Below are 144,179 nucleotides of genomic sequence, written 5' to 3'. Positions count from 1 at the left end.
GCATATAAATATTTTAGAAGATACCAAAGTAAAAAACAAAAATACAAGATGCTTCCAACTTCTGACCGATTATGGATTATGTACTGGCTGAAATAAAACAAACATGAAAAACTTTCTCTGAAACACTTTGAATCAAGCAATATTTTAATGATAGTTTTCAAGGAAAGGAACATGAGGTCATCTAAAAATCCTTCCCCTGGGAGTTAAGAAGTGTTTTTCTAGGTGCGGCTCAGTCCCTGCCCTGGCAGACTCACAGATTCTCTTGATCTCAGTGTTGGCATTGTTAAAGAGGTATATTGGATTAAACAACATCAGAGATATTTCTTTCTGCTCTAACATTCTACAATTCTACTGTATTTCTCAGTTACATGTTAAACAGTCAGAAGAAACCAAAAGAAATATATTTTTCAGGATATCGGTAGCATTTCCCTTGGGAAAGCCAGATGAAGATAATTCCCAGTGTTAGAAACTTAAATTTCTTTTTTCCTCTTTCATTTTGCAAAAAAATCTTGATGAAAGTCCTTAAGAGGACTACTTCAATCCACTGTTGAAGTGAGCAGGATTATGGTCTTACCCATGGGATTTCACAATTTATAAAAATTACTATCTCAGGGATATGTGTTAAAAAAGGGGGGGGGTTCAGAATAAATTAATTATGGAAAACTAGGCAGCTTTTAAGGTCATTTTGTCAATTCTTTCCATGTTATGCGATAGAGTTTCATGAGTCAAGACCAGGGTTTAGAATAAAATGAGACATCAAAGCCACACAAGTGGATTGAAAGTTGCATATATTCTTAAGGGTTAGTGGAACTTAGGGTGATTATTTTTTCAAAAAAAACTAAGATAGTCTGCAACACTGAGCAGAATCCAACCTTACTTGATTCTGATAATATTCCATTAATCCTCCATCAGCTTAAAAGTCTCACTGAGTTTGTTAAAAGCCAGAATTTATCACTTTCATTACATGACTTAGGGAAAAAATGGTAAACGGGACATTATTCCTATAAAAATATATGTCCATAGATATTAGCATCTGAGCAAAATCTTTTCATAATCATAGATGAGTTGCCTATCTTCCCCTTTCCTGTTCGGGACATGTCTTGTCTGCCTCTGAAGGATCTTTCTTAGATGTCTCTCCAAAGGAAATTCATTTAAACAAGATGTCATGGATAACCCCAAGAGAAAAACTCAACATATCTACTTTTCAAGGTCTAATTCTAGTCCTGATCCTTTCCCTCTTGGGACTGTTTTCAGATCACCCAAACCCCAGTGTTGTTTATTTATCTGAATTTTAAAACTGGTTATACATATTGTGCATTTGGAAATTAATCACAGATTCTCTTGTTTTCATATTTACTTTCATCACAGACTTGATTTCATGTTTTGTTTTCAGTTTTAGTTTTCTATTTAACTTTCCAAACCTTTGTGTGTATATATACAAAGGTTTCTATATACATATATATATATATATATGTATATATATATATATATACATATATATATATCCCAAGTAATCTCTAAGGTAGTGAAGACAGAACTTTTGTTCCAAGTATCAAACCCAACTCTAATCAGTTTAAATAATATTAGAACAACAGGAACGATAAGGGGCCCCTGGCCCAATGGACGTTGGAAGTTGGAATTTGGAAGACAGAAAGTTTCGTCTGTTTTAACTGTTGTCTCCTTTTTAAGTGGCTCTAATTCTTTCCTGCTGCAAATAGCTAGGAGGTGAAGGGAACCATGGGAAGGAAAAATAGTCACTGATAGTAGTAGATTTCCTTTTTTTTTTTTTTTTTTTTTAGCAATTCATCAGGGACAAAAGAGATCTTAGTGAAACGGAGTCCCCCTAAAATAGAGCTCCTCTGCTGAGTTTATGATTAACGTCTCTGCAAAACGTTATTCCCCTTCTTGTCCTGTACCTGTTTCCCCTAAAGACTGAGGAGTATCAAAGAAAATCGGGGATTGTAACTGAGCAGGACACTATGGGGCCGTCCCGGGACAGATCCCCTCACTCACGTCCTCCACCGGCCTCATGTTTGTAGAAAAACTTTCTCCTAGGCCTTCCTCAAGTTCCAAAGAACAAATTTAATCAGAGAGGTGAGAAAATGCAGAAACAAAGGAAAACAGTCAAGCACGACAAAATGATAATAGTTTAGCCATTAAACAAAGTCAAGAAACTTTAGTTCCTCCAGGGCTATAGATAATATTCTGAGCCATATCTTTGAGCTATTTTGCAGATACTGAAACCACCACCAGGTGGAAGAAGTTAATTGCATGCTGACTACAAGCATGTAAACCCCAGACCAGTTGAAACCAGAAGGCTGATGATGGTGACTCCCGATTACCTCACCACCACCCAATCAGAAGAATGTCCACGAGCTGATCACCCACTCCACAACCTGCCTCCTTCACCCTGGCTTTAAAAACCTTTGCCTGAAAGCCATCAGGGAGTTCAGGTCTTTTAAGCACTAGCTGCCTAGACTGCTTGCTTGGCTCCCTGCAATAAAAGCTGCACTTTCCTTCACCACAACTCAGTGCCAATAGATTGGCTTTATAGCACATAGGCAAATGGATCCAAGTTTAGTTTAGGGGCATTACTTCTTGCTCAGTCAGAAAAATCCTTGGATAGAAGATTGATTGGTCCATCTCGGAGCTCATTCTCATCTGTAGATGGAGCACTATGGACCAGACCATTAGGTGGCTCAGCTGCAATGTCCAACCTGTGGGTAGGGGAAAGGAGTTGACCTGACATGGTTGTAAAGGAAGATTTTCCAAGAGAGTGTTCTGCTCTGGGCCGACAAAGCAATAATTTGATAATTAACACTATGCTTTTCACACATGAGATGCTTAAAAATTATTTACGGTTATTCCACTATCACACTACTAGGTTTGTAAACAACTTTTTTTGAGATATAATCTGTATACCATAACATTTACCTATTCAAAATGTTTTTTAGTATATTCACAAAGTTATGCATAATCTAATGTGGATATAATAATCTAATTTTAGAATATTTTCATCACCCAAAAGCACACTACTAGATTTTGAGAAAAAAAAATCTGCCACCTCTCTGTTGTTTGACTTTAAGGAAGTGATGCTGCGGTAGGCAGAAAAATGTCCCTCCCCAAAGATGTCCACGTTCTAATCTTCAAAACCTGTGAATATAGTACATTACATGGCAAAAAGAACTTTGCTGGTGTGATTAAGTTAAGGATCTTGAGATGCGAAGATTTTCCTGGGTTTTCTGGATGAGTCTAGTATAATCGCAAGGGTCTTATTAAAGGGAGCCAGGAGTGTCGAAGTCAAAGAAAGAGGTTTGAAGGTGCTACATGGCTGCTTTGAAGATAGAGGAAGCGGTTATAAGCAAGCAAATGCAGGTGGACTCTGGAAGGTAAGAAAGGCAAGGAAACAGATTATCTCCTAGAGCTTCCAGAAAGAATGCAGCTCTGCTGAATATATGACACCTTGATTTTAGCCCAGTGAGACTTCCAACCTACAGAAATATAAGCCACTAAATTTGTGGTGATTTATTACTGGTTTATAACAACAGGAAACCAAAACAGATTTAATCTCTCTGAGATTCTATTTTCTTACCTTTAAATTGTACATAATAATTCCTATCTCAATGGATTTTATGATGATTAAGCACGATAATGTTTGTGGTAGAAATGTCTAAGCTAAAACTAAACTAACTTCTGTACTAATGAAATTACAGTTCAGATTTTAATTTTAATACATAATAGTCAAAATATTTTACAGTTCATATATTTGAAGAAACATCCTATGAAAGGATTGTACAAAATATAACATTTGTGAAAAATTGTGGGAGCTCGGGGGCAAGATGGCGGAAGAGTAAGACGCGGAGATCACCTTCCTCCCCACAGATACATGAGAAATACATCTACACGTGGAACTGCTCCTACAGAACACCCACTGAACGCTGGCAGAAGACCTCAGACCTCCCAAAAGGCAAGAAAATCCCCACGTACTTGGGTAGGGCAAAAGAAAAAAGAAATAACAGAGACAAAAGAATAGGGATGGGACCTGCACCAGTGGGAGGGAGCTGTGAAGGAGGAAACGTTTCCACACACTAGGAAGCCCCTTCGTGGGCAGAGACTGCGGGTGGCAGAGGGGGGAAGCTTCAGAGCCACGGAGGAGAGCGCAGCCACAGGGGTGCGGAGGGCAAAGCGGAGAGATTCCCGCACAGAGGAGCGGTGCCGACCAGCACTCACCAGCCCGAGAGGCTTGTCTGCTCAGCCGCTGGGGCGGGCGGGGGCTGGGAGCTGAGGCTCGGGCTTCAGTGCTAGCCCGGAGGGAGCCCGAGAAAAAGTCTGCAGCTGCCGAAGAGGCAAGAGACTTTTTCTTGCCTCTTTGTTTCATGGCGCGCAAGGAGAGGGGATTCAGAGCGCCGCTTAAACGAACTCCAGAGGCGGGCGCGAGCCGCGGCTATCAGCGCGGACCCCAGAGGCGGGCGCGAGCCGCGGCTATCAGCGCGGAACCCAGAGGCGGGGGCGAGCCACGGCTATCAGGGCGGACCCCAGAGACGGGCATGAGACGCTAAAGCTGCTGCTGCCGCCACCAAAAAGCCTGTGTGCGAGCACAGGTCACTCTCCACACCGCCCCTCCCGGGAGCCTGTGCAGCCCCGCCACGGCCAGGCTCCCGTGATCCGGGGACAACTTCCCCGGGAGAACGCATGGCGCGCCTCCGGCTGCTGCAACGTCAAGCCGGCTTCTGCCACCGCAGGCTCGCCCCGCCTCCTCCGTACCGCTCCCTCCCCCCGGCCTGACTGAGCCAGAGCCCCCGAATCAGCTGCTCCTTTAACCCCGTTCTGTCTGGGCGGGGAACAGACGCCCTCAGGCGACCTACATGCAGAGGCGGGTCCAAATCCAAAGCTGAACCCCGGGAGCTGTAGGAACAAAGAAGAGAAAGGGAAACCTCTCCCAGCAGCCTCAGAAGCAGCGGATTAAAGCTCCACAAACAACTTGATGTGCCTGCATCTGTTGAATACCTGAATAGACAACGAATCATCCCAAATTCAGGAGGTGGACTTTGGGAGCAGGATATATTAATTTTTCCCCTTTTCCTTTTTTTGTGAGTGTATATGTGTATGCTTCTGGGTGAGATTTTGTCTGTATAGCTTTGCTCTCACCATTAGTACTAGGGTTAGGTCCGTCCGTTTTTTTTTTTTTTTACTTAAAAAAATTTTTTTTCCCAAATAAATGTTTTCTTAATAATTTTTTCCTTACTTTCTATTTTTAAAAAAGTAAAAAAAATTTTTTTAATAAGTTTTTTCATATTTTTTATTTTAAAAAATTAAAAATTTTTTTCTTAATAAATTTTTTTCTTAATAATTCTTTTCTTACTTTTTATTATAAAAAATTAATAAATCTATTTTTTAAAATTAAAAAAATTTTTTTTCTTAATAAATTTATTCTTAATAATTATTTTTCTTATTTTTTATTATAATAGCTTTATTTTATTTTATTTTATCCTCTTTCTTTCTTTCTTTCTATTTTTTTTCTCCCTTTTATTCTGAGCCGTGTGGATGAAAGGCTCTTGGTGCTCCAGCCAGGCATCAGGGCTGTGCCTCTGAGGTGGGAGAGCCAACTTCAGGACACTGGTCCACAAGAGACCTCCCAGCTCCACGTAATACCAAACGGCAGAAATCTCTCAGAGATCTCCATCTCAACATCAACACCCAGCTTCACTCAATGACCAGCAAGCTACATTGCTGGACACCCTATGCCAAACAACTAGCAAGACAGGAACACAGCCCCATCCATTAACAGAGAGGCTGCCTAAAATCATAATAAGGCCACAGACACCCCAAAACACACCACCAGACGTGGACGTGCCCACCAGAAAGACAAGATCCAGCCTCATCCACCAGAACACAGGCACTAGTTCCCTCCACCAGGAAACCTACAAAACCCACTGAACAACCTTAGCCACTGGGGACAGATACCAAAAACAACGGGAACTACGAACCTGCAGCCTGTGAAAAGGAGACCCCAAACACAGTAAGATAAGCAAAATGAGAAGACAGAAAAACACACAGCAGATGAAGGAGCAGGGTCAAAACACACCAGACCTAACAAATGAAGAGGAAATAGGTAGTCTACCTGAAAAAGAATTCAGAATAATGATAGTAAGGATGATCCAAACTCTTGGGAATAGAATAGACAAAATGCAAGAAACATTTAACAAGGACGTAGAAGAACTAAAGAGGAACCAAGCAACGATGAAAAGCACAATAAATGAAATTAAAAATACTCTAGATGGGATCAATAGCAGAATAACTGAGGCAGAAGAACGGATAAGTGACCTGGAAGATAAAATGGTGGAAATAACTACTGCAGAGCAGAATAAAGAAAAAAGAATGAAAAGAACTGAGGACAGTCTCAGAGACCTCTGGGACAACATTAAATGCACCAACATTCGAATTATAGGGGTCCCAGAAGAAGAAGAGAAAAAGAAAGGGACTGAGAAGATATTTGAAGAGATTATAGTTGAAAATTTCCCTAATATGGGAAAGGAAATAGTTAATCAAGTCCTGGAAGCACAGAGAGTCCCATACAGGATAAATCCAAGGAGAAACACACCAAGACACATATTAATCAAACTATCAAAAATTAAATATAAAGAAAACATATTAAAAGCAGCAAGGGAAAAACAACAAATAACACACAAGGGAATCCCCATCAGGTTAACAGCTGATCTTTCAGCAGAAACTCTGCAAGCCAGAAGGGAGTGGCAGGATATACTTAAAGTGATGAAGGAGAAAAACCTACAACCAAGATTACTCTACCCAGCAAGGATCTCATTCAGATTTGATGGAGAAATTAAAACCTTTACAGACAAGCAAAAGCTGAGAGAGTTCAGCACCACCAAACCAGCTTTACAACAAATGCTAAAGGAACTTCTCTAGGCAAGAAACACAAGAGAAGGAAAACACCTACAATAACAAACCCAAAACATTTAAGAAAATGGGAATAGGAACATACATATCGATAATTACCTTAAATGTAAATGGATTCAATGCTCCCACCAAAAGACACAGACTGGCTGAATGGATACAAAAACAAGACCCATATATATGCTGTCTACAAGAGACCCACTTCAGACCTAGAGACACATACAGACTGAAAGTGAGGGGATGGAAAAAGATATTCCATGCAAATGGAAATCAAAAGAAAGCTGGAGTAGCAATTCTCATATCAGACAAAATAGACTTTAAAATAAAGACTATTACAAGAGACAAAGAAGGACACTATATAATGATCAAGGGATCGATCCAAGAGGAAGGTATAACAATTGTAAATATTTATGCACCCAACATAGGAGCACCTCAATACATAAGGCAAATACTAACAGCCATAAAAGGGGAAATCGACAGTAACACAATCATAGTAGGGGACTTTAACACCCCACTTTCACCAATGGACAGATCATCCAAAATGAAAATCAATAAGGAAACACAAGCTTTAAATGATACATTAAACAAGATGGACTTAATTGATATTTATAGGACATTCCACCCAAAAACAACAGAATACACATTTTTCTCAAGTGCTCATGGAACATTCTCCAGGATAGATCATATCTTGGGTCACAAATCAAGCCTTGGTAAATTTTAAAAAATTGAAATCGTATCAAGTATCTTTTCCGACCACAATGCTATGAGACTAGATATCAATTACAGGAAAAGATCTGTAAAAAATACAAACACATGGAGGCTACACAATACACTACTTAATAACGAAGTGATCACTGAAGAAATCAAAGGGGAAATCAAAAAATACCTAGAAACAAATGACAATGGAGACACGACGACCCAAATCCTATGGGATGCAGCAAAAGCAGTTCTAAGAGGGAAGTTTATAGCAATACAAGCCTATATCAAGAAACAGGAAACATCTCGAATAAACAACCTAACCTTGCACCTAAAGCAATTAGAGAAAGAAGAACAAAAAAACCCCAAAGCTAGCAGAAGGAAAGAAATCATAAAGATCAGATCAGAAATAAATGAAAAAGAAATGAAGGAAACAATAGCAAAAATCAATGAAACTAAAAGCTGGTTCTTTGAGAAGATAAACAAAATTGATAAACCATTAGCCAGACTCATCAAGAAAAAAAGGGAGAAGACTCAAATCAATAGAATTAGAAATGAAAAAGGAGAAGTAACCACTGACACTGCAGAAATACAAACGATCATGAGAGATTACTACAAGCAACTCTATGCCAATAAAATGGACAACCTGGAAGAAATGGACAGATTCTTAGAAATGCACAACCTGCCGAGACTGAACCAGGAAGAAATAGAAAATATGAACAGACCAATCACAAGCACTGAAATTGAAACTGTGATTAAAAATCTTCCAACACACAAAAGCCCAGGACCAGATGGCTTCACAGGCGAATTCTATCAAACATTTAGAGAAGAGCTAACACCTATCCTTCTCAAACTCTTCCAAAATATTGCAGAGGGAGGAACACTCCCCAACTCATTCTACGAGGCCACCATCACCCTGATACCAAAACCAGACAAAGATGTCACAAAGAAAGAAAACTACAGGCCAATATCACTGATGAACATAGATGCAAAAATCCTCAACAAAATACTAGCAAACAGAATCCAACAGCACATTAAAAGGATTATACACCATGATCAAGTGGGGTTTATTCCAGGAATGCAAGGATTCTTCAATATACGCAAATCAATCAACGTGATACATCATATTAACAAATTGAAGGAGAAAAACCATATGATCATCTCAATAGATGCAGAGAAAGCTTTCGACAAAATTCAACACCCATTTATGATAAAAGCCCTGCAGAAAGTAGGCATAGAGGGAACTTTCCTCAACATAATAAAGGCCATATATGACAAACCCACAGCCAACATTGTCCTCAATGGTGAAAAACTGAAACCATTTCCACTAAGATCAGGAACAAGACAAGGTTGCCCACTCTCACCACTATTATTCAACATAGTTTTGGAAGTGTTAGCCACAGCAATCAGAGAAGAAAAAGAAATAAAAGGAATCCAAATCAGAAAAGAAGAAGTAAAGCTGTCACTGTTTGCAGATGACATGATACTATACATAGAGAATCCTAAAGATGCTACCAGAAAACTACTAGAGCTAATCAATGAATTTGGTAAAGTAGCAGGATACAAAATTAATGCACAGAAATCTCTTGCATTCCTATATACTAATGATGAAAATCTGAAAGTGAAATTAAGAAAACACTCCCGTTTACCATTGCAACAAAAAGAATAAAATATCTAGGAATAAACCTACCTAAGGAGACAAAAGACCTGTATGCAGAAAATTATAGGACACTGATGAAAGAAATTAAAGATGATACAAATAGATGGAGAGATATACCATGTTCTTGGATTGGAAGAATCAACATTGTGAAAATGACTCTGCTACCCAAAGCAATCTACAGATTCAATGCAATCCCTATCAAACTACCACTGGCATTTTTCACAGAACTAGAACAAAAAATTTCACAATTTGTATGGAAACACAAAAGACCCCGAATAGCCAAAGCAATCTTGAGAACGAAAAATGGAGCTGGAGGAATCAGGCTCCCTGACTTCAGACTATATTACAAAGCTACAGTAATCAAGACAGTATGTTACTGGCACAAAAACAGAAATATAGATCAATGGAACAGGATTGAAAGCCCAGAGATAAGTCCACGCACATATGGTCACCTTATCTTTGATAAAGGAGGCAAACATATACAGTGGAGAAAAGACAGCCTCTTCGATAAGTGGTGCTGGGAAAATTGGACAGGTACATGTAAAAGTACGAAATTAGAACACTCCCTGACACCATACACAAAAATAAACTCAAAATGGATTAAAGACCTAAGTGTAAGGCCAGACACTATCAAACTCTTAGAGGAAAACATAGGCAGAACACTCTATGACATAAATCACAGCAAGATCCTTTTTGACCCAGCTCCTAGAGAAATGGAAATAAAAACTCAAATAAATAAATGGGACCTAATGAAACTTAAAAGCTTTTGCACAGCAAAGGAAACCATAAACAAGATGAAAAGACAACCCTCAGAATGGGAGAAAATATTTGCAAATGAAGCAACTGACAAAGGATTAATCTCCAAGATTTACAAGCAGCTCATGCAGCTCACTAACAAAAAAACAAACAACCCAATCCAAAAATGGGCAGAAGACCTAAATACACATTTCTCCAAAGAAGATATACAGATTGCCAACAGACACATGAAAGAATGCTCAACATCATTAATCATTAGAGAAATGCAAATCAAAACTACAATGAGGTATCATCTCACACTGGTCAGAATGGCCATCTTCAAAAAATCTAGAAACAATAAATGCTGGAGAGGGTGTGGAGAAAAGGGAACACTCTTGCACTGCTGGTGGGAATGTAAATTGATACAGCCACTATGGAGAACAGTATGGAGGTTCCTTAAAAAACTAAAAATAGAACTACCATACGACCCAGCAATCCCACTACTGGGCATATGCCCTGAGAAAACCATAATTCAGAAAGAGTCATGTACCAAAATATTCATTGCAGCTCTGTTTACAATAGCCAGGACATGGAAGCAACCTAGGTGTCCATCATCGGATGAATGGATAAAGAAGATGTGGCACATATATACAATGGAATATTACTCAGCCATAAAAAGAAATGAAATGCAGGTATTTGTAATGAGGTGGATGGAGTTAGAGTCTGTCATACAGAGTGAAGTAAGTCAGAAAGAGAAAAAGAAATACAGTATGCTAACACATATATATGGAATCTAAGGAAAAAAAAAAAAAAAGGCCATGAAGAACCTAGTGGCAAGACGGGAATAAAGACACAGACCTACTAGAGAATGGACTTGAGGATATGGGGAGGGGGAGGGGTGAGATGTGACAGGGTGAGAGAGTGTCATGGACATATATACACTACCAAATGTAAAATAGATAGCTAGTGGGAAGCAGCCGCATAGCACAGGGAGATCAGCTCGGTGCTTTGTGACCACCTAGAGGGGTGGGATAAGGAGGGTGGGAGGGAGGGAGATGCAAGAGGGAAGAGATATGGGAACATATGTATATGTATAACTGATTCACTTTGTTATAAAGCAGAAAGTAACACACCATTGTAAAGCAATTATACTTCAATAAAGATGTTTAAAAAAAAAAAATTGTGCACAACTGAGCTTTCTACCACCCTCAAATAATGGATCCTTTAAGATAACTTGGTTTTCTGATAACTGGGAATTAAGCATCAACAGTTGTTTTTAATTGTAAATGTTTTATAAGGAATCACTTTGAATTGTATTATATACATTTTAATTTTCTTAGAGTACACCAAATGTAAAGTAAATATTTTTAGTGATCTAGGGTTGTCATAATGCATACCTACTATTACACACTCAGCTTTAATACTGTTTACTGTCAGAGTCTAGAAGCTCCTACACAAAATAAGCCCAAGATTTCTGTGCTTTTTAAATTTTTCATGTCTGCTTTTTTAGTAGATTTTCTGACCCCCACCTGCCTGTGAGATTATATTTGTCAAATGTTAACTGCTGTAGGGTGTCTATCTTTAACAATAATAACTAACAGTTATTGAGTGCTTACTCTTTGCCAAGCATTACCTAAGCACTTTATAATATTACTTCAAGTAATGTTCACAACCAATCCATTACATGGGCACCATTTCACAGGTTGGAGTAACTGAAGGACAGAGGAATGGGAGCTCTTGATCACTACACCACATGGCTACCTCCTTTCCAATTGACTTTTTTTTTTTTTTTTAATTTTTGGCTGTGCGCAGGCTTTCTCTAGTCGTGGTGAGCGGGGGCTTCTCTTCATTGTGGTGCGCAGGCTTCTCATTGTGGTGGCTTCTTTTGTTGCAGAGCATGGGCTCCAAGCGCGTGGGCTTCAGTAGTTGTGGCACGTGGGCTCAATAGTTGTGGCGCATGGGCTTATTTGGTCTGCGGCATGTGGGATCTTTGTGGACCCAGCATCGAACCCATGTCCCCTGCACCCAACTGACTTTTTAAAGTTTCTGTGGGTTTAAAAATCAAATGAGAAAATTACATGTCAAATATGCACTAAGTGAGGGATGAGATCTGAGTACGTTTTCTGTGAATGACGTGTACAAATTGTCTGGAATGTACTCTGTAGGACCTCTACTCAGATGAATGAAATATGAAGTGAGAGAAGAGAGTATGAAGTGTGAAGAGAGCTAAGTTCTGAACAGCTAAAGTACTAGACACAGATGGTCAAGTGCCTTTTGTGAAAAGTGCTTCACTCAGATGACTTGGAAAAATAATCGATTAACATTATATTATTAATCAGAATTAGCACTCTGCAAAGTCTTTTTAAATTTTAATTTATTCAGAAAGAATGACTAGCCCACTGTACCTGTAGAAAGAATTTTATGTGTATAAAATGTCCTCTCTAGATGGAACAAGCAGGAAGAAAAACTCTGGCTTGACAGTCAGAAGACATTACCATCATGATTTTTCCAGGAAGTAAAGACACAGAGTATCACACATTAGAATATCTCAAGCTCATAGGATGATGGTAGTAATAGCTGGGTACTCCATTCAACTTGCTGCTGCCAGATAAATGGCCCAACATGTTTTTAATGCTCATTAGAGAAGTCTGTGCACACATTTTTCTATTAATTCAATAAGGCCAGATTTCTTTAAAATGTTTGAAGATAGAGTGAATAACCAGTCTAATTCCAGAGAGAGATTTGGGCAGGCAGTGTGACTCAACATGGTTCACATATCACCGTTACAAAGAGTAGCTATAAGAAATTTCTATATAACTGACATTTTTCCTGTGTTCATATAAATACATATATGCACATGTATATACAAATTTGCATACTTTTGAATATACACAAATATCTTCACACAGATATAGATATACATATGTATTTGTCCTCATTTTTGTACCGAATTTTGCTTCTTGCTTTGTTCTGGGAATTGACTTCAATTTTTCAAAATCTTTCCAGATTTTGCCCTTATTAACAATGCTGAAGTACCCATCTTTGAGAATATACTATATTCTTACATTTTGCTTTTTCTGTTGCTACAGAGGATAGAGTACCAGAATTAAGACTGCTTGATCAAAGAGCTATGTGTATTTCTAATTGTTTTCTTGTTTTTTGTTTTTTGGTCACGTTGCATGTCTTGTGGGATCTTATTTCCCTGACCAGGGATGGAACCTGGGTCCACGGCAGTGAAAGCGCCAGGTCTTAACCACTGGACCACCAGGGAATTCCCCTCATTTTTTGTATATGCTGCCAAATTGCTTTTTGACTTTTTTCAGCGTTATTGTGGGCAATAGGTATTATGGCCTTATGTTTTCCAGTCTGATAAACATTCAAAAAATCTCATTATTAATTTAATTTGCATTTCCTTAACTAGTAGTGAAGCTAACCAGCTCTTTATGTTTGTTGGCCATTTAGGTTTGCTCTTCTCTGAATTGCCACTTCATATTCTTTGACAATTTACTATTGGTTTTTTTTTTTTTTTTTTTTATTGATTTATTCATTTTTGGCTGTGTTGGGTCTTCGTTTCTGTGCGAGGGCTTTCTCTAGTTGCGGCGAGCGGGGGCCACTCTTCATCGCGGTGCGCGGGCCTCTCACTGTCGCGGCCTCTCTTGTTGCGGAGCACAGGCTCCAGACGCGCAGGCTCAGTAATTGTGGCTCACGGGCCCAGTTGCTCCGTGGCATGTGGGATCTTCCCAGACCAGGGCTCGAACCCGTGTCCCCTGCATTGGCAGGCAGATTCTCAACCACTGCGCCGCCAGGGAAGCCCTACTATTGGTTTTTATCATTTTTTAGAGAATTCTTAAAGTCATGTTGTATACATTTTAGTCCTTTGACTTTCATCTGTTTTGCAAACTTCTCCCCCAAATTTATTTATTTATCTATTGATTTTGCTAACGTTTCATATTACAAGTGTTTTTTTTTTTAAATATTGTCAACCATTTCTATATTTTTTAAATAGCTCTAGTCTTGGTTAAGATCTCTCTAACTTCAAGATTATATATATAGCCTCTAAGATTTTTTTCTATGATATACATTGTTTAATTTTTATATTTAAATATTAATCCATCTGGAATGTGTTCTTGGCAATGATATGAAGTGGGCACAGTTTTATATATTTTTTTCTTAGGGAAGCCACTTTTTCCACATCATTTGTGCCTGTGCCATCCCACTCAGTGGAAAGTGTACCTCTGTTATATTTGAATTCTCGTTTATGCCTGGATCTATTTCCGAATTCTCTACTTCATTCCACTGATCTTTTTGCTTAGTCCTATGGACTACCATTGATTTGATTATAATGGCTTAACAGTATGTTCTGGATCTATAAGGAAAGTCTGCCCTTATTCTTCATCTTTTTTACAAGCTTCTTGGTTATTGATAACTTTATTATGCTTTTTGAAATCAAGATCATTTTATTCACTTATGAAAAAGTCCTATTGGTATTTCTATAGGATTTATGAAGAGCATTTTTATTACATATATTTTTCACAAAGGTAATTTTGACCTTAGTTTTAGTTTTCTTTTTCTTATGCTCACTGGAAAAACTCATACAAACTGGTCTACAGGGAGATGTCTTTATTTGAAGTATAAAGTATAATACAAATCCTTGGAATAATTCTGGCATTGTGACATTTATTCCTCTGTGTACACATAGAAAACAGAAGGTTAAATTTCCATAGAACACAAAAGGGTAAACATTTAGTTTTATTACTCCCTTTATGTCTCAAGAGAACAATCTTTCACAATGTTTGGGGTTAATAATGGGGATATAGAGGAAGAAAGTGTTGTATTTTCCTTATTTTCATAATTGACATGTATATTATCTTACATCCTTTCTTGCTGTGGTCTGGCTTAGGTACCTGTAGGTCATGGTAATACACATTTCGGATATATTTTAGGCTGAGACACTTGGCCAAATACCTGCACAAAGGAGATCCTAACACTCAATACATCTGATCTGAAGGCAAGTAAGAATATCTCCATTTTCTAATTTTCCCTAAGATGACATATATTTGTTTTTCAAACAGCTTTCAAATTTTGTGACATTTTGCATCTTTGAAAAAACTAAATTTAACTGCAATGAAGAATATCATTTTGTGGCTTAATGGAAAGGCCAAACATTTGGCACTTTACAGACTTGGATTCAAATTTAGGGATTTATAAAGTGATAGAGGATCCCCGAGAAGAGATCTTGAAAATGTACTCTCTTCAACAAATAAGCATCTACCATATTCTTACTTACACTTGTAGATTTTTAATAAAAACTTTGCTCATCGTGAGATAGTATTATCTGCACTGCCCTTAACTTCCAAATCATTGAATCCTTGGAGTAGGACTTAATGAAACTGAGCAACATGTCTTCTCTTTTAATGTCTTTACATGTCTTTTCAAACATCACTGTCACTTTTATTTCTTTCCTCACAGTAATCAAGTGAAGAAATTTACTTGAAAAGGACCTCTTGGAAGAGGCCCTGACTTCAGAGCACATTCCCTTTCACTCGGGAAGATGATAAGAAGTTGTCTTCATCATGTCCAAAGAAAAACTCATTGCCTGATCAAAATCTGCTCCTTGGGACTTTCCGGCAGTCCAGTGGTTAAGACTCTGCACTTCCACTGCAGGGGGCACGGGTTCCATCCTTGGTCGGGGAACTAAGATCCCACATGCCGTGAGGCACGAACGAAAAAAAAAAAATTACTAAAAAAAAATCTGCTCCTCCTCACATAGTCTCTATTTTAATCAAGAAATCACCACTCACTCATTTACCCAAACCAAATGCCATACTTGAGTTTCCTTCTCTACTGCTACTGCCCACATACCCATGGCTCACCAGCATCTCCTGGTTTTCATGGCCTGAGCATTCTCATAGCAGCTGCCTTAGATTACATCCTTATCACCCTTATCTAGGATTATAGCAATGTGCACAACTACTCTCTCACATCATCAATCAACACTTTACAGTCTACTAGAGCTAATTTTTTTAATGGCAAAATGTGACAGTATTACCCTACCTATTATCCATGAAAAAAAAAAATCCAGGACTTTCCTGGTGGCACAGTGGTTAATAATTCATCTGCTAATGCAGGGGACACAGGTTCAAGCCCTGGTCCAGAAAGATCTCACATGCCACGGAGCAACTAAGCCTGTGCACCACAACTACTGAGCCTACGCTCTAGAGCCTGCATGCCACAACTAAGGAGCCCGCGCGCCTAGAGCCGGTGCCCCGCAGTAAGAGAAGCCAACGCAATGAGAAGGCGGCGCACCACAACGAAGAGCAGCCCCCTCTCGCCGCAATTAGAGAAAGCCTATGCACAGCAACGAAGACCCAACACAGTCAAAAATAAAATAAATAAAGTAAATAAATAAATTTATAAAGAGCTAAACCCTTAAAAAAAAAAAAATCCAAACTCTCGTCATGCCTTATTTCTGGCCATGACAGAAAATTAAAAATAATTTCTGGTCCCTTCTGCTCTATGATCCCAATACAAGCTACTTCCCATTATTTCTGAATACCCAAGACTCTTGTTTTTGCATGGAATGTTCTTGACTCCCTCAACCACCTCAAAAATTCAGACCTCAAGATAGTTTAAATATCACCTCCTTTGGGATGCCCTCCTCCAGTCCCAAGCAGGGGTTGCTTCCTCTGTGCTCACACTGTAGCACATTGATTTAGCAGTACTTTTTCTCTGGTTCAACATCCAGACATTGAGTTCTTCATGGGTGGGAATTGTGCCTTAGTCAATTCCCTGAGTATCTGGGTATCTAGCACATTACTAGTTAGAAAGAAAAATTTCCTGACTCCTCACCCAACTTGAAAGTCCATTCTAATATGAAAATAAACACACAGATAACTCATACCTTGACCTTTGGAGCCAGTTACCAGTTACCAAGAAGGAGAAAATGGTTCTCAGCAGGTCTTGCTGTTGACTATGAACCATGAAGACTAACTTTTGCCATCACTAGAAACTAGAAACTAGAATTAGTGAAGCAAGCCTTCTGCATTTGGGACTATACCTGCAAAATGAAGATGCAGCCACTAGACAGTAAATGCACACAGTAAGATAATAATGAACTTTTCTAATAAACTACAATTTCCTAAACGGGTTTCAATTTAAAAATATGTTTAAAGATCAATCTCTTTAACCATATAACAAACCATTTTTAAATATTATAACAATAACATCATAGTGACTTTACATATGAGGTCACAGTGCATACCTTTTCATTCCCATTGAGATAACGGGTAGCCAAGAACATAAATGGACACATTTTTGCAAGGTCTTAGATGGAAAATCACTCATGGTGACGTGTGCATTGTTTTATTACCAAGGAATCAATTCACTGGTCCATATTCAAAGGCCAGGGAATCTATGTTTTATGCTCTTTTCATCCCATTAGTCTCAGGGGAAAATGGAAAAACATAGAAGTTCTCATAAGTCTATACCTCAGGTTCTTCATAAATAGTATTATAATAGAATGAGGATTTTCTCCAGGAAAAAGTTAGGAAACATTCCAGAATGCAAATATAATGAATAAGCACATTTTAACACGCCTATTATTTCCCAGAACTTGAATGGTTTTATCCAGGAACAACCCAATTTTGTTCCAATTTTGAACAACCCATAATTGCTTATTATGTGAGCAATTCACTTTCAAATGGAGAAAGAAAAAAATGTTAAATGCTGAGCAATTTCCTCTCTTTATTTTATTTTAATAAAATCTTATTCTGGGCTTCCCTGGTGGCGCAGTGGTTGAGAATCTGCCTGCCAATGCAGGGGACACGGGTTCGAGCCCTGGTCTGGGAAGATCCCACATGCCGCGGAGCAACTAGGCCCGTGCGCCACAACTACTGAGCCTGCGTGTCTGGAGTCTGTGCTCTGCAACAAGAGAGGCCGCGACAGTGAGAGGCCCGCGCACCGCGATGAAGAATGGCCCCCGCTTGCCACAGCTAGAGAAAACCCTCGCACAGAAACGAAGACCCAACACAGCCAAAAATAAATAAATAAATAAATAAATTTATAAAATCTTATTCTTTCATTATATATTTCATTTTAAATATTAATTCCTTCCTGTATCTAAACAGTTCACTGTGTTACAACCTTTTCTCTTCATCTCTCTTATCTATCCAGGGCCTGACAGGACCTTATTTAGAATATCTACTTGTTTTTCTACTTTTAATCAAAAAACTTTCCTCTCCTCATAAAAAGGAAAAACAAAAGAACCTCAAACCTTCCAATAATTCTAACAAATCCACTTATGGTGGGTTTGGAAAACGTGTGCATTGATTTTTTCTTTTTTTAATCAAAAGGAGGGAGAGGGGAACAAAAAAAATTAATAAATAAAACGACTTTGATAATAAATTGCTCTTTTAAAAATACCAAGACACACACTGACCCAAGCACTGTCTGCTTCCCAAACCTCTATTCAAATTGTAAATAAGGGCCTCATTAACCCACCTTATTGAACGAACTGAAACTGCCCCCACCCGCACTAGGCATTATATTCAGAACGAGATGGTTACAATAGACACACCTAAGATTAAATATTTCATTTCATTTTCTTTCAAATATTTATTATTATAAGAAAACTTGCCAACTCAGTGTGCATTATCAACAAAATGTGTTTAAGAATAAAAGGCAATTTAATTGGACCAGGGTGGGGCTATGGAATTAGTATTTTTAAGTTCCTCGGGTGATTTTAATAAGGAATCAGATAGAGAATCTCTGCTTTATAGGGAAGAGCTTTGCAGATGGCAAAGTGTGTGTGAAGTACTTTAATGTGGTTAGGTTTGTCTCAAAAACTCCTGGTTTAATATTATATCAAAGGCTCTTGGTAAACAAGCAAATGATGTAAAAAATACTGAGGTTATGCTTCACTATTGCAATTGACAAGGACTGTCCATTTTAGTTACTAGAAGGAATTTTTTAAGAGGAACAGGAATTGGGGGCTTTGAAATATATTTCACATTGGGATTTTTATTTAAATTGCATTTATTTCAATTACATTTGACATATATACCCTGTTACTACATTTGCTTCTTGTTCCATTTTAAATTAATAAATTTCAAAAGCTTTTGTTTTACAAATAACTTATTAAGTAATAATTTTTAAAATGAACATTGCTGTAGAAAAAAACTACATTTGCTTTTCCAAAATATGTGCATTTAATATTAAGCATCAGAAGGGCAAGACCTTCAAGATGGCGGAGGAGTAAGACGTGGAGATCACCTTCCTCCCCACAAATACATCAGAAATACATCTACATGTGGAACAACTCCTACAGAACACCTACTGAACACTGGCAGAAGACCTCAGACCTCCCAAAAGGCAAGAAACTCCCCACGTACGTGGGTAGGGCAAAAGAAAAAAGAAAAAACAGAGACAAAAGAATAGGGACGGGACCTGCACCAGTGGGAGGGAGTTGTGAAAGAGGAAAAGTTTCCACACACTAGGAAGCCCCTTCACTGGGGAGATGGGGGCTGCACGGGGGGGAAGCTTCGGAGCCACGGAGGAGAGCGCAGCCACAGGGGTGCGGAGGGCAAAGCGGAGAGATTCCCGCACAGAGGATCCGTGCCGACCAGCACTCACCAGCCCGAGAGGCTTGTCTGCTCACCCGCCGGGGCGGGCGGGGGCTGGGAGCTGAGGCTCGGGCTTCGGTCGGATCGCAGGGAGAGGACTGGGGTTGGCGGCGTGAACACAGCCTGAAGGGGGCTAGTGCTCCACAGCTAGCCGGGAGGGAGTCCAGGAAAAAGTCTGGAGCTGCCGAAGAGACAAGAGACTTTTTCTTGCCTCTTTGTTTCCTGGTGCGCGAGGAGAGGGGATTCAGAGCGCCGCTTAAAGGAGCTCCAGAGACGGGCGCGAGCCACGGCTATCAGCGCGGACCCCAGAGACGGGCATGAAACGCTAAGGCTGCTGCTGCAGCCACCAAGAAGCCTGTGTGCGAGCACAGGTCACTCTCCACACCGCCCCTCCCGGGAGCCTGTGCAGCCCGCCACTGCCAGGGTCCTGTGATCCAGGGACAACTTCCCCAGGAGAACACACGGTGCACCTCAGGCTGTTGCAACGTCATGCCAACCTCTGCAGCTGCAGGCTTGCCCCACATCCCATACCCCTCCCTCCCCCAGCCTGAGTGAGCCAGAGCCCCCAAATCAGCTGCTACTTTAACCCCGTCCTGTCTGGGTGGGAAAAGATGCCCTCAGAAGACCTACACGCAGAGGCAGGACCAATCCAAAGCTGAACCCCAGGAACTGTGTGAACAAAGAAGAGAAAGGTAAATTTCTCCCAGCAGCCTCAGGAGCAGCGGATTAAATCTCCATAGTCAACTTGATGTACCCTACATCTGTGGAATACCTGAATAGACAATGAATCATCCCAAAATTGAGGCAGTGGACTTTGGGAGCAACTGTAGACTTGGGGTTTGCTGTATGCGACTGACTGGTTTCTGGTTTTATGTTTATCTTAATTTAGTATTAAGAGTTTATTATCATTGGTAGATTTGTTTATTGATTTGGTAGCTCTCTTCCTTTTTTTGTTAATATATAGATACATATATTTTTTTCCTTTTTCTCTTTTTGTGAGTGTGTATGTGTATGCTTCTTTGTGTGATTTTGTCTGTATGGCTTTGCTTTTACCATCTGTCTTAGGGTTCTGTCTGTCCATTTTTATTTATTTATTTATTTTTAGTAGAGTTTGTAGCGCCTATTATCATTGGTGGAGTTTTTTAGTTTGGTTGCTCTCTTCTTTCTTTCTTTCTTATTTTTATTACTTTTTGATTTTTTAAATTTGTAATTTTTTTATGTTTTGTTTTAATAACTTTATATCTTTTTATTTTCTTTCTTTCTTTCTTTCTTTTTTTCTCCCTTTTCTTCTGAGCAGTGTGGCTGACAGGGTCTTGGTGCTCCGGCCGGTGTCAGGCCTTTGCCTCTGAGGTGGGAGAGCCGAGTTCAGGACACTGGTCCACCAGAGACCTCCCAGCTCCACATAATATCAAATGGCGAAAGCTCTCCCAGAGATCTCCATCTCAACGCTAAGACCCAGCTCCACTCAACAACCAGCAAGCTACAGTGCTGGACACCCTATGCAAAACAACTAGCAAGACAGGAACACAACCCCACCCATTAGTAGAGAAGCTGCCTAAAATGATAATAAGGTCACAGACACCCCAAAACACACCACCGGATGTGGCCCTGCCCACCAGAAAGACAACATCCAGCCTCATCCACCAGAACACAGGCACTAGTCCCCTCCACCAGGAAGCCTACACAACCCACTGAACCAACCTTAGCCACTGGGGGCAAATACCAAAAACAACAGGAACTACGAACCTGCAGCCTGCAAAAAGGAGACCCCAAACAGAGTAAGTTAAGCAAAATGAGAAGACAGAGAAACATACAGCAGATGAAGGAGCAAGGTAAAAACCAACCAGACCAAACAAATGAAGAGGAAATAGGCAGTCTACCTGAAAAAGACTTCAGAGTAATGATAGTAAAGATGATCCAAAATCTTGGAAATAGAATAGAGGAAATACAAGAAATGTTAAACAAGGACCTACAAGAACTAAAGAGCAAACAAACAATGATGAACAACACAATAAATGAAATTAAAAATTCTCTAGAAGGAATCCATAGTAGAATAACTGAGGCAGAAGAATGGATAAGTGACTTGGAAGATAAAATAGTGGAAATAACTACTGCAGAGCAGAATAAAGAAAAAAGAATGAAAAGAATTCAGGACAGTCTTAGAGACCTCTAGGACAACATTAAATGAACCAACATTCGAATTATAGGGTTCCAGAAGAAGAAGAGAAAAAGAAGGGACTGAGAAAATATTTGAAGAGATTATAGTTGAAAACTTCACTAATATGGGAAAGGTAATAGTCAATCAAGTCCAGGAAGCTCAGAGAGTCCCATACAGGATAAATCCAAGGAGAAACACGCCAAGACACATATTAATCAAACTATCAAAAATTAAATACAAAGAAAAAATATTAAAAGCAGCAAGGGAAAAACAACAAATAACATACAAGGGAATCCCCATAAGGTTAAGAGCTGGTCTTTCAGCAGAAACTCTGCAAGCCAGAAGGGAGTGGCTAGACATATTTAAAGTGATGAAAGGGAAAAACCTACAACCAAGATTACCCTACCCAGCAAGGATCTCATTCAGATTTGACAGAGAAATTAAAACCTTTACGGACAAGCAAAAGCTAAGAGAATTCAGCACCACAAAACCAGCTTTACAACAAATGCTAAAGGAACTTCTCTAGGCAGGAAACATAAGAGAAGGAAAAGACCTACAATAACAAACCTAAAACAATTAAGAAAATGGTAATAGGAGCATACATATGGTTTATTAGGTATGTATATATATACATAATAAACCATATTAACAAATTGAAGGAGAAAAACCATATGATCATCTCAATAGACACAGAAAAAGCTTTTGACAAAATTCAACACCCAATTATGATAAAAATCCTCCAGAAAGTAGGCATAGAGGGAACTTACCTCAACATAATAAAGGCAATATATGACAAACCCACAGTCAACATCGTTCTCAATGGTGAAAAACTGAAACCATTTCCTCTAAGACCAGGAAGAAGACAAGGTTGTCCACTCTCACCACTGTTATTCAACATAGTTTTGGAAGTTTTAGCCACAGCAATCAGAGAAGAAAAAGAAATAAAAGGAATCCAAATCAGAAAAGAAGAAGTAAAGTTGTCACTGTTTGCAGATGACAAGATACTATACATAGAGTATCCTAAAGATGCTACCAGAAAACTACTAGAGCTAATCAATGAATTTGGTAAAGTAGAAGGATACAAAATTAATGCACAGAAATCTCTTGCATTCCTATACACCAATTCTGAAAAATCTGAAAGAGAAATTAAAGAAACACTCCCACTTACCATTTCAACAAAAAGAATAAAATACCTAGGAATAAACCTACCTACGGAGACAAAAGACCTGTATGCAGAAAACTATAAGACACTGATGAAAGAAATTAAAGATGATACAAATAGATGGAGAGATATACCATGTTCTTGGATTGGAAGAATCAACATTGTGAAAATGACTCTACTACCCAAAGCAATCTACAGATTCAATGCAATCCCTATCAAACTACCACTGGCATTTTTCACAGAACTAGAACAAAAAATTTCACAATTTGTATGGAAACACAAAAGACCCCGAATAGCCAAAGCAATCTTGAGAATGAAAAACAGAGCTGGAGGAATCAGGCTCCCGGACTCCAGACTATACTACAAAGCTACAGTAATCAAGACAGTATGTTACTGGCACAAAAACAGAAATATAGATCAATAGAACAGGATAGAAAGCCCAGAGATAAACCCATGCACATATGGTCACCTTATTTTTGATAAACAAGGCAAAAATACACAATGGAGAAAAGACAGCCTCTTCAATAAGGGGTGCTGGGAAAACTGGACAGCTACATGGAAAAGAATGAAATTAGAAGACTTCCTAACACCATATACAAAAATACACTATAAAACTCTTAGAGGAAAACATAGGCAGAACACTCTATGACATAAATCACAGCAAGATCCTTTTTGACCCACCTCCTAGAGAAATGGATATAAAAACAAAAATAAACAAATGGGACCTAATGAAACTTCAAAGCTTTTGCACAGCAAAGGAAACCATAAACAAGATGAAAAGACAACCCTCAGAATGCAAGAAAATATTTGCAAAGGAAGGAACTGACAAAGGATTAATCTCCAAAATTTACAAGCAGCTCATGCAGCTCAATATCAAAAAAACAAACAACCCAATCCAAAAATGGGCAGAAGACCTAAATACACATTTCTCCCAAGAAGATATACAGATTGCCAACAGACACATGAAAGGATGCTCAACATCACTAATCTTTAGAGAAATGCAAATCAAAACTATATGAGGTATCACCTCACACCAGTCAGAATGGCTATCATCAAAAAATCTACAAACAATAAATGCTGGAGAGGGTGTGGAGAAATGTGAATCCTCTTGCACTGTTTGTGGGAATGTAAATTGATACAGCCGCTATGGAGAACGGTATGGAGGTTCCTTAAAAACCTAAAAGTAGAACCACCATACGACCCAGCATTGCCACTACTGGGCATATACCCTGAGAAAACCATAATTCAAAAAGAGTCATGTACCACAATGTTCATTGCAGCTCTATTTACAATAGCCGGGACATGGAAGCAACCTAAGTGTCCATCGACAGATGAATGGATAAAGAAGATGTGGCACATATATACAATGGAATATTACTCAGCCATAAAAAGAAACGAAATTGAGTTATTTGTAGTGAGGTGGAAGGACCTAGAGTCTGTCATACAGAGTGAAGTAAGTCAGAAAGAGAAAAACAAATACCATATGCTAACAATATATATGGAGTCTAAAAAAAAAAATGGTTTTGATGAACCTAGGGGCAGGACAGGAATAAAGACGCAGATGTAAAGAATGGACTTGAGGACACAGGGAGGGGAAAGCGTAAGCTGGGACGAAGTGAGAGAGTGGTATGGACTTATATATACTACCAAATGTTAAATAAATAGCTAGTGGGAAGCAGCCGCATAGCACTGGGAGATTAGCTCGGTGCTTTGTGACCACCTAGAGGGGTGGGATAGGGAGGGTGGGAGGGAGATGCCGAGGGAGGAGATATGGGGATATATGTATATGTACAGCTGATTCACTTTGTTATAAAGCAGAAACTAACACACCATTGTAAAGCAATTATATTCCAATAAAGATGTTAAAAAAAAAAAGCATCAGGAGTAGGAATGAAATTTAAATGTTCTTAAAATGCTCCCTTTGAGAATTCTCAGGTTTAACTTTAGCGTAGTTTCTCTAAAATGTGTTTTTACAACATACATACCTCTTTGGTTATAATCAGAATAATTATTTTATCACATTTCTGTCTTTGAATGATCAGACTCAGCAAACATTCCTTGATTACCTATCTGTCCAAGGGAGTTTCTGATATATTTTTTAATGATTTTAATTATAATATTCTGTTAAAGAATGTTAGTTAAAAAGTGAATCAGTCCATGCAAACTATTGCATTTAGAATGGATAAATAACAAGGTCCTACTGTGTAGCACAGGGAACTATATCCAACCTCCTAGGATAAACCATAATGGAAAAGAATATAAAAAAATGTATATATTTGTATAACTGAGTCACTTTGCCATACAGCAGAAATTAATGCAAGGTTGTAAATCAACTATACTTCAATTTTAAAAAAAGTAAATCAGTCCAGCTTACGAGTTACTTCTAGTTCAGTTTTTAAATCAGAGCTAAGTTAGCGAAAATTAGTATGTGGGTCTGAAGTTTAAAAATAGGTTAATAAAAGGAATAAAATTCTGTGATATTTCATACCTGGGATTTGATTCACATTGAATGCAATGTTCTATGTATTATTATATTAGAGCTACAACTTGAGTGATTTAGAATGATTTGTTTATAAAATTTACCACTTCAATATTGAGTTAGAAAACTAAGCAGAAACCCCATCCCCTCACTTCCTACTTCTTTAGTATGGTGTATGTGAGTTTATGTCATTATATTGGGTGTGTATTTATTCATTCATGCACTACTTCTGCAAAATTTGCACCAATTATCAGAAACGGTGCTAGGAAAAGAAGCAATGGGGAAAACAGGCAAAAACAAATTTGAAATGCATTATCATTGCACACTTCAAATCACAGAGCTTCGGTGAATATAGTGAGCTAGTGGCACATATCTTTTCAGTCAAGGGCAATTTCATAATAATTGTAAAGTCATCTGCCTCTGTTAATTCCTTTGACTAAATGGCAAATCAAAAGCCCAGGTTTATACATACTTGCCAAATACTTCTGCATCTTCAAATCACCATGAGCCTATTTAGAGGACCAAGTTGTGGGTATAAAGAAGAAAATAGAGAGGAAGGAGAAGAGAAAGAAGAAAGAAGAGAAGAAGAAGAAAGATTATAATTTCTGTTTGTGGCAATATGGTAGACTAAATAACATGAAAATCCTCAAACAATAAAACATCTAGAAATCCTGGAAAAATAATGTTTAAACCCTTACTGTTAACCATCCCGTTTAAGGAATGGTTGATCAATAAGAATGTAAGGGGAATCCTCAGAAACTGAGATCAAGGAATAAAGTAAGCTCCAGAGAGATGAATACAAACTGATTCTGGGACTATCCTGGGGAGAAGGACTGATCTCAGCAAGAAAGGGCTTAGAGAGGGTATGAAGCCTCAGTCCAAGAAAGCAGGGAACTGGAACAAAACTCCCTCAAAAGCTAGGACCTTCCAAGAATTACAGACTTAATGAAAACTGTAATGAATAAGCAAACAAACAAACAAATAAGAAGTCTACTTGCACAGAGCCATGAGAAGGAAGGTTGTCTCCCTCAGCCTAGGCTCCAGGGTCTTGGAAAAGGCTCTGTTAAGAATTCACAAGCACAGGCCAGTCAAATTCAGGTTTATATAAAGAAATTGACAAATTTATGGAGAAAGCTAAACAAGCACTGACTGATAAAACAACAATAATAAACTCTAATTTGAGGATTAAGAACAAAGTTGAGATTAAATGTTGGAAAACAATAACATATGATAAAAGAGAAAGACAGAGTTCAGGATTTCTGAAAACTTTAATTTTTTTTTAGAAGAGGTAGTGATACTAACTTTGGATTTTAATCATTTAGGTTAAATTCTAAGTGTATAACTTTAAAGTGGAAAAGGAAATAAAGAAAAAATTCCAATAAAAGGCAGAAAATGAAGAGAAAAAAGCATAGAAAAGGCAAGTTAAATAGAAAACTCCTAAAAGACGGTAGAAATAAATCCATATATAAATAATCACAATGAATATTACAGACAAACTAATTAAAAGAGATTATTGGTAAGATTAAACTTACTAAGCTATATGTAACTTATAAAATATATATAAAAGTGTTTAAATATAAAGCTATAAAGACATTAAAAAGTTATAAACAAAGAAATGGAAAAGAAAATGCATCAGGCATCAGTAAGTATCAAAGAATACAGACCACATTCTCTGGACAAATTTAATTAAGATATAAATATGTAATAAAAATATAAAAAATACATTTTGGAATTTTTTAATGTAATTCTAGATAATAGAAGGGTCAAGAATAAATCATAACAAATTAGAAAAATCATGAGTGAACAGTAATGAAAACATTGTTTCCAATATACTACTACAACGGTACCTAGTGAAGCATTTATAGATTTAACATTTATTTTAGAAAAGATGAAAAGCTTGAAAGGTGTTATTTTCAAGAGTTAGAAAAAATAATATGATGAGTCAAAGAAAGTAGGAGGAAAGGGATAAAAATATAAAACATAAAAACATTTCTGTTTCTGGTTATATGGCAGGCCCAACACTCTTGTTGCAAATAACTAAGACAGAAGGTCATAGATAGAGAGATAATTTTCTTTCTTAAGATCATCAAATTCTAACAATGAATCACCAGGCTAAGACCTGCAGAGGAAAGTAAGCCTAACTCACTTTTGCCCTGAGGGCTTTTGCTCACGCAGGTATAATCAAGCCACATGTTGGTGGCTTCGTGGGGTAGGAGACATAACACAAAACCCAGGGCCTGCCTAGTAATAATAAATATAAATAATATTAAACACATAGCCCTTCCTAAATATGAGTTACTATTCTGAGCACATTACATATATTAATTTTTATAATCTTCACCAAAACCCAGTGAGTTTTGTGCTATTAATATTATCTCCACTTTACAGATGAGGAAACTATTGCATAGCCTCAGACAACACTCAATGAATATTAATTATTATAAGTATTAATTATCCAGAATAAACCCCTACCTACAGGCGACATCAAAGAAAGTAGCTTTGGCACTGAGGAAACAAGGTAAAGGGGGAAAATATCCTTGGGAGTCTAAAACCACAAACGAACCAGTGCTAACAAGGACATCTTGTCCCTAGGTCTTAAGAACTCTCACAATAAAATGTCCAAGAAAAATGATTAGCTCTGAGCCACAGATAACAAAGGCAGAGGAAACAAAGCACAATAAGTGAGAAAAAGCAGAAACAGCAGGCAACAGAAACTTAAGATGTTGGAATCAACAGATAAAAATTGTAAATGAACTACGCTTACTAATTTTAACAGAAAACACCAAGTTAGAAAATATTTGCATCAGATAAGAAACGTACATCTGAAAATTAAAATAATAACATGTTTAGAAAAATAGCATAGAATGGTATTGATATGAACACTGGATGGGGATGCAAAAGTACAAACCATGGAGAAAATAATGGATACATTTAATTGCACTAAAACTAAGAATTTAAGCTATTCAAAAGACACCATAAAGAGGGAATGGACAGTTTTTAGAGACAGTACAAGTAAGCATCTGTGGGACTTGGAGATCAACTGGATACGGAGAGTGATACAGAGTTATGAACCAAAAATGCTAAGTATTCCAGCTTGGGTGACTGGTAGTACCATAACTGAGAAAGGAAATAAAGTAGGAGAATCCAATTTGTGGCATAAAAGACTGGTTCCACTTTTGACAGGCTGAGTTTGGAGTACTTGTGGGATATCCAGGGGAAGGACTCCCAGGAAAGTTGGAAATATGCCTCTGGAGTAAAGGAAAGAAGTCTGGGCTAACGATACATATCTCTAAAATGTTCAGTAATTGCTTCAAGGTCCCAGATCAGTAATTCTGGATGTTAGAGAAGAGGAAATTCTCTGGTGTAAAGTAAAAATGTCTGCCTTTCTCGTTCAGGGAAAATGTTCCACATTGTTCACAGGAAAATGTCAGTACTTTGGGGTTTTATTCCTTTGGAAAGTTTTGTCTCTCTCTGCCTGGTTTAGGTTTTAGCAGACTCGACCACCACCTACCCATCCATCTCCCACAGGCAAACACACTGATATCGAATATTTTAATGAAAAATGCTTGCCTGAAGCTACTTTACAACCTTATTAAAATTTGACTGCTGCTTTATCTAAAGTGATGGGAACCAGAAATAGCACTAGAATATAACCGAGCCATTGGCATGTTGTGTCTGTGCTGTGAAAACAAGATACAACCAATAATAACCCAACCGGTTTTAAATTTCCCAACCTCCCTGCCAAATATTTTGATAACTTTCCCCCAAAGATCTTGTAACCCACAAAATCATTTGTAATCGAAGCACCTTTGTCAAATCTCTCACTTTAGAACAGTTGTTTCGAATTGGAAAATTAAAAATGAGAGTAAGCATCCCTCCAGTGGAAGAAAGATATGCTGTATCTGAAACAAGATTTTCTCAAGGAACTATGGTATAAAAAAGCAAGGAAACAAGTGTCTCTACTTGGAAATGCAGATGAACTGAGTACATCTTGACCACCGCGAGTGAGCGGTTCTACGTTACACTGTTCATTCCTCTGTCTATTTTTAATCCTGCATCTCCCTCACCAAATGCCTTGTACCTAATTGGGTTCTTACAGGATTCCCTGTGTAATCAAGGAGACCATTCCATGATGGCATTTTGCTTTACTTCAGTTGCTGTAATTGCTAATCAGTATTGTAGGCGTCTAAAACCAGCCCCATTTTATACAGCTACTTGAGAGACTGCTGTCTGTGTTAATAGAGGACAAAATGAACAAAATGTTCTGGGCATCCCTCTTGCGTTCTGCTTAGACATTTAACCCAACCCCAGCTAGCTTTCATAAATATCTGTCCCCAGAATTAGTCATCTGTGAACTCTCAATCTCACTTCATAAAATTAGGTTAACTCATGCTGACATTTTTTTTCCATTTTTAATCTTTATCTTCATATTACTTTTCCCAGAGGCTTTATAACAATAACTTTACATCTCTTTTCCCGTTTTTTCTTCTATTCATCAGCTCAGGTTTTAAAAAAACAGAAATGAATATTTTAGCATAACTATATACACATGGGTGGGAAAATAAATATTTCTCACGATTGAACTAGAATTCACAGTCTAAATAAACAATGATGTACAAAGTTCATTGAGAGTTATTTGTCTCTGATCATCGGAAAGGTCAACGCTTCAGCAGAGTAACCATCATTGAATATTTGTTGTTACTGAGCAATTTGCGCTGAAGAGGACACAAATATTGTGAATATTTATGTGGGGTTTTTCAAGAAATTATCTTGGCACTTGACATTTAAGCTAGTTTTAGGAAATAAAAAAGTAACATTTGAATATAAAGAATGATAACAGGGCAATGCGGAAAACTCATTGAAGGAAAATTCATTGAAGAAAAATTGAAATAGTCATCAATAAGGCACTTTTGGGGGTGGGGGACAGTTGAGATGGGGGATGGAGAGAAAAGGAGAGAAATGAGGGTGAGGCAAGTGGTAAGAGAGTGTGTGAATGAAAAAGATAAATAAAAGATATTAAAAGGTGGTAGCTTTGTTGTAGAAGAAGAATTGAGTTACCTTATCAAAAGAAACATAAAATGGAAAAGATAAAAGGGCATAAATGATATAAAAACATGTTTCTATTCCAACCTAAACTTATAGTAAAATCTAGTTACCCTAAGTCATTTGCAATAGTCCTGGTATTTGATGACTGAATGCAGAGGTAAGTGCAAAGAGAGTGGGATGATATGATGATTGACAACTGTTAACAGAATTTGGTTTCTTATTTAAATTTCATGCAGAATGTCAGAGTAAAAAAATCCAAAAATGTGGGGCTTCCCTGGTGGCGCAGTGGTTGAGAATCTGCCTGCCAATGCGGGGGACATGGATTCGAGCCCTGGTCTGGGAAGATCTCACATGCCGCGGAGCAACTAGGCCCGTGAGACACAACTGCTGAGCCTGCGCGTCTGGAGCCTGTGCTCCGCAATAAGAGAGGCCGCGATGGTGAGAGGCCCGCGCACCGCGATGAAGAGTGGCCCCCACTTGCCGCAACTAGAGAAAGCCCTCGCACAGAAACGAAGACCCAACACAGTCATAAATAAATAAATAAATAAACCCAAAAGTTAAAAAAAAAAAAAAAATCCAAAACTGTGAAAGTAAGACCACTAAACAAGTCTTAATCATTAAGATTAGAAATAAAATGAATGAGAATTTCAATAACTGAATTTGCCTCTGATGTATTATCTCAAGAGAGAAAATAGTGAAAAATTGTTAACAAACACTGACAAATGCATACACAATGCCTGTTCCTTAGGCATTCTTTGTTTTAGATCAGCACACAGTAATTATTAGCACCAGAGTCTGAATTACTGCAACAGCCTCATATCTAGTCTTCCTGCTCCAGTAGTCACCCGTCCTTAAATTTGTTGCAAGCCTTTTAAATTTAAGAGATCACATCACTCCTCTTCTCAAAAAAAACCAGAAGACAGCATAAAAGGCAAAGTCTTGCACTCCCTTTAGGATCCAGCCTCTGGTCCCTCTGTGACCTAATCCCTTATCACTCCCTTCCTGGTCACGCTGTCCCAGCCACACTGGCCATAGTCATTCCTCAAGTACTCCACCATCTTCTTGCCTGGGGTCTGTGCACTTGCTGTTCCCCCACCTAGAACAATCTTTCCTTACCTATACTTGCCATTTTCAATAGAGGCTTTCCCTGACCACCCTGTTTAAAATACCAATTCCTCCCTTCCTCTCTCCATTCCCTGCTCTAATTTTCTCCATAGCATGTCATATTTTTATTTATTTATTGGTTTTACATAGACAGTGTCTATCACATAGAAGACACTTGATAAATATTTTTCTTAATGAATACTCCACATCTTCAATTGTCTATTCTTATATAGTACTTGTTATGTGTCAGGCCTGTTTATGCATTTTTTGCATAATTAACCCTTTTAAATCCTCACAACAACCCTATGAGATATAGAGTTGTACTTCAAACATTAAGTTTTGTTGTCTTTTTTTTTTTTTAATCCACACTAGCAACTAGCAAGGAAACTAATCCCATTTTATAGTCAAGGAAACTGAAGCATAGAGATTTTAACTATCTTGCCCAAGAGTACATAGCTAGTAAGGGCACGCCAGGATTCCAACCCAGTCAGTCAGAAGAGAGTTCCATTCTCTTAGCTGCTAATTTCCACTGCCTCTCCAGAATGAATGGATCAGGCCAACCAAAAATACCTGACATTTGTGCAATGCCTAATGATTTCCAGTATCTGTTCATATACATGATCCCATATGTTATACAGAGGAAGTGTAGTGCCTTTGTTATTTTACTATTAAAGAGAGAGTGTATTTTACCTTTTCTTAATGAATACTCCACATCTTCAATTGCCTGTTCTTATATAGTACTTGTTATGTGCCAGGCCTGTTTATGCATTTAATTTAATAGTTAGGAAATATTTAATATTTAATAGTTAGGAAATATCTAGCACATAACTGGTGCCAAGCCAGTCCCTGAAGGAAAAGAAGTAAGAGTTCATGGAACAGAGTTCTAGCCTCAATATGCTTATATTCTATTGGGTAAAATAGAAAATTTGACACATAAATTAATAGATATTGGGATGATTGCTCTAACAGAAGCTTATACAATGTTCTATGGCACATTTATAACTAGTCCTGTCTTAGGTAAGTGAAGAAGACTTTATAACGGGGTAGGGGGGCAGCTTTAGAATAGAGGATGAACAGACATTTGTTCTGTAGAGAAGAGAGAAAAAAGTCATTCCAGGTGGAGAGCTTATCCTGAGAGAGCATTAAAGAAAGAGTGTGGTGTAAGTGGGTGAAGCAGAGAGTTCTCTATGGGGAAATTGTTGAGTGGGTATGAAAGAGTGGTAAGAAAGAACACTACAAGGTAGACTGGATCCAGGTTATGAAGGAGATAGAACTTTCTCGTGTATGTATTAGGAAGCTATCTAAACAAGAACAAATTTACTCTTTAGGATTGTAGAGGATTGGTGTGAGGCAAGATCCAAGGAAGAACCTAAAAATCCTTGGACTTTCTGGAATATACTGGGTTAAATCCTGATGTGAATATCATTAAGGAAGCCCAGGGCTTCCAGAACTACCAGAAGTTCCTTAGCTTTTGTACGGAGTTGGCTTCAAGCCAACTTAGAAAAACAAAACAGGCCCCAGAGTCCAGTGTGTCCCCTCTTGGGGAGCACCAAGGGAAGAAAGGGAAATACAGAGGGAGTTACAAGCCAATTATAATGATAGAGGCCAAAGTAAACTATTTGACCCCAGTGGGTCTGAGGGCCTTGAAGGAAACTCAGTCATCACTTTTGTAAATGCTCCAAAGGAAGCGATTGACTTTTTCCTTAAGCATTAAGTTTTGTTCTTTGTTTTTTCTCCTTCTCATACACCTACTAGCAACGAGGATGAAAACTAAACTCTTTAGTAGTTCTCTGGGGAAAGGACTGCTAAATTAGATGGCTAGGAATCATATTAGATAATCAAACAATTACTGTACATTTTGACTTAAAGTCCATTTTAAGTCAAATGCTCAAAATCATTGAATAATTTGTCAGCATCATGCATTAAGATATGTTATTATTCTCATAGAGCTCTCCAAACTAGAAAAGAGGACAGCATTGCAGATGATTGATAAATCTCTATTGGTTTGATACTGTTCCCAGAATAGAATCCTTATTTTCACAATAGGGTTGGTTCTTTTTTCTGAATGCCTTTAGAAAAACAAAATTAGAGAATCATAATATTATCCTATAGTTTCTGTAACAAATTTCCTCTTAAAATTCTTTCATTCACTTCATCTCATTTAATCCTCATAAAAACTCCATGAGGTGGGTATTACTGGTTCTGTTTTGCAGATGAGAAAACTTTAATTTAGAGGTGTTCCAACTTGAACCTGAAAATCATTTTCTAATGGCCAAAGTTATTTTATTTTACTATAAACTTTTAAAAATGCATTTCCCTATCTTAAAATGTGATTGAGATTCATTATTAACTCAAACTAATTTACAGAGGTTTAAATGGCTTCCACAACCACAGAGGGGTAGCGAGTAGCATGAGAATACAAATTCATGTCTTTTGAGTCTAAGCCTGTTATTTTTCTCCAGTATCGTGCCTCAGAGAAAGCTATCAAATTCACTAGTAATTCAAGTCGCCACCATAATCAATAATTGATGACACTTAACATTGATATTTTAACCATTCGTATTATGTAGAGTGTATGTGTGTGTGCGTGATTATTTTAAAAGTTAAAAAATTTTAAATCTCATTCATTCAGGTGGCTTCAATTAAATCATCTAGTATCGAGATGCTAGTCTGAACCAACCTTTTTATAACTGGAAAAAAGTTCTTCTTAATCAAACTATTACAATATAGAAGGCAGATTAAGTAATACTTTCATGTCTTATTGTCCAAATAGAGTTCCATGTCCTCGTAAATTTGAATAATTTCTGCTCTTCTACTGTAGCCAAGACAATGTCGTCCAAGAAACCTTTAGCAATTCCTTGGATCTGACTTCTCTCAGAATTCTTATAGCATAAAGTAGAATCATAAACCATTTAGTATTCTTAGCTGTTTCTTATAAATAACGTCCTCACCAGAATTTAAGCTCCTGGAGATCAAGACTGCTATCTTTGTTTTCGCTAGAATTCTCCACACCCACTAGGCTAGTACCTATGCACGAGGGTTGACATTTGCTGCATGTTTGAGTTCTTAGCAAAGGCAAGTTCTCAGCAAATATGGGGGTCATTTGATCAATGATGCAAGTTGTAAATAATCCATTTAGTAAAAAAAATAGTCATGCAGAACTTGTACTTAGATATAGCTTTCTAACTGCAGAAGTTATTTTATTTCATTTTAAAGTAATAAAACCACATTTCCTTATCATACTGTGTGAGTCAGACTTATTAGTAATTCAGATTGTCCTTGGATCTAATTAGTAGATTTTATTATGTTTTCATTTTTTTTAACATACGTACAGCCAAATTCCAAAGATGTGTCTTTTTTTTAACATTTAAACTATTTTTTGCACATCACTGAACTCAGCATCTTGTAATTCTTATAACAATTATGGAGCACGCAATTGGCTTTTTTTATGAAGAACTGAAAATAGGGAGTTATCCTGTTGAAATAAAGACTTGAAACTCTAGAGAGAGTTCTGTCATTGCTTTCAATTTCACTTTATATCTTTACATTGTGGTGATTAGTTTATTTGAAAACTTCCAAATCCGCATAAAGAAACCAGAACACTCTGTGTTCTGTCAGAGACACTTATAATGTCTCTCTGATTTAAATTGTATACCCTGAGGGCAGAAATAGAGGTTTTCTATCCTGGATAAAATATAACTCAGGCACCAAATAATATATAATAAAAGTAATGACAGCACTTCCTCGTCTCCTGTTAGCATTTGAAACGACATCAAGGAAACGGTGTCTTGGGAATTTTTTTTAATGTTCATTTGTCTTGAAACATATTGTACTCCTTCCTTTAGAACATTTTATATATATTTTTGTTCCATTTGAGAAAATACTGTTATAGTATTTTTAAAATTAGAAGCCACTTGGGGAATATGACCTTTACATAGACTGGTTTACTTATCCTCCAAGGTCTTTTTGTTTCACCTTTATAAAAAAGTGTTAGATAAAGCTACAGGGGAAAAATGTACATCTGTATGCAGACCCCGACAGTATTCCCTTGCCTCACACGACTGCAGTCTTATCTTGGAAGAATGATGTTTCTGTTACTATTGTTGCATAGCAAATCAACCCCAAATTTCATGGTATAAAGTAACAAACATTTTCTTATGCTCATGGGTCCTGTGGGAATGGGGCAAGGGACCTCTGAGATGGCGTATCTCTGCTCCTTGTCTGGGGCTATGAAGAATCCAAGGCTAGGGAGTCAGGATGGCTGAGGACTGAAACGATCTTGAATGCCCCTATCTCAACCTTGCCGGCACCTGAGCTGGGATGACTTATAACTGTCAACAAGAGACGCTACATGAGGTCTCGGCACATGGCTTGACTTCCTTGTCACATGGCCATCTTACTTAGGGTTGCTGGATCTCTTAACTGGTGGCTCAAGACTCCAAGAGAGTATCCAGCAAACTAAGGAAAAGCCACTTAGCCTTTAACAACTCAGCTTAGTCACACAGCATCACTTCTGCTGTATTCTGTCAGGCAAAGCAGATTCAAAGCCCACCCAGATTCAAGCAAGGGGATTAAGGCTACCTTTTGATGGAGGAGTGGCAAGCTTGCATGGCAGAAGAGCATGTGCAACAGCTCATATGGTGTGGCCATCTTTGGGAAATGAAATCTGCCACAAATAGACTCAGTCCTTCATGTCTGTCTCCACTGGCTCCACTTGCTTGACGAAGGGGTCTTGCTTGGCTGGGTTGCCTTTTTATCTCCCGTTTCAATTAGTACTTGCTACATATAGCACTCAGCAAATGTTTACTGAACCTGAATTTGAATTAATTCCTTTAGTCTTTTCAATGAGGACCCAGGAAAACTTTCACTTATGTCACAAGAGAAAATTTTTGTGCCATTAAGAAAATGATAGTGAATATTAATGTGCCACTTATCTCAGTTGTAGGCATAAAATTGCATTAAATTCTTGTATCAGCTTCCTAAAAGGCAGTGTTGCCTAGCGCAGATTCTGATGTGAGGCATGCTTATTGTCAGTCCCTAGGACACCATCTACAAAGGTGTGTCCTTGAGCACGTTATTCACTAGGTTCAGTTTCCTCATTGGCATAATGAAGCAAATGCCGCTGATTCAAAGGATCGGAAGTGAGCACATCAGCAAAGCCAGCTTGGAAAAGCTGTGCTCAAGATTAGAGATGAGTTGGGTATGATAAATGCCAACCAGGGATGCAGATAAAGATCTATTTATCTATCTGTTTATCTATAAATCTTCATATATATATACTTATAATTTGCTCACCCAGAAGGGATGTCTTCTCTAGTTTTCACAAAAGCACCATATGTGCTAGTGGAGGCCCCTGTGTTATCTGTAAAAACAAACAAAAACAAGAACCAAGCAAGCACCACTATGAATATGACTGTTAGGTGCACCAGTATCTACCCATTTTGCTTCCATTTTGCCAGTCCAAAGAGCCAATGTGGCCTGTACATAGTAAAAAACTCATACATATTTAGTACCAAATTTGGTTTATGTTACATGGAGGCTCCTGAACTATATTATCAATAGTCACTATTCAATTATATTACATATGCCTTCCACTATGCTAGAATATGTTGATTTTTAGAAATGCATCGGTGTTCTCTTAGGTGTGAAAACATGACATCCATCTTGGAATTTGTTTTCTCAAAATCTTGAGATAAATGTAAGGAAAGATCCAACTACACTCTCAAAAAATGAGTTAGGATATGTGATTCTTCACAGTGAATTTACCTTTTTAGGCCATGGTAACATTTTTCATAGATGTTTAAATTTTGTAGATGAGAACTTGAGACACTCATAATTGATGCAAGAACAAGTGGCCCTGTAACCTACCCCAGTTCGCGTGGAGGCAGCTGGCTTCAGTGATTCTATTTGCACCAATATTAAAAACCAAAGTCTATCAGAATTCAAAATGGGTCCTTTTGGTAACCATTAGAGAGCACCAGTGCAGCTTGAAATCATCACCTAATGGAACAAAAAGCATTCTGAATCTTAGGCTTGTTACTGAACTGTTTCAAGTGTATCTTAAAAGAGCTAAGAGTTTGCTCAAAGGGAATTAAAAGTGGCCATTTTCCGAAGGAGAGTTCACACAAAGACACACACAAACTGGAATCTGCTTTTGTTACAAATAAGGAACTTGGTGCAACTTGCTACACAGTATTTCCTCCCCATGCTACGGCAAACACCTCTGCCTAATGTTCATCTTTCTAAAACATCTAACAAATTAACATTAAATTATCAAGTTAGCTTGAGCCAGCAAGAATAGAATCTTTTATTTCCTGTGCATGAAATAAAAATATCTCCAATAAGATCGACATAAACTCTGTCTTCTCACATAGGAGTTGCAATTAAGAAGGCAAATCTCCACCCACCTCCACTTTAAGCCCTCTACCAAACTCTTTACCTTGAAATTGTATTACATTTTAGTATCTGGCCTTTGTCCTTGGGATTCTGGAAGCTTTGCCTATGTCACATGCATAGCACATTTATAAAGACAGGAATTTTTTGTTGTTGTTAAATATACTTTAGCTGCCTCTTCTCTTCCCTCTCTCAAAATTAACTTTTTGATCACCTGATCATCTGCTCAATAATTAATAGTTGTCAGGGCTGGGGGGGTGGGGAAAATGGGGAGAGGCCACAAACTTTGAATTATACAATGAATTAAGGTCTGAGGATCTAAAATATAGCATGGTGGTTATAACTGATAATACTGTATTGTACAACTGAAACTTGCTAAGAGAGTAGATCTTAAGCATTCTCACCAAAAAAAAAAAAAAGAAAGGTAAATATGTGAAGCAATGGGCATGTTAATTAACTCAATTGTGGGACTCCTTTGAAAACGTATACATATATCAAATCATCATGTATGCTTTAAATATATTACAATTTTATTTGTCAATTACATCTTAATAAAGCTGGAAAAAATAATAATTAATAGTTGTCAATTCCTCTCTGTCTCTCACAGGTCATCAGGGAAATAAAGGCAGAGAGACTTTTCTGATGCCACAATGCCTAACCCAGGTTTATACCTGGCCTCTGTTCCTTTCTTCTGTGATCTAAAGGACCAGAACTTGCCCTGCCCCAGTCCTTCCCCTACCTGTCTTGGAGGAGGAGCAAATCAGGACAAAGTTCCCTTTCTCTGTCCCAAATTTTGCTTTACCTCTCCTTATCTAGATCATAACACCCTGGACCCCAAGGGAGATTTTAGATATTATTTTAGCTATTTTAGCTAAACATTTTACAGCTTAAATAGTTTTTTTCTTCTAGTCACAAAGAAATGGCTCAATATTTGAGTAAGCTTGGTGCTTATTTATTTGAGAAATTTAGAATCCCTGATATATGGATTAATGATAATATTTATATGTACATCTTTTTTAAAGCAAATTAATACTGAATCCATAAACCTAATATTGAGGATGATGAAATTAAAAGCTAATGCGTGAAGGTGGAAATAACCTTTACATTATATACGAAGCATTACATAAAACTTGAGCAGACTTCTGAAGATGTCACTAAGTTCCATAAAAATACATGTGCACAAATATTGGTCACTGGGCCCTGAATATGATACTAGAAGTAGAAGAAAAATAAATATTAATATATAATACATTACAAAGATAAATTGTTTATAAAATATATTAAGAGATCCAGGATGTAAATTTAAAGAAATAAATGGATCGTTTCTCATCTATATGAAAAGGTAACATTTACTTTTTGCTATCTAAATAAAAAGCCTTTACTAGATGACAATCTGACATCAATTTTCTTGTCTTTTTTTAGAAACATTTAAAGCACTGTATTCATAGTATATATGGTAGCTATTAGCTGTTCAAAACTGATATACTTTGTGAGGAATCATGTGTTCACTGTCTTATGTGCACTGGACCATCATTGGACTATCAGAGTATGCAAGTCAATTCCCAAGGCAGCATCATGAAATGACAAGTAGTGCCTGGGGGGCCAACATGTGATAGATCAAACAACAGGGCATTTAGGGCATATGGTAGCAATCTAGGAAGAGTTCAATGATGTTAGCATTAGCAGGGTGACAATAGTCATGAGGAAAGTATTGGATATTTGAACAATACATATAACTTTTCCACGATGCACAATTTCAACTATTTATAATGGTAAACAGAAAAGATGCTGCATTTCCTTGTTTAGGGAAGGAAGTATTCATGGGTTGACAATGATTAATAAACAAATGCATATCACAGTGTTTGATATTTATACCCTTTTCCCTCCCAATCAACATAAAGTCATTTAGTCAGCCAAGTAACATTGGTTGAAGCAAAGTACAATAAATATATTTACTCTTCAGCAGTAATTTCTGTGACTGACATATGCTACATTCAGATGGTGAAATCATTTAGGAATCCTCTCAAAGCTATGTTACGCTTTCCAGGCTAGAGCTCCTGAAGTAGGACACTACAGTGAGCTGTATGCCAAATGTGGGATCGTGGTGTGCCAATATTATATCCTCAGCTTTCAGGGCAGTCAAATGGGGCTGGAGCTGGGTTATCTCAAAATTACCATTTTCTACCATACCACAACTTGATAAAGGTGGAGAAGGCTTGCTTTAGAACCATGTCTCTGACATTCAAGATAGCCAATACTAAAGGCTAGTGTTTGGCTAAGTCATATCAGCCTCTCAAGTTGTCAATGGAGTAAGGAGTCCCTTATACTTTTTTTAAAATTATATTTTTTATTTTGAGATAATTGTATACTCATATGCCGTTGTAAGAAATTAGAGATCCCACATATCCTTCACCTAGTTTCCCCTAATAGTAACATCTTGCAAAACTATAGTATAAGGAGACACCCAGAATATTGACATTGATACAGTTAGTCAAGATGCAGAACAATTCCATCACTACAAGGAACCTTCATATTGACCAGTTGTAGCCATACCACCCCAGCCCACCACTATCCCTAACACCTGGGAACCGCTGATCTGTTCTCATTTCTAAAATTTTGTAAGTTCAAGAATGTCACGTAAATGGAAGCAAACAGTATTTAATTTTTTGAGGTTGGATCTTTTCACTCTGCATAATTCTCTGGAACTTCATCCAGGTTGTTGCATATATCCATAGTCCATTCTTTTTTATTGCTGAGTAGTAATCCATAGTTTGTATGTACGAAGTTTATACAACCACTATCCATTGAAGGGCATCTGGGTCGTTTCCATTTGGGGGGCATTACAGATAAATTGCTATGAAAATTTGTGTACAGGTTTTTGTATGAACATAAAATTCCACTTTTGTGAGATAAATCTCCAGGAGTGAAATTGCTGGGTTGTATGGTAGTTGCATGCTTAGTTTTATAAGAAACTGCCAAACTGTTTTCCAGAATGGCTTGTACCATTTCCATTCCCACCAGCAATGTATGAATGTTCCAGCTTTTCCACATCCTTTCCAGCATTTGCTGTTGTCACTATTTTTATTTTAGCCATTCTGATAGCCAAGTAGTGATATCTCATTGGAATTTAAATTTGCATTTCCCTAATGGCTAATAATGTCTTTTCATGTGCTTATTTGCCATTTGTATACCCTCTTGAGTGAAATGTCTGTTAAGCCTTTTGCCCATTTTCTAATTGGATTTTCAGGGGAGATTTTACTTTTGAGTTTTAAGAGTTCTTTGTATGCATTCTAGATTGAATCCTTTGAAAGATAATGTGTTTTACAAATATTTTCTCCTGGTATGTACCTTCTCTGTCCATCCTTTTAACAGGGTATATCAGCCAGGGGTCTCCAAAGAAGCAAAATAGATAGACAGATAAGACAGAGAAAGAGAGAGAGAGAGAGAGAGAGACTTCTTTTTTTATTTTTAAACATCTTTATTGGAGTAAAATTGCTTTACAATGGTGTGTTAGTTTCTGCTTTATAACAAAGTGAATCAGCTATACATATACATATATCCTCATATCTCCTCCCTCTTGCATCTCCCTCCCATCCTCCCTATCCCACCCCTCTAGGTGGTCACAAAGCACCAAGCTGATCTCCCTGTGCTATGCGGCTGCTTCCCACTAGCTAGCTATTTTACATTTGGTAGTATATATTAGTCCATGCCACTCTCCCACTTCGTCCCAGCTTACCCTTCCCCCTCCCCGTGTCCTCAAGTCCACTCTCTACATCTGCATCTTTATTCCTGTCTTTCCCCTAGGTTCTTCAGAACCTTTTTTTCAGATTCCATATATATGTGTTGGCATATGGTATTTGTTTTTCTCTTTCTGACTTACTTCACTCTGTATGACAGACTCTAGGTCCATCCACCTCACTACAAATAACTCAATTTCATTTCTTTTTATGGCTGAGTAATATTCCATTGTATATATGTACCACATCTTCTTCATCCATTCATCTGTTGATGGACACTTAGGTTGCTTCCATGTCCTGGCTATTGTATATAGTGCTGCAGTGAACATTGTGGTACATGACTCTTTCTGAATTATGGTTTTCTCAGGGTATATGCCCAGTAGTGGGATTGCTGGGTCGTATGGTAGTTCTATTTTTAGTTTTTTAAGGAACCTCCAAACTGTTCTCCATAGTGGCTGTATCAATTTACATTCCTACCAACAGTGCAAGAGGGTTCCCTTTTCTCCACACCCTCTCCAGCATTTATTGTTTGTAGATTTTTTGATGATGGCCATTCTGACTAGTGTGAGGTGATATCTCATTGTAGTTTTGATTTGCATTGAGAGAGACTTCTTATAAGAAATTGGCTTATGTGAATCTGGAGGCTGAAAAGTCCCAAGATCTACAGTTGGCAAGCTGAAAACACAGGAGGGTTGTCAGTGTAGTTCCAGTATGAACCTAAAGGCTGAGAACCAATGGTGTAAGTTCTAGTCTGAAAGCTGGCAGGCTCAAGACCCAAGAAGAGCCAATGTTTTAGATCAAGTCCAAAGGCAGAAAAAACCAGCACCCCAGTTTCAAGGCAGTAAGACAGAGGGAGTTCCCTCTTACTCGGCCTTTTTGACCTATTCAGGTCATCAATTGGTTGAATGGTGTTCACCCACATTAGGAAGGGCAATCTGCTTTACTAGGTCTACCAATTCCAATGTTAATCGAATCCAGAAACACCCTTACAGACACACCCAGAATTATGTTTGATCAAATGTCTGAACATCCAAGGCCAGTCAAGTTGATACACAAATTTAAATATCTCATGGTATGTTTCACAGAGCAAAAGTTTTTAATTTTGATGAGACTCAATTTATTTATTATTCCTTTTATTGTTAGTGCTTTTGGTGTCAACTCTAAGAATCTTTGCCTCTCCCTAGAGCCTAAAGATTTTCTCCTATGCTTTTTTCTAAACATTTTATTGTTTTTTGTTTTGCATTAAGTGTAAATAACACTTCTATGAACATGGGGGTGCAGATATTTTTTCGAGTTCGTGTTTTTGTTTCTATTGGAGATATTCCCAGAAGTGGAATTGCTGGATCATATGGTAGTTTTATTTTTAAGTTTTTGAGGAACCTCCATACTGTTTTCCACAGTGGCTGTGACTAATTCCACCAACAGTGCATACCTTTTCCCTTTTCTCCACATCCATGCCAACATTTCTCTTGTCTTTTTTTTTTTTTTGAATTTTTGAATTTTATTTTGTTTATTTTTTTATACAGCAGGTTCTCATTAGTCATCAGTTTTATCCACATCAGTGTATACATGTCAATCCCAATCGCCCAATTCATCACACCACCACCACCACCTATCTCTTGTCTTTTTGATGATGGCCATTCTAGTAGATGTTAGGTGATATCTCACTGTGGTTTTTTTCTTTTTTTTTTTTTTTTAATTTATTTATGGCTGTGTTGGGTCTTCGTTTCTGTGTGAGGGCTTTCTCTAGTTGCGGCAAGTGGGGCCACTCTTCATCATGGTGCGTGGGCCTCTTACTATCGCGGCCTCTCTTGTTGCGGAGCACAGGCTCCAGACGTGCAGGCTCAGCAATTGTGGCTCACGGGCCCAGTTGCTCCGTGGCATGTGGGATCTTCCCAGACCAGGGCTCGAACCCGTGTCCCCTGCATTGGCAGGCAGATTCTCAACCACTGCACCACCAGGGAGGCCTCACTGTGGTTTTAATTTGCACTTCCCTAATATCTTGTGGTGTTGAGCATCATTTCATGTACTTGCTGGCCATCAGTATATCTTTTTTGGAAAAATGTCTGTTAAGGTCCTTTGCCCTTTTTTTAAATTGGATTATTTGGTTTTTTGCTATTGAGTTGTGTGAGTTCTTTATATATTTTGGGTAATAACCCCTTCTCAGCAATAAGGTTTGCAAATTTTTTCTCCCATTCCATAGGTTGTCTTTTCACTTTGTTGATGGTTTCTTTTGCTGTGAAAATCTTCTTAGTTTGATGTACTCCCGCTTGTTTGCTTTTTATTTCGTTGCTTGTGCTTCAGGTGTGAGTTCCAAAAAATTACAGGATCCATGTCAAGGAGTTTTTGCATATGTTTTCTTCTATGTGTTTCATAGTTTCAGGTCTTTAATTTAAGTCTTTAATCCATTTCTAGTTAATTTTTGTGAGTGGTATAAGATAGGGGTCAAGTTTCATTCTTTTACATGTGAATAGCCCATTTCCCAAGCACCATTTATTGCCTTTTCTCCATTGAGTATTCCTGCCTCCCCTGTCAAATATGAGTTGACTGTATATGTTCAAATTTATTTCTGGGCTCTCAATTCTGTCCCACTGGTCTATCTGTCTGTTTTAATGCCAGTACCATACTGTTTTAATTACTACAAGTTTATGGTATAGCTTGAATTCAGGAAGTGTGATGCCTCCTGCTTTGTTCTTCTTTTTCAGGAATTCTTTCGCTATTCTTGGTCTTTTGTGGTACCATATAATTTTTAGGAGTGCTTTTTTTTTTTCTGTAAAAAACGCCACTGGAATCTTGATAGGGATTGCATTTAATCTATAGGTGGCTTTAGGTAGTGATGACATTTTAACAATATTAATTCTTCCAATCCATGAACATGGGATACCTTTCCATTTATTTGTTCAATTTCTTTCATCAATGTCTTGCAGGTTTGAGAGTATAGATCTTTCACCTACTTGGTTAAATTTATTCCTAAGTATTCTATTATTTTTGATGCTGTTTTAAATGGGATTGATTTTTTTAAATTCTTTCTCAGGAAATTCACTGTTAGTGTGTAGAAACACTACCAATTTTTGTATGTTAGTTTTATATCCTGCAACCTTACCGAATTCATTGATTAGTTCTAACAGTTTTTTTGTTGAGTATTTAGGATTGTCTGTGTACAAAATCATGTCATCTGCAAATAATGACAATTTTACTTCTTCCTTTCCAATTCTGATGTCTTTTATTTATTTATTTTTTTGTTGCCTGATTGCTCTAGCCAGGACTTCCGGTACTATGATGAATATGAGTGGTGTGAGTGGGATATGCGTAGATAACACTCACTGCTGGGAAGATGTAGGAGCACATAGTGCCCTCAAGAGAAGGAGGGAGAGGTCTCTTGTTTCATAGAGACATCTCATTCCTTCCTGGCAGCTGGAAAACCTAAATGCTTGGCCTGACTCTAAACAGACTCATAAGTAAGCAAGAAAAAAAAATACAGCTGAGGAGAACCAGCAACCAGAGGACAATCAAGAAGAACATCCAGAGAGAGTTCTCAGGGAAATAGAACTTTTAGAAGAGACAAATGACAACTTTAACAAAATAGGAGCAAAAATTCAAGGAGATCTTACTATACCATAGATAAGATTTGTCTAGTACCCCATCCCCCCAAAAGTTAATACATCAGCTAAAAGTGAGAATAATCACTTGCTGAGAACCAAATAAGTAGCATAGGATAGCAAACAGAAGAAAAATATTAAAACACAAAGCAGAAATGTAGAGTAATTAAAATGAAAATTGTGGAACTTCTCTCAAGAAAAATATACGTGAAAACAAAATTTTGTGTAAACTTTCCCTGATTTGCAGATGCCCCTAATGCACATCTGTGGACCCTATGGCATATAGAAATGCAAATAAAAGATACAAATCCAATTTAAAGCATGATTTTAATTTAGAAAATTTTTAAAAATCTAAGCATCAAGATGTCTCTCATATCCAAAAGCTTTCTCCAGGCTATTCGTCTGCTCTTCCTCAGACCCTCATACCTATTTTTTTCTGGTGATGACCAAGAATGGTGGGGATTGCACTTACTACTGGATTCATTATAATTAAGAAGTCTTTCCCACTGGGGAGAGGATGTCTTTTCTGATAGGCCTCTGGAGAACACTGATCCCCTGCCTTTTGGCTGCTTTCCTACTGCTGACTCTACTGTACTGCTGTCATCTCATCCGACATGGCACTATCCATTGCTGTCCTGACCACTAGAAAAGTCTTGGATGGAAAGGTCTGAGTCACCCTCCCCTCCAATCTACATCTGAGTCTCCGCATTCTCCAAAAATGTTCATCATCTGTATTTTCACCTGCCATCATGGCTCTCCTACAAAATCAGGTCAGCTTTATCTCGGCAGTGGCTTTTAAATATCTCACATATCACCTAAGCAACTATCTTTAAAAAGAAACAAAACAAAGCCAAAATGTAATAGTATTTTAATAGATAAACCTTTAAAAAGCAGCTAGTTTTTACATAAGGACAGTAGACAATTTGGGTTCACACATTTCCCATTAACTCTTTTGGCTATTACAAGTGATCTTTTAAGGGTCATGACAAGTGGGTTTTTGTTTTGTTTAGTTTTTTTGTTTTGCTGAGCCGTAAATTTAATCACCAACTCAGGGAGGCTAGTGTGTGGGGGCTGAACCTCTTAACTCACCTTAACTTGGTGATTCGCAGACTTCAGAATTTCACAAGACAGCTTTTTTTTTTTAAATTGGGAGGCTAGATAGGCCAAAGACAACCCTTATTTTGTCAAATAACCACCTTAAAAAAAGATAGCTGCTACCTACCATCTCCATAATTTTCAAGCTAAATGGCCATAAACTGAATTTGAAAGAGCATAATCTCTAAAAAAGACAGTTATTTCTTCCTATTTTCCAGTCATGACTGGAAAAATCTACATTTTATCCTCACACCAATTACCAGAACTGTGATGTGACCACTGACCTGCCATCTAATCGAGGCCCCTGGCCCCAGCCTCTGTACTGCAATGCACTCTGTTCTCTACGAGTTGTCATGACACCAAAATCCTTAGGAAATATCACACCTACATTCTTTTGAGGGAAAGGGCCACTGAGCAAAACAAAGCTTTTAGGAACATTGAAAAAACTTAAAAAGAGATGTGATATATGAGAAATAAGTGGAAGTAACTGTTTATGGAAATGTTTTAAGCATCACTACCAAATGTGAAGGGTCTTCTGATGAGTGCCCTACCTGGCATTAATGTTTTCCATTTTAATTAATAATGTGAATCCCATGATTGTCAGTTATTCTTGATAATTACTCAAGTGGTCATAAATATATGTGATTAGTATTTTCAATACATATAATAAAGATTTTAAAGTAAAATGACAAAAAAAGAATTTCATTAATATCAGATCATTTGACATTCTCTAAATCTTTACTCCATATGTGTAGTTATATAGGAAAGGATGCTTTCCATTCTTTTCTCTTAATGTAGGCTCCTACTTAGAAGCATTTTATGTGCAATGCTGTTTTTGTTTTTGTTTTCTAAATATTCATCTATTTACTAAGTGTGGTCTCCTGAGTCCAAGAAATAAATTTATGCTCTTCAAAGCAGTATCCAAAAATGGAAACTAATTAATGTCAAATATATTATACTTAAAAGACTCCTTTTTTGCAATTTTTAGTTACAACTTCCAGAAAGAGGCCAAAGTTCAAACACTGAGTAAGAAAATAAACTTCTATTTATACTGAAAATTATCAAAATACATGATCCAATAAAAGATAATTTCCCACACACATTCATCTCATTTATGAATTAAGTGAGAAAGAACAACCTGAATGAGCTTTGAAGAATGAGGTGTATCATGTTAGTCATACCCTTTCATACGCGTTTTTGCATGGGAAAAGTATTTTTAAAATCCTATCCAAATAGCAGCAGCATGAATGACATTACAACATTTCAATCAATAGGTCTTACATTTTACAAAGTTTTCTGGCACTATCTTGTCCCCAGATTCATCTAGAACATAGAACTATTGAACATACAACAAACTTACAACATAGATTATGAACATATATTTTTAGAAAAGATGATAATATAAATGAGAAATGTTATAATTTACTTTGAAACTGTAGAATGTTTTTAAACATAGGTGTATTCAGATAAAATGTAGAAGGTCAAATGAGTCACCTGCCTTTCTGACAGCATTCAGCCACCAGTTGTATTATTATAATCAGTACGATACACAGGTTCAAGTGGTGGGTGCTTTTTGCTTTATCCTCTATCCAACCCTGTGCTATAAGTATAATCAGTTCCATTTTACAGATGGGAAAACTGTGTTACCAAACGGTTAAGTAATGCTTCAAATTCATACACATTTTTCTGTGTCTCATTTGTCCTTTCTTATTTATTGTGTTTATTTGTATTTTACTGAAGAATTCTATAGAGATTGGTAATTAAAGTCACATCCATGTGGCACAGCTGAAATGTGAACTCTGACTTCAAATCCAGGTACTTTTCACCATACGCCTCAGCCTCCAAGTACAGTTTCATATTTATGCAATAAACCCGAAAGGACACCTCATTTTCTAAGTTTAACTACTAACAAAGTCAACAAATATTAACTTCATCCAACCTAGGTTAAAGTGAAAAATGGCATGCAGTGGAAAAATTTAAAGTTAGAAAATCTGTATTCCAATCTTTTGTCCAATACCTATTAGGTAAAAAATTTAAGAAAAATCACTGCCTTTCTCTTTTGTAAAGTGGAGTTAATGATAATAATAATACACCTAATGTTTCAACTTCACAGTATTGTTTGGAGGAACAAAAGATATATAGTAAATTTCTGTGCAAGTTGTAAAAAAGTATAATGCACCAAATTAATTTATTTGCATAATTTATTCAGAGAATCTCTCTCTCTGTGTGTATATGAAAACATTCAAAATTTTAGTAGCATTAATCTCAAAAGAACCAGTTCAAAAAAGCCCTATAATCTGAAATGTTAGTTATATTATAGGATTTATTTTATACTAAAGTGAATAATTTAAATCCACTTAGTATGTGTTTATCATAGAATTCAACTAAAGGGCAGTATTCATATAACATGTACACAGAGTATCTGAAGTGTCAACTATTTTTTTCTGAGCATCTGTTATGTGTTATGCACCAGCTTGATAATGATGCTAGATTACACAGGTAACATTTTGATTTTGCAAAGATAAATAAAATTCAGCCTCTAACATTGATAAGATAGTAATCTAGTGGATAAATCAAAGAAACGCCTAACTCTAATACAAGGTGAATAGTGCTAAAATCAATATGTGAAATGGAAAGTTCATTGACTTGACCCAATTTTGAATCTATTTTCATTTCATATTCTTATGTAATTCTTTCTGATCCTTCAGAGACAGTTATCTCTGTAACTGCTAGTTATTTATTCCTAAATAAACCCAGTGTATGCAAATTAATTTGACATTCTTTTCAATAAACATCTCCAAACAGAAGCTAACATTATTTGTCATGATCAACAACAATTGACAAGAAAAGCAAATTTCCTAGCAGCAAGGCGATTTAGAATGGTTCGAGGTCATCAGACTTTTGCTCTATTTCCTTCTGCCTTTCCCACATTGTAAATCCTGTAGGCCACAACTGTAGTTTCTCAGAGTCAACAATTCTCTGAAGAATTTATGTATCCGGGGCTGCAAAATGACCTGCAAACTAGATGGACATTTTCAACAGAACTAGATGTTTCCTGCAGTTAAAAAATAAATAAATAAATAAAACTTCAGACAGTAACCACCACCTTAAGGGCACACAACAAAGGCTAGGACGTTCTTCAGTATAAACATCCATTCAAACCTGGGAGATTTCTAGAGCAGATTTGCAATAGTCTTCCATCATATACAAAGGTCAGAAAAATAAAGGCTTAAAATTGGAATGTTTTATTCAATTTAGGTGCCATTTGACCACAAAGCATTTGACCACAAATGCTCTGTCTGTCGGAGAAAATTGAAGAAATAAATCAGGATTCTTTCTCTTAATGGTTGTTTTCATTGGCCAGTGCTTGGCAATATGACTCAAAGCCCAGATTGAATTTCACTTTGGGGAAACTTCATTTATCTTGATTCCACAGGCAGGTATCGCTGCCATTTGGTTTTGGCACACACACACACAAAAATCACTAGTTCGGTGGGACTTGTTTTATTTTGGTGTGTGGAGGGGGGAAAATCACAATAGTATACTTGTCTACAGAAGGTGCTTCTATAAAGATCTTTCAATTAGTAGTAAAATATTTGGCCAGATATAGCTGATAGTAAAATGGGGTGTTCCAAAAGTACAGTAATTAATTTAGTACCAATATTTGTTACGCATCATGCTGGTCACTAAAAACCAAATCCATCATGCTGATAAAGGAAAAAAATTCATCTAAAACATTGGAGTGAAAAATTCACTCCAATGTTTTTATTGTTTTTATTCTGCTTTGCAAGCTTATAGTCGGAAGTACTCATTCATTAATATATATCGAATGCTTACTCTATTCAATGCATTGTGTTAGGTGTAAGAAATGATAAACTGAATAAGGCAAAATGCCAGCTCTCATAGTCTGGACTGTACAGAATATTGAGAAGAGAGACATGAATAGTTAGCACATAAAATGATCAATAATATGGGTGGCTAACGGGAATGAAATGGATAAAGTATTAAACAGAATCATTTTTTCTGTGGCTTTGGTCCTTTATGTGGCTCAGGTTGAGGGTCTCCAGGTTGGTGCTTATCTCTCATAAGCAATAATAGATTCTAGTGAGGAGTAGGGACTGAATTCTCGCATTCGGGATCCAGAATCTCCACTCAGTGGGTGATTTGAGGCAATAACTTCAACTTTCAGGACTCAATTTACATATTTTTTTAACATACTTATTGGAGTATAATTGCTTTACAATGGTGTGTTAGTTTCTGCTGTATAACAAAGTGAATCAGCTATACGTATACATATATCCCCATATCCCCTCCCTCTTGCGTCTCCCTCCCACCCCTCAATTTACATCTTAAAATCAGGAAAGAATAGTACCTATCTCTACTGGGAAGTCATGAATATAAAATGAGACAACGCATAAGAAAATGCATTGCAAGAAAACAGGGTAGACTGCCAACTGATATATCTATACAAATGCTATTTGTTGTTGCTGTTGTTATTAATGAATCCTCTGGGCCAAATAAACCCTTTATAAAAAAGTAAGCCATCTTAAAGGGAAAAAAGCCATAAATCATGTAAAATAGAACTTCCTGCATGCCTTCCCATGAGAAAACTATATCTGAGCATAGTTTCAATTTATCCCTAAAAATGTACAAGCAAATAGACCTGATCCAATTCAAAATTATGAAACTGGAGAAACCTCTGTGCCAGGCCTTGTCTTCTTGACTTGGGGCAAGTTTTTTAATCTTTCTGAATATCAATCTCTGTGCCTGGAAAATGGGAATAAAAACACTGTACAGAGAACTACCGAGGTATAGAGACACCAAATGAAATGGAGTATGTAAAAGCATGAGGCCCTGTGCCAGGTGCATAGTAGGTCCTCTATAAATGTTAATCAATCAGTTCCATCACCAAAACAATGAGTTCCAAAATTATCATTAACTCTAATTTAATTAACCAATTACCCTTTACTGTTGATGAGTTTTGCATATCACCTCAATCAGCCTTTACATTTTGACACTTTTATTTCTAATTATGTATAATTTGCTCCCTGTTAAAGGAATTTCAGGCATCAGCAAGCAGATCAGGAGATACTTTGCCGACACAGAAAGTCTACTAGAAAGCTGCTTCTGAAGTCATACTTCTTTGTTTCTTTTAATGCATCTTCCAAGAGACCAAATGGTGATAGAGACCTTCAGATGGGACCCATGTGCTTGTTGGAGGTTCATTTGCAGAATGCAATCATAGCATAAGAGTGACTCAATCATTACTGATTTCTTCTAGGACTTGGAATCATGTTCCATTCCACAGCATTTTCCCTTTCCCTAAAGCAGGCCCCATCACCTAAAAGCCCAAACCCCACTTTCCTTTCTTAGCTCAAGACCCTCTAGTTTCTATTTCTGCATTTTAGTATATTTTACAGTTTCTTTCTGTTTGATTTTCATCCTGTAACCCTGTGTTGGTTAGGGTTCAGTTGAACATAACAGAAACCACTCTAATGAGGTTGAACAGAAAGGGATTTATCACCAGGTACCAGTGGGAGAGCAGGCTCTAGGGTAAACTTCCAGGCTACTTCCAGCCCTCAGAATCACACTCATCTTCTGTGAATAGGAAAGAGGCCCCAGAGCAGCAGAAAGCTACAACTGCAAAAGCCAGCTGCCTCTACCATGACCATGCCATGAAATGGATGCCTTGTCCCTTGCTTTCCTCCCTTCATAACTCAGACCTGAATCCAAGTCTTGCCAGAATGCACGTGATTGGCAGAAACTGAACACATCCAGAAATCTACCCAGAAGGGAATCTTGGAAATACAATGTTTTTTTCTCACCAGCCTCTGCAAAATAGGAAGAATACTAGTCAGGACCTAGAATACACCAAGACCATTCTAAATGTCTGCTGCAAACATTATAGAATATTTACGTGAGCTATATTTTTCTACCATTTGTGGGTGAGGAAGGACCAAAAAAAGACAATTTGCCACTAGACTATATCTTGTTTGTTAATAAAGTAGCATAATTAACAACCATAAACTTGAAGTCAAAGACCTAGATTCTAAGGCTTGCTCAGCCACTAATTAGTTTTTGGACCTGGGAAATCCATTCACTTTACAAAACCTTAGTTTCCCGCATATATAAAATGAGGAGATTCGACTCAGTATTTGCTGAAGAAGCATTATCTTTATAATGTGCTAATGTATATCATTGTTGCTGGCATAAATAAGTAACTTTTTATATTTGATTAAAAGTGATACACAGGCTCTCAGTATTTTTATGAAAACAATGCCATTCCAATTAATTCTAATTGGCCCATCTGCAGAAGCAGATAAGAACAAGCAGCATGCTTCCCCACGCTGGGGAAACATGGGACGGAAAAATATAGATTTTTCAAAGGGTTCCAATCTCTCCAAGGTACTTTGTGAAACAATCAGTCCTTTTCCCTTTTCTAACTACCTTCCTAACTCCCACAGCGGATACTGAGATGCTAAAGGGAATCATTTTATTGAATGTCATGCCATTTGGGGAGCCAAGGCAGTAGGCAGGCCCTCTCAGCCTGGTGTGTTCTTGCTGTAAGGCCACATGCCAACAGGCCTTGGCCTCTGCAAGATGGGTTTCCATGGTAACTCCAGTTTTTCACCCTTTTATATAGTCACCCTTATGATTCTTAAAGTACTATAATAACATCTGTTTTAGTCATCTTGGGCTACTGTAACAAAATACCATAGACTGGATGGCTTGAACAACAAACTTCTATTCTTCATAGTTCTGAAAACTGGAAAATCCAAGGTCAAGGTATCAAGAGATTTAGTGTCTGGTGAGAAAACTCTTCCAGGTTTGCAGACAGCCGTCTTCTCATTATAACCTCACATGGCAGAGAGCAGAGATCACCTCTTTCATTTCTCTTCTTATAAGGGGACTAGTGCCATTCATGAGGGCTCCATCCTCCCAAAGGCCCCATCATCTAATACCATCACATTGGGTGTTAGAATTTCAATATATGAATTGGGGGGGCACAAATATTTAGTCCTTAACAACACTCATTCTGCTCTTTCTTTTAATACTGTATAAAAGATTCTACGCCAATATAATTTAAATAGGTTACATCAATATAAACAAATTGGACTTGCCTGGTGGCACAGTGGTTAAGAATCCGCCTGCCAGTGCAGGGGACACGGGTTTGAGCCCTGGTCTGGGAATATGCCACATGCCGCGGCGCAACTAAGCCCGTGTGCCACAACTACTGAGCCTGTGCTCTAGAGCCCGCATGCCACAACTACTGAGCCTGCGTGCCACAACTACTGAAGCCTGTGCGCCTAGAGCCCATGCTCCGCAACAAGAGAAGCCACCACAATGAGAAGCCCACGCACCGCAACGAAGAGTAGCCCTTGCTCGCCAGAACTAGAGAAAGCCCGCATGCAGCAACGAAGACCTAATGCAGCCAAATATAAATAAAATAAAAAAATAAAAATAAAAAAATAAACAAATCGATTTATCCCCAAGATGGTTTTTAAAAACCAATACGCCAAAACTCCCTTGATGCTGACCCCACTTAAAGTATAAAACTCTGATCACTTGAAAAATTTTTTGTTTGTTTGTTTTACTGTTGAGCTTTGAGAGTTCTTCATATATTCTGGATGAAGTCTTTTGTCAGATACTTCATTTCCAAATATTTTCTCCAAGTGTGTAACTTGTCTACATCCTCTTAACAGGGTCTTTCATAGAACAACAGTTTTTAATTTTGATGAGATTAAGTTTATCAATTTTTCCTTTTATTGATTGTGTTTTGAGGTCAAGTCTAAGTTAGAACTATTGGCCTAGCCCTAAATCTCAAAGATTATCTCATTCTTTTTTTCTAAAAATTTTATAAGTTTACGTTTAAGTTGATGATCCATTTTAACTTAATTTATGTATAGGGTATGAAGTTTAGATGGAGATGCAATTTTTTGCCTATGGATGTCCAATTGCTCTAGAACCACTTGTTGAAAAAGCTGTCCTTCCTTCACTGAATTGCATTTGCACCTCTGTCAAATATCACTTGAGCATATTTGTGTGGGTCTATTTCTAGGTACTCTATTCTGTTCCAGTTATCTATCCCTTTGCCAATGCCACAAAATCATAATTACTGAACCTATGTAGGAAGATTCCGCCTACTTTTTTCTTCTGTTTCAAATGTTTTAGCTATTATAAGTCCTTTTCAAGTCCATATAAATTTTAGAATATTTTTGTCTATATATATTAAAAAATAAACCTTGCTGCTGTTTTGATGGGAGTTGTATTATATCTGCAGTCAAATGCTCTATCACTGAGCTGTGCCCTCAGATTGTGTTATATCTGTATCTCAGTTTGAGAATTGACATTTTTACTATGTTGTCTTCCAATCCATGAACATTTACTTAGATGATTTCTATTTCATTATATTATAGTTTTAAGCTTATAAGTTCTATACTATATGTTATGTTAGATTTACACCTGTTTCATTTTTTGAGTGATTGTAAATCATACTGTGTTTTTAACTTCTATGTCCACAGTTTTATTGCAAGCATGTAGAAGTAAAAACAAATTTTTAACATTGATTCCTATGACCTTGCTGAACTCACTAATTAGTTTCTAGCAGGGTTTTTTTTGGGGGGGGGTTTGTTTTTGTTTGTTAGATTCCATGGGACATTTTATGTAGACAATTATGTCATCAGCAAATAGGGACAGTTCTCTTTCTTGCTTTCAAATCTATGTACCTTTTATTACTTCTTCTTTCCCTATTGTGCTGGTTAACAAACACTTCCAGTACTATGTTGAATAAGAGAGGTGACAGTAGACATGTTTGCCTTATTCCTGATCTTAGGGGAAAAGTATTCACTCTTTAACCATTAAGTATAATGTTAGCTGTGGTATTTTGTGGATGATCTTATTTGAACAAAAGACTGTCTTTTTCAACCTCATATGAGATACTGCAATACATTGAAATGTAGGAGCAGATAGGAGAATCTAGCTGCCTTCTACAATATTAAGTTAGACATTAAAGAGATTAGCAAAATTGTGAAACAATGCTACTCTTTCTTTCACTTTTTGTTTTGGAAACTATAGTAACTGTCTATAAAAACATGTTATTTTATTTTTAGAGAATTAATAAATAAACGTTTTAAATTTTAACAGGTTTAATGTTTGATATGGTAAATATCTATAGATATATCCCAAATAAACACAAAGTCTTTGGAGCCCTCAAAAATTTTTAAACTGTAAAGTGGTCCTGAAACAAAAGTGTTTGAGAACCATTTCTATAGGCTGACAGAAATCTTTAACTTTTACTAGAGTTGATGTTTAACTTCTGATATTTGTCCTGCATGTAGGAATGTTACTGGAGACATAATTTCTACAAATACGTGTATGAGTCACAATTACAGGGACTTTTTTTCATGATTCTTATTAACTTTTCCTTGAAAGTCTGTGTTGTCCTTCCCTTTCAGCTAATAAAGGGCTACACAACCAAACCCAAAAACTCACTATTAGAAACTGTATATGGGTATAATCAACAAATACTGAATGCTTGTTTTGTGCACTGGGTTTATAGTGGTAAAGAAAACAGGTAGAAATCTTTTGCTTTCATGAACTGTGTCTTCTAATTGCAGGGAAAGGAAAATAATAAGCAAATAATAATACACCAGGTACACTGTATGGCAAGTAGGCATGGAAATCCGAGCCAGTTATGGCTTCTCTTGCTCTGGGGCTAAGAAGTTCTGCCTCTTCTGGAATTACAGCCAGGAGTAAAGGATATTTCTACTGGTTGGGTACAAATATTAATGAGAATATGCAGTTCATCACTGGACTAAAGTGCTTTCCTTCACTTTTCCTCAATCCTTCTTCCTTTGCTTTGCCTTGCATTGAACTCTTATCAAGCTTGCAGCATTATTGTCAAGGTTTCTTCTTATAAGTAGTAAAATCTGTATTACTGCCCTAGAGCATGTTACTGACCTCTACTCCTAGGGGAGTTAAAAAAAAAATTCATTCATTTACATCAGGAAGTTATCCATCAATTTTTCCTTATCCACTGACTGTTTTAATGATGATACAACAAACAGGCTAACATTTTTTTTACAAATAAAAATAGAAATCTTATAAAGAATGTGTTTCCTGCTGACTGTGAGAAACAGGGTCCTAGGTGGCATGGTGGCCTTAGTTTGTTTGCATTTAGCCTTGTCTTGAGATAAGGAGAGCTACTGGAAATCACTCCTGTCACAGCCAACCAAAGCCAATGTCACAGCACATGGAACCCCATAAGAACTAGCAATGTGGCAAGCCAGAGTGTACGGAAGGCCTCCTAGCTTAATAAGCAACTGCCTTAACTATCCCATCAAGTTCTTTTTTTTTTTTTTTAATTTTTGCACATCCATTAATATAATCATCTTTTTCTTTTTCACTTCTGGAATAGCCTCAGCAAAAGCACATGTCGTTTCTTTCAATGACGTTCTAGTCTGATGGATGGGTCTTATGTTTATAACACTTCTCTACTCTGCAAACATCATCACTAAGCACTTGGATGTGCTTAACTGTGTGAGTGAGAAAATTTTAAGTAATAATAATTTGGCAGAATTCATACAATAAGGAGAATGTTGTTAAAAATTGCTCTTGACTGGTCATTTTCCTTACCTTCTACAATTAAAGCAGCTTTCCTCTTACCGTTCATATAGTCCCTTTCTTTCCTAGAAATACAGCATCAACAGTGACTTCTTGCCTAAGTTTTCTCATATATTCATTTATCAATTATGTATAACTCAGATATTTATCTGATTATACTTAGATGTGAAATGCATTAAGTGCTTATGGCCCCATGGAAATAAAGCTTGTTTTGTTTTTTTTTTTCTATTGATGAAGTTTCACTTCAATGACTACTATTTCTTTCCTTCTTTTCTTTTTTTCTTTTCTGGCCCTTTACAAGGAAAGTTTGCCACTCCGTGATTAGAGGAAGCAGAAAACAAACAAAAAGATAATTATTCTGGCCACTTCAGATAAGGGGATCTGTGAAAGCCTTTCTGAGAAGATGACATGAAACTTGAAAGCTAAAAAGGGCCAGCCAGGCAGAATAAAACAGTAGGCGCAAAGGCACTGAGGTACTGAGGTAGGATGAGCTTGGTTTGTTAAAGAAACAGCAAGGAGGGAAGTGTGGCTGGAGCTGAGTGGTCTAGGGGAGAGAGGAGGAGTCTGGGGGGAAGGTTTTTTTTTGGCCATGGTGAGAGGCTGGATTTGATCTTAAAAGTGATGGGACTCCAAGAGAAATGGAAATAAAAACAAAAATAAACAAATGGGACCTAATGAAACTTAAAAGCTTTTGCATAGCAAAGGAAACCATAAACAAGACAAAAGAGACAAACCTCAGAATGGGAAAAAGTATTTGCAAATGAAGCAACTGACAAAGGATTAATCTCCAAAATATACAAGCAGCTCATGCAGCTCAATATCAAAATATCAAACAATCCAATCCAAAAATGGACAGAAGACCTAAATAGACATTTCTTCAAAGAAGATATACAGATTGCCAACAAACACATGATAAGATGCTCAACATCACTCACTAAGCATTAGAGAAATGCAAATCAAAACCACAATGAGGTATCACCTCATATCACCTCGGTCAGAATGGCCATCATCAAAAAATCTACAAACAATAAATGCTGGAGAGGGTGTGAAGAAAATGGAACCCTCTTGCACTGTTGGTGGGAATGTAAGTGGATACAGCCACTATGGAGAACAGTATGGAGGTTCCTTAAAAAACTAAAAATAGAACTACCATACGACCCAGCAATCCCACTACTGGGCATATACCCTGAGAAAACCATAATTCAGAAAGAGTCATGTACCACAATGTTCATTGCAGCACCATTTGCAATAGCCAGGACATGGAAGCAACCTAAGTGTCCATCGACAGATGAATGGATGAAGAAGATGTGGCACATATATACAATGGAATATTACTCAGCCATAAAAAGAAACAAAATTGAGTTATTTGTAGTGAGGTGGTTGGACCTGGAATCTGTCATACACAGTGAAGCAAGTCAGAAAGAGAAAAACAAATACCGTATGCTAACGCATATATATGGAATTAAAAAGAAAAAAAAGGTTCTGATGAACCTAGGGGCAGGACAGTAATAAAGACGCAGATGTAGAGAATGGACTTGAGGACACAGGGAGAGGGAAGGGTAAGCTGGGACGAAGTGAGAGAGTGACGTTGACATATATACACTACCAAATGTAAAATAGATAGCTAGTGGGAAGCAGCCGCATAGCACAGGGAGATCAGATCGGTGCTTTATGACTACCTAGAGGGGTGGGATAGGGAGGGCTGGAGGGAGACGCAAGAGGGAGGAGATATGGGGATATATGTATACATATAGTTGATTCACTTTGTTATACAGCAGAAACTAACACAACATGTAAAGCAATTATACACCAATAAAGATGTTAAAAAAATAAAAAATAAAAATAAAAGTGATGGGAAGCCACCTGAAGGAATTTGATTCATCACTTATTCATTCAACAAACACCTGTGGAATCTTCCTTCAAAATACAGAGATATATCCTAAAGGATCCCTACCCTCAGCCTAAGGAGATGCAATAGCAGGACTTAGGGAGCCTCCAAGGACAGTCTCATCTAACCCGCCTTGTTTTACAGAAGTTCAAGGAGGACCATGGCCAACCCCCGGCCACAGAGCAGATGGGGAACAGGGACCCCTGGGGCTGTTCTGGGCTCCTAGTCCAGAGGGGACTGTCTGGCTCTTCTTGTTCCATTTCTGGACTTCTTATTGCAACCACCCCAGCATCATCCTCCACTTTCATCTCATTACCAACCCCTGCCTTCCTGCTCCCATCTCACCCCTCCCCCTGCTTGCACCCAGTCCTGTTACCTCCCCCTTTTGTTCCCCATCCTCAGATCTGGATGGGCCCCCATGGAATTGAGGGGCAGGGGGAGGGTGAGGATTTGGGAATGTGGGTGAGGGAGGAGTGGAAGGGGGTGGTGGAGATCTCTGCTTCTCTTGCCTCTGATGCCAAAATCCATTCATTGAATTCAAATAATGGCTGGAGCTGATGGGGCTGCCTGAATTACCTACCCCAAGGTCCTGGATCCCTCCCCCTTCCACACGCCTCCCTTCCTCTCTATCCTCTTCCCCCATGACCCCCCCTCCATTATTCCCCCCGCCCACCTTCTTCCAAGACACTTCCTCCTGACCTGTCCCCACACTCCCCATGACCCCTCCCTTCTCCGACTTCTCTCACCAACCACCTGAGTCCAGCATAGACCCCTGTTCCCCCTTCCTCCCCAGCCCTCCCTGTCCTCTCTTCCTTAATCCTCCTCCTCCCCCCAGCCACACCAGAAGCTCCTTCCATATTTGATGTCTCTGGCCATCCCCATTTCACTGCTCCCCTCTCTCAGAAAATACCAGAGAGGAGGAAGAGATCCTGGCATTTCTCCATCTCCCCCAACACTGAGGCTGTGTTGGGCAGTTCCTGCTGACCACCACCTGCCACCATGACTGTGTGTATTTCTGTCCCCAGCTCTTGTCAATAACTACTGTTTCAAAAATGATCTGAAGTTATAGCCACATCCCAGTAGTCAGTCACTCTTTTGACACATTTATTGAGCCCTAGTCTGTGTCAGCCACTAAGCATAATTCTGGATTTAAGGGTCTAGTGCTGATAACACACAGCAACTGTGCCTTGTTTACATAGTTATGCAATTAATTCTCTACAATCCTTATTTTCATATTACACTCAAAGGACCCCTGGAATGTGTTCTACTGTGGCCCCTATGGTGTGAGGACAGAGCCCTACCCCTGCTGTTGTTCTCATTTTTAAATATTGGACTTTCATGTAAGATTTCAATTAAAGAAATAGTTGTAAAGCTGACAGAACCCTTTTCTCTGTCATAAACAAACTAGCAAGATAAAGATATTTTCCTAAAATCAACCTATATTTATACCAGATGATGTGCTAGATGATAAATTAGTGACCCAGACAATTCATTTAAATAGGATTGAACTAAATTAGAGATTCTCAAACTTTTTCATTTTAGAACCTCAAACTCTTAAAAATTATTAAAGACATCAAAGAGTTTTTCTTATGAGTTATACCTACCAATATTTTTACATTAGAAATTATTTTAGTTTCTGAGGAAATTTACACATATTTATGTAATAATTCATTTTTTAAATAAATGCATTCATGTTAACATAAATTTATGTTAACATACATAAATCTGCAAAAAATAACTATATTTTTCAAAACAAAAAAATTAGTGAGTGGTATTATTTTGCACTTTTGCAAGTCTCTTCAATGTGTTAACATAATGGAAGACTGCTGGATTCCTAAATCTTGTGCAATATTACATGTCATGTAGCCTCTGGAATATTCCACTGCAGGTTCATGAAATGGCAAAAATGGCAAATAACATCCTAGTATAATTTTGATCAAAATTTTGACCCTGTGGACCCACTGAAAATATCTCAAAAGACTCCTGAGAGTGCCCAACCACATTTTAAGAACCATTGACCTAAGAGCTATTTTAAAAAATCATTGATCAACTCAAGGTTGTAGAAAACAACATACAATGAACAATAATTTCAAAAGGAACAAATATTTGCCATAAATGTAAAAGCACAGGTATGTAAGCTCCAAAACTAAAACTATGCTATTTTCAGATGACATGATTTTCTGCATAGACAATCTCAAGGAACCTATAAAAAACTCCTAGACCTACGAAGTTAGTTTAGCAAGGCTGCAAGATACGAGATCAACAAAAAATCACTCACATTTCTATATACTAACAACAAGCATATAGAAACTAAAGTTTAAAACACAATATCATTTTTACATTTGCTTCAAAGAAAATTAAATACTTTGCCATGAAACTAACAAAACATATACAGGATCTGTATGCTGAATACAAAATGCTGATGAAAGAAATCAAAGACCTACATAAATAGAGACACATATTCTGTTAATGGATTTGAAGATGCAGCAGTAGTGAAGGTGTTAATTCTCCTGAAACTGATCTATAGGCTTAATGTAATTCCCTTAAAAATTCTAACAAAGATTTTTATAGACATAGACACTCTTATTCTACAAAGTATATGAAAAAGCAAAGGGGCTATAATTGTTAAAACAAGTTTTAAAAGGAAGAAAAAAATAGGACTCACTCTACCCAGTGTTAAGTCAGACTCTAGAGCTCCAGTACTCAGGCCCATGTGTTGTTGGCAGAAGGACAGACAACAGAACAGAAGAGAGAACCTAGAAAGAGTCCCACACAAGTATGTCAAAATGATGTTGACAAAGATGAAAAATCAATTCAATGAAAGAAGTACAGCCTTTTCAACAAATAGTGCTGGAGAAATTAGACATCCATAAACAGGAAAAAAATACAAGAACCTTGACCTAAACCTCACACTTTGTACATGGAATCATTGACTTAAATGTAAAACATAAAACTACAAAATTTTTACAAAATGACGAAGGAGAAAATCTTTGGAACTTAGAGGTAGATAAAGAATTCTTAGACTTGACACCAAAAGGACAATAAAAAAAGGAAAAATTGATATATTGGGATTCAAAATTAAAAACTGTGCTCTGCAAAAGGCCCTGTTAAGAGGGTACGTAAAGAAGCCACAAACTGGGAGAAAATGTATCAAAGGACTTGTATCTAGAATATATAAAGAACTCTCAAAAATCAACAGTAAAAGAATCAGTTAGAAAATGGGCAAAAGACATGAAGAGACATTTCACCAAAAAGGATATATAGGTGGCAAATAATCACATGAAAATATACTTGACATTATTGGGCATTAGACAAATAAAATTTAAGCCACAATGGGCTATCACTACACTGTTATTAGAACAGCTAAAATAAAAAATAAGGATAACATCAAATGCTGGTGAGGATGCAGAGAAAACTAGGCTACTTATACATTGCTGGTAGGAATGTAAAATAGTATAGCTACTCTGAAAAAATAGTTCGGAAGATTCTTCTCAAAGTAAACATGCACTTACTGTTCAATCTAACAATTGTGGCTCTTGGACATTTATGCCATAAAAATGGAAGTTATGTTCACACAAAAACCTGTACATGAATGTTGAAAGCAGCTTTATTTGTAACAGCCAAAAATTGGAAACAACCCAGATACCCTGCAATGGGTAATTGGCTAAACAAACTGTGGTACCTCCACACCATGGATTGCCACTCAACAACAAAAAAGAACCCATCATTGAAACTCTTAACAACCTGGCTTGATATCAAGGGTATTACACTGAATGAAAAAGCCAGTATCACCAAGTCACACAATGTATGATTCCGTTTATATCATTCTTGAAATAACATAATTATAAACATGTAGAATGGATTAGTGGTTGCCAAGTGTTAGGGGTGGGGAGAAGGGGGATAGATGTGCCTATAAACGGCCGCATGAGCAAGCCTTGTGATGATGGAACAGTTTTATATCCTGGTTGTCATGGCACTTACACAAATCTAAATGAGTGATAATATTGCATAGAACTACACACGTGCACGCACATACACACGCACAAATATATATCAAACTAATGAAATCTGAATAAGCTCTATGAATTGTGCCAATGCTAATTTCCTAGTTTTGATATCATGCAAGATGTTATCATCGGAGGAAATTGGGTGAAAAGTACATGGGATCTCTCTGTACATTTTTGCCACTTCCTGTGAATCTATAACTATTTCAAAATAGGAAGTAAGGGCTTCCCTGGTGGAGCAGTGGTTGAGAATCTGCCTGCCAATGCAGGGGACACGGGTTCGAGCCCTGGTCTGGGAAGATCCCACATGCCGCAGAGCAACTAGGCCCGTGAGCCACAACTACTGAGCCTGTGCGTCTGGAGCCTGTACTCTGCAACAAGAGAAGCCGCGATAGTGAGAGGCCCGCGCACCGCGATGAAGAGTGGCCCCTGCTTGCCCCAACTAGAGAAAGCCCTCACACAGAAACGAAGACCCAACACAGCCAAAAATAAAAAATAAATAACTTAATTAATTAGTTAAAAAAAAAATAGGAAGTAAAAAAAAAGTAACTAAGCCCAATACATGCCCTCAAAGTACAGACCACATAAAGCACATCTGAAGAAAGCAAACTCAGAGTTCGTGAGTAGCTCAGTAAATGGGTCATGTTTCTATTATGCAGTCTCTATGGTTTAGAGCCCAGTGGGCCAAGGCAAAGAAACACCATTAACAGAGGAAGCATCATTATGGAGGGACTGAATGAGCTCATAACAAGAACATGAGCATGTGACCGGTTACTTTGGTTCAGTTCCTTTGTCATCCATCATCCTAGCCTACTGGAGGAGATTTTCTCTAATTTCAAAAGAGCTTTGGCCAATTTTACACTGACTCAATCACACAATTATACATTCAATTTCCAGGTCAAACTCTGATGTCACCACTTAATCAGAGTAGCATACGTTTTTAAATCAAAAGATCTGGTATCTTTTAAAGTTCATGGTCCAAGTGGGCCATTACTATGATAATTAAGGTTATTAAAAACTAATTACATAGACAACGAGGGCACTTACCAGGCACTGGTGGGGGACCACAGACACCTGAGGAGACGGGAGGAACCCCCAGCTCTGGTTGTTTCAATTATAGTTTTATTTTACCTAATATATTTTGTATCTTTCTAATTTTATTTTGTTTTTTATTCTTTGATATTGTACTGTTCCTTTCTTTCTTTCTTTCTTTTTTTTTTTTTAACATGCCACAAAACTTACAGGATCTTGGTTTCCAGGCCAGAGATCGGGCCCGAGCTCCTGTGGTGGGAGCTCCGAGTCCAAACCGCTGGACTACCAAAGAACCTCAGACCCCAGGGAACATCAATTGGAGTGAGGCCTCCCAAAGTTCCTCATCTCAGCACCAAGACCCAGCTCTAACCAACTGCTTGCAAACTCCAGTGCTGGAAGTTTCAGGCCAAACAACCAGTAAGACAGGAACACAGCACAACCCATCAAAAAAACCCCAAAAAAACAAAAAGAAATGATAAAAAAAAATGTTACAGATGAAGGAGCAAGGTAAAAACCTACAAGACCAAATAAATGAAGAAGAAATAGGCAACCAACCTGAAAAAGAATTCAGAGTAATGATAGTAAAGATGATCCAAAATCTCAGAAACAGAATGGAGAAAATACAAGGAACATTTAACAAGGACCTGGAAGAACTAACGAGCAAACAAACAGTGATGAACAACACAATTACTGAAATTAAAAATACGCTAGAAGGTACCAATAACAGAATAACTGAGGCAGAGAATGGATAAGTGAGCTGGAAGATAAAAGGGTAGAAATAACTGCCAGGGAACAGAATAAAGAAAAAAGAATGAAAAGAATTGAGGACAGTCTCAGAGACCTTGGGACAACATTAAATGCACCAACATTCGAATTATAGGGGTCCCAGAAGAAGAGAAAAAGAAAGGGTCTGAGAAAATATTTGAAGTGATTATAGTCGAAAACTTCCCTAACATGGAAAAGAAAATAGTCAGTCAAGTCCAGGAAGAGCAGAGAGTATCCTACAGGATAAACCCAAAGAGAAACATGCAAAGACACTTATTAATCAAATTATCAAAAATTAAATACAAAGAAAAATTATTAAAAGCAGCAAGGGAAAAGCAACAAATAACATATAAGGGAATCCCCATAAGGTTAACAGCTGATCTTTCAGCAGAAACTCTGCAAGCCAGAAGGGAGTGGCAGGACATATTTAAAATGATGAAAGGGAAAAACCTACAACCAGATTATTCTACCCAACAAGGATCTCATTCAGATTTGATGGAGAAATTAAAACCTTTACAGATAAGCAAAAGTTAAGAGAATTCAGTACCACTAAACCAGCTTTACAACAAATGCTAAAGGAACTTCTCTAGGCAGGAAACACAAGAGAAGGAAGAGACCTACAATAACAAACCCAAAACAATTAAGAAAATGGTAGAGGAACATACATATTGATAATTACCTTAAATGTAAATGGATTAAATGCTACAACCAAAAGACATAGACTGGCTGAATGGATACAAAAACAAGACCCAGATATATGCTGTCTACAAGAGACCCACTTCAGACCTAGGGACACATACAGACTGAAAGTGAGGGGATGGAAAAAGATATTCCATGCAAATGGAAATCACAAGAAAGCTGCAGTAGCAGTTCTCATATTAGAAAAAATAGACTTTAAAATAAAGACTATTACAAGAGACAAAGATGGACACTACATAATGATCAAGGGATCAACCCAAGGAGAAGATATAACAATTGTAAATATTTATGCCCCCAACATAGGAGCACCTCAATACATAAGGCAAATGCTAACAGCCATAAAAGTGGATATCGACAGTAACACAATCATAGTAGGGGATTTTAACACCCCACTTTCACCAATGGACATATCATCCAAAATGAAAATAAATAAGGAAACACAAGCTTTAAATGACACATTAAACAAGATGGACTTCATTGATATTTATAGGACATTCTATCCAAAAACAAAAGAATACACTTTCTTCTCAAGTGCTCATGGAACATTCTCCAGGATAGACCATATCTTGGGCCACAAATCAAGGCTGGGTAAATTTAAGAAAATTGAAATCATATCAAGTATTTTTTCCAAACACAATGCTATGAGACTAGATATCAATTACAGGAAAAAAACTGTAAGAAACACAAACGCATGGGGGCTAAACAATACACTACTTAATAACCAAGAGATCACTGAAGAAATCCAAGAGGAAATAAAAAAATACCTAGAAACAAATGACAATGAAAACACGATGACTGAAAACCTATGGGATGCAGCAAAGGCAGTTCTAAGAGGGAAGTTTATAGCAATATAATCCTACCTCAAGAAAAAATGAAAATCTCAAATAAACAACATAACCTTACACCTAAAGCAATTAGAGTTAGCAGAAGGAAAGTTAGCAAAGGAAAGAACTCATAAAGATCAGATCAGAAATAAATGAAAAAGTAATGAAGGAAACAATAGCAAATATCAATAAAACTAAAGGCTGGTTCTTTGAGAAGATCAATAAAATTGATAAGCCATTAGCCAGACTCATCAAGAAAAAAGGGAGAAGACTCAAATCAACAGAATTAGAAATGAAAAAGAAGTAACAACTGACACTTCAGAAATACAAAGGATCATGAGAGATTACTACAAGCCAATATGCCAATAAAATGGACAACTTGGAAGAAATGGACAAATTCTTAGAAAAGTACAACCTTCCGAGACTGAACCAGGAAGAAATAGAAAATATAAACAAACCAATCACAAGCACTGAAATTGAAACTGTGATTAAAGATCTTCCAACAAACAAAAGCCCAGGACCAGATGGCTTCACAGACAAATTCTATCAAACATTTAGAGAAGAGCTAACACCTATCCTTCTCAAACTCTTCCAAAATATAGCAGAGGGAGGAACACTCCCAAACTCATTCTACGAGGCCACCATCACCCTGATACCAAAACCAGACAAAGATGTCATAATAAAGAAAACAACAGGCCAATATCTCTGATGATGCAAAAATCCTCAACAAAATACTAGCAAACAGAATCCAAAAGCACATAAAAACGATCATACACCATGATCAAGTGGGATTTATCCCAGGAATGCAAGGATTCTTCAATATATGCAAATCAAACAATGTGATACACCATGTTAAGAAACTGAAGGATAAAAACCATATGATAATCTCAATAGATGCAGAAAAAGCTTTTGACAAAATTCAACACCCAATTATGATAAAATCTCTCCAGAAAGTAGGCACAGAGGAAAGCTACTTCAACATAATAAAGGCCATATATGACAAACCCACAGCCAACATCGTACTCAATGGTGAAAAACTGAAACCATTTCCTCTAAGATCTGGAACAAGACAAGGTTGCCCACTCTCACCACTATTATTCAACATAGTCTTGGAATTTTTAGCCACAGCAATCAGAGAAGAAAAAGAAATAAAAGGAATCCAAATTGGAAAAGAAGAAGTAAAACTCTCACTGTTTGCAGATAACATGATACGATACATAGAGTATCCTAAAGATGCTACCAGAAAACTACTAGAGCTAATCAATGAATTTGGTAAAGTAGCAGGATGCAACATTAATGCACAGAAATCTCTTGCATTCCTATACACTAATGATAAAAATTTGAAAGAGAAATTAAGGAAACACTCCCATTTACCACTGCAACAAAAAGAATAAAATACCTAGGAATAAATCTTCCTAAGGAGACAAAAGACCTGTACGCAGAAAACTACAGACACTGATGAAAGACACTAAAGATGATACAAACAGATGGAGAGATATACCATGTTCTTGGATTGGAAGAATCAACATTGTGAAAATGACTATACTACCCAAAGCAATCTACAGATTCAATGCAATCCCTATCAAACTACCAATGGCATTTTTCACAGAACTAGAACAAAAAATTGTACAATTTGTATGGAAACACAAAAGACCCCGAATAGCCAAAAACAGCTTGAGAAGAAAAATGGAGCTGGAGGAATCAGGCTCCTGGACTTCAGACTATACTACAAAGCTACAGTAATCAAGACAGTATGGTACTGGCACAAAAACAGAAATATAGATCGATGGAACAGGTTAGAAAGCCCAGAGATAAACCCACACACATATGGTCACCTTATCTTTGATAAAGGAGGCAAGAATATACAATGCAGGAAAGACAGCCTCTTCAATAAATGGTGCTGGGAAAACTGGACAGCTACATGGAAAAGAATGAAATTAGAACACTCCCTAACACCATACACAAAAATAAACTCAAAATGGATTAAAGACCGAAATGTAAGGCCAGACACTATCAAACTCTTAGAGGAAAACATAGGCAGAACACTCTATGACATAAATCACAGCAAGATCCTTTTTGACCCACCTCCTAGAGAAATGGAAATAAAAACACAAATAAACAAATGGGACCGAATGAAACTTAAAAGCTTTTGCACAGCAAAGGAAACCATAAACAAGACAAAAAGACAATCCTCAGAATGGGAGAAAATATTTGCAAATGAAGCAACTGACAAAGGATTAATCTCCAAAATTTACAAGCAGCTCATGCAGCTCAATATCAAAAAAACAAACAACCCAATCCAAAAATGGGCAGAAGACCTAAATAGACATTTCTCCAAAGAAGATATACAGACAGCCAACAAACACATGAAAAGATGCTCAACATCACTAATTATTAGAGAAATGCAAATCAAAACCACAATGAGGTATCACCTCATACCGGTCAGAATGGCCATCATCAAAAAATCTACAAACAATAAATGCTGGAGAGGGTGTGGAGAAAAGGGAACCCTCTTGCACTGTTGGTGGGAATGTAAATTGATACATTCTTTACGGAGCACAGTATGGAGGTTCCTTAAAAAACTAAAAATAGAACTACCATACGACCCGGCAATCCCACTACTGGGCATATACCCTGCGAAAACCATAATTCAAAAAGAGTCATGTACCACAATGTTCACTGCAGCACTATTTACAATAGCCAGGACATGGAAGCAACTGAAGTGCCATCGACATGTGAATGGATAAAGAAGATGTAGCACATATATACAATGGAATATTCCTCTGCCATAAAAAGAAATGAAATTGAGTTAGTTGTAGTGAGGTGGATGGATCTAGAGTCTGTCATACAGAGTGAAGTAAGTCAGAAAGTGAAAAACAAATACTATATGCTAACACATATATATGGATTCTAAAAAAAAAAAAAAGGTTCTGAAGAACGTATGGGCAGGACAGGAATAAAGACGCAGAGGTAGAGAATGGACTTGAGGACACAGGGAGGGAGAAAAGTAAGCTGGGACGGAGTGAGAGTGTAATATTGACTTATATATACTACCAAATGTAAAATAGATAGCTATTGGGAAGCAGCTGCATAGCACAGGGAGATCAGCTTGGTGCTTTATGACCACCTAGAGGGGTGGGATAGGGAGGGTTAGAGGGAGACGCAAGAGGGAGGGGGTATAGGGATATATGTATGCGTATAGCTGATTCACTTTGTTATACAGCAGAAACTAACACAACACTGTAAAGCAATTATACTCCAATAAAATTGTTTTAAAAAACTACATAAAAATGATAAAATGTTGATAACCAAATTTGAATTAATTTCAATAAAACAAATATTATTTTAGAAACTACTGCCAGGCCAGTCAGCTTACATCAATATAAGCCTGGATTCTCAGATTTGTAAACTACTGATTTCAGCATTGTTTCCAGAGATGTACTGTGTGCTTTTACTCCTCAGAAGTAACTGGTTGTGACATACATTGGGGAAAAAAAATGCATTAAAGATCTGTTTTTTCTAAAAGAGTTGACATCTAGGAACTAAGATATTAGTTATTTCATTTTCTTTCTACCAAAGGAGTGTAGAAATGCCAGAATGTCAGGAACAGTTCAACAAAATGATGGTGTTAACCTCAAGAGGACAAAATTAAATTCACCAGTTGTGTCTTCTTATTCTTTGATTGGTGTTGTGAAAATCAGCAGTCTCTTCTGTAATTTTAATAAAGCTTTCTTTCAGAAAGAACTAACTGCTAATTTTAATCCACATCAGTTTACAAAAAGTTTCTTTGAAATGTTTTAATTCAGTGCCCTTTGAAGCTTGTGTGTTGATGTTTACATATCAGTGACATTTCTGCATTCATACGCTAGCATACTGGTACAGAAAATATGCCACCTTTAGACATAAATATTAGTTATGAGCCTGAGAAAGGGCACACCCTGACTAATATTAATTGATATATCAATAAAAATTCACTTGTTACACAATGCCGTGGTCTCAGTCCTCCACCAGGAGCCAGAGGGTGAAGGTGCATTTGGAATCAGAATGTTTCTTCCACCAGTTTTAGCAAGTGTTTGGATTTTTGACCCTTTATGTTCTGACTTGGAATACAATACGTGTCAATTAACTCATCCCAACATTCTGATCGTGCAAACACTATAATAGAGCAATAAAGCATACTTCTCTCTAAATCAGTTCAGTTCAGCCAAAAGCTGGTTGGTATAAACAGCTAACAACATACTAGATATTGGAGTAGAGACAACGAAATAAAAGACCAGGGCCCTATCTTGAAATGTTTACAGTTTTTGAATTGACAATATAAAATAAGAAGCTCCTAGGTAGTGGGGTACAGATAGTTTGCTGCTTTGCCAAAGGGCTTGGATTAAATTTCACTTCAAGTTCAGTGTTATGGCTATCCCTAAAAAACAAATGTCCAGATAGCCAAACAGATAAATATTAGAAAAAATTATTTGTTTTTATTTTACCAAAACTAGGAGTAAGTTTGCATTCAGAGTAAAATACACAAGGTTTATAAAATTAAATCAAGATTATATCTCAGGAACTTCATGTATTTTATTATCACGTGCCAACAAAGTTCATCTATAACTACCAGGTGACAAAAGCTTTACATGGTGAATTGCTGTGTGTCCAATGCTGGTTATTTTCTTTGTCACTTCTAATGCAAAACCTCTTTCACCATAAATGAAATGTGATTAGACAAAGTCTCCCCTCAGTACTTGGAGGTGAGAGTAAATGCACAATGAGAAAAATAAATGTAGCAGAACACGGGCTTCGAATTCCTAATGGTTGCTTGGCAGTAAAATATGTGTATGCAGTAATAATGACACTGTATTACCCTCAAGAGCAATGAGATTCCTATCCACGGGAGAAGAAGTGCATTAAAGTGCCTGGAAACCCATCTTAGCAGCATGGATGAGGCTCCCTCCTCCCGTTCCATCAATCAAACAGGCAGGGTAGGAAGCACTGGGCCTGGTCCCTGCACCTGACCCTGAGGTCCCAGAGCAGAGCCTGGGGGGCAGTGCTGGCCCCACCAGTGGCAGCACAGAGATGCTTTCTTTTAGAATTATGACATAATCCAATGTGAAGGATTTGGGTTACCATGGTATACAACAGCCTGGAAATGTTTGGTTTGGTAACATCATCATATATTTATTTATAAGATACATGATTCTTGTATTTTATAACTTGAATTCCACAAGAAATTGTATAATGTTTTATTAAAATGCACTGTTTTCCTCCTTTTTGGCTAAGGTTTCTTTTCCTTACAAAGATGTAAAGAGAAAAAGATAGGGAGAAAAACCTGACTATTTAAACATAATGAGGCATGTATAATTTTACCCTGAATTTAACCAGGAAAAGGTTCAATGGGCTTGACTCCTGGTGTTGACAATGGGAATTTGGAAGTCATCAGACCAATGTATGAACTCATACTACCTTTTAATTAAGTATAATGGAATTAATTTCACTTTGATATTTTCAGGGTTTCCAAATATCTCCAGAGAAAGGAAATTAATCAATAAAGCTGCCCAAATTAAGTCATTTTTGCTGATATTCTCTGAGCACTAAAGAATAGACTTTTTTTGAAAATCTTATAGAATGAACATAAATTCAAATAATAAAAGGAAAAATAAAGCTTTTACAAAAACCAGAATGCATGTTTCCATAAAAATTCAATGTAACCATCAGTTCACAGTAGTTTTTAGATGACTGGTTTGCTACATAAGAAAATAAAAATGAACATGTCACATAATATGCCAGTTTTGCTAGCAAATATAGCCCATTATGTACCCTCTGTGAAAAAGATCACCTCTACACTTATTCCAAACTTCTTCTTTAGGGGAACCTCCGCCCTCACAGATAAAGGTAAATTAAGAAAAATGCCTTCTTAGAAAAAACTAAGGATTCTCTCACCATACATTTCAATGAATTAGTAAAAAGTCATGGGTAAAACTTAAATTTACTTTTCATTAAGCATAGTAGGCAATTAATGAATTGACAACTAGATATTTGTGCTGATTTGAATATTCAAAAACATGATATAGGGCTTCCCTGGTGGCGCAGAGGTTAAGAATCCTCCTGCCAATGCAGGGGACACGGGTTCGAGCCCTGGTCTGGGAAGATCCCACATGTTGTGAAGCAACTAAGCCCGTGCACCACAACTACTGAGCCTGCACTCTAGAGCCCGTGAGTTGCAACTACTGAGCCCATGTGCCACGACTACTGAGGCCGCACGCCTAGAACCCATGCTCCACAACAAGAGAAGCCACTGCAATGAGAAGCCCGTGCACCGCAACGAAGAGTAGCCCCCGCTTGCTGCAGCTAGAGAAGGCCTGCGCACAGCAAGGAAGCCAAAAATAAATTAAAATAAATAAATAAATTAATTAATTAAAAAAACATGATATAGACATCTCAAAATGTAGACATTTTTTTAAAGAAATCAAAACTAGTTTGAAACAATAATAAACAAATGGGGAAATATCTTTAGCAGTAAGAAATATGAGAAATAGGGCTAAAAGAGTATTGGAAATGTAGAAAATAAATTATTTGACCAAGTGTCTGGACTTACATTACAGCTGTAGTAGATGCCATTAATTCCTTTCCCCCTGACCTGCCAGTGTAGCCCCAGCTCCACACCTGCTGTAAGTTTTGGCTACAATGGCACACAGCTGCTCCCTTCTCCAGATATTAATTGTGCTGGACCAGGTGGAGACACCTCTCCCAGAGATGTCTTTGTGGTTATGGAAGCTCCCACCCAACCTGGGGAGGAGCTTAGCCCACTGCCAATAATTGATACACGTGAACAAGATCCAATCTGTCTCAATGGAACAACTCTGGGATGCCATTCATACTCTACAGCTCCACATGGGATCAGGCTGAGCATAGACTGCTGCTAAAAGTACATCTTTTCTTAGCTTCTTCATGTACTCTATTCTATTCGGCTTTTGTCACTTCCTTAGTTCTTTTCTGAGAGGATGTCCTTAAAAAAGAAAAAAAACGCTTCATTTGCATAGTAATCTCCAACTTAGGTTCTGATCTAGGGAAATTGACCTCAGGATAATCAGACAACTTGATATTTTAGCATAAGGAAACATGAACTATAAAACGACTCAAGTAATTCCTAAATTTTTTACACTTTTACTTTTGCTTCACTGAAATCCTATCTTATGTACATTTGATATCAGATTAGTCAGATAGTATTCATTAATGTCATCCTCAGTCTTAAAAAAAAAAAAACTTTATAGTTAAAATGAAAATATGTCTTCTTTAAATCCCCTTAGAGCCAACAAAGTCACTACAGTATTTTGAACTGATACCTTGGAATTTCCATTCTTGCTTGATGCTCACACTTTTTTGTAAGGTAATACAAATATACACAGAAGGGGAAATACATATATATTAAACTATTCAACGTTTGAACAGTTCTCTAAATGTGTTTCAATATTGTCAGTGTACTGAAATGTCTCTTGGAATCATAATTTTGAAAACACTAGGACATCTCCTTTTGTAATTAGTTGATCTGCATCAGAATTTTTTCAAATTATTTCTACATTTCAGGGTAACTAAACAGATTCTTAAGGAAATGACATCTATTAGTGTCAGTGGCTCAAAATTAATTCCCTTTAATATTCACACTGGAGAGTACATGAGGATAGATATGAGGGCTGAAAATGCTAGAGGGCTGATTTGTTTGTTTTGGTTTTGCTTTCTTTTCCATAATGGACATATAATCCAATGAGATTGTCTACACAATACAATCAAAATCACTTAAGAAACAAGTACTGATTTGTTTTGCCATATTTAACTACATTAAAAGCTTATCACTGTTACAATTTAATGTTTACCAACTCACTTTATTGCATATTAAATGCAAAAATCTATGTTACCGTAATGTTGAGATTGCATATTTGGAATTAAAGAGAGGAAAAAAAGAAAATGCAAGGTTAGATTCTCTTAGCAAAGGTCAATTTTCTTTATTGGTAGAAGGATTCATATAAAATAATTTAAGTAGCGAAAGTGGCAATGTTATTGAAAGCAAAAAACTATAAAGTCAGTTTAACATTTTAATTGTCTATTTATATAAATATGTATGTGTTTTGTGTTTGTGTGTATAGATCTTTTTATATCAATTCAATTTCGGTTATAAAGGAAATTACTTGAATAATTTTAAAGCAATTTATCAATTTATCAATTTCTGTTCAAGAAGATACAACAATGAGGCAGGAAGAATCAAGAGCTCCAAAGAGAATCTTTCAGAAACTATTAAAATATAATACTACTGGTTTAAAATAAACAAATTTAAAAGTTTGATAGAAGGAGGTGACAATTTTGCTGAAAATTCACCAGAGTGTAGAGTAGGATGATCAAGGCAGGATAAGACATAAGATTTCAAGAAGCCGACTCCTTGACTTCAAGGTCCCTCTATCTATTTAGAAAGTCAATAAACTCATGTGTGATAAAATGAAATAATTCAGTTAAGCTTTGTTCTTTCAATGGGAATATCAGTTACCTATCGCCACAATAATGCTACAAAGCAAGCCACAAGAAAACTTCAGTGACATAAAACAAGTACTTACTGCTCACAGATCTGAGGTGGCCATTAGGTGGCTCTGCTGACCTAAATAGCTCACTTATTCCTCTGGGGTTGGCTGACTAGGTCGCCAGCTGCTTTAGGTGGGCCTTAACTAGGCTCATTCACATCTATAGTTTGGCTGGCTTACTTACCTATCTATGAGTGGGGTTATTCCATGTCTTATCCCCCAAAAGGCTAGTCCAGAACGTTCTGACAGCAATGGCCAGAGTGGAAATAAGGACATTCTATTCCACCCTCTGCTGTATCAAATCTTCTAACCTCCATTAGCCAAAGAAAATCACATTGCTGAGCCCAGAGTCCAAGTGGGAGGACATCAAAAAGCTATATGACAAATGCCATGGGCTCAAAAAGAGGAGAGAATTTGGGCCAGTAATGTTTTCTACCACAATGGGTATTTATTGATTACACTATTCTCAAAACTTATTGGGGTTAAAATATTTTTTATCATCTTTACTGGTATACCAACCAAAAAGCAACAGGTAGATTGTGTCACCATAGAATGGAAGACCAACTGTATAGTTTTAGATTCATGCCATTAACCCCCATTTTTTTTTTCTTTTTTTAACCATTTGTAAGGTCAGATATGTAACCATTTACAACATTAGGGTCATTTTGATGTTTAATTTTGATAATAATGTAAAAAAACGAATTTCTGAGTAACCATAACCTACTTAAGTAGGTAAAATACTTTCACAATTTTTGTAGTACCTACTTACAAATGAGTAGTTGAATTATTTTTACCTCCTCCTTAAATAGTTCCCTCAAAGACTGCAATTTGTAATCCATTGTTTGTTATTATTGAGATTACTATATGTGTACTTAATAATAAAATTATATTTGGATTTTTCCCTGCAAAACTTAAATTTTCATTTATTAATATTTTTGTCTTTTACCTCTTTGTAACAGAATTAGTGACTTTTCCAATAAGAAAGAAGAAAATAATATTTCAAAAAGTAAATGAGCTGAGTTGTGAATGTAAAATCAAACCCAAACCAATGTAAATATTTACAACACTGTAATAGTAATTAAATTGTTCTAGATCCAAGATATTTGAAGTTTATTGAGAACATTAAAAACTACTGGAGAATTCAGGTAGGAGGCTACCTGAAGGTACAGTATATACCAGGAAGATTCCTTGGGTCCAGCTGATCCTGGAGAAGAGTTGCCCAATCATAAAGCTAAAAAGATCTTTGGGGAGTTAAAAGCACCATATAAATGAAAGACAGTACATTTTATTCTGAGGCATTTTATTCATATGAAAGGGAAGATGAGCAAACAAGAGGCTGGTGAGTTTCTGTAAGGGTAGATTTAAGACAAAAAAATAAATTGAACGAAATAGTAAAAATTGTTTAAAATCCTTTAACAGGTTCTGAACTCCCAACTGAAGTCCCCAAAAGGGATCTGGATGTTATTATAAATTGTTCTCTGAAAAATATATATATCAATAGATAAAAATATCAATAAGCTATGCATTACAACAGAAAAGAAGAAGGAGTGTCTTGCAAAGATTGCAATTAGGAATATTTGGATGAAAAGAAATGAAGCCTTTTTTTTGGATGGAGAAGGGGTGCCTGAGGATGAGGCACAAAGTATCATTATCAAATATTTATTAAGTTAGCTGGAAACTTAAAGGTAGTTTTAAGAAAACAAAAGAAAGTACCAGTTTAGTAGTAGATTGTATATATTCAGAATTCATGTCCAAAGTATCTGACACTAAGTAGATATATAAACACATGAAAAGACATGGATTATGCAATATCATCACTATTATTTAATATTAGTGGAAGTGTTATCTAATGGGGGGCAACCCAAACAGATACTAGTCATTTCACTTAGTTGGAGAGACAGAAATGAGAGTTTGGGGAGACTGAGACACCTGCAATTTTCAAAAGGTACAAACTTCCAGATATAAGATAAGTAAGTACTGGGGATGTAATGAGCAACATGATGACTATAGTTAACACTGCTGTATAATATATGTGAAACTTGCTAAGAGAGCAAATCCTAGGAGTTCTCATCACAAGAAAAAACAATTTAACTCTTCTTATTGTATCTATATGAGATGATGGATGCTAACTAAATTTATTGCGGTAATCATTTCACAACATATGTAAGTCAAACCATTATTCTGTACACCTTAAACTTATACAGTAATGTATGTCAACTATATTTCAATAAAACTGGAAAAAATCAGAATATCGAAGAAGTGGGATCTACACAAAGAAAGAACACTGGAGATTTACAAAAATTCCCTCAAGTCTATAGCTAATTATTACTCTGCATATGCATGAAAGAAAACTATCTGGGACTGAAGACAGAATCCATGGAAAACAGTGGGCAGAACAACTGCTGATGGGACTTCCCTGGTGGCGCAGTTGTTGGGAGTCTGCCTGCCAATGCGGGGGACTCAGGTTCGAGCCCTAGTCTGGGAGGATCCCACATGCCGTCGAGCAACTAAGCCCATGTGCCACATCTACTGAGCCTGCGCTCTAGAGCCCGCGAGCCACAACTACTGAAGCCCGTGAGTCTAGAGCCCGTGCTCTGCAACAAGAGAAGCCACTGCAATGAGAGGCCCGCGCACCGCAACGAAGACCCAATGCAGCCAAAAATATAAATAAATAAATTAAAAAAAAAAAAGAACAATTGCTGGAGAGGATACGGGACTAGGAATAAGGTCACCAGCTATAGTGAGACATTTTAATACATGAGGCATCCATAGAGTAGTAAGAAAGATACAGACCTAGTAGTAGGATTAAATTAGTCCTAGATTAAGGCTGATTTGGAACCACCTTAACAAAACTTAAAAAGCAAGCCTTGAAAAGATACAACTGATTTAACTAATTTAACTGCCCCACTGAGTAAAATCCAATACGTTTTAAAGGAATATGAGAAAAAACTACCTCAACAATGGAATATTCACAATACTCAGCATCTGATCCAAAATTACCAAGCATTCAATGAAGCTGGAAAATATGAACCATAGCCAAGATAAAAATTCAACCAATAAAAACAGAACAAGAAATTATAGAAAGAATTAGCAGCATTATGGATATGCTCCATATTTTCAAGAAGATAATGAAAAACAGACCATGATGATGAGAGAAATAGAAAATATAAAAAGACCCAAATAGATTTCTAGAGATGAAAATGCTGTATCTGAAATGAAATACATGGAACTGGAATAAATACCACATTCTACAAGACAGGGAGAAAAAGAGCTCGAAGGCATATGGATAAAACATGTGGAAGCACAAGAGAAAAACATGAAAAAAAAAAAAAATGACCAGTAACCTGTGGGAAGATATCAAACAGTGTAATTGGAATCCCAGAAGGAGAAGGAGAGAAATGGTAAAGGGAACATAAAAAATATTTAAAGAAGAATTCATGCCAGATGAATGATACCAGATGGAAATCTTGTCTACAAAAAGTCATGAAGGGTACTAGAAATCACAAATATATGGCAAATACGTGACCACATTTAAAAGTCTTCCTCATTTTTAAATCTCTTTAAAAGATAGTTGACTATTTCAAGCAAAAACAACATCATGTGTTGTGGAATTTATAGGATATGAGATGAAAAATTTTTCACAACAGAAGCATGAAGAACAGGAGGGGTATGAAAGTATATTGTTTTAAGGTTCTTACACTATATGTGAAGCAGTATAATTTTATTTGAAGGTAAACAGTGATAAGTTAAAGATTTATATTCTAACCCCTAGTGCAACCACAAAAAAATTTAAGCAGTATAAATAATAATAAAATGATGATTATAAAATTAATTGAAAAAAGAAATAAAACTTAATTCTTCATAGAATACTAGAAAATAAGGGAGAAAAAGAAGGAAAATGGAGGAAAGAGATTATGGGACAAATAGAAAGACAACAGCAAAATGGATTTGAAACCAATGATTGCAAAATTGCATTAAATGTGGATAGCTTAAACATGCCCAATTAAAAGACACAGATTTTCAAGTCTTTTTTTTTTAAAGACCCAAATATACACTGTCTACAATAAATCACTATAAATATAAAGTCAAAGAATAAAATTTAAAGGCTAAAAAAAGGTATACCATAAAATACTAATCAAAAGAAAGGGGATATATTAATATCAAATAAAGTAGATCAGATAAAGTAGACAGCAGAAAGGTAGATTTAAATAGAATAATATTGATAGTGATTTTAAATGCAAATGGTAAAAACATTCCAATTAAAAGAGAAAGATTATCAGACTGTAGACAGAAAACCAATAAGGACATAGAAAACTTGAACATTACTATCAACCAACTTAACTGACATTAACAGAACACTCAACTCAACACCTGCAGATTACACATACTTTCCAAGTGCATATGAAACATTCACAAGTAAGAATTAAGATTGTATTCTAGGTAATAATAACAATTCATAAATAATAAACAATTATCTTAATTTAAGAATATGGAAATCATGCAAAATATATTCTTTGTCCACAATGGAATTAAACTAAAATGATGATTAACAGAAAGGTATTTGGAAAATCCCCCTAATATTGGGATATTAAACAAGACACTTCTAAATAACCCAAAAGTCAAAGAATTTCACAAGGAAATTTAAGAAAATTTGACACTGAATGAAAACAAAAACATAACACATCAAAATATGTGGAGTTAAAGCAGTGGTTTGAGAAATTTTATATCATTTAACACTGTATTTAAAAGAAGAAAGGATTGAAATAAATGACCTATACAATTCTACCTTATGAAATCAGTGGAAGAAGAATAAATTAAACCTAGTCAAAGTATAAGGAAGGAAATAATAAAATAAGAGAGTAAGTCAATAAAATAAAAAACAGAAAAAAAAGCAATGAAACCAAAAACTGGATCTTTAAAAAGATCAATAACGTTCATAAACTTGCAGCCAGACTGATTAAATAAGAGAAAAGACACAAATTTCTAACATCAGAAATTAAAGATAGACATCATTACAGAGATCCTACAAACAATAAAATAACATAATATTATGAAAAACTCTATGCTAATAAAATTGATCATTTAAAAGTGTCTTGAAAGACAAAAACTGCCAAAGTTCATTCAAGAGGAAATTGATAACCTGGATATATACCCCTGTATCTATGAAAAAAAATTAATTCAAAATTAAAAAATCCCCCACAATGATAAATCTAGATCCAGATGTTTTAACTGATGAATTCTCCCAAACATTTAAAGAAGAATAATGCCAAGGAAACATTAAATCTTCCAGAAAATAGAAGAAGAACAAACATACCTTACTCATTTTATGAGGCCAACATTACCGTGATACCAAAAGCAGGTAGACATCACAAGTAAACTATGGACAAATAACCCTCATGAACATAAACACAAAAATTCCTTAAAAAATTGAAGCAATTAGAATCCAGAAATATATACAAAGGATAATATATTATGTTGAATTGTGTTTTATCTTGGGAATGTACTGTTGACTTAACATTCAAAAGTCAATCAATGTAATTCACCATTTAACAGACAAAAAAAGAAAAAGTATATGATCATCTTGATAGATGAAGGAAAAACATTTAACAAAATTCAATATCCAGTCATGATAAAACTAGTGATAGAAACTCAACCTCATAAGAGACATCTGCCAAGAATCCACAGCTAACATGTTATATCACTGTGATAAACTGAATGTTTTCTACCTAGATCAGAAACAATGACAGGATGTCCATTCTTACCACATCTACTCACCATTGTACTCTAGATCCAGCCAAGTGCAATAGGCAAAATAAAAAAATTAAAGACATACATATTGGACTGGACGAGGTGAAACTAGTCATAGATGACATGATCTTCCATGTAGAAAATCCTAAGGAATCTACCAAAAAAAGGTACTAGAACAAAAACATGAGTTTAGCAGGGTTGCATGACACAAGCACAATTTACAAATATCAGTAGTGGTTCTTTATACCAGCAACAAGCAATCTTAAATTGAAATTTTAATTCCATTTTTAATAGCATCCAAAAATATAAAATATTTAGGGATAAATTTAATAAAATGTGCAAGAATTGCATGCTATAAAACAACGCTAAGAGAAATTACAGAAGACCTAAAAATATAGAGCTATGACAGGTTTAAAAATAAAAGGACCAACATTTTAAGATATTAATTCTCCCCAAATTGATCTCCCAGTGAATTCCTGATCAAAATGATCTATAGATATATCCCCAGTAAAAGTACAGATAGACTTTTCTCATAACATTAATAAGCTGATTCTAAAATTTATATGAAAAGCAGAGGAACTAGAGTGGCCAAAATAATTTCAAAAAATAAATTTGGAGAACACACACTAATTTCAAGACTTATTATGAAGCTACAATAATCAAAATAGTTTTGTTCTGGGATAAGGACAGAAACAGATCAATAAGATATAATTAAGAGTCCAGAAATAGACTCACACATATATAGTTAATTGATTTTTCACAAAAGTGTCAAGTAATTCAATGAGGAAGGGAACAGAGTTTTCAAAATTAGTGCTGGAAAAACTGGATGTCCACATATCCAAAACACACCACCCAGAAATTTGACCCTAACCTACCATCATACATAAATAATAAACTCAAAAAGAAGTAGCCTAAACATAAAAGCTAAAACAGTAAAATTTCTAGAAGGAAACTTAAGAAAATCTCATTAAGTTAGGCAAATATTTCTTGGTTTGAGATTAATAAAAATTATAAACTTTTGCTCTTCAAAAGACACTGTTAAGAAAATGAAAAGGCAAGGCAGAGACTGGGGAGAAAATTATCTGATAAAGAAATATATCCAGAATATATAAACTCTTATAACTCAATAATAAATCCACTCAAGAAGTGAACAGATAAACACATGAAATATGCTCAACATCAGTAGTCATTAGGGAAATACAAATTAGAACCACAATGAAATACCACTACATACTCACTAGACTAGCTAAAATTTAAAAGACTGACAATACCAATGTTTGATGAAGATGTAGGAAAACTGGAACACTCATATATTGCTGGTAGAAATGAAAAATAATGCAGCCGTATTTGGAAAACATTTTAACAATATTTTTCAAACTTAAATATATATTTATCGTACAACCCAACAACCCGAATTCTAAGATTTTATCCAAGAAAAATAAAATCTTATGTCCAAACAAAGAATTGTACTTGACTGTTCATAGCAGAGTAGCTTAATTCATAATAGTATAAAACTGGAAGCAACCCAATTAACCATCAACTGGTGAATGAATAAGCAAAATGTGGTATATTCATCCAAAAAATGGAGCACTGCTGAGCAATAAAAAGTAAATAACTACTGTACAACAGCATGGATGAATCTTAAAAACAATATGCTGAATGAAAGAAATCAGACATAAAAGATTATGTATTATGTAATTCCATTTATAGTAAATTCTAGAAAAAGCAAAACTGTAAAGACAGAAAGCAGTAAGTGGTTGCCTAAGGTAAGGGCTTGAGGGAAGAAACCTGACTGTAAAAGGATACATGGGAACTTTTAGGGGTAAGAGAAATATTACAATTTTGGTGGTTGTTACACAACAATATACATTTGTTATAATGCATCAAATGTATATTTTAAATTAGTGCAAAAAGATAATTGTATGTGCTATATATCTCAATGAAAAATTAACAAAAAAAATTCTGTTTACAACACCACAGAAAGGAAAAACAAATGACCAGGAATAAGTATAAAAAGAAGTGAGTGAGATCTGCATGAAAAACAAAAAAGATATATATGAATAAAAGAGCTTAAAATGTTAGAAAAGATGCAAAATGAGATTTTAATACATAAAAAGTCATCTCATTTTCTTGGATAGGAAGATTCAATATTAATGGTAAAATTTATACTATAGTGAGTATGATATGCTGTTCTAAGCCTTTTACGTGTATTAATTCTTAATCTTCACAAGTGCCCTATGATGTTAGTACTATTACTGTTCTTTTTTTTTTAATCATCCAGGCAGAGACAGAGAAAGTTTTATTTGCCTAAGGTCACAAAGCTAATAAGTGGTACAGTTTGAACTTAAGAACAGGTAGTCTGGCAGTCTGGTGTTATATACCCATCAGATGTCATTCTGCCTCTGAACATCATAAAGATGTCAATTTTCCCTCTATTAACCTATAGGTTTAATGATCTCAATAAATATATTATCAATTCTAATTTTAGAATGAGAAATTTATTTCTACATTCATATGGAAAAATAAACAAAAGTTAAAAATCTGAAACATAAATGAAATAAAAGAAGACTAAGTCAATGGAACAGAATTGAGATGTCAAGAATAAACCTAAATTCCAAATGAATTTATTTGTATATATGTAAATATATATAAAAGAGCATTATGTATCAAAGAGGAAATTACAGATTTGTCAAAAATGATGTTGGAACACTGGTAGCCATCCAGAATAACATAGTATTTGATCCCTACTTACTTCTTACATCAACATTAAAGTTCAGGTAGATTAAGATTTTAAATGTGAAAACTGTAACCATGAAAGGTATAAAACATGAGAAAATTTATTTATAAACTTAAGAGTACTAAAGGTCTTTCTAAGTGTGATATAAAACACAGAAGCCATAAAAGAAATGATTGATAATTTCAACTATTTAAAAGTTAGAAATATCTGCACGGCAAACACACCATTATCAATAGTGAAAGCCACATGAAAAAATGGGGAAAATCTTTGCAACACACATCACAGAAAAGAAGTAATTTACTAAACTAGAAACGCCTACAAATAAATCAACAACCCAATAGCGAAAGCAGCAATGGACAAACTCTTCAGATAAAAGAACTTTAAACAGCTCTTAAACATATGAAAATATGCTCAATTTCATTTGCAAAAATAGAGGTATGCACATTAAAACTAAAAAGAGATAACTTGGGGGAGACCTTCAAGATGGCAGAGGAGTTAGACATGGAGATCACCTTCCTCCCCATAAATACATCAAAAATACATCTACATGCGGAACAACTCCTACAGAACACCTACTGAATGCTGGCAGAAGACCTCAGACTTCCCAAAAGGCAAGAAAATCCCCACGTACCTAGGTAGGGCAAAAGAAAAAAGAAAAAACAGAGACGAAAGAATAGGGACTGGACCCATACCTCTGCGAGGGAGCTGTGAAGGAAAAGTTTCCACACACTAGGGAGCCCCTTCACTGGCGGAGACTGGGGGTGGGCGGAGGGGAAGCTTCGGAGCCACGGAGGAGAGCGCAGCAACAGGGGTGCAGAGGTCAAAGCAGAGAGATTCCCGCATGGAGGGTTGGTGCCGACCAGCACTCACCAGCCTGAGAGGCTTGTCTGCTCACCCGCCGGGACAGGCGGGGGCTGGGAGCTGAGGCTCGGGCTTCGGAGGTCGGATCCCAGGGAGAGGACTGGGGTTGGCTGCGTGAACACAGCCTGAAGGGGACTAGTGTACCATGGCTAGCAGGGAGGGAGTCCGGGAAAAGTCTGGACCTGCAGGAGAGGCAAGAGACCTTTGTTTCAGGGAGTGTGAGCAGAGGGGATTCCTTCCCAGTGTGCCCACAGAAGGCAGAGCACTGCCTAAACAAGCTCCAAAGAAGGGCACAAGACGTAGCTATCAGCTCGGACCCCTGAGACGGGAATGAACTGCTAATGCTGCTGCCGCTACCACCAAGAATCCTGTGTGCAAGCGCAGGCCACTATCCACACCCCCGCCGGGAGCCTGTGCAGCCCGCCACTGCCAGGGGCCCGAAATCCAGGGACAACTTCCCCGGGAGAACACACGGTGTACCTCAAGCTGTTGCAACATCACGCTGGCCTCTGCGGCCTCAGGCTCGCCCCACATTCCAATTATGACTACCGTACCCCTCCTTCCCCCCGAGCCTGAGTGAGCAAGAGAGCCCTAATCAGCTGCTGCTTTATCCCCCTCCTGTCTGTGTGGGGAACAGACTCCTGAGGGCAGCCTACGTGCAGAGGCGGGGCCAAAACAAAAGCTGAACCCCAGGAGCTGTGCTAACAAAGAAGAGAAAGGGAAATTTCTCCCAGCAGCCTCAGGAGCAGCAGATTAAATCCTCACAATCAACTTGATAAATGCTGCATCTGAATAATACCTGCATAGACAACGAATGTTCCCAAAATTGAAGCAGTGGACTTTGGGAGCAACAGTAGACTTGGCGTTTGCTTTCTGCATCTAATTTGTTTATGGTTTTATGTTTATCTTAGTATAGTATTTAGTGCTTATTATCATTGGTGGATCTGTTTATTGGTTTGGTTGCTCTCTTCCTTTTTTTTTTTAATATATACATTTTTTTTTCCTTTTTCTCTTTTTGTGAATGTGTATGTGTATGCTTCTTGGTGTATTTTGTCTCTATAGGTTTGCTTTTACCATTTGTTGTAGGGATCTGTCAGTTCGTTTTGGTTTTTTTTTGGTTTTTTGGTTTTTTTCTCTCCTCCTTTTCTTCTGAGCCGTGTGGCTGGCAGGGTCTTGGTGCTCCAGCCGGGTGTTGGGCCTGAGCCTCTGAGGTGGGAGGGCCGAGTCCAGGACACTGGACCACCACAAACCTCCCTGCCCCAAGTAATATCAATCAGCAAGAGCCTTCCCAGAGATCTCCATCTCAACACTAAGACCCAGCTCCACTCAGCGACCAGCAAGCTACAGTGCTGGACACCATATGCCAAACAACTATTAAGACAGGAACACAACCCCACCCATTAGCAGAGAGGCAGCCTAAAGTCATGCTAAGTTCACAGACACCCCAAAACACACCACCGGACAGGGCCCTGCCCACCAGAGGACAAGATACAGCCCCACCCAACAGAACACAGGCTCTAGTCCCCTCCACCAGGAAGCCTACACAGGCCACTGAACCAACCTCACCCACTGGGGGCAGACACCAAAAATAATGGGAACTACGAACCTGAAGCCTGCAAAAAGGAGACCCCAAACACAGTAAGTTAAACAAACTGAGAAAACAGAGAAATATGCAGCTGATGAAGGAGCAAGGTAAAGACCCACCAGACCAAACAAATGAAGAGGAAGTAGGGAGTGTACTTGAAAAAAAATTCAGAGTAATGATAGTAAAGATGATCCAAAATCTCAGAAATAGAATGGAGAAAATACAAGAAACATTTAACAAGGACCTAGAAGAACTAAAGAGCAAACAAACAATGATGAACAACACAATAAATTAAATTAAAAATACTCTAAAAGAAATCAGCAGAATAAAACTCAAAATGGAATAAAGACCTAAATGTAAGGCCAGACACTATAAAACTCTTAGAGGAAAACATAGGCAGAACACTCTATGACATAAATCACAGCAAGATCCTTTTTGACCCACCTCCTAGAGAAATGGAAATAAAAACACAAATAAACAAATGGGACCGAATGAAACTTAAAAGATTTTGCACAGCAAAGGAAACCATAAACAAGACCAAAAGACAACCCTCAGAATGGGAGAAAATATTTGCAAACGAAGCAACTGACAAAGGATTAATCTCCAAGATTTACAAGCAGCTCATGCAGCTCAATAACAAAAAAACAAACCCAATCCAAAAATGGGTGGAAGACGTAAATAGACATTTCTCCAAAGAAGATATACAGATTGCCAGCAAACACATGAAAGGATGCTCAACATCACTAATCATTAGAGAAATGCAAATCAAAACCACAATGAGGTATCACCTCGTACTGGTCAGAATGGCCATCATCAAAAAATCTACAAACAATAAATCTGGTGATGGTTTGGAGAAAAGGGAACCCTCTTGTACTGTTGGTGGGAATGTAAATTGATCCAACCACTATGGAGAACAGTATGGAGGTTCCTTAAAAAACTAAAAATAAAACTACCATAGGACCCAGCAATCCCACTACTGGGCATATACCCTGAGAAAACCATAATTCAAAAAGAGTCATGTACCACAATGTTCATTGCAGCACTATTTACAATAGCCAGGACCATGGAAGCAACCTAAGTGTCCATTGACAGATGAATGGATAAAGAAGATGTGGCACATATATACAATGGAATATTAGTCATAAAAAGAAACGAAATTGAGTTATTTGTAGTGAGGTGGATGGACCTAGAGTCTGTCATACAGAGTGAAATGTCAGAAAGAGAAAAACAAATGCCATATGCTAACACATATATATGGAATCAAAAAAAAAAAAAAAAAGGTTCTAATGAACCCAGGGGCAGGACAGGAATAAAGATGCAGAGGTAGAGAATGGACTTGAGGACACGCAGAGGGGGAAGGGTAAACTGGGACGAAGTGAGAGAGTAACATTGACATATATACACTACCAAATGTAAAATAGATAGCTAGTGGGAATCAGCTGCATAGCACAAAGAGATCAGATCCGTGCTTTGTGACCACCTAGCAGCATGGGATAGGGAGGGTGGGAGGGAGCCGCAAGAGGAAGGGATATGGTGATATATGTATACGTCTAGGTGATTCACTTTATTCAACAGCAGAAACTAACACAACATTGAAAGCAATTATACTCCAATTAAGATGTTAAAAAAAAAAAGTGAATGACTGGAAAAATTAAAAATTTAGATTCAACAGACATAAGATTATTCCTTCAAATTGCTTTAAAACTTTCTAAATGTGTTTTAACTATGGCTCGCCTCATAATAAAATACCTAAGAACTCCAGAAAAAAAAAGGAGAGATAACTCATTTTTTACCTACCCGATTGCCAAATATCAAAAAGAATGTACACTGTGTTACAACGGTATGAGGAAACAAGCACTCTCATACATTTTTGATGGGCAGGTAAACTGATGCTACATCTATGCCTGGCAATTTGCCATATCAATCATAACTGAAAATGCATATACCATTGGAAACAATAATCACACACTTTTAGAAACTTGTTTTATATACACACACATTTCAAAACTGATTTTTGTATATGAGTACTTGTTTCACCAATATTTACAATAGCTAAAGAGTTGAAATAAACTAAAGCTCATAAATTATGGACTAGCTAAATCAATTAAGATATATCCATATAACAGAATACTATGCAGATGCCATGAACGTGTGTGTTTGTTAAAACAATTATATTAATATATTGTGAGAAAAGCATTGTGTAAAAAAGTAGTATTCATATGTACATATTATTCATTTTTTCATAAATGATAATATATAGGTATATGTGTTTGAAGGTTTGTATTTATGATTTCTGGAAAATTACACAACCAAAGTAAGTAACAGTGATTGCCTCCAGGGAAGAGAACTGAGTGGCTATGGGAGAGAAGCATATTATCTTATACCTTTTGGATTTTATGTTATATATAATTTATTCAAAATTATGTGAAATTATTTAAAAACAAAATTAATGTGTTGATTAATTACAAAATAAATCTAAGAAAGGCTTACTAATTTAGTGTTGATAGTCCATGACAAGTTATTCAAGTACTATAAGATGTTTGGAAATTTACCTTATACATTTTAATGTTAATCTGTCAGAAAGCAAACTGGATTGTCTCTATCAGAGAAGAAATACTAAACAGGATGAACTTTTGAACTATAAGCTTCCTTATATTCTAGTTTTTACTTGTACAGGGGTAGATATGAAGAGAGTGCATTGACAGTGGGAAAAACAGATTTATGTTATCTCCTACCGTTTCAATTTATTAAAGGTTTATGCATACGTGTGTGTGTGTGTGTGTGTGTGTGTGTGTGTGTGACAGAGAGAGAAACAGGCAACAGGCCTGGGTAGAGAAAGGGGAGCCCCAAAATAAGCAGGGTCACAAGAGATACATTTTCTACTCATTGCTATTACTTTGGATCTGTAAACTGTTTACTGGGTCTTTCTCTCTTTCTCAGAAATGGCTGCCTTTCAGCACATTTTGGAGTGAGTGCTCCTACAGGATTTATTTATGTGTGGAACAAAGGGTACATTAAGAACCTTTTGTATTGAAAGGCATGATGTTATTTTAAGACATGTTTATTACTGCTTGACATCACGAATGCAAAACAGACTTGGGGATGAGGATGGCACTAGCAATGGAAAAGTGTTTTCAGGAACAGACATCTGCCCCTGTGTTTCAGACTTGACTCAATGGCCCAAATAGACAAAGGGAAGGGTGTGTTTGATCTCCAAGCCTATTAGAATGGTGGCTTGTGGAAACAATAAGAATGTCCTTTCCACTAATCTATAAACCCCTCTACTGTTGCCCCAATTAACTCTTATCATTACCTGTTTTCCTACAAGACCGCTATACTCCAGCCAAACTGGAGTACATGTGAGTGCACACACACACACACACACACACACACACGATGTTGGCTTTCTTATTTTTAAACCTTTTTACTCAAATTTATCTCTTTGAGCTCTTCACATCTCTCCCCTGTGGACCCTGCCTAGACCACTCCAGAGTTGTCATCATCCCTTCTGAACTGAGCCCATATTGCCTTGATGACAATCTTAGTGTTGCCTTGTAATTTTTGAGGCACAGAAAATTTGCTGAGGTTGTCTTGGGATTTTATTTTTGTTGGATTTTATTTTTTGCCTTTAAAAAATCAAATCAATTGCACTATAGTGAGGAAAGTGATATTCCAAGGGTCAAAAAGGACTTCTGCTTTTGTCTATGACAGTGATGGGCTCCAGACTTGCCCTCCCACAGTAAACAACTGGACAACTAGACAAAATACTTGGCATTTGACAACAACAGTTCAGGACTGCGTTTCCTCAGAGAAGAAAAGCAAATGAAGTGAGCCCTCCAATTGCACTGGGTTTCTGCCTGGAGGCACTTCAAGACTGTGGCCCAGAGAAGGGCTCCCAAGCAAAGCACAGCAGTCTTGCTGAATTAAGGAATCAAGTTTCTGCAGAGGGGGGAGCTATGCAGAGAAAGAGCACTAGAAATCCACATGAGAGTCTTCTTGAATCTTTGTCTGCATACTAAGCTGTGCAGGCATAGGGTAAATCTCCACAAGGACAGGCAAGGATGACTGGAGAGTTAAAGGTGAACATTTTCCATAGCTTGCATAGGAATGGGGTAGGAGACGTTCCAGTTCTGACCAGTCAGAGTGGGGAGACCTCCTTGAACATCCAGTGCATTCAGTAGGAACCCCAAAAGGGGCCACACCTTGGTAGTAGGACTAAACTAGCTCTAGAATAAAGGCTATTCTATACCTTCCCTGAAAAAAACTTAAAACTAAGCTTGGAAAGAATGAAGCTGATCCACAAGCACTCTTTAAAGGAAGACAATAAAATCCAGACACTCAACAATATAATTTATCCATACACATAAATTATTTCTTTTGTGTTTCTTCCTACCAAAATGTAAGATTCATAAAGGTAGAGATTTTTATCTATTTAATTCATGGATATATAGCAAATACTTAAAAGAGAATTTGTACAAAGTAGGCATGCAATAAATACTTATTGAATGAATAAATACTATTTAATCTTTATCCTATATTAAATATTTATATTATACCAACTCATAGTATCACACAATGTTTACTCTATATTAAATGTTTACATTACACAGATTCAAGCCTCATGAATTTGTGGCTGAGAGAAGAAAATATTTAAATGAAAAGAAAATTCGTATTTTTCAAAATGTCTACTGACAAGTAAAAATGAAGATCAACAATCACAATTTTTATTTTATTTGAAAATAAAGGAAAGTGAGATTTCCAGAAAGAAGCAATTAGTAATTCTTGATCAGCCTAATTAAGGAGTAGCTGAATTTTCTAAAATGTGTATTTTTTACCTTTCCCACAACATACCTGCATAAAATAGCAAATTCACACTATATTGCAATGAAAGCCCTATATGGAAGTAGTCTTGAAGGGGCGTTCAATATGAGGGTCTGGCTCAGCAACATAGCCCCTAATAAAAAATGGGTGTGTAAACTAAACAAGCAAGAAAACAAAACATAACGTAGAGATGTCATTATGATATTAAAAAAAACAATATATGCTATATTTTATAAGAATGTTGACATATTTTATTGTCAAAAGATAAAAATAAAATTATTCTTCTAAGGTTTTTTTATGGTAATTTTTTGTTTTGTTACAAAGTAAAAACGTGCATATGAACACCAAGTTTTCATATACTGCAGCAATGAATTTACCAGAAAAATCATAAATCGCTTTCTACATTCTCCTCAGCATGCATCATAAATGATGAATGCCTATGTATATTCTATTGATGCATTATCATTATGAAAGTTTTCTGTGGGCTAATAAGTTTGATAAATGCTACTTTAAAGGCTGATGTTCCCTGGATATTATAATTATCTCTCTTTACTTATCACCTCACTGATCATCAGGATCTCAAATCCCAGTTGCTGCTTCCAGTTGACCTGACTTCAAAAAGTCACACCCAAACTTCTAGTTGCTTTAGCTGTCTACACACCTCCAAGTTATAATTCCAGTTGAACATGCTAACTTTCTCTCTAGATACCCCACCCTCCCTGCACAACTAGTTCCTTCCCCTCACGCTTTCCTCACTTTGGTGTATGGCATGCTTACCCAAACAAAACCCTGAGAATTGTTTTAACTATCTCCTTGCCTCTTACCACCCACATCTAACTTTTTCTCCTCGTTATATCTATAATCCAATCCTTCCTACCAAGTCCTACCACTCTTCAGGCTTTTATTATCCCTGGTTTATTAAATCAGTCGATCCAAGTGCCCACCCTGTCCCTATCTTTCCCAGCAACTGCCAAGTCTGTTCCCCAGGGCTCTCAGCATGGTATCTCTCACTGCAGATCTCTCCACACTTTGTCCTTTGTAAGATTCTTCAGTGGTAGCTTACACCAGTTCATATGGCCCACAGCTCGTGTTTGTTTTGTTAGCCCTTTTGGTATTTAATACTAAATGAGCTGCTGTTTAAAATTAGAGACTTCACATAAAATTCCAGATTTTCAGGTGAGGGGTGGCCAAGATGTTGAAGTAGGAAGACACTGAGCTCACCTCTTCCCACAGCACACAAAATTACACCTACTTACAGAGAAACTACCTATGAGAATGACTACCAGAAAAGATCTTCTACAACTAAAGATATAAAGGAGCCACAACAAGATGGGTAGGAGGGGTGGAGACACAGTATAGTCAAGGCCCAAACGCCTGGGTAGACAACCCACAAACAGGAGGATAGTCACAATTGCAGAGGTTTTCCCCAAGGAGCACATCAGTCTCCCCAGCTAGAGGGGCACTAGGAAGATGAGTCCCCAGAATATCTGGCTTTGAAATGAACAAAGTTCTAGAAACCTACAATCTGCCAAGACTGATTCAAGAAGAAACAGACAATCTGAAGAGACCATTCACTAGTAGTATAATTGAATTTGTAATTTAAAAATTCCCAGCAAACAAAAGTCCAGGACCAGATGGCTTCATAGGGGAATTCTACAAAGCATATAAAGAAAAACTAATACCTATCATTCTCAAACTATTCTCAAAAATTGAAGAGGACAGAACACTCCCAAATTCATTCTATGAGGCGACCATTACCCTGATTCCAAGACCAGACAAAGACAGTACAAAAAAAGAAAATTACAGGCCATTATCTTTTATAAATATAGGTGCAAAAATCCTCCAGAAAATATTAGCAAACTGAATCCAACAATATATAAAAAGGATCGTACACCATGATCAAGTTGGATTTATTCCAGGGACACAAAAGTGGTTCAGCATTCACAAATCAATCAATGTGATACACCACATTAAGAAAAGGAAGGATAAAAATCACATTCTCATCTCAATAGATGCAGAAAACGCATCTGACAAAATTCAACATCCATTCATAATCAGATAAAGACAAATATGGTATGATATCACTTATATGTGGACTCTAAAATTAATAAAAACCAATGTATATGCAAAACAGAAACAGACTTAAAGATATAGAAAACAAACTAGTGGCTACCAAAGGGGTGAGGGAAAGGGGGAGGGAAAAGCTAGCGGTATGGGATTAAGATATATAAACTACTATATATAAAATAGATAAACAACAAGTATATATTATGTAGCACAGAGTATTATAGCCATTATCTTGTAATAACTTTTAATGGAGTATAATCTATAAAAATATTGAATCACAATGCTGTACACCTAAATCTAATATAATATTGTAAATGAACCATACATTTTTTAAAAAACCTAACAAAACAGAAACAGACACAAAGATACAGAGAACAAACCAGTGACAGCCAGAGGGGAAGGCACTGGGTGCATGAGTGAAATAGACGAGGTGGATTAAAAGGTACAAACTACTAGTTATAAATAAGTCCCAGAGATGTAACATACATCATAGGGAATATAGCCAATAATATGTGATAACTTTGTATGGTGACAGATGGTAACTAGACTTAACATGGTGATCATTTTGTAGTGTATAAAAATACTGAACCCCTTTGTTCTACATCTGAAACTAATATAATATTGTAAGTCAATTATACTTCAATTTTTTAAAAAACCCAGATTTTCAGCTTCTCTCAAAACCTCAACGTGGCAGCACTGGCCCCTTCATTCCCAACTTTGTGGCAATTGACTAATGCTAAGTGGAAGGTGCTGCATTTGGACAAAGGATAATGCCCTCTCCAGATCCCAACATTAAAGTGATACTCATGCTTCTACTTACCAAGCCACCTTCCCCCACCTGTTTGACATTTGATGGCATGGGATGTCATTTGAGTTTCCAACCTCTGGCCTAACTCAGACTCTACCTGAGGTTTAGTCTAATAAAATCTTTTAAAATTGTTCCTCTGGGTAAATCATGTCACCTCTCAGTTCAAGTTTCTTAAATATAAGATGAGGAACAAAGACCAAGTGGTCCCTAATCTGCTAACTACAAGGAGGGGCCTGGGACAATAAACATCCTGACCTCACACTTCTTCCTCCCTCTACTCTCCCACTAGGGCTCTTCATCGCCTCAACCCCACCAGAAATCCAAGGAAAGATGAATGGTTTAGAAGAATTTAGAACCCCAAATGGCCAGGCAGCATCTAATTTAGCAAAACTATGATTTTGTCTTCTGATAGAAGCAGTCCTCTCTAGAACTTTAAAATTCAGAGACCCCAGGGTCACGGGAAGAATAGGAAAAAATTCAACCAGTGGGTCATTAGTCAAAATAGTGATAAAGGTCAATCTCATCTTCATCCTTGGTTCCTGGATATATTCTAACTATGTAGATGGAACCAAATATTAGCTGCTGGATTAAGGGATATTAGCTGCATTCTGTAGAATGGTACTGAACTGCCCAGGGTATTTTTTTGTACCTGGCACTGCAACTAAGCCTTCCTTCCTCAGACCATTACACTTCTTTGTCAAGATAGTTGTTTGGGGAGGATGGGGCACAAAGTAAGACCAGGGTGAATTCCATGGGCATGAATCCAATGCCACACTTCCTCCACTATATAAGGAGCCCCCTGGACAGAGGTGATGTTTTATGGAGTGCCATGGATACAGCAATCTGTAATTCGTGAACCAACATGCTGACAGAATTCCTGAAGGCAGGGAAGGAAAATGTGTTCCTGACTAAGTCTGTCCCTCTGTGGACAAGTGCGACCTCTTCCCTGACGAGCAGGCAGCAGCCGGTTGTTCCCTTCATAAGTCATGTGGAAACCCACTGTTGTCCTTTGCTGCAGTCAGGTTGGACACTCAATTGAAGCCAGATCAGCCTTGCTGAGAGCAGCTCCATGTCGAGCCCATGAAGAACTTCCATTCTTGATGCCATGGCCACTTTGTAATGGACCCATGAAACAGGGACCAAGGTGCCTGGAATAAGAAGCTGACTGACATCCAAGCTGACTGACATCCATGATGGATCAAGTTGTCTACCTAATTATTAAGAGCCTCCTTCACAGATCTGAAGCCCTATAGTAAGCATTTATGTGGATCACAAATATTTTGCACTCAGTGCCCACTATAAGAGGTCCATTTAAATACCTTATCTCTAGACCTCTTGTCACCAATCTTCCAAATGCGTTCATTTCAAATCCATGACCAACCCATCAATCCATTAGCCACAGTTCATGAATCAAACACGTCCACACTCAGGCCAGAATAGATGCACAACCACATGGACCACCTAAAGTCCTGCCCATTCTGGGGATTCCCTTTCACCACTGTTTTTCAGGGGCAACTCTGAGAGGAGCTGTAGTTCAGTAGTTACTCCTTTCTGGCTCATGTCAATTCTAACAGTATGAAGCAGAAGGCAGAATCCTGTTCTGATATTTAAGCCCTGTACCTATCCAGATAACTTCTAATATTTTTCTCAGTTGTATAAAAAGTGAAGCAAACACACAGCACCACTCTCACACATAAACCCACATCAGTTTTGTCCCTGAACTAGATCCTCTTGTTTCAGAAACATTTCCTATCAGGCATCAAGGCTTATACGCATTAAGAGTCAACTAGAAATTAACCTTTCTACAGCAGTATAAAAAGGCAGCAATAACATTGTTTAGAAGTACACATTTTCTTAAAAATTAAGCATTGCTTTAGAGCTATGTTGGTTTCCCTCCCCCATTTCCATCACAAGCAAACTTACTCTTACTGGAAAGGATAAAACTGATGGCAGGAAAAGCAAACAGTACTCACTCATGTAAACAACCTCATCTGTAATTCATTAACCCCACTACTCTCAGCCTCTTATTTTTTAGCTTCCAATCCCAAGTTCATGTTTGTCTTCCAGTTCTGGGGCATTACTGGGCAGTAAAGAAAAGAGATGCTCTGTTACTGGTGACATCTCGTACATGGAGTTACCTATCTTACCAATGATGCAGGTTGTTTAATAAACTCTTTTCATCTCTGCCTGATTAGCTATCCCACTACTCCCATTATTTATATGTCCTGCCCATGGAAGAAAGCAGAAAAACACATTTACTGAGGCACCCCACTCCTCTTTCTCCCATCTAAAACAGGGGAAATAGAGACTGAAATAGCAATAGCTACTGAGGAACAGCAATGTTTCTCAAGCGAGGGACGCTATTGGTATTTGAGATGACTCTATAGTTGGTAAGCGAGACTATCGATGTCAGGTGGTACTCTAACCCAGAAAATAATGATATTAAAAATTATAATAAGAAAGTTATTTCCTTTTATATTTTCCTTCAATCCTTTAATTCCATCAGGGAAAAAAAAAGTCTCAGTTTGGCGATAGCCTTTAATACCTAACGTTTTAACTCAGAGAGAGCAAGCCTCATCCTCAGAACACTTGGTGAGCAACATCTAGCTAGAACTTATTGTCATTATTCTGTTTTTGTTGTCTATTTATGGAAAGTGGTACTGATTGTTTAGTAGTGATAGTGAGATTTCTCTTTTGATAACTTATGTTTTAAAAGTAAGTTATTTTAAGCAAAAGTATTAAGCAAGTAATAGTACAGGTGATACATGAATACAATGGAAATTTCAAAATGGGACTATAAAAGAAAGAAATGCTGAAAACACTGCAAGAGAGAAAAAAAGATATCATAACTCTTTATGATAGGATGTCGTCCTGAAGGTAGGATTCACTCAAGACGGTGGGTGTTTGTGTCTGGGCTGTGTGTGTGTGTGTGTGTGTGTGTGTGTGTGCATAGGAGAGGAACTGAGGTTCTGAACCTTCTACTTCCCATTTCCACATGATGAAAATATCATATTATTGTCATATTTCCATTGTGTTAAAATATGTGTATATTGTATTAAATATAAATATATATGTGGTAGCATTGACTCTCATATTACTATAATAATATTTTTCAAAACTTGATATATGTGTGCATATATACACATATTTTTATTTTTTACAATTGTCTTTAATCCTGAAATCTCCTTCTGAAATATCAGTTATTTCCTTCAATTAAATATATGATACACTGTTTCATAAACATTATGTCCTTGAGTACTTCTGTTTATTCGCTCTCTGGATTGTCTTCTATTTAGAACCTAGGCTTAATTGAAAGTAAATGTGTCTGGAGATCTTGTTCTTCAGAAAGAAAAGACGTAATTGGCATTTTGTGTATAGGAATAGAAGAGTCTTTGTTAAACTTCATTAGTCTTATTCAGCTGAGATTAATGGTTAAAAATTATATTTTGCTGCAATTATTTATATTTCTCTCTTATGCAGTCATACGCAAATTACTTTGTTAGTTTCACATAAACAACTGACTATGTAGACAGATCAAGAAGAAGGGCTTATACCTATTTAGAATAATTTATTTTTCATTTCACTACTGTCAAACATTTGTTTTATAGCATTGACAACTGTAATAGGAGGATGTGGTTGTTTAAGGATCATCACTTTGCCAATTTTTCAGTTTCTGGCATTCCACTGTGTCTCTCAGCAATCATTAGGACCCATAGGTCACTAAACTTCTAAAGTCTCCCAGATACGTCCTAAAGCACAGTGTGTTCATTTCCTTCCTTGGATTCTTGAATTGGAGCTAAAATTGCTGTGGCTTTTGAACACAAATAAATAGACAACTTCTAGGGTTGTTTTTGGATTATTGAGATTAAGTTTTCACTCATTCTCATGAAAAAAGACAGTGTTGCCACATGTGCATAAACCCAAAGGGATGCTGAAAACTCTAAGAAACAGATTAGTAATCACTGTAGAATAAACAGATGTACACTTTGGCAAATATTGAATTTTTTAAAGAAAAACAACAAAAAAAAAGTTGGTCAAGTTTATTCCCATGTTCAAATCTTTCACTCTTTAGTACAAAGTGCATTCTGTAAAGTACTTTTTAAAACATGATAAATGTGTTTTGATATGTTTAGTGTCCTACAGCTGTAAAACCATGGGACCAGGAATCACTTGTTCCTCATCATATAGATATTTTTAAACAAACACTCAGCAACAAAAACAACAAAAAAGCATGACATTCACACAGATTTTTTTCCATGTTGTCTCTAGATTGTACACTTTTCTTCATACACTTTTTTCACTTAAAGGACAATTGACATATGGCAAAAGCACATCATTTAGAGAATGCTTCATGTGTAAAATATAACTAGTTTAAAAATTATATTAAAAATGTAACTTTTTAAAATAGTCACTACTAAAGAACAAATTTCTTTAAGTCTTTTTTTTCTTTTACAACATCCGATGTGAACTTTGCACTTATTCTAAAATACAATATTTCCTTATACATTTATTATAACTTACTTTTGGTTTTCAAATAATTTTGCAACTTAAGATTCACAAATATTACAAGGAACAAAGAAATGTAGCTTTTGTAGTAGCTGATGAACTGCTTAGCAAGAAAGTACTTTTTACATAAAAGAGAAATTTCATAATAAAGTCAGAATCATACAGACATCAAACATATGTCATCAGTGCTATCAAAATCTGTCACCTTCTTGCCAAGATGATTCTTGCCATCAAGATAAAGATGGAGAGAAATTAAATAAACACTCAAGACTGTGTATCAGCCAGGAGTTTGAGCCCTTTGTATAAGGAAAGACAAGCTTTCTAGGAAGAAATGTAATATAATCAACCCGGTATCCAGACAGCTTCCAAGAAACTTTTGCTCTTAAATCTTGCAATTAAATTAAAACCAGGGCTTCCCTAGTGGCGCAGTGGTTGAGAATCTGCCCGCCAATGCAGGGGACACGGGTTCGAGCCCTGATCTGGGAAGATCCCACATGCTGCGGAGCAACTGGGCCCGTGAGCCACAAATTACTGAGCCTGCGCGTCTGGAGCCTGTGCTCCGCAACAAGAGAGGCCGCGCTAGTGAGAGGCCCGCGCACCGCGATGAAGAGTGGCCCCCGCTCGCTGCAACTAGAGAAAGCCCTCGCACAGAAACGAAGACCCAACACAGCCAAAAATAAATTAAAAAAAAAAAAAATTAAAACCAATTGCAAGTTGAATATTGATCAAAATGAAAGAAATCCCAAAGGATTGAAATTGGTTCAACCTATATTACTATTGAGTTTTACAATGCGATTTTTTACAAATATGAGAAAAAAAATTTTCAGGGCTTATGGGAAACAGAACATTTTATTTTATGTTGTTTATCTCCTGTTGAAAAGAAGACTTATTTTGGCAGATTACAATAACAATTATAAAGAATTATTATTCCAGGCATTTAAAACTGCATTTGGGAAAGAAAACCCTGACTTCATCCTAGAAAAGAAAGCTTTATTACAGAAATATAGCTGGAAAATAAGCAGGGGTGGAAGAAAAGCAAGTCTTAGCGACCAGGCCACTCTGAGAAGACACTTGACGTCGCACCCTCATGTGAATGTTAACTGTTAGGCTGCTCTTCGTAATCACTGCCTGTCTTCTTGTCCTTCTCAAAAGCAAGCTTATCCATTTTCCTTTTCACTTTTCCCTCTGTATGTGCTGTTTCATCATATGCTAAGTAATGTTCTAATAGTTCAAAATCAGGCTGTGTGCTTCCAGTTCAAATTGTGGACTGAGCTCAGGCATTTATCAACCTTCCCTCTCAAAATCTGATTAAAATGTTAAAAATAGTAATAACAGCAGCTAAAATAATAGTAGCTAATTGCTATTGAACAACTATTATGTTTCAGGCACTCTTCTGCAGGTATATCACTTAATCCTCAGCGACTCCCACTTTCCAGGTGAACAACTGAAGGCACAAAAAAGGAACTTGTGCCAAGTCACAAAACCAGTATTTAGTGGAGATGGGATTTGAATCCAGAACCCATGAAGGGAGCCCCTATGCGATCTGCCAGTAAAAAGCAGAAGATGAAGAAAAGGAAGGAGGAAGAAGAGGAGGAGGGGAAGGGGGAGAAGGAGAGGGGAAGGAGATGGGGAAGGAGAAAGAGAAGAAGAGGAGGGCGAGGATGAGGAGAAAGAGGAAGAAGTCAGTAAAAGTGATGAAAATAAGAAATGGTCCTTTCAGTAAACTAAAATTTTTGAAGGATTTCTACAAGAAAGCAGATTGATGGAGGGAGTACAATTGTAAGAGTAGTGGCAGGCTATGAGGCAATCACCATCAAGACATTAAATTTAAAAAATGTCTACAATACATCTAGATTCATTAGCCATTGTCACTGCCCCCAAACACAGTGCAGCTGCAGAATTTGTCCTCAACCTAAAGCAGGCTACTGTATCAGTCAGGGTCCAACCAGGGAGACAGAAAAAAATGTATTTACACTAGAGGGAATTTAATGCAGGTAACCAATTACACAGAGGATAGTGTTGCTGAGAAGCCACATGGGAATGGAGGACAAAAGCAGGAAGCAGGGCGGACACGGTGTTCCTGATGGCAAAGGGTCAGGTTGCTCAGTAAAAGCTTGGAGGAGGCGTGTCCAGGGAAAGCTGAAGCTAATTCTGGAGACACTGCCTGAGGCAGACAGGCAGAGGGAGAGGAAGAACGGTTTTTTCATGCCCCTCGTCCAAGTCCGATCTGATCTGCTGCCTCTGTGTCCCACTGGTCAAACCCAGCCAGGGCCATTTTTGATGAGACCCAGGAAACACAGCCCACGAGTCAATTTTCCTATGATAAGGAGCAGAGCAAGGGAAAAGAATGATTCTGAGCACACAGGCTCCAGAACAGCCCACATATTTCTAAATAAAGTGAATGACCATCCTGGCAAGCTGTCCCAGTATGGGTATTAGACCCAGAGATAAACAAAACAGAGCCTGACATAACGCTGGACTCCTAACTTCATCATTCCTGGGGGCCTGCACTCACCTATCTATTTATGTCTCACACACTCTAAAGGGAAGCCCTTATTTAGCCTCCGCCAGTCTAGGGAGAGACCATCTGTGTAAATTGGCCTATTCAATTGCAGAAGAAGCACAGTATTAGTTACACAGAATTATCAAACTACTTCTTCCTTCATAAATTTGAAAAGACAACCCATAGTCAGCAAGAATCTGAGGAAAATGAACAGAATGAAAGAAAAGGACCATGATAAATAAGCAGAATGCCTAGCCCTGGAGGAAACAGTGATTCTGAAGAAGAGAAATTTGAAATAATTCTAAATTAATGTCAGAGAATTAGACAACACCTGCATCCATAAAACTAAAACATACTGCTATAAAAAAGAAGCAACCAAAGAAAAAGAAAATGTTCTTGGAAAGTAGGCCATAAAAATAATAAAAATTCAAAAATGCTGAATCACAGAATAAACATTCCTGAAGACAAATTTGTGACAGAGAAGATAAGATTGAATAAATCTCCCAAGATGAAAACAAAGACACAGAAATTTAAAATATAAGAGAAAAGGTAACTGCAGATAGACAAAATAAGGTTCAAGGAGGTAAGGAAATAATAATTAAAGTAATAGTCACAGAAGAAAATTTTCCACACTCAGTAAAGGTACGAGTTTTAGATTGAAAGGGCCCATCCAGTTCTAAGCAAGAAAAAAAGAGAAAAAGATACACATTTAGATTTTTACTCAATTCAGTGGATAGAGAAAGAATTCTGAAAGCTTCCAGAAGCAGCAAAGAAATGAGAATCAGACTCATATCAGACTTTTAATCAACTGTACTGAGTGCCTAAACAAAATGGAAAAATGGCTTCAAAGTTTTGAAGGGGAATGACAGATATAGATATGGTTATAGATGTAGATATAAATACAGATAAAGTTAAAAACCGTAAGAAGTATATACACTATAATAATAAGAGCAACTTCTCTAAGTAACGACAGCTAATCTGTGTTCGCACTTCACTGCATCTAGCACAGTCCCTGGCACAAACAAGTTGCTCAGCCAATACTCTTGGCTCTGTGAATGAAGCATTGTTGAATGGAATACAGAGGGACTGAATAAGGCCACAAAGTCTTAACTGGAAGCTGTATACATAGTGACTACTTCACCTGTATGAACCATTAAATCTCAGTCAGTCTTTTATGCTCTTGAGGCATTCTTGCTTTCCGAGAGAATCATTTGTTTCTTCCTTCACATTTGATTAACAATTTGATTAAGGAGTTAGATGCATTCGGTGAAAGCAAGCACAGAGCTGGCTTGTGCCTCCAAGGGCATCTAGCCTGAACACTGCCAAACGGCACTGTACATCACATCACAATACGGCAAGCCTCATCGGTTATAACCTCTCTTTGGTAATATAAATGTCAAGGGAACAGAGGGGACACTGGTACCTCAAGCTTGGCTGGTGTCTTTAAACTGACTGACCTTTTGAAGCTTCCTTTCCACCTTGGTTGTGGAGGACATGGGACCCAGTGAGACGGCTGCTCGGCTTTCCCGGTTCTCTTATGGCCCCGCGTATAACTGAGGTTAATTTCTATCAACTCTGGTAATTCCTCTCTTACTTCAAGAACCTGAAGAGTACATATTAACAAGTATTTTGTTATATATGAAATATGTATTCTTTGTATAAAACACAGAAAGTAGAAAGCAGCGATCAAAATTGCCCCTAATTCAATTATCTAGGAAAAAAATCGCTGCTACAATTTTTATGTATCCTCCCCATGTTTTACTTATAGAAATAAAATCATATTTCTTTTCACTGAATGAAATTTCACTAATATCCTTCCATGTCAATGAACATGCTTTTATGTCATCAGTTTTCAGTACTGCATAGTTCTTCTCTATTATATGGATATATCGAAATTAATAGAAACAAGAGCCTATGGTTGGCTATTTTGGTATCTCCAACAGAAGGAAGGCATTTTGTGAAAGCAATATCTTAATAATTGACTACTAAGACTCTAAATATCTTTCTGATTGTATCGTTAAACCTTTTCCAAATAAAAACTTTTTGTCTCCATTGTAAAGCAACACTTATATATCATTAAATTATATAATTTTTTATCTTCTAATAATCAAAATAATGTCTGTTTGTCATAGAAAAGTTAGAAAATGTAGAGAAATATCTTGAAGCATATAAAAACATCCTAATCTCACCACAAAAAAATGACCACTGTTAATATATTATTAAGTATTCAATTCTATCTGAAGAACTAAATTTCACCCTAATTTTCATATTAAGGGAGGTTATTAACAAACACTTTGCTGTTTTTTGTGTTGTCCTATTTCTTGTATTCCTTTTTTGTTTCACTAAATTACACCTTCAAGCAATAATTTTAGGGAGTGTGCAGATAATTTTTCTTTTTTGTTTGTGTTTTTTTCTTTCAGTTTTATTGAGATATAATTGACATACAGCACTGTATAAGTTTAAGGTATACAGCATAATGATTTGACTTACATACATCATGAAATGATTATGTAGATAAATTTTCTGAGTCCCTGTTTTCCAAAAACAAGGACTTGTTTTTTTATTTTTCCCTCACACCTAATACTTTGAGTGCAAAAGCCTAGGTTTAAAATGATTTTCCTCAGAATGGATGAGACTTTAAGCTATATTTGGGACACTTAAAATAAGTTAGCCAAGAAGAACAAGAATAAAAGTGTTCTAAAAGTAAAGGTAGTGAATGGTTGATTCCTAAGAATACTTGGGGACCAAGAAGGATCTACTTACAGCAGAAAAATATCCTAAAATAGAGTGGCAGAAGATAAGGTCAAAAGGTAGGTAGATTGTGAAGATCTTAAAGACAGATAAAGAATGTTGCCAATTTATTAGAAATTCTTGGGAGGCATGAAAGACATGACATGAAAAGGACTTCCAGATCCTAGCAGCATAATGCCTGGCATATAGTGGGAAGTTAATATTTGTTGAATGAATGGAGAAAGTTTGACATTAACTAAATCATGAGGTCAAAATGGTCTGCACCAGAGAAAGTGGTAATGAAAACAACAGGAGATTCATCAATCACGTGGAAGTTTCAGACATGATGTACTGAAAGGCAACAGATACTATTTGCTAAAATATCTGAATTTTCCTGTAGCAATGATGGATTTGAAATAGTTTGCCCATTCTATCACCCAGTTTCCCTTCTAGAACAGTGTCAGAGAATTGTAAAATAGCTTGTTTTTAGCTGGGACTCTTCTAAGACATTTGTCTTATGAGTAGCATATCCCAACTTTAAATGTCCATTTTATCAGAAGTGAAAAGGTACTATCAGGGTACTAAAAGAACTATAGCTGTATTAAAAAAATCAAGATTCCTGGTCTTTCGTCTATCTCTGCTGCAGTCTCCCTGTGTGGCCTCGAGGAAGTCAGTTAATTGGAATGCGTCCTAAAGTTAACCCCTAATATGGTGCCCAGCACATCTCAAGCTCTCAATAAATATTTATAGGACAAATACATTTATATAAGCACACTAATTTCTGAGAAGTAGTTCCATCAAACGATTTAGCCCTTGAATTTCTATAACACTTTTTACTTCCTAAGGGCACTTTCACGTGTATTTTCTGATGAGATACCATGTGTTGTATACGGATATTACAACTGTAATTAATAGAAAACAACTCAAACTGACTAAACAAGAATAAAACACAAAGTTTCTAAAAATGTTAAGATTTTCCAGTGTTGACTAATGTGGCAGTTTAATGATATCATCAACGATCCCAATTCTCAGCCCTGCTTTCCACAGTGTCAATCTCATCATAGCTGCTTTCCTCAGAGGACAGCTGCCAAAAATAGAATGAGAGTTACATCCTTCCTCTTACATGTCCAGTTAAAAAGAGTCTCTCGCTTAAAAGTTCTTTCAGATGATGAATGAAAAAGTTTCCCAGAAATCCCTCATTGAGACACCTCATTGCCCCAAACTGTATTTCATGTCTATTCTTGAACCAATCACTGGCTGAGGTGTGGGAATGCTCTGATTTGCATTAACTAATCAGAGCTCACTTCTGGACGTGTTGTGGGTGTGTGTGTGTTGGTGTGTGTGTGGGTGTGTGTGTGTGAGAGAGAGAGAGACAGAGAGAGAGAGAGAGAGAGAAGGGAGAGGAGAAGATATGAAAACAAAATCAGAATACTTTCGGCTAGAGAAAGGGATGGATGGATGCTGAGGAGACATTCAACAACATCCACTCAGTCATTTTCTTGCTTGCTAATATGAGAACGCTGAGGCTGGAATGCCATGCTAGAAATATTGTAGCGCAGACTCATAGAACTTTAGAACAGGCAGGACCAGAGAAATGTTGAGCTTAATCCTCTTTTTCACAAGTTAGAGGAAACTAAGGTTTCAAGGTCTTGAAAAGTTGAATGCCTTATCCTAGCTCACACAGGCAGTTAAAATAGAACTAGTAATAAGACTCAAATTATTTAATGGTCAATTATATGTCCTGTCTGTGACATTCCTCTTCAAAAATAAGAATGGTGACACTCTAGATAAGACAGGAACACTCAGTTGCTGACATCATGTCAGTAAATTAATGACAAAAATATCTATAGTGGTTAATGGGTGATATTATGAATAAGATAAATGATTAGAATAGTAATTATTTCTAAACTACGTAATTATTTCTAAACTAAGTAATTATAAAATGATAAATTCTTTTTTTTTGATAAATTCTTTTGTTATTTGATTGTTATCAGTGTACTATTACATTAATTTTTAGGAAAAATTCCTAGAACTCCCTCTTTACTGCAAAGAACTAAGCATATTTCCTAAGAAATGCCATATCATTAGATCCCATCCAAGTCAAGAATAAGAAGAATGGGCAGAATTTATGACAACCAGAACTTGAACATGCATAAAGGGGAAAAGTATTAAGAATTTTTGTTTTACAATGATCCAAAACATTCTGTTTGTGATTATTTATATTGTTTTCCTATTTTCAAGGCCATTCTAAATTTTTCTGTATTGTAAGAGCCATTAAAACTAATGCAAAGTAAATATGAATCATGAAATTATGTCAAAGAAGCTTTGACTTTTTAAATGCATATATTTTCCTAGTCACAAACAGCAGAAGTACAGACATTATTTCCATGTATAAAATGAAAAAGTTTATTATATAGGAAAAACTCATCCTTGCCTCACTGTTTTATTTTTTTTTTTTTGATTTCTGATATAAAGGATCATATGTTGCTTTCCAGACTGTAATACCTCTGTCACCAATAACGACTGAAATTTCCTTAATGAAGCAATAACAAGATTCTAGGAAATAATCATTAAATATTCCAGAAATAAATATGTGAGATGAATAAAATTAGCCATTTCCAAAGAAGAAAGGACTAAGAACACTAACTATTGTTCTTAAGCCATTAAAACTTATACTAAATTACATTTATCATTATGATTTCCACACAGTGAATGTTTTAATGCACAATTTTGAACTGGGAAATATTTACAGAAAATATTTTATGTGACATGAAACCAGGCATAAAAATTAGTTAACTGTGAAAGAGGGCACCAGTTTCCATTACTTTGGACTTAGCTATCAAATAATAACTTACATCCTGAGCCAGAAGACATTAACATCAATTTCCCCATTATTCATCTTCTGTTTGATATTGCTGTGATGATGAGATACAAAACATTTAAAAGTACACATTAACCCTCTGGTAAAATACTAATAAAGAAAAATCAAAGATCAGTTGTTTAATGGTACAAGTTAATCTCTACTGTATTTTTTGGAGGAGAAACAAAGAAACATCAACTATAAATTAAAAACGTTTCAAGACAAATCAGCTGGTATATAATTATATAATATGTAATATAATTTTAATTATATAATTATAATTTCAAGTTATTTCTGTATTCCAAGATAACCCTAAATATGTTTATGCTATTTTGAAATCATTTCCAAAAAATTCCTTGCTTTTGAATTTAGTAGTTATTATAATGTTGATATTTCAACTTGTGACACGTTAATGATTATTTAGCAGTTATTACCTCTTGATGTTTCAAGCCCACAGCAGAATTCAGGCAAGAGAAAGACCCATTTACAAGAATAATTCTTAAGGTATATACAAAATTATGTATATATTTCCAGCTATTATACACCTTGCTTTTGAAAGCATTTGTGAACTATTTTTATTATAATTAGCTTTAACATTTGTTCAGCTTTTGCCAACGAAGGTGTTGTGTTTGGAAACCCAAATATACTGAGAAAGTAATGTCTCTGAGCCACTTTTCTCAAAGCTTAGCAATCACTTTATGACTCTCAATTACATAACTAGCAGATCAGTTGTTTTCAGGGTCCCATTCTACAAATTGGGAGCTGAGAACAAAAATAAACCAGCTTTTATTAGTCAGAATTCAGACCTGAAATATCGAAGGATCAACAGTAGCAGCACAGAACCACAATATAAACTTTAGAAAGGTAATGGGGATAATATTTTTGAAATGCCTCCTGGTGCAGTTTTGCCTTTTTGATTTGCTAGTTTCTATCCCATAGCCACTCTGCCATTTCTGGCTCAACACAAGGGAGAGCACTTACCCCAGCATTGAGAAGCAGCAGCATGTAATGCAATGGAAATAATGTTCACCAAACCATCGCACTTTCCCCCTCTACAACTACCTTTCCCAGCTCCCACATACTTGCATCTAAGACTTAGCAGGCCAAAAATACCCAAGGCTTAGAGAAGGTAGAGTTTCTCTTACTTTTCTTAGATTTACCGTCCAAGTTCTCATTTCATACTACAGGATTAACAAAAGACGGTATTGACTCCCTTCAAGGGAACATCTTCCCAATCATGGTAACACATACATCAAGGTTTTGCTCTTGTCCTTGATCTTGTTCACAGTCCTGCCTTTTGCCTTCCAATCCCAATCAACACTTTATAGCACTGTAGTCCAACATCACTGTATTTCTCAAAGCTGGGGTTATTGCATCTTAAGTAACAAGCCAAAGTCCAGGACAAGGCTAGCCTTCCTAGAACGTTCACACAGCTCCCCACCTCCTATAGTCAACTGATCAAAGGAAAACAAGCAGAACTCTGCAGAAAGATGTGCTTATAAGTTTTTCCTAAATATTTGTTCTATAAGAACCAAAATTCACAAAAACATAGATGTGATAAAAAATAATTCCAATTTAGAGTACTGAATAGAATACAACTCTCTCATGTGAATATCTGTGGTTGACCATTTCCATATAGGACTTTCTTAAGTTCATGGCTGGACACTTGATTCAAATATACACAAATTTAAAAACTGAATTAAATGTTTCATTGTTTGCTTCAGAAAAAATTGTCTGGGACTTCCCTGGTGGTGCAGTGGTTAAGAATCCGCCTGCCAGTGCAGGGGACATGAGTTCGAGCCCTGGTCCGGGAATATTCCACATGCCGCAGAGCAACTAAGCCCGTGTGCCACAACTACTGAAGTCCACATGCCTAGAGCCCGTGCTCCACAACAAGAGAAGCCACTGCAACGAGAAGCCCATGCACCGCAATGAAGAGCAGCCCCTGCTCGCCGCAACTAGAGAAAGCCCACACGCAGCAAGGAAGACCCAACGCAGCCTAAATAAATAAATAAATAAACAAAAAGAAATTGTCCCAAAGGTAAATTAAAATTTCTGCCTCAAAACAATATATTTGACAAGTAGAGACACTGAAAAAAAAATGCAGAATACACACTATTTTCAAGTGCATACAAAATATTAGTGCATAAATAAAGCATCGACAAATTTTTAAAACTGAAAGCATACAGAGGATGTTTTCTGAACATAAAGGAATTAAGTTAGAAATCAATAATTAAAAAATTAGAAAATCCTCCAGTGTTTAGAATTAAGCAATGTACTTCTAAATAACCCTTGGGTCAAAATCAAGATCACAATGAAAATTAGAAAATATTTTAAATCTAATGTGTGAGAGGCAGCAAAATTGTGCTTAAACAGAAATTTACAGGCTTAAATGCATATATTAGAAAAGAAAAAAGGGTAAAATTAATGATCTAAGCTCCATGTCAAAGAGCTAGAAAAAGAAAGCAATTGAATCTGAAATAGGATAAAGGAAACAAGATAGATGAGAGCAGAAATAAGTGAAATAAAAAAGCTTACAATAGATCACATCAGAAAAGCCAAATGTTGGATCTTTGAAAGATGAATAAAATTGATAAAAAGAAAAGAGAGAAAGCACAAATGGCCAGCATTAGGAATGAAAAAAAGTAAACTACTTCAGAGCACACAGACATCATAAAGGTCATAATAGGAGATATTATGAAAGCTTTATACCAATAAATGTTAAAAAAATACATAATAGACAAAATCCTAAAAACAAACAACAACAACAAAAAACTAAACAAAACATAAAACCTATTTACCAAAACTGATATAATAAGAAATTGAAAATCTGGGTATTTCCATACCTAATAAAGAATTTTAAATGATTATTAAAACTTTTTACACAAAGACAATGCTAAGACCAGAAATGTTCCACCTGTGAATTCTACTAAACTTTTAAGAAAGAAATTACACCAATTTTATGCAGACCCTTCCAGAAAATAATAAAGAACATGATTGCCTTAATTGTCTATACATATAATTAAAAAGAATATAAAAGTAAAGTTTATGCAAATCAAAACTACAATGAGATATCATCTCACACCGGTCAGAATGGCCATCATCAAAAAATCTAGAAACAATAAATGCTGGAGAGGGTGTAGAGAGAAGGGAACACTCTTGCACTGTTGGTGGGAATGTAAATTGATACAGCCACTATGGAGAACAGTATGGAGGTTCCTTAAAAAACTAAAAATAGAACTACCATACGACCCAGCAATCCCACTACTGGGCATATACCCTGAGAAAACCATAATTCAAAAAGAGTCATGTACCAAAATGTTCCCTGCTGCTCTATTTACAATAGCCAGGACATGGAAGCAACCTAAGTGTCCATCATCGGATGAATGGATAAAGAAGATGTGGCACATATATACAATGGAATATTACTCAGCCATAAAAAGAAACGAAATTGAGCTATTTGTAATGAGGTGGATGGAGTTAGAGTCTGTCATACAGAGTGAAGTAAGTCAGAAAGAGAAAAACAAATACAGTATGCTAACACATATATATGGAATCTAAGGGAAAAAAAAAAAAAGGCATGAAGAACCTAGTGGCAAGACGGGAATAAAGACACAGACCTACTAGAGAATGGACTTGAGGATATGGGGAGGGGGAAGGGTAAGCTGTGACAAGGTGAGAGAGTGGCATGGACATATATACACTACCAAATGTAAAATAGATAGCTAGTGGGAAGCAACCACATAGCACAGGGAGATCAGCTCGGTGCTTTGTGACCACCTAGAGGGGTGGGATAGGGAGGGTGGGAGGGAGGGAGATGCAAGAGGGAAGAGATATGGGAACATATGTATATGTATAACTGATTCACTTTGTTATAAAGCAGAAACTAACACACCATTGTAAAGCAATTATACTCCAATAAAGATGTTAAAAAAAAAGAAAAGTAAAGTTTAGAATTAATAAGTGAATTTAGCAAGGGCACTGGATACAAAACCAGTATGAAAATCAATTTATTTTTATAAATCAACAGCTATAATTAGAAAATAAAAATTTTTAAATAGTAATTTACAATAGAATCAAAAGGTTTCTAAACCTAAGAAATGAATAAAACAAAGGTCTCCCCCACAAAAATATAACAGACTTCTCCACCAAAAACAACCCCAAAGTGTAAAACATTGTTTAAAGAAAATAAAGAATACTCAAATAAATTTTAAATATATTAACACTAAGTTATTGGTCTGAAAGACCCAAGATTGTAAAAAATGTGAATCCTTCCCAAATTAATCTTTAGATTCAATGCAATACAAATAAAAATTCCAGCAGGATTTTTGTTTGTTTATCTGATTCTCAAATGTATATAAATTTAAATGCCAAGAATAGCTACAAACAATCTTGAAGAAACAAGTTGGAGAACTACTCTTACTTATTTTACTGGACATCAGGACTTATTAATAAGGTATAGTAATTAAGACAGTTTTTATTGGTGTACAAATAGACAAATATAGACCAATGGAACAGAAAGAATTTCAGAAGCAGACCCACACATTTGGGTTAAATTTGCTTTATGACAAAGGTGGCACTGCCGAGCAGTGGATAAAGACTTCTTAAATGGTGCTGGAAGAATTAGCTATCCATATGGAAAACAATGAAACTAGGACCCTTCCTCCTACCGCAAGGAAAAATCAGCTCCAGGTGGACTGCAGAACTAAAGATTAAAGGTCATGTGGTCATGATCTTAGAGCACCAAAGACTACTTAAGAAGAACACCAACAGCACTAACCATAAAAGAAAAGTTAATTAGTTAGATTACATGAAAATTTAAAACTTATTTTCAACAAAATATTTTATTAAGTGTGTGAACGACTAAGCCACCAGGGTAGAGAAAGGAACTGTAGCACATACAGTCGACAAAGGGCTTATACTTCAAATATATAAAGAATTTATACAAGTCATGTGAAAAAGCAAGAAAATAGAAAAAGGCAAAAGACCGGAAGTGACACTTCACAAGAGAATATTCAAATGCATAACTAATATACTAAAGGGTACTCAACTTCATCGATCATCAAGGAAATGCAAATTAAATCCAAAATATGATGTCATTCTACACACATCAGAATGAGTAAAATTTTTTAAAAGACTAACAATACCAAGTAATATTGAGAATGTAGAACAGCTGGAACTCTAGTAATCTGCTGGTAGAAATGTAAACTGGTACCATTTTGAAACACTGACAATATCTAGTGAAGGTGAATGAACACGTGCACACCCCTTGATACAATTCCACGCCAGGTATATAGGCAACACAAAAAGGTGTCTATGTTTGCAAGAAAACGTGTACAAGAATGTTCATAGTATTCATAGTAGAATATCCACAGTAGCATTAACTGGAATAGCTAAAAACTGGAAACAATTCAAAGTCCCATCAGTAGTAAAAATGATAAAAAATTAAATAATTCACTGTCAAGCCGTATAATGAAATACAATACAAAATGCAAATAAACAACTTCTACAAAGAACATGAATGATTCCACAAGCATATGTTGAGTGGAAACAGCCAGATCTAAACATTATTATGCTGGTGGGTAAGTTTTTAAAACATTCAAGACTATTCTGGTGTCAAAAGGCAGAATAGTGTCACAGTTGGAAGGAGGGAGGGAGTATTATTAGTTGTTGACTATGCTGTATCTCTTGAATAGGGTGGTGTTTATGTGGGTCTGTTCATTTTGTGATTGAGACATACACTTACGATATGAGCATTTTTCTATATGCAGAAGTATATACCTTTTTTGAAGGTTTCTTTTAAAAATATATTTGCAACCTTTAAATAATTTTTTTTAACCATCTCTTCAACAATTGTTCCAAAACAATCATACAGTCAATACTCTCTCAAAGCCATCATAATTAAAAGAAAAAAATAGTTACATGTTAAATGTTAATTTGGAATGATTATAACAGGTCAACAGTGGAAAAGAAATAAAATCCCAAGTATATTAAGGTATTGGTAAATGAAACAGCAAACTTACATAATAGACCCCATCCCTGGTTGACTTTGTCCAAAATTCTTTTCTGTATTAACTTGCTGAAAAAAAATGAATGTGACACTCTCTACACAGGCAGAGAAACTCATGTATTAAAAAAAAAAAACCTCTTTTGATTGACTTGGATCATTTCAATGCATTCTTCTTTCACTAAGGGAAGCAGTCGTGAAGGAAAATGTGTGTAAGTAAAAAAATAATGAAGAACAGTTGTACATTTAGATAAGGGATTAAACCAATGCAAAATGAAAATGATGTGTTTTTATAATTCTGGTATTATATAAAATGTCTCCACTGATTAAAAAAGGACATGAAAAAAAATAACAAAATATGGGAATTATTGAAAACAAAGTAATTCAAAGATGAGGATTTTTAAGCATTTGCTTTTAAACAGAACTAATTTATTCTTGATATACAATAACATATGAGATAAGATTTAATTACCCCCTCGGCAAAAATAAACAAGTTCAGACACAACCCTCCTTATCTGCAGACCCATTCGAAGCATTTGGTCTCGATCCAGAGTTTACTACTTCCAATTCTCTTCATAGTCGGGGTGTACACACCACACGCTTACTCTATTTTCAGGATATTGGTCCTAAGTTGGGCAAGGCACGGATCCTTGGAGTGGGCAACGTAAGTGGTGAAAATCAAAACAGAACTTGAATTCCTTCAAGCTGACTCATCCCACAGAAATATTTAGGGTAGAAGGAAGAAATATTTTACATGGTGTATCACTTTGGTTTATTTTTGGCATTTGAGGTTTTTTGTTTGGCCGTGTTTTTATTTTTTTTTTCTTTCTACTTCCCTTCCTCCCTCCCTCCCTCCTCTCTCCCTCCCTCCCTTCCTCCCTTCCTTCCTTCCTTCCTTTTTGTATATATAAGGTTTAGAAAGAAAGTTCAGCCTGCTAAGAACGGGTGTCCACTTCCACTTTTTTGGTTGATTTTTCCTGGTGTTTATGTGTATGGCCAAAATATAATCAAGTAATAAGTTTCTTTCTGGTTACCATATTTATAAGAAAGAGGATGAATCCATGTGATTTAGAATAGACTGAGTTTAGGGTTAATTCCTTAAATGATTCTGGCATTTTCAATCTGCTGAATCTATCTTCAAGCCACACTGCATTTCTGAAACTGCATTTTATTACACTAAGACTTTACTTTAAAAGTCTTATTGATATGTTTTGGTTGATTGTGGCATAAAATGTACCAATGTCCATATGGTGCTTAACACTGAATTATTTTTCCCTTTAAATCTCTTAAACCTTAAATTTGTGTTCAGTGTTCACACTCAGCCATTCCCAGGAAGCCTAGTGAATGTAACACTAAATTTTCACTGCCTCTTTGTTTTTCTTTCCTTGTTTTATGTCATATAGAACTTGTTTTACTAGAACATCTTGAGCAGAAAGTGTACTGTCAGGACACCATTAAAAAGGTGGTGGGAGGGAGGGGCAAGATGGCGGAAGAGTAAGACGCGGAGATCACCTTCCTCCCCACAGATACATAAGAAATACATCTACACGTGGAACTGCTCCTACAGAACACCCACTGAACGCTGGCAGAAGACGTCAGACCTCCCAAAAGGCAAGAAAATCCCCACGTACTTGGGTAGGGCAAAAGAAAAAAGAAATAACAGAGACAAAAGAATAGGGACGGGACCTGCACCAGTGGGAGGGAGCCGTGAAGGAGGAAAGGTTTCCACACACTAGGAAGCCCCTTCGTGGGCAGAGACTGCGGGTAGCAGAGGGGGGAAGCTTCAGAGCCACGGAGGAGAGCGCAGCCACAGTGGTGCGGAGGGCAAAGCGGAGAGATTCCCGCACAGAGGAGCGGTGCCGACCAGCACTCACCAGCCCGAGAGGCTTGTCTGCTCAGCCGCCGGGGCGGGAGGGGGCTGGGAGCTGGGGCTCGGGCTTCGGTGCTAGCCGGGAGGGAGTCCGGGAAAAAGACTGCAGCTGCCGAAGAGGCAAAAGACTTTTTCTTACCTCTTTGTTTCGCGGCGCGCAAGGAGAGGGGATTCAGAGCGCCGCCTAAACGAGCTCCAGAGACGGGTGCGAGCCGCGGCTATCAGCGCGGATCCCACAGCAACAGGGACGCAGAGGGAAACACGGAGAGATTCTCGCACAGAGGCTCGGCGCCGAGCAGCACTCACCAGCCCGAGAGGCTTGTCTGCTCACCCGCCGGGGCGGGCGGGGGCTGAGAGCTGAGGCTCTGGCTTCGGTCGGATCCCAGGGAGAGGACTGGGGTTGGCTGTGTGAACACAGCCTGAAGGGGCTAGCGCACCACAACTAGCCGGGAGGGTGCCCGAGAAAAAGTCTGCAGCTGCCGCAGAGGCAAGAGACTTTTTCTTACCTCTTTGTTTCGCGGCGTGCAAGGAGAGGGGATTCAGAGCGCCACTTAAACGAACTCCAGAGACGGGCACGAGCCGCGGCTATCAGCGCGGACCCCAGAGATGGGCATGAGATGCTAAGGCTGCTGCTGCCGCTACCAAAAAGCTTGTGGGTGAGCACAGGTCATTCTCTACACCGCCCCTCCCGGGAGCCTGTGCAGCCCGCCACGGCCAGGCTCCCGTAATCTGGGGACAACTTCCCCGGGAGAGTGCACGGCGCGCCTCAGGCTGCTGCAACGTCACGCCAACTTCTGCCGCCGCAGGCTCGCCCCGCCTCCTCTGTACCGCTCCCTCCCCCCAGCCTGACTGAGCCAGAGCCCCCGAAGCAGCTGCTCCTTTAACCCCGTTCTGTCTGGGCGGGGAACAGACGCCCTCAGGTGACCTACATGCAGAGGCGGGTCCAAATCCAAAGCTGAACCCTGGGAGCTGTACGAACAAAGAAGAGAAAGGGAAATCTCTCCCAGCAGCCTCAGAAGCAGCGGATTAAAGCTCCACAAACAACTTGATGTGCCTGCATCTGTTGAATACCTGAATAGACAACGAATCATCCCAAATTTAGGAGGTGGACTTTGGGAGCAGGATATATTAACTTTTCCCCTTTTCCTTTTTTTGTGAGTGTATATGTGTATGCTTCTGGGTGAGATTTTGTCTGTATAGCTTTGCTCTCACCGTTAGTCCTAGGGTTAGGTCCGGCGGTTTTTTTTTTTTTTTTACTTAAAAAAAATTTTTTTCCCTAATAAATGTTTTCTTAATAATTTTTTCCTTATTTTCTATTTTTAAAAAATTAAAAAAAAATTTTTAATAAGTTTTTTCATATTTTTTATTTTAAAAAATTAAAAAATTTTTTTTTCTTAAAAATTTTTTCTTAATAATTTTTTTCTTATTTTTAGTATAAAAAATTAATAAATCTATTTTTAAAAATTAAAAAAAACTTTTTTTCTTAATAAATTTATTCTTAATAATTTTTTTTCTTATTTTTTATTATAATTGCTTTATTTTATTTTATTTTATCCTCTTTCTTTCTTTCTTTCCATTTTTTCTCCCTTTTATTCTGAGCCGTGTGGATGAAAGGCTCTTGGTGCTCAAGCCAGGCATCAGGGCTGTGCCTCTGAGGTGGGAGAGCCAACTTCAGGACACTGGTCCACAAGAGACCTCCCAGCTCCACGTAATACCAAACGGCGAAAATCTCTCAGAGATCTCCATCTCAACATCAAGACCCAGCTTCACTCAACGACCAGCAAGCTACAGTGCTGGACACCCTATGCCAAACAACTAGCAAGACAGGAACACAGCCCCATCCATTACCAGAGAGGCTGCCTAAAATCATAATAAGGCCACAGACACCCCAAAACACACCACCAGACGTGGACGAGCCCACCAGAAAGACAACATCCAGCTTCATCCACCAGAACACAGGCACTAGTTCCCTCCACCAGGAAACCTACACAACCTACTGAACCAACCTTAGCCACTGGGGACAGATACCAAAAACAACGGGAACTACGAACCTGCAGCCTGTGAAAAGGAGACCCCAAACACAGTAAGATAAGCAAAATGAGAAGACAGAAAAACACACAGCAGATGAAGGAGCAGGGTCAAAACACACCAGACCTAACAAATGAAGAGGAAATAGGTAGTCTACCTGAAAAAGAATTCAGAATAATGATAGTAAGGATGATCCAAAATCTTGGAAATAGAATAGACAATATGCAAGAAACATTTAACAAGGACATAGAAGAACTAAAGAGGAACCAAGCAACGATGAAAAGCACAATAAATGAAATTAAAAATACTCTAGATGGGATCAATAGCAGAATAACTGAGGCAGAAGAACGGATAAGTGACCTGGAAGATAAAATGGTGGAAATAACTACTGCAGAGCAGAATAAAGAAAAAAGAATGAAAAGAACTGAGGACAGTCTCAGAGACCTCTGGGACAACATTAAATGCACCAACATTCAAATTATAGGGGTCCCAGAAGAAGAAGAGAAAAAGAAAGGGACTGAGAAAATATTTGAAGAGATTATAGTTGAAAACTTCCCTAATATGGGAAAGGAAATAGTTAATCAAGTCCTGGAAGCACAGAGAGTCCCATACAGGATAAATCCAAGGAGAAACATGCCAAGACACATATTAATCAAACTATCAAAAATTAAATATAAAGAAAACATATTAAAAGCAGCAAGGGAAAAACAACAAATAACACACAAGGGCATCCCCATAAGGTTAACAGCTGATCTTTCAGCAGAAACTCTGCAAGCCAGAAGGGAGTGGCAGGATATACTTAAAGTGATGAAGGAGAAAAACCTACAACCAAGATTACTCTACCCAGCAAGGATCTCATTCAGATTTGATGGAGAAATTAAAACCTTTACAGACAAGCAAAAGCTGAGAGAGTTCAGCACCACCAAACCAGCTTTACAACAAATGCTAAAGGAACTTCTCTAGGCAAGAAACACAAGAGAAGGAAAACACCTACAATAACAAACCCAAAACATTTAAGAAAATGGGAATAGGAACATACATATCGATAATTACCTTAAATGTAAATGGATTCAATGCTCCCACCAAAAGACACAGACTGGCTGAATGGATACAAAAACAAGACCCATATATATGCTGTCTACAAGAGACCCACTTCAGACCTAGAGACACATACAGACTGAAAGTGAGGGGATGGAAAAAGATATTCCATGCAAATGGAAATCAAAAGAAAGCTGGAGTAGCAATTCTCATATCAGAAAAAATAGACTTTAAAATAAAGAGTATTACAGGAGACAAAGAAGGACACTATATAATGATCAAGGGATCGATCCAAGAGGAAGGTATAACAATTGTAAATATTTATGCACCCAACATAGGAGCACCTCAATACATAAGGCAAATACTAACAGCCATAAAAGGGGAAATCGACAGTAACACAATCATAGTAGGGGACTTTAACACCCCACTTTCACCAATGGACAGATCATCCAAAATGAAAATCAATAAGGAAACACAAGCTTTAAATGATACATTAAACAAGATGGACTTAATTGATATTTATAGGACATTCCACCCAAAAACAACAGAATACACATTTTTCTCAAGTGCTCATGGAACATTCTCCAAGATAGATCATATCTTGGGTCACAAATCAAGCCTTGGTAAATTTAAAAAAATTGAAATCGTATCAAGTATCTTTTCCGACCACAACGCTATGAGACTAGATATCAATTACAGGAAAAGATCTGTAAAAAATACAAACACATGGAGGCTACACAATACACTACTTAATAACGAAGTGATCACTGAAGAAATCGAAGGGGAAATCAAAAAATACCTAGAAACAAATGACAATGGAGACACGACGATCCAAAACCTATGGGATGCAGCAAAAGCAGTTCTAAGAGGGAAGTTTATAGCAATACAAGCCTACATCAAGAACAGGAAACATCTCGAATAAACAACCTAACCTTGCACCTAAAGCAATTAGAGATAGAAGAACCAAAAAACCCCAAAGCTAGCAGAAGGAAAGAAATCATAAAGATCAGATCAGAAATAAATGAAAAAGAAATGAAGGAAACAATAGCAAAAATCAATGAAACTAAAAGCTGGTTCTTTGAGAAGATAAACAAAATTGATAAACCATTAGCCAGACTCATCAAGAGAAAAATGGAGAAGACTCAAATTAATAGAATTAGAAATGAAAAAGGAGAAGTAACCACTGACACTGCAGAAATACAAACGATCCTGAGAGATTACTACAAGCAACTCTATGCCAATAAAATGGACAACCTGGAAGAAATGGACAGATTCTTAGAAATGCACAACCTGCCAAGACTGAACCAGGAAGAAATAGAAAATATGAACAGACCAATCACAAGCACTGAAATTGAAACTGTGATTAAAAATCTTCCAACACACAAAAGCCCAGGACCAGATGGCTTCACAGGCGAATTCTATCAAACATTTAGAGAAGAGCTAACACCTATCCTTCTCAAACTCTTCCAAAATATAGCAGAGGGAGGAACACTCCCAAACTCATTCTACAAGGCCACCATCACCCTGATACCAAAACCAGACAAACCTCTCACAAAGAAAGAAAACTACAGGCCAATATCACTGATGAACATAGATGCAAAAATCCTCAACAAAATACTAGCAAACAGAATCCAACAGCACATTAAAAGGATTATACACCATGATCAAGTGGGGTTTATTCCAGGAATGCAAGGATTCTTCAATATACGCAAATCAATCAACGTGATACATCATATTAACAAATTGAAGGAGAAAAACCATATGATCATCTCAATAGATGCAGAGAAAGCTTTTGACAAAATTCAACACCCATTTATGATAAAAGTCCTGCAGAAAGTAGGCATAGAGGGAACTTTCCTCAACATAATAAAGGCCGTATATGACAAACCCACAGCCAACATCGTACTCAACGGTGAAAAACTGAAACCATTTCCACTAAGATCAGGAACAAGACAAGGTTGCCCACTCTCACCACTATTATTCAACATAGTTTTGGAAGTGTTAGCCACAGCAATCAGAGAAGAAAAAGAAATAAAAGGAATCCAAATCGGAAGAGAAGAAGTAAAGCTGTCACTGTTGGCAGATGACATGATACTATACATAGAGAATCCAAAAGATGCTACCAGAAAACTACTAGAGCTAATCAATGAATTTGGTAAAGTAGCAGGATACAAAATTAATGCACAGAAATCTCTTGCATTCCTGTATACTAATGATGAAAAATCTGAAAGTGAAATTAAGAAAACACTCCCGTTTACCATTGCAACAAAAAGAATAAAATATCTAGGAATAAACCTACCTAAGGAGACAAAAGACCTGTATGCAGAAAATTATAGGACACTGATGAAAGAAATTAAAGATGATACAAATAGATGGAGAGATATACCGTGTTCTTGGATTGGAAGAATCAACATTGTGAAAATGACTCTGCTACCCAAAGCAATCTACAGATTCAATGCAATCCCTATCAAACTACCACTGGCATTTTTCACAGAACTAGAACAAAAAATTTCACAATTTGTATGGAAACACAAAAGACCCCGAATAGCCAAAGCAATCTTGAGAACGAAAAATGGAGCTGGAGGAATCAGGCTCCCTGACTTCAGACTATATTACAAAGCTACAGTAATCAAGACAGTTTGGTACTGGCACAAAAACAGAAATATAGATCAATGGAACAGGATTGAAAGCCCAGAGATAAGCCCACACACATATGGTCACCTTATCTTTGATAAAGGAGGCATGCATATACAGTGGAGAAAAGACAGCCTCTTCAATAAGTGGTGCTGGGAAAATTGGACAGGTACATGTAAAAGTATGAAATTAGAACACTCCCTGACACCATACACAAAAATAAACTCAAAATGGATTAAAGACCTAAGTGTAAGGCCAGACACTATCAAACTCTTAGAGGAAAACATAGGCAGAACACTCTATGACATAAATCACAGCAAGATCCTTTTTGACCCAGGTCCTAGAGAAATGGAAATAAAAACACAAATAAACAAATGGGACCTAGTGAAACTTAAAAGCTTTTGCACAGCAAAGGAAACCATAAACAAGACCAAAAGACAACCCTCAGAATGGGAGAAAATATTTGCAAATGAAGCAACTGACAAAGGATTAATCTCCAAGATTTACAAGCAGCTCATGCAGCTCAATAACAAAAAAACAAACAGCCCAATCCAAAAATGGGCAGAAGACCTAAATAGACATTTCTCCAAAGAAGATATACAGATTGCCAACAGACACATGAAAGAATGCTCAACATCATTAATCATTAGAGAAATGCAAATCAAAACTACAATGAGGTATCATCTCACACCGGTCAGAATGGCCATCATCAAAAAATCTAGAAACAATAAATGCTGGAGAGGGTGTGGAGAAAAGGGAACACTCTTGCACTGTTGGAGGGAATGTAAATTGATACAGCCACTATGGAGAACAGTATGGAGGTTCCTTAAAAAACTAAAAATAGAACTACCATACGACCCAGCAATCCCACTACTGGGCATATACCCTGAGAAAACCATAATTCAAAAAGAGTCATATACCAAAATATTCATTGCAGCTCTGTTTACAATAGCCAGGACATGGAAGCAACCTAGGTGTCCATCATCGGATGAATGGATAAAGAAGATGTGGCACATATATACAATGGAATATTACTCAGCCATAAAAAGAAATGAAATGGAGGTGTTTGTAATGAGGTGGATGGAGTTAGAGTCTGTCATACAGAGTGAAGTAAGTCAGAAAGAGAAAAACAAATACAGTATGCTAACACATATATATGGAATCTAAGGAAAAAAAAAAAGGTCATGAAGAACCTAGTGGCAAGACGGGAATAAAGACACAGACCTACTAGAGAATGGACTTGAGGATATGGGGAGGGGGAGGGGTGAGATGTGACAGGGTGAGAGAGTGTCATGGACATATATACACTACCAAATGTAAAATAGATAGCTAGTGGGAAGCAGCCACATAGCACAGGGAGATCAGCTCGGTGCTTTGTGACCACCTAGAGGGGTGGGATAGGGAGGGTGGGAGGGAGGGAGATGCAAGACTGAAGAGATATGGGAACATATGTATATGTATAACTGATTCACTTTGTTATAAAGCAGAAGCTAACACACCATTGTAAAGCAATTATACTTCAATAAAGATGTTTAAAAAAAAAAAAAAAGGTGGTGGTGCTGATGGGATATAAACAGGGAGCTGAGAAGAAAGAAACAAGTAGCCTCGGAAATGAGAGGGAAATGTCCAATGACAGTTAAAATTTAAGTGACAACATGAGAGGACTCAGCTACAATTGCTCTATCCCTGACACTCTAAGCCTAGTGCCTGGTACGTAGTAGGTGTTCAGTAGTATAATTTGAACTATTATCATAATTAATGATTCTCAGAGCAAAACATGGTGGGAAGACCAAGACCAAAAGCTAGCTTGACCAATTACCATATGTGTGACTCTGGGCCTCTCCCTTGATCTTCCGAGCCCCTGTTTTTCATCAATAAAAGGATGAAAATAACACCTACCAAAAACTTTCACTGTAAAAATCAAAAGAAAAAATTTATGTAAAGCATCCAACAAGTATCAAGAAGTAGTAGGCAATCAACAAATTGTTAACTGCTATTGTTTTCTCAAACTGATTGTTTATATACACACATAGGTACCTACAATTAGATGTGTGAAAAACGTTGAGGCCAAAATAAACTTTCAAAGAAGAAAAAAGGCATTGAAAGTTGTGTTCATTTTACTATCAGTTGTTAAATGTCCACTGCTGAACAGGTTTCATATAAATATTTCCTGATTTAAAAATGGCTTTCCAATGGCATGGGAGAAAAAGTAATGAGTATGGCTGCCAATTTTCACATCCGGACACTATGGAATGTAATATGGTCCTTATATTCATAATCATTTTCTCTATGGCTCAGTAAAATTCCCTTAGCAGTTATCATTTATTTGAAATAAGGGAAATGATATAGTCAATAATAGTGTTACTTATGCTGTTTAAAAACATGGTGGCTTATATGTCTTAAAAGACTGTTATATAACTTGGCATCCTTCGTAAACTTAAAACTGGTATAACTAGTCCCTTTTTAGCACCTGAGTCACATATTTTTTTTCTAAATCAAAATGGCTGTACCCACCAGGTTTGCAGGGTTGGTCCAGTTCTGGTCATTACTGAGGCCATCACCTTCAAGATTATGCATGGACCCTGGGAATTTATATGGCTCCAGGACACCAGGGAATGGACCTGATCCTTGGTGGTCACTACAATCCCATTTACTATTCAATAACATTGTTACTGTCTGATACTTCACTGTATCTCCAGACAGGTCACAGTGTGCTCTTGACAGCCATCCACGGGCACACAGTACTCTCACCCACTGTGGGACTCTCCTCCACAGGAAACTGATCCGCAGAATCCTCCCAACAAATACACACAACCATTCCCTCCATTTAGAGAACAAATCTTCAGTATCTCAAAGAAACTCACCAACTCCAAGTCCTCCATTTTCCCAATCCCTTACCCTTTACCCATCCTTTCCCCAAATGGCTTACATGTGGTTTGTTTATTGCCTTTAAAACACAAAGTAGTTTTAATTTCCCTTGGGACAAGAAATCCAGGAGCAAATTGACAAGACTATCTTGTAAAGGTGGTGTGTTAGGCAATGTGAGGGGCAGAATGAAAAAAGTTACTTACTGTTCATTCAGTTTCCCATAGAAGCAAGAACAAAGTTGAAGTTAAAATCTCAGTAGCACATCTAATTATTGGCATATGTTGATCTATAAATTAATGGGAGCTATATTTCTATGCATTTGTATTTTTATAGGGATGTACTCTTACAGAAAATACAAAACAGTAACAAGGTACAACTTCTACACATTTCCTGAATGTGTCAATAGTTCTAGAAAAAGTCTTGGAATTGTCTTTTATTGGATCAGCTTGGTCACATGTCCATCACTGAACCAATCACACTGCCCTAAGGGATGGCTTATGTCATTAGTCAAGTCTGAGTTATTTGACCATCCTAGAGCCAACCGATGAGGTCACGTCACTAGGACCACATAGACTGAGATAATAACAAAGGCATTTTTTCCAAAGTAATATCAGAAAAGAAAATGGCTGCCAAGCAAGTAAGAACAAAAGACACCAAATACAACTTTGACAAAAAAATGCCTTTATTTATCTTGCAAGTGATGACTTTATCAGGCAATAGGCCCATATAATTGGCTTGGTTGTGACTACAGTTGTCCTTAACGTGTAAATTTGGGATCCATCTATATCTCTGCTCCTCGCTATAAAATTCTTATCATTTAGTATATAAAGGAATAATATTTACAAACTGGAAAACCTCAAGTTCATGTGTTCCAAATCCTATGTCTTATAAATAAAAAAGCTAAAGCACAGAGTGATTGATTCATCAAAGTCATATACATCATGGCATGATAGAAACTAAATCCAGCTTCCTCCATGCCTCCAAGTGAGTTAAATGGCATTTAACATGAATTCAAATGACTGTAATACAATGATGAAAACAACAAGCCCCATTAGAAAGGCACAAATAGAGTGCTCTGAGAATTCAAATACAGTAATCATCTTTGGAAAGGAGGCAGGCCACACATTTCATCTAGATAGCTCAAACTTACCCCTTTGGATGCTCAAACCTATTTTTTATATCATTTTATGTAAATTTCTGAAAACTTTATTAAATTCTTCCCTGCCTTTTTAAAATAGCAACTGCTGAACATGATTTGGCCTTTTTGATAACTGTGCCATCATAATGAAACACTATCACTGCATAATTATGTAAAACACACACAGTTCTGTGTCTATGTTCTTAATTTTCTGCTTCCCCCTTCCTTATTTAACAACTGTCACTTCATTACTGCCAGTTTGCTTGCCTCTAACATTCCCTCACCCCTTTCTAATTTGTTACTTATAATCTACTTTGAGCTGGGAAACCAGAAAACCCACAATTATTACGACTTCAGTTAAGCAAGAATAAACAATCTGCGTGAAAGCACATAAGCCTTTAAGAAGGGAAGTCCATGGTTTTAGTCTGGGGATGTGGAAGCTATTTTGGGTACTCAAGGATCTTTTTTGCTTATTTCTGAGTTTGCATTCCAGAAAACAGAGGGTGCTGGGAGTCTGACCTCTGGTCAAGGAGAACTCTACTGTGGATAAACTTTGTAGAGATCTACTAACAAGGGGTTTCACAAGGATGCCAGATTACTGTGCTGCCAGGTGAGTATGGCTGGTGTGGCAACCGGCTCATGCAGAAACACCTTCCAGAACACTCCGGGAAAGCTCCTAGAATATTGGCCATGGTTTAAGCTTTTTAAACTCTGAGCCTAGAGTTGTTTCACATCCCAGTTTCTATTGGCAAGAACATAACTCTCAGTCTAGATACCCCAAAGTGCTAAATCATTCTGACAGTTTCTGAGATTAAAACCAGGAGTCTCTTCCCTACCACGAGGGTCATCCAAAATGCCTGCAAGCCAATTTCATTGTTGTAAGCCCACAAAAACTACAAGCCAGGCCAAAATTTCCATCTCATCTTACCACAAAATATAGATTTCTGCTTAAACTCCGTATTCCTGGGCTTCATGAAAGAATAGAATCACAGTAAATATTGTAACTCACATTTCACTGGCTCTGGCCTTCGAACCTTCAAAACCTTCAGTACCCTACAAAATCCCCGACAAATATTTGTGGGGGTCCCCAAGAGTTGCCTCAAAAACAAGAATACTCCTACGGGGCACCCCAGTCTCTAACAAGCTGTGATACTGTTCTTCCATCTTTCACCAGGAACCAAATGCCAACTGATGTCCCCAGTTTCAGATAAGCATCATCCCGAAGCACTTGAGGGCTCACAGGGTACTTGTCCCCCTTCCTGCTTCACTAAATTAGAGGCATCTAATGCTGTAAAAGCTGTGCTATTTGTGTTCCAACAACTTACAAAGCTTTCAGGTCACTAGGTCTCTAATCTATATAGGACTCACCCAGGAGTCACGGTTAGGGATGCTTGAACCAGAAGATAAAGCTGAGTGGCAATTACAGTGTTCTACTCAAAAAGACTTTCTCTCTCATTCAATGTCTTGATACAGGTGCCTTTTTCTTCAGGGCAAGGGCTTCCCAAAGGAGAATCCTCAGCCACCATGAACAAAGGCTTCCGGTGAGTTTGTCCAATTTGTAACATGTTCCCAAAAAAGTCTCAGAATTTAGCTCTGGAGGTTGGAAGGAAAGAATGTACGTGCATTGAAATTCTGGTAATCAGTATTTTTTTTCCTTCACCACCATTATTGTAATTGATCTTCATCCACTTGTGGTCCCTAAATTTTAACTTCAAAAGTCATCTTTTCCCTCGTGTGTCAAGTAAATCAATGATCATTGCACGCAATCACCTTGACTTTTAAAAATTCCTTGCTGAACTGATTTATAAAAAGAAAAACTAATTTATTGTAGTACTATTCACCCCTTGCTTTGTTTCCCGCTCAACTATTCCCATGATCTATTTTCTAAAAGTGGCAGCCCCATGCACATGATCTCTACTGCTGCTTTGAATCCCAAGTGGCAAAAGTAGGTACATAGTAAATGACTAAAAGATGTATTTTTACTCTGGGGAAATGTGTAAAAGTTGTATGCTGTAAATAGTTCATATTTTCTAGAAGAGTACATTCCTATCAAAAAGATAAGTTCATTCAGATATAGCCCCCATTAATTTTCATGTTTTTGAAGCAGATACTATCGTTTTCCCTGTTCCAGCTAAGAGATAAAGCATCCTTCCAGGAAGAGGCAGGGACTAGGTAAATAAAACCGCTGTGTCAAATGGTTGGATACCAAGATATCTCAGGTACTGATATTTCCTTTATAACAAAGTTGGAAATATGTTATAGGCATCCTCAGAATTTTGGAGATTGGATAGCCAAATAGCAGAGGGGTTTGGGGGAGTGAGAAAAGACATTTTCTCAGCCTGAATACGTGGCAAAGCCCCACAGTCCTGAGAGACCTGTCCACAGTCTTCTCAGAGAATACAGAACCCAATCTGTTGTGCCATTGAGGTCTGCCACCCTGAGGTCAGGCGCCCACTCAGCATTCTGGGAGAGGAAGCTGAGGGCTAGAATGACTGAGCAAAGATTGCACAGGCACTTTCATGGGGTCTCAGTGTACCCTCATGTACACAGAGGTGCTCGCACACATAGTATTTGACCGTTGCACGCACATGATTCTAGGTGAGCATGCTTCACTTGAAAAGACAGAGACATCAGTCTTCTCCCACTGTTTCTCCTTTTATTCCTCCATCTCACTTCCCCTTTCTCCTTCTACTCCTTCTACTTCCTCCTTGCCTGCTTTCCCTTCAGGCATGCCTCCCCCTCCCCTTTCTTCCATAGTCCCTATCACATTTTCCCTCTTTAGCTTCTGACGGGGTTGTAGAGGCAACGTCCTGAGTATGTGGGAACTCTTCTCTGGGCTTCCTACATTCATTCCACAGCTAATAAAGTTTCTCGAAACCAAGGATGCTGTTGGAATACAGTCCCCTCATGAATAGCACAATTACTGCCTTGAGTCAAAGGCAGAGCGTAGAGGAGAAATTAGGTGTCCCAGGTCATCCGTGGTCCCTTACAGACACAAAGTCACCCTGCCTCCCTCAGGCTCTCATCTCATGCTTTCCCCAGGCCTCGGACCATTCCCTGTGGATGGCACCAAGCCTCAGGAAGTCTCCTCAGATCTTAAAATCTAACCTGGTCCCAGAGCCACACTATGATTTCACACATTCCCATTATTGCTTTATCCCTGTGTCAACACAACATATTTTTCATCAGCCTCTTGTTGTTTTAATCGGCATTTCAAGGAAGAGAAAGATGTATAGAGGGTTCCGTTTGGAGAACAGGTAATTTAGTTCAATATTGCCAGGGGTAAGGTGAGCCTCAAATGTTCATTTGTCACTTGATTAAACTACTAAAATTATTCTACTGAAATAGCTATTCAAATGTTTGAAAAATATGTTAAAAATGAACCTATGAACACCTGAACCCTGCACCTCTTCTCACATATATAAAAGGAACGCAAGATTTTTTAAATGCCTCTTTTTGCTTTAGTTTTTTTAGGCATTGAACTGCATGTTCTTTTATAGAACATTCTTATTTCTCTTCTGAGAATAGGAAAATGGGAGACACTTTAAGGGATTTTTTTCAATTAAAATGAGTTGCAGAAAACTAAGAAATGTAACACTTCATTAGCAAGCATTTAATTTCCTAGCTTTTTATTTTTAAGGAAATTAAAAAACCGTATGCTCTCTGGTACCATTTGTGTTTTTCAATTGCAGTATACATTATAACCTAGAATAGGGAACTTTTGATAAATATGATGTATTAACAAAAGACTTCAACCAGAATTATTAACTGTGATTTCTACCATTTAATGCTGATGAGTATAAGTTGTTTTTGCTTGAAGAAGCAAGAAGAATGATTAAAAAGCATATATTAGAAACTGCACACACTATTGATGTAATGTTTTAGTGTGCTGCCTTAAAATGGTGGATGTCTAACTACAGTTACTTATTTAAGGTACCTCTAGTAAGTAAAAATAAAATGTTTATTTTTAATATATTTTAAAGTAATATTTATAACAATGCCTTCTATATTATAAAAGCTTACCCAATCACAAAACATTTTGCTTTTAGATAGCAGTTTTAGAGATCATAATATGATGCAGTCAGTTCTAATGCATTCAGAATGGCTGAAGATAGTTAACAATTTTTTGATAAGCTGAGAGATTTCATGTTATATACATTTTATGTTATATATTACATGTTATATATATATTCAAAATTCTTACAGGATTCAAGTCCAGTCAAAATATAAAGCCACTCAGGAACAAAATTTAATTTTTTCATGATGATGGTTCAAAAATCATTTGAAGATCTGGTAGTTTGTGGGTTATTGCTATGTACAGCCATTCTCATTGTACAATACATGCATTTCAAGTCTATCTGCTGGGCATTTTACAGAGTACAATCTGTTTGAATTCTGCATAAAGGGAAGTTTAACATAAATTCAAATTCTGCAACATGCTATCTCCTGGCTTTTGGATGTCAAGCCATTGTCCCAACATTAAGCATCTAAGAAACAGCCCCACAAGAAAAATAAAAACTATTAATAAATTTCAAAGATTGTAATGCAGTATCCTGGAACTAAATTAATACCTCTGCATTCTCTCCTAAAGAGAACAATATAAACTCTATCCTTTTTTCCTCACTTCCTTTTCTTTCTTCTGGTCTTCAGACCAGAAGATTCTAGTATATTCTAGTATATTCTGTCTGCATTTTGATCTTTGAATGTGACATCTAAGTATTAACAACTTTTTGTACATGGCATTATATTCACTTATAACTGCACATATAATCACCACACGTTAACCAGCATAACTCCTGATCGAAGTAAGCCACTTACACATGATTTCAAAAGCTTCCTGAACTACTTCATCGAGGCCCCTTTCAAATGAGGCTTTCAAAATTACTTTTAATTAAAAAAAAAAAAAATCTAGAGCTCCTCTCCAGGTCATGTTAGTCACGGTTCAGCATTTTTTCTCTTTTTTTCTTTTTTCTTTTTAATTGCCAGGAGAATGCCTATCTTCTATCAACTCATTCATAGTCTATTACCAATGCTAAAGATTTTTAAATACACATTCCTGAAAAATTCACAGGTCTTTTACTCAATGTTTCCTGCCTTTATTTCCTTTAAATAAAATATTTTCCATTTCACAAGTCTAAGCAAATATAATGAGCAATTTGTGACAAAGGGTGACAATTTAGAGACAGAGTATATGCATTTTACATGCTGACTACAAAAAAGATGGAAATTTCAGCTGAGCTCTTTATCTGCCACTTACCATTCTTAGAATAATGGCTGATAATGACAGAAATCACACTGGCTAATAGCACTATTAACATCTTCCATGTTAGCTTACACTCTTGCTATATACGAGTTCCTTTTGTAAATTTTTAAAGTTCTATCTGGATTTTCTATGGAAAAAAAAAAGAAACATGACAATTTGGGGAATTTAATTCATAAGCCACAAACATTCACCAGCTTGCAAGATGCCCTCCATCTTTAGTGTTCCATTGTTAAAACCAGAAGATTTGACTTTGCATTCAAACCATAATTTTGTTTTTCACAATTCTTTGAACCTGATCTATAAAAATCTCTTATGGATCTAGTGGGTCATTAAGTGGTACAATAATCATTAGATGTATTTATCTTTCTGAACCAATGTGAGGCCAAGACACAGGGTGACAGTGATGCATATGTCTTTCCAGAGGCTGCAATTTCACAGACTCTCTGGGCATTATTTTCTAGTATTGACGTGAATACACATGCTTTTTTTTTTTTTTTTGGCCGCATGGCTTGTGGGATCCTAGTTCCCCAACCAGGGATTGAACCCAGGCCCCTGGCAGTGAAAGCACAGAGTCCCAATCACCAGACCGCCAGGGAATTCCCCAGAGGATCCTTTTATTTATTTATTATTTTTTTAATAGATTTTTATTGGAGTATAATTGCTTCACAATACTGTGTTAGTTTCTGTTGTACAACAAAGTGAAATCAGCCATATGCAGAGGGAGGGGATACACATGCATTTTTATTAAAGATACAAAACCATCATGAACAAAATGTCCTAAGTAAAATGTTGTAGTTTTTGTTTACTCATTTGTTGTGTTTTGTTTTTGTGACTTTAAAAGAACACAATTAACTTATAGAAAGAACACCAACCGGAAAATCCACAATTAGTTATGTAGCTCTTTTCCCTGAGGAATCTTTGCACAATTTATTTTGGCTTGTTTCTGTTTCTTATGATGAATCAAAGGGCCTTTGCAGAGAGAATAAAACGAAACACCTAGGTCTTTTGAGCTAAGATGATTACAACTGAAAAGAGTGGATTCATTTCTTGAAGATGGGGTAAGTTAAGAACACAGTTGTCATAGCTTGACTAGAAAGGGATTTTGCCGCCTAAAAGATACGACATGTTTGCTTTCTGTAATTGTGGACACAAATAATCCATTTGCAGCAACACTTCTCAATTTATTGTTTATAAACCAGCTTCAATTTAAATCAACAGAATAAGTTTCAGCAGCGCATTTGTTACTTAGTTATTGGGAGCTCAGACTGTATTTTACCATACATGAAATGTTATGAATATTGTGTAGGCAGCTAGGCAAGACCACAAAACTTCTTTCATATTTTCCATCATTTTGATGTGTTTATCAAGCACCAATCAGTCACAACGTAAGAAACTGGGGATGCTAATATAATAGATAAGGTCCACCTCCCCACAATGCTTCGGATTTATACCAGGGAGACATATCCAGGTTTTTCAACAATGATCTATATGAACTGTCCCCCCCCACAAAAAAAAAAAAAAGATTTAGGCAAATAACTCAACCTAAAGAAAATATCTCTTTAAAAGTACACAGTCAAGTATATCGACTTATCTTCTATTACTGTAGAAATTGAACTAAGTTCATTTGCATGCTTCATGCAGCAGTGAAACAAGTGGAGCTGCAGGCAGATTTTCCAGTGCTGCTGGTTTTCTGGTTTGTGTTGTCTGGGTTATTCAAGCAAGCTGAGGCTCCAGACTGCAGGGCTGCCCCCGGCCTGCACGGGAGTCAGGGTACAGTGAGACAGGAAGGGCTACAGTTAGAGTTACCTTCCCTGGCAATCCTAGGGTTACAGGGTGGTTGAGTTTATGCAATGAAGGCATGCATTCCTGAAGGTCCCCCCATAACTGCCTTATTCAAGATTAATTTCCCCTTGGGCTTCCCTGGCGGCGCAGTGGTTGAGAATCCGCCTGCCAGTGCTAGGGCACAGGTTCGATACCTGGTCCGGGAAGATCCCACATGCCGCGGAGCAACTAAGCCTGTGAGCCACAACTACTGAGCCTGCGTGCTGCAACTACTGAAGCCCACGTGCCTAGAGCCCATGCACTGCAACGAAGAATAGCCCCTGCTCGCCACAACTAGAGAAAGCCTGTGAGCAGCAACGAAGACCCAACGCAGCCAAAAATAAATAAAATAACTAAATTAAAAAAAAAAAAAGATTAATTTTCCCAATGAAATAAATAGAAAGTGTAGGGGACACATCCTGGCCTGAATAAATCTACAATCTTTAGAATCTATTTTTGCTTAATGCTGCTTTTTAAATTTTCTCAACATTATCGCAGATATTTTACAAAGTGCTCCCCCCGAAATAAGCGTGGCAGTAGTTTTCTGACATCTAACTTTGGTTCCAGAGTTACTGGCACTCAGGTGAGTTGTCTGGCACTAGCTCTATCTCCACCTCAAAGTATAATAACCATGAAGGTTAAAAGAAGAGTAAAATAGCAAACGAACCCCTTCCTCCAAGAAGTGCCAGTCTCTGTAAGACTGTGACGTGGTTAGCTGTCATATCTGTTTACTAGCTATAGAAATAGCCTAGTTTGCCATTTACTGGGCCTGTCAGCACTGAAATTATACAAGTCTTGATTTTGTTGGTTCTGTTTTTGTTTTTAATTTGGAGCATAGGTGGAAACTCTCTGGATCTAGATTTTCAGCATAAATGCAGAACATGCAAGCAGGACCGCAGGTTCCTCTTAAACTTTTGGGTTGTGAGAAAGAGGTGTGAATTGGGAGATTGGGATTGACATATATACACTAATATGTATAAAATGGATAACTAATAAGAACCTGCTGTATAAAAAAATAAATTAAATTAAATTTTAAAAAAAAAGAAGAAAAGAAAGAGGTGTGAGAAAAGTTACCACAGTGATGTCACTCGATTTTCTAATTTGATGTAACAGTAATATTTCATTAATATTTTAAGTCATATTTCAAATTATCATAATTCATAGTTGTATAAAATATGGTCAGTTCCAGGAGTCCTCACAGAACAAGTACCCTGTTTTTACTCTGCATGGTATGGTCTGTGATATGGGGGTTACACCTTGGACTTCACATGAGGGAAGGAGTTGGTTTTGAAAGAGGAGGAAGAGGAAGTGATAGCAAGGGTCGGAGGGAAGGAAAGGTTTGGGCCCTGAAGCCTGACTGGCTTGATTCGGCAAGCGTTCTCACCTAGGCCTCTGCTCAGTGAGCTGAAACTAAGGCCAGGCCCTCATTCTGGAGAGTCCAACATGCCTGGGAAACCTGGGCCTGATGAAAGTGATGGGAAAACATGCAACAGGATGATAAACTTGTAAGTTCAGCACCACTTACATGCTTAAGAGCCTCTTTATTCAGTCAATTTAGTTTTGTTTGGATAGAGTCCAATGTTCAAATCAGTATAATAAAACATTGAAGAAAGGGTATTTATAAAAATAAGAGAAATTTGAAAATGTGATTTTTAAAGAGATATCCCTAGCAAAGTACTGATTTGTGACCTAAACCTTTTCTTCAAGCCTTGATTGTGACTGGTACTCTTTTGTGTATCTCCTTTTCTCTTTTCAGTAAATCTTAGATTTTTATCATTTTGGTACGGCATTCTGTTTTTCAAAGCTTTATCATTTCTCTACTTTAAAGTAAAAGAACGTGTATGTGGCTTTCTCTACATAATCCCAGTGACATTTTAAAAAATCCTTTTATAATTCCCTCTACTTAAACCTGATGCTTTTATCAGTGCCTCTCGGAATTGTTCAGCGGGGTTATTGCTATGAAAACCTATGCAGAAACGTTTATGTACTTGTCTACCAGTACCCAGAGATCCTTTTTATCCTAAACGTTTTGCAGCATATGGCTACTGACGGCACATTCCTTTTGAATTTAGTGTCTGGGATGATTACCTTACATTTCTATATATTGAACTACAGATACCACTTCTTCACATATTCTCTTTCTAGTCAGCCAATTCCCTCAGTTTTATGGCATCCTTTACACCTAGCGTCCCCCACCATCATTTTATGTCATTTGCACACTTCATCATGTCAATTCACGTTTCATTTTGCAAGTGATTGCTCCATTTATATATTTTAATTGTCTTTAATGCTTCATGTGAGGTTCTACAAGATGCTTTTATAAAGCAGAAGTTAAAATTTTAACCAGGTGAAACTTTCATTTTTTAAATCTCTTCAGTATTTTTCATTACAGTAAAAATATATACCAAGTCTCCTGAAAGTGTTAGCTTTGGGGTCTGTGACTCTTTTAACACCTTTTAATGATGAGGTACATTTTTGGCATATAAACTTTAGATTTTTGTCCAAGACAAAGCTGCTTTAGGGAGTAACCATTGTATTTGGAACATGGCATTTACCTAATTGTATTTGGAATCCCAAGAAAACAAATTACATAAATCACTGTAACTTTTCTGTGCAGAATTTTCTGATAAAATTATTAGTATTCAATTTCCCCTGTATTTTAAAATAGTTCTAAATTATGACATTTTCCTGGTTAAAATCAAGTATAATTCTATAGTGATATGGATTTCTTAGACTTTTATCATCTGGACATTCTAAACCACGGCACGAAAATATTTAAATTGCAGTTTTTCCAATTTCTAAATTCCTTTGTTCTTATGTCCTTATTTTATTCTGTGATTACATTTCTAAGTTACACAATTAAAAGGTAACACTAGGAGATCCTCATTAGACTGTGGACTCCTAGGGAGAAGAGATTCCATCTTATTTATCTTTGTAACTCTGGTACCCTTTTAGAAAATAGCCCTGCTAGCACTATAAAACAGATCTATCAAACTGATTTTTTAATGCATTAATTTTTTTCCCAAACAGTTTTAGTGCATTCTTAATTTCCTATTAAATTCACTGCCATCCTCGGGAGGTTTTTCTCATTCTGTTCTCGTATTGCATTTTGTATCACATTCTCCATTGTAGAATCAAACATATTATACTATTTTAAATTAAATTTTATTGTACAATATATACTCAAAGTAGAAAAATTAGGAAATTCAAAACTAAAATGTCTCTGAATTCCTCACCTAGAGACAGACATGCTGATTTAAGTGAATATAATGCAAGCCTTTTCCCTCTGCATACAAATACAACAAATATATGTTGTATGCATGTGCAAAAATAGGGATCATATTACCTATGCTACTTTGCGACATCTGGAGCATCTCTATAGGTCAATAAAGATACAATTATAGCATCATTTTTAGTAATGGCATTTTGTTCCACTACAGATTTTCATATAAGTTATTTGCTAAAATGTTGTATACTGGCAGCCCATAACTCAGGGCCTACAACTACTTTGATTTTTCCTGCACATAATTTTAAAAATTGGAAAATAGCTTACAAAAATATGGATTTCCAGTTTATTTTGATAAATCAAAAAACTCTGGTAAGCCTGAGCCAACACCCGTACAAGAGCAACCATCTGCTAGAGCTGCCTGCTTGGTTTACCACACTCCCAATTCACCACCAATCCCTATTGTCCTACACCCAGCCTACTTCACTAATTTCAGTTACCTTTCACTGGTTAATTTCCTCTGAGTAAATAATTCCCTATCTGGGGGGATTTTTCACTATTACAAAAGCCTTATGATGAAGAACCATTTTTATACATTCATCTTTGCACATTCTTCTGATTTTTTCCCTTAGGATGAGTTCCTAGTTGTGGACCTGCTGAGCTAAAGAATATTTTTAAGTCTTGATTCCTCTCATCAAATTAGTCTCCAAGAAGTTTTTACAGTTGTACACTCCTACCGTCAGATCCTGTGAACACGTTTCAACCCGCTAGCCCTCCTCTCCTCTGTTCACATGGGCCACAGTATTCTACTTATGCTTTATTGATCTGGAAAGGATAAACAAAATGATAATACTGTCAGCAAGGGTGAGGCAGAGGGGGGCCATCCCATACTTGCATAAATCAGTATGTCTCTGGCAGATTGCCTGCATTATAAGTATTCACATATTTCTCCCCTATTAGAGGATAGTTGCTAAAACATTGTTAGACATGGAATTTTCAGTCTATTCATTTTCATTAATCATAATACAAAACTACACATTTGCACAGATTCCCTGGCTGCACTTCTATTCTGTTCATCTTCTTATGTAACTGAGGAAACTTAAAGAAGAAGGCTAAGCTAAGGATATTTTGCCTTTTAATCCCTTAGCTGAAACCATATGGTGAGTTTACTTTATGTGAGAAATTCAGTTTGCATGTTATTGCCCTTTGAGGGAAGACGTCCTAATTCCATGGGTCTGGTTGATTTCTACACATCCTAGGCTATTAAAATAGTTCTGACAATGAGAGAGAAAACAATGAGGAAAAAACACTGCAATGTGTTAGATTCTGATTTATTTTCATACAGATTATGGAAGCCCCATAATTAAGCCCAGTCCTAAATTGTCACTTTCTGAGGGACCGGGAACCCGCAGATTTCTTCTGCATTTCACTACACACACCCCTCTCCCATACTCACCTTCTAGACTTATAGATGATGTTCAATACATATTTGTTAAATCCAATGAATTTCACAATTAAACAAATTAGTTCTCTTAAAAGAAAAAACTTTCCTGGTGTTTTACCCAAGTTTCCCCTTAATGACAATTAGGTCCATAATTGCTCATGTGTTCAATCAATTCTGAATCTCATCACAAGAGAAAAGATTTCAGTTTTGAAATAATAGAAGAAAGGGTGTGTGAGACATAATGTTCTTTAGTTTTAAAAAAGACTAATAATTCAAATAATTTCAAATAATTGTTCAAATAATTTCATCAGCTATATCTATAGCTATACACACATATATATTTTGTATACATTTACACACAACCACATATATATATAATCACTTAAGTCATAGATAGAACTATAGTATACTCCCTGCTTTTGCAGACAATATTATTTGCAAAAGATTGTCATAATTAACAAATAAATAGCTCAAAATATCACACATCCATGAAAATTCCTAAAGAGAATAAACTTCCCATGCGCAAAATATATCTTTGGGGGTAATTATATTTCTCCTTCCCCAGTAAATCCTGGAAGCCATGGCAACTTTCAAACATCAAGAGAGACACCAAGGAGACTAGTTTCTTTTCTACCATAAGAAGATATTGATGAAAGATGCTCACATCAGCATACACCGCAGCGTTATCACCAATGAAAGTTTTTTTCCCAAGAAATAATAGAAATAGAGATGAGCTAGGGTTACTTTATAAATCATATTTTGAATTGTGAATTTTTTCAGGTGACTAAACTGAAGGGTAGAAGATGGGAAGCCATTTGCCATTTAATCCATTTCATTTAAAGGATCACTAGCTATATTTAATGACATCCAAAAGTAAACTCTTCAGAAGCTGAAATACTAGGCTAGGAAGGCAGGCAGTAGAATCAGGAAGGTTATTGTAGTTTTATTTCATTTTGTTGAAGGGCAAAGGAGCTTTTCATTCATAATAAGAAACTGACCCCAAAGTGACAGAAGGTAAAAAACTATTCCAGGCTCAAGGAACCCGAGCTGACAATTGATATCTATCCACAATAGCAGCAAATTGTTTCCTTCTATAAACATTCAAGACAGAGCCTCTGCCTCTTATGAAGATAGAAACTGTAGAGGTTATTAATTCATCTAAATAATGTGAGAGAGTTTTATGTAGCAAAATATTAGCAGACCAGGTACTTGATTTTGTACAAACAGTTCTTAGAGATTATATAATGCACAGTTTTCAAAGGACCTGGGACTCACCAGGGACCTATTTCATTGAACATTTCCAACACCCACTGTAATTGGGCCTTTTTATTCAAGAGTAGCTCAATTGCATCAGCATTGTCGAACTGCATAAGAACATCAAGTTCTAAAACTTTTTCCTTGTATTTTTGTATCTTAAATTTGCATACTAGTATATTTTTTTCCTTTAATTTCAGGTGAAAAAATACACGCAGATAATATCTGTCAAAAAGCTGTATTTGGTAATTAGGTAGCTATTGCACAGTTGGGTGGTTTAGCTAGCATCAGTATGTAATATTTTTAAAACAATTCTTTATTGGGCTATAGCTGTCTCTGTAACAACGCTGTATTTCCTATTGCCTTTTCTTTTTCTAGAGCCCTTCTTCCTAACTACTAAGATCTCTGGCTTACTCATGTGGAACACCTTCAGTCTTACTGAGGTAGTAGCTGAATCTGAGAATCAGTCATTATCAGTGGGACACAAGACAGGGGCATGACCTGCCAAAGACCACCCATAGTTCTTTGTCAAGCTGCATGTAGAGGTATCCATCACTGGAGGTTTGGCATTGTTTCCCCTGGCAGGTGGGAATGGGAGAGAACTGCATATCCTTCAGGTTGAAAACCAGTGCCACACAGAGCCACTGTTGTTGACCATGAATATGTGGTATCCCTCATGTACACTTGCATAGAAAAAGTTGAGAATTACTCTTCTAAATTCCACCCACCCAGAGGTATACTTACAGCTCTATTCCTCTTCAAGCACCATGTGCAGTATGTAATGTGTTCAAGAAATACTGTTGAATAAATGAGTGAATCAGTGCACAAATGAATGCAAGCTTTTCACATCAACTTGAAACTTAAACATTTGATTGAGTCTAAAATTCATGAAATCATTGTGGGACAGGTGATTTCACAATAAACACTGCTCCTAAATAAAACAATCTGAGATCTCCATAAGTGAACTAGTAAAATGAACATTAATTCTTTGACGTCTCAATTAAATCAGGACTCAAATTAATCACAAGTTATAACCTTGTTGGGAGAACAAGACAGCTGTCCTTTCCACCCTTCCTGAAGCCCCTAATTTTTCCAGAGCAAGTGTGGATCCATTGAAGGGAAAATCAATTCAGAAGATGCATAAAAATGACCCTTTAATGGATCACCACTTGCTCTAGAAAAATTAGGGGTTTCAGGAAGGGTGGAAAGGACAACTATCCTTCTACCATCCATGATCCCTCTACCAGCTACCATACTTCTTCAGCTCTAGTTTCAGCCTTTAATTAAGCTGATCGGTGAGAAGTCAACATGGCTAAAGGCAAAAGTGGTTCCTCGTGGCTGAGACAGCTAGCTGTCACCACACTGGATGTTCCTTCCTTCCATAATATGAGTTGTCGTTAAGAAGTGGCTGCCCAGCCAGAGACTACATTTTCTGGTTCTCCGTGCATCTAGGTGCGGGCAATGCAACTAGTTCTTGCTAATGGGCTGTCAACAGAAGTAAGCTGTGTCACTTCAGAGCTAAAATATTTGAAAAAGTAAATGTGCCTTCTCCTCCCTCCCTCTTTCCTCTTTTGCCAGCTGGACACAAGAGTGACAAAGTCTTAGGGGATGGCAGAACCACAAGATGAAAAGAGTCTGGATCCTTGAATCATTGTATGGGCACAGAAGAAAGGCACTTCCAATCAGAAATACACTTACTGGCCCCTTAAATGAATAAGAAATAAACCTGTGTTCTGTTAAGCCACTGAAACTTGGAGAACTACTTATTACAGCAGCAAGGATTATACTAATAAATACAGTCCCCTACCAACTGTACTTTATGCATCAGCAATAACAACCTATGTGCAGTCTCCCAGATGGACCATGCAGGTTCATGCGTCCCTGTGTGTATAACGCTGAACCTTCTGCTTATAATACCTCATTTTCTCCACCTACTCTTTCTCCTTTCTGGCCCTTTGTCCTTGATCAAGTTATATTAATCCTTAGAAACCCAGCTCCTATGGTTCAGTGAAGCATTATTCTGTCAATGGGCTCCATTCCTGCCATGTGCTTCCTTAGTTTGTACATAATTCCACTTTTGCACATGTCACAATATTTTAGAATTCTCTGTTTAAAGTATATCAACCATACAATATACACATTTGTCATGTTTCTACACTCTAAAGGTCCTAGTAGGGTGGTGCTACAGAAGAGCACTATATGCTAGGTTCCTATCTAATTAGGACTTTGTTTATTTTAAGTTAGTCTGATCCACGGAGGATCAGAAACAATCTGTTAGCCACTGGAAGATGGGGACAGCCATGAAGGGAAGGAATCCTGGTGTGTACTGCTGTTACTGAATGAGTAACACAAGCTTGCAAATAAGAAAACAAGAGAAAATCACGTGCACTTCTATAAATTTCTAAATTTGGCAGAAGTTCAAGGGAAACAGGATCCTGATATAGGGGCAAGGTCTGATTCCCTAGGTTAATAACAATAGTTCAACATAAGGCCTTTATGGCATGCAGTATTTGTATCTTAATATATGTAAATTGTTAATTTAAAAGATGTAATCTTGGCTTTTGCTGGAATTTTTGTAAGGATTAAATGAGGTAATACATGTGAAAGCATCTACAATAGGACCTGAAAGATAGTGAGTATCCAGTAAATGTTGGGTAAATGTACCTACAGAATGATGTCAATGACTAAAACAATCACTATTTTTTAAGCCAAATCCATGTGGTTTTATAACCTAAGTGTTGACCTGATTTTTCCTCCTCTTCATCCTTTTCTGAGGCAGGGTTGGAGGATGATACATGAGAGGAGAATAAGAAACACTGTGGATAGTCATAAGACATTACGAGGTGAGGGAGACTATTTACAAACTTTTCGGCATCCTTCATTTGGTGCAAATTTGAGACAAGTTGTTTTTCAATTTAGAAACAGAATCTCTCGTTGAATGTTTCTTTTTAAATTATATTTTATTCTAGTGACTAGTTTTACACTGGTCCCCATAAAATGTACATTATTAAAAAAAATACAAAACCTCATTTGATAAGCCTATTACCTTATGCTCACGGCTGCCAGCTTTATTCTATTGAATTCAAATTTGCCTGTGGCAGTGCTTCGTATCTAATTTGTGACTTTTACAAGGTGAACCTTGCATCATTTTCTTTGCCTCTGCTTTCATTTATCTAAATGAAAACAGTTTCTCTTAATGCATAGGTTTGCTTGATAAGCCATTAATACCACAGATGGGCCCTGAAATGCTCATAAAAAAAGCATCACAATAAATATTTATTGTTGTTTCACCCAGACGCACAAACCCCACATATCTTTAATATGGATGGCTACTTGATTTCTCTTTTAATAGAGCTTATTTACTTGATTTCATTTTCTCAAATAATTGTTCCTCCTCTGAGGGTTATTTGAGGGGAAGGGGTGGGAGAAGGGGTGGAATGAATATTGAAACATGTGGGAGTTAGGCTAGTGGTACATTCAATTGATTAGAAGAATGAAATGAAATGAAGGTCAAGTGTTTTGTGCTTACATGGATGAACTTGTATGGAATTTATCTAACTCAGAAAAATATCTGTGTTAAACACAGCATTTCACAAACACAGCTTAGGGAAAAACAAACAGACTTCTTAGCTTACTAAATTTCACAGAGAATAATTCTCAATGGGAAAAATAAATCATGGGGAAGCTAGTGGTGTTTTCTGTAGCTTCTATATCATTTATGGTTGGTGCCCAGTGTATTTTTAAATCATATTTACATTCCAAATAACTTCTACTGTGTCACGAGCAACATTTGCACAGCTTTGAAAAAAATCCTTAGGACTTATTTAAAACAATAAATTTCATTAAACAACATGAAACGAATTCAAAAATTCCATATTTGTTGGCAGAACCCTGTGAAGGGTACCTCACTAGACACGTAGTCCCTGAGGGTCCAGAGCCCATGGTTTCACAGAAAGAGCCACACGTCAAAGCACCAAGAACACAAAGAGGGGGAGGTCGGTCCAGTGTCGGTATCAGAGGGGCTTTCTTGGATGAGATGGCAATTAAACTGGGCTTAAAGAATGTGAAAGTAGTGGGCAAAAAGGAACCTGGAGAAAAAGAGCTATATAAGAGGGTAAAACACGAGCCAAGTTTGCCAGGTACGACAGAGAAACATGTACAAGGGAGATTACAACTAATTCTATATTGCTAGAACATGTTTTAACTTCCTTTCCTTGATGGCATTTAAGGACATTGTTTCCTGGAATTATATTTCTTTTACTACTAGTTCTTAGGCTGTAAGTTACTCCGTTAAATCATGATTTTTTTTTTAAGTACATATAATTTCGAGGATGAAAATATGGAAAACTCTTTCTAATGCCCCTTGTTACAGAAGGAAGCCTAATATATACATATAATTATATACACATATATAACTTTAAAGTATTAAATATTTGATATTAAAATATTTACTACATATACGTACATATATATATGACTGAGGCATCTGATCAATTGTGAAAGTTGTAAAAAGAAAAAGGAGCATACTGAAAAAACTAAGGTTTACTTTTAAAAAAATTAATCATCAAAACTAAGAAACCTTTTTTTTTTATTTGGAAGCATTTTACTGAGCTTTTTGTAATTAAGGGAGAACTTGGGGTGAGTGAAGAATCTTTATTTAAAAGAATGATGACTTTAAAGAAAGTTATTTGAAGAGACTGTAAATAAAGGTAAATTTAATCTATTTAAGCTTAGATTTAAGAAATCCCTGGTGCATCATTTGAGCCAAATGAAAATTACCTCCTATAGATTCCTCTAGATATTTCCCTGGAAATAGCATCTCCTGGGAACCAAAAGAGATATGACTAATATTGGGAAAGCATACCCCTACTACAGAGAAAATTTAGTTTGTATTTCCGTGGGGTTTTCCATGCTGATTGTATAATATTTACTTGTTAACAGAAGAGGTTCATTTCTTATTTCCTCATTTTTAATCCACTCAATTTCAGGAGTTATATGCATTTTGCATTTATTCCAATTCTTAGCAAGTGATTTTATGTGGCTCTTCTAATTAAAGATGCCTAAATTGCAGAAGAAAATAACTTACATTTTGTCAGAGGAGTTGAGTCTGCAAAGGATTCTAGTTTTATACATGGAACATAGTGCTAGGACCAGCATTAATCTTGCAAAAGCAGATTTCGAAAATCTCATTTCTCTGACCACAGTAATGTTGGGCGAGCTCAAAAGTACTCAGAAAATTCTTTTATGATGAACTGTAGCAGGCAATCTACTTAACAGACTTCAGTAACCTTTCCTTATATATAGATATTGATTTCATAATTGGATTGTGAACTCCTTGAAGGTAGGAATTACTGTGGTATCTACCCCTCAGAAACTGACTTTTCCTCTGAAATCCATATTTCCAATTTTTGTATTTGTCAACAAATGCTGGCTACTGTCCAGTTTTTTTAAATTAAGACTACCTTTTTAGAGCAGTTTAAGGTTCACAGCAAAATTGAGAAGATACAGAGATTCTCACATACCCCCTGCTCCCACGCATGTGCCGACTCCCCCATTATCAACAGGGGTATATTTCATACAATTGATGAACCTACCTTGACACATCATAGTCACCCGAAGTCCATAGTTTACACCAGGGTTCACTCTTGGTGTTGTAGATTCTCTGGGTTTGCACAAATTTATAATAACATGTATCCATCATTATGGTATTTTACAGAGTACTTTCACTGTCCTAGAAATCCTCCGTGCTCCACCTAATTTGTCTCTTCCCTTCCCATCCCCCAACACTGGCAACCACTGATCTTTTTACCATCTCCATAATTTTGCCTGAAAAGAATGTTATATAGTTGGAATCATATAGCATGCAGATGTTTCACACGGGCTTCTTTCATTTACTAATATGCCTTGAAAGTTCTTCCATGTCTTTTCATGGCTTGATAGCTCATTTCTTTTTCAGCCCTGAAAAATATTCCAGTGTCTTGATGTACCACAGTTTATTTATCCATTCACCTCCGGAAGAATATCTTGGTTGCTTCCAACTCAGGGCAATTATGAATAAAGCTGCTATAAACACCCGTATGCAGGTTTTTGTGTGGACATAAGTTTTCAAATTCTTCAGGAAAATCCAAGTAGCATCATTGCTGAATCTTATGGTAAGAGTATGTTTAGTTTGGTAAGAAACTACCAAACTGCCTCCCAAAATGGCTGTACCATTTTGCATTCCCACCAGCAGTGAATTGAGTTCCTGCTACTCCACAACCTCACCAGCATTTGGTGTTGTCAGTGTCTGGATTTTGCCCATTCTAAAAGGTATGTAGTGGTACCACAATGTTGTCTTAATTTGCATTTCCCTGATGACATATGATGTGGAGCATTTTTTCATATGTTTATCCGCCACCTGTATTTCTTTTTGGGTGAGGTATCTATTACGGTCTTTGGCCCATTTTCGATACACATTTGTTTTCTTATTGTTGAGTTTTAAGAGTTTCCAATTTTTTCATTTAAAAAATAAATCTTTAGAGTATTAGTATGAATTAGATAACTAATTCTCAAACACAGAAACTATCAACTGAAATAAAAGCAATATCCCATAAGAAAGGAATATGCAACACTAAGCAAATATGTATAGCAGTGACTCCTCAGATTCTCCCCTGAAAGGACTTACAGCCGCTTACTCAGGTATCCATACACTGAGGAAAGGGAATACAGATCTTCCTCGACTTATTGTTTGGATTATGTCTTGATAAACCCATCACAGGTTGAAAATATCATAAGTCAAAAATGCATTTAATACATCAAATCTATCAACGTTATAGCTTAGCCTAGCCTACCTTAAACGTGCTCAGAACACTTATATCAGTCTACAGTGGTGCAAAATCATTTAACACAAAGCCTATTTTATAATAAAGTATTGAATACCTCATGTAATTTATTGAATATTGTACTGACAGTGAAAAGACAAATGGTTATATGGGTACAGAATGGTTTTAAGTGTACTGGTTATTCATCCTGTGATTATGCAGGCTGACGGAGCTGAGGCTTGCTGCCTCTACCCAGCATCATGAGAGAGTATTGTACAGCAATCACTAGGCTTGGAAGAGATCAAAATTCAAAATTTGAAGTACAGTTTCTACTGAATGTGTATCCCATTCACACCACTGTAACGTGGAAAAATCGTTAAGTCAAACCACCCTAAGTTGGGAACCATCTGTACTTGCTGATTGCAGGGTCCAAGTTAATGCTGACTTAGGCATCTAATGTACCATTATGCTTCCTCTGTTAAAGCAGGGACACAGGGGTGTCAAGTGATCACTAGAGTCCTGGTCTACATCTACTTCACAGAGAGGATCCATTTTGTGGTCATTTTACCACTTCTCAAATAAATAACTGGAATGGATATGCTAAGCATTGGTAGGATCTTTACACTGATTCTTTGACCTATAGAATCAAGAGTTATTATAGTAAGAAATCCCAAGTAGAAGCCCCCGAGACTACTCTTCTACTCCACCAAGATAGTAAAAAAAAAAAAATGTTGCAACCCAGGGGAATAGCAGAGATTAGTGCCATCTTC

Source organism: Eubalaena glacialis, chromosome 6, assembly GCF_028564815.1.
Source record: "Eubalaena glacialis isolate mEubGla1 chromosome 6, mEubGla1.1.hap2.+ XY, whole genome shotgun sequence".
Classification (NCBI taxonomy): domain Eukaryota; kingdom Metazoa; phylum Chordata; class Mammalia; order Artiodactyla; family Balaenidae; genus Eubalaena; species Eubalaena glacialis.
This window is presented reverse-complemented; position numbering follows the sequence as displayed.